The following is a 144,179-nucleotide window of genomic DNA, read 5'->3' as shown; positions in this document are numbered from 1 at the left end:
GATCACATTACTTTAAGAAAATACATATAATAATAATAATAATAATAATAATAATAATAATAATAATAATAATAATAATAATAATAATAATCCACTAACCTGTTGCTTGAAATGTATCGGTATAAAACACTGATCAAGTTACATTAAGAAAATAATAATAATGATAATAATGAAAATAATAATAATAATAATAATAATAATAATAATAATAATAATAATAGTAATAGTAATATTCAGACATGATCAAACTCAACTAGAAAATCTCTACTTTATTAGCCTAGCTAATGTGTAGGGTGGGCCAGGTTTGAACCTCCGCACGTCTTTTCTCGAACGTCTTCAGTTACAGCCAAACTTATACACTAGCATGCAAAAACTAACTACTGTCTCTACTTTTATGACTTGAGTGCTGTCACTATCCCACATTAACTTCTGTATAGGTACATGTTAATGATACTGACACCGACTAATCCATGCTCGTATTATGCAGTCACGCAGATGAAAATATGGCATTAACCTGGCCAAATTTCTATTCATTTTTCCCCCTTAAATCCTTCTCAGCACTCATAACAACAACAAAAAAATATAGGATAGCATGCGGCTTCTAAAAGGGGTCCCAAACTCTATACATCCTTCCTGGTTCACTTCCTTCCCATATCTACTTACAAGAAACAAATTAAACAAGGGTCATCCGACCACTCCAGGTAATTAACCTATCAATTACCTCATCATTAACCCTATCTTTACAGTAACTTTATTTACAAGGGGAAATACTAACATTGGAAGAAATTAGCTCAATACTCAACAGTTTATGATGTTTTTCTGGCCCCCGTCCGAAGTTTTCAGGGGCCTGCCATCGGTGCTCACTCCATGTCGTTGGCTCGTGCAGTCCTTGGTTCTAGGCGTGTGATGACCTTGCTGGAGTAATCCATCTTCCTGGTGAACAAATCACTGCAATTATATTCACACAATCTTGCACACTTGTTGATCACTCGACACCATCCAACTTCCCCTCTATCGTTCTAGAGCGATACTAGTTACGTGATGCTAATGATTATGGATATCTCAGCTAGTCTATTTAGTTAAATCAGGCAAGCTGTGATTCGTGGTTTCCTCCTTCCCAAGTCTATCGCCTCCTACGTCCGTGACTTATATCAACCGTCCTTTTCTTACTTTCTTGTCTCGATTAAATCAGATCCTGAACTTATCATTCCCCTTTACTTGGTGTTATAATCTGTTCCGGAAATCCTGCTCTCAATGTTACATGGATTTAACTGATAGTATTCCTTCTCACGATCTGATTTTCTTTGAAACAAAGATTACCAAATCCCAAAGTTAGACTCCTCGAAGCTGAGCTCCCTTACTGCTACAGACATTAGCCTTTTACAGTCACTACCTAAGACATAATGACAAATATTCAGAGTTTACTTCGCGATCGGATGTCGCACAAATACCTCTGTCATATAGTTACATTTCCTACTATCGCTGCACACTGGAAAACACTTTTAAAACTTCACTCCCGTTTCTTTGTGTCAGTAATTCAAACAAAAAAAGAGGTGGACCTCGCTCGCGGACCGCACGTAGTTCCACCTTCTGAAGCTCGTTTCTGACTACTTACTCCCCCGAGAAACTGCAACAACTTATAGCCAAACCGGGAATAGGGGCGGCTAGGATGTCCTTCCCCCACTCTGATTCTGGCCTTTCCTGGATAAACCAGCCTGTCGAAATTAGCAATACGCTAGACTGTGTGACTTGGATATGCACAAGTACGCTATGATATGCGGAGTTGAATATGTTCGGCGGATCTGCAGTAATTAATTAATCAGCTTGGAGGGGAAATAGGGAATCCCCAAAGGCATCTGGTTTCAGCCATGGCGTCCGTACGCTATGGGTCTTATATAACTTGTTTACCAACGCCTTTCGCTTGGAGAGTATTTTCTATCAGAACTCTTGACTTTATAATTCCTCCAAAATTCAGCACACTCCTCTAACAGGTGCAGTTTTGTTAATCAAGTCTTATTTACGCCAAAAATGCATTAAATTTAGCCCGATCGCTCTGGCATCGCTGTACGCTGGCAGATGTTTTCCAATATGGAGTCGCTAAATAGTGTTCTTCTCCTGCTTCTTCTATGACGTGTGCCTAGCTCGGGGATTCCTTAAGCCACCCAGTGGGCGGGTGAAGGCGCCTCTCTGGCGGGCTTCGTATTGCACAACCTGACGATACCCCCAGCATCCACACAAAGAAAGCTTGCTGCCAGCTTCCTTACCAAGCATATCACTTGAAATAAATACTAATTGTGCCGGTACGGTCACAGTACGGTTTCCTGAAAGTCCTAAAATTTAACCCCCTCGCCCAAAATCAAGATTGCCTCACAATCTGCCATACGAGCTGGAAAATTTAAATTAAGCAAAATTATACGTTTTAGCTGGTAACCTACGGAAAACTTCCGAGATCTTTAAATTTTTCACTTTTTATGCCGAAGAATATTGAAAAATTGAGGCAATTTAATGACGGTGCAGACCTTCCTTTCGAGGTATTTCATAGCTAAACAGTAAGTCCTATCACAAAACGGATGGCTCAATCTCCGTTCATATTGAAGTGATCTGCAATTTTGGTCCTGTGACATTTTGTCGTCTCTCCCTTGTAGGGTAGATTTGGCTGTATATTTCGATTGTTCGTAAATTTTGTGCTTTTTATACGTGCGTAACTTAGTTTAACACACTTGTAGGAAAGATAGAGTCATCAAATTTGGCATGCAGATTGACACGGCCAATGGCTATATGCGAACCAAATTTCATGATTCTAGCTCCCACATACATAGGTGAAAAAGATTTTAAATATTAAAAATGTAACAAAATTTCACCCCATTCAAATATCGTAACTCAATCGAACCCATAAATACGGGAGATACGAGAATATGTTTTAAAACCAAACATTAAGAGCGATAAAAGGGACGTCTGACCGTGCAAACGGTTTGTTGGTATGATCTACCGTTTAGGAGCAGTAAATCTCGAAATGAAGGTTTGCACTTACAAACGTGCCCGTGGCTTTCTGTCGTCTATATAAATATAATCGCAAAGACCGTGTGTCTGTACATTGACCATTTTGGCGGAATTTCCGTACAGTAATCCGTTTCAGGTGTAATAATGACCATTTGCATATTTCTTAGCTTTGGTGTCTGTTTGATTGTATGAGTGCTTATAACTTGAAAACTACTGAATATTACTGAATATTTTTCGACCAAACATGATACTTAGAATCCACCTGTACTTGAGTAGGTTTTATGGCAAATATTATTTCTGAATACCTAAATTTACTGGGGGTTTATCCGAAACCGAAACCATGATTTTGCACTCCCTCAACATATGCACATCCGAAATTAATGGAAATCTACAATCCTTAATGGAAATCCATTTCTAAAACTTTTTTCTTATATGCATCATTCGACAGGAGGATTAATAAGGCAGATATCGTGAACGGTTGGTTTTGCAGGTAAACTCCAGCGGACATAGCCCAAAAGTGTTGTACGTGGAGCAGATTCCTCATCTATAGCCTATAAATAAAATCCCAACGACTGTGTGTGCCTGTACATTGACTATTTTAATGAAATTTTTCGTACAGCGACCCGTTTGAGGGGTAATAATGACCATCTGCATATTTTTAGTGTAGTTTTCTGAAAGTCCTAATTTTTACCCCCCTTCCCCAAATCCAGATTGCGGCATAGTCTGCCAGACAAGCAAGAAAATTGAAATTTGGCAAAATTATACGTTTTTGCCTGTAACGGACGGAAAACTTCCAAGATCTTTAAATTTTTCACTTTTTATCCCCGAAGAATACCGAAATATGGAGGCAATTTTAATGATGGTGCAGACATTTACTTCGAGATATTTCGTGGAAGAAACGGGAAGTCCTTTCACGTAACGGATGACACAACCTCCGTTCAATTTGGAGTGATCTTCAACCTTGATCTTATGAATTTTTGTCGTATCTCTATCGCTTATACGTTAGATTCGTCTTAATTTCTCGATTTTAAGTAAATTTGAACTTTTTACATGCATAATTCATACTTTCAATCACTTACAGGAAAGTTAGAATCATCAAACTCTACACGAACATTGGCCCACCCAGTACCCACATGTGAGCCAAAGGCTTTGTCACATAATTATCCGAAAAGTAATGTAATGTAAGATAATCTTACATAAATTTCACCCTATTCAAAGTTTCTGAATCTGACCCGTGGTCGATCGATCGATCGATCGATCGATCGATCGATCAATCAATCAATCAATCAATCAATCAATCAATCAATCAATCAATCAATCAATCAATCAATCAATCAATCAATCAATCAATCAATCAATCAATCAATCAATCAATCAATCAATCAATCAATCAATCAATCAATCAATCAATCAATCAATCAATCAATCAATCAATCAATCAATCAATCAATCAATCAATCAATCAATCAATCAATCAATCAATCAATCAATCAATCAATCAATCAATCAATCAATCAATCAATCAATCAATCAATCAATCAATCAATCAATCAATCAATCAATCAATCAATCAATCAATCAATCAATCAATCAATCAATCAATCAATCAATCAATCAATCAATCAATCAATCAATCAATCAATCAATCAATCAATCAATCAATCAATCAATCAATCAATCAATCAATCAATCAATCAATCAATCAATCAATCAATCAATCAATCAATCAATCAATCAATCAATCAATCAATCAATCAATCAATCAATCAATCAATCAATCAATCAATCAATCAATCAATCAATCAATCAATCAATCAATCAATCAATCAATCAATCAATCAATCAATCAATCAATCAATCAATCAATCAATCAATCAATCAATCAATCAATCAATCAATCAATCAATCAATCAATCAATCAATCAATCAATCAATCAATCAATCAATCAATCAATCAATCAATCAATCAATCAATCAATCAATCAATCAATCAATCAATCAATCAATCAATCAATCAATCAATCAATCAATCAATCAATCAATCAATCAATCAATCAATCAATCAATCAATCAATCAATCAATCAATCAATCAATCAATCAATCAATCAATCAATCAATCAATCAATCAATCAATCAATCGATCGATCGATCGATCGATCGATCGATCGATCGATCGATCGATCGATCAATCAATCAATCAATCAATCAATCAATCAATCAATCAATCAATCAATCAATCAATCAATCAATCAATCAATCAATCAATCAATCAGTACTGATCTGCATTTAGGGCAGTCGCCCAGATGGCAGATTCCATATCTGTTGTTTTCCTAGCCTTTTCTTGAATGATTTCAAAGAAATTGGAAATTTATTGAACATCTCCCTTGGTAAGTTATTCCAATCCCTTCACTTATAATCCCAACGATATTCTTCAGTGCACCACCTGTCACTCTCACTTCCAAACAAAACTGGCTTCAGGAAGCACAAATGAGCACCCATTCCCACGAATATGTCAAATTCTATCAATCTTTGTCATATGAACCATCATATTCAAACTGTTTCACTCTCCGGCTTTTTAGCCTTTACGTTAACACTGCTATGAATTCAAAGCAGAATCTTGAAGTAATTAATCGTTAAAAATGTTTGAAATTGAGTATATTTTTCAAACAGTATTCCCATCGAGATTTCAACTGTATCCTAGGAACAATTCAACAATATCGTGATCATTATTAGAGGTAATAATATCCTTCAATAAAATCTGGAGAGGCTTGGATTGCCTAACCACAATTTAAGTATGCAAGAGGTCTTCCTTTCCACTAAATAATTGCCTCAGGTTTAAATGATCATACATCGCACCCTGGTTTTATTTTCCACGAGTAAACACTAAAACAAACCAGGGAGTTTGTCAAGTTAGCGCGTATAACGTAGCGAGTTCAGCATTTATCTACAATTGAAACTTCTCATCTGCGATCGAAACTAAGATTTTTGGGAACTTGAGGATTATCCCCACCTTTGATCTACCGACACCCTTATGCTACTCGATAAGATGTACCAGAAATATAAATATTAAATGAGTTATGCTGTCAGGTGGAGCCTCGTTCCCTGAGCGGTCCGCCCCCACTAGATATAAGATGCACATCCAATAATGTCCCCAGCGGAGGCGATAATGAGATTCATCAACAAGCCGAGAACTCGGGTACAGAGCTTTCCTTAGCAACTGTTAAGGTGAGCTCTGGCCCGAAGGCCGATCCGCGTTCTGACACGAGCCAGCAATGGTCTCTTCGACTGATGGTAAGTATCATGGCGTACAATATTGTACAACTCTTCCTTCGAGAGGTAATTCATTGCCTCGTGTTGCGCGTCGCATGTCTCGACGAGTTGGTGAATCTCTTCTTGTGGTTGATCGCCACGCTGAGTTGGGGGCGTGGTTGGGGCCCCCTGTGGGAGGGTGGGTGGTTGGGGCCCCCTGAAATACACCAGCTAACCATCGCGGATGGAGCTCTGGGTGTTATGTGCATCATGAAATATGAAGATAATGCACAATGCGTAGCCTTATAAAACATGAAGATATGTCCGCAAATGTGAATGTAATGTAGAATGTGCAGCAAATAAAAAAATACATTGAAGTATGTTCTTGTCTTCTTGTGTACGTATACAATAGCCGTGATCATTAGGGGTAATAATATCCTTCAGTCAAAACTGGACAGGGTTGGACTACCTAATAACCACAATATAATTATCCGAGAGGTCTTCGTACGACTAAATAAATAATTGACATATTCAACTAAGTGAAATGAAATAACTTCGAAAAGCAAAGAATGCCGAGATACGAGAAAATATCATAGGACCAGCCATTTAGGCCGCTAAATACTGCGTCGTATGGTACAATCCTTTGTCGATATGACGTACCGTTTAGCAGAAGTTAATCTGTAAATGAAGGTCTGCAATACTGTAAACATTCATATACTTTCGTACCGGTATGTTGATCGATATATATTCATTGATGTCGATTTGTAGCGATCGAGAAAGGGTGTGTCTGCTATTGTAATCAGTGCTCCCCACACCGACTTTCACTGGCAGTAGGAACGGGTTCCTTCTCCAACTCCTGTGTAACTGGCATTAGTAAGGAGGGCCTACCATTGTAATGAATAATTCACTTCTCGATTTGACTTGCAGAAAGCAAGGGAGGATGCAATTTTGTTCAATACTACCCTACCCGATTGTGTTTGGCTGTAGGCCAGGGTGCCCTCCATTATAAACAAATGTGCCCATCTAAAATGTAACTAGCAATAGGCATAGTGGCCTGTTATTTTAATGGAAACTCACGAACTCTGTGTGACTGGCGGTAAGCTGGCAGGCAGAAGGAAAAACGGTCTGTCATTATAATGATAACTGCACGACTCAATTTTGACTGGTTGTAGGGAAGTTGCCTGCCATTATAATAAAAGCTCCTCAATTTTTTCTGCCTGGAAGTAGAAATGTGGGCCTGCAATTGTAACGAAAACTTCCCAAATCGATTGTGACCACGCAGTAGGCAATGGGGCCTGCAATTATAATGTAATCTTCCCAACTCGATTGTGAATGGCAGTAGACAAGTGAGCCTGCCGTTATCATTACAACTCTCCAACCCACACCCATGCTATTTCTCGGATAACGCTAAGGGTCGTGAAATTTTAAAACAATCTTATTTATTGCACGTATAGTATTTACTTCGATATCCGTATAAGATGCAGAATACCGTAGTGAAGCACGGGTACATTTGCTAGTTCTATCATAATTATCAAGTGTGATCAGACTTTAGGAACATTCTACTGTTACCTGTGATCTGAATGAAATCATTATTAGTAATAACTTTGTTTGTGCAGAGGTCGAATGCCTTAACAAGAACATTTCAAACACTAGTGGAGTGCCGTGTCCATTTCTACAAGTGCTCCTAGATTTTACAATATCTTCCAGAAATTCAAGATCTTCCAGAAATTCGGGATCTTCCAGAAATTCGAGATATTCCCGGCCTTCTCTGAAGATGGTGCAGGTGTGAATGTACATTGCGAACCCGCAGTGTACCAGTACCAGCCCAATCCAAGGAGAGGTACTCACTGTAACTTCTGTACTGAGGTGATATTGAATTTACTTTATGAATCAACTCTTCAACAAACTTAAAAATTTCCATTATACGTATTTCTTGCCACCCACTCCTCTGTAACGATTCAGATAGAGACCGGATACACCCTGGGTCAAGTCTCACGCCTTGCTAGCCGACGTAAATAACATTTACCGTCACAACATGGAAGGACCGGACTGTTACGAAGAAGACAGAACTGCAACTAGCTCACTCTCATATACAGTACTCCAATGCCACCTATGCAGCTGAGGCATGGACAATCAAACAGGCAGCTTAAATAGAAATAGAGAGCTTTGAGATGTATGTTTACCGCCGCATTCTCCGAATTGCCTGCACTGAACACCGAACTGAAATGAAATGAAATGGCGTATGGCTTTTCGTGCCGGGAGTGCCCAAGGACAAGTTCGGCTCGCCAGATGCAGGTCTTTTGATTTGACTCCCGTAGGCGACCCGCGCGTTGTGATGAGGATGAAATGATGACGAAGACGACACATACACCCAGCCCCAGTGCCAGCGGAATTAACCAATTATGGTTAAAATTCCCGACCCTGCCGGAAATCGAACCCGGGACCCCTGTGGCCAAAGGCCAACATGCTAACCATGTAGCCATGAAGCCGGACAACACCGAACTAATGCGTCCTTTCTGGAAAAACTAGACTAGGCTTCTGGAGCAGATCAGCCACGCTTACCTCCGGTAATTCGGACACATCGCCAGAAGAACAGGCACCCTTGAGAAGCTTTCGGTGGAGGGGAAGTTTAATGGCAAGAGATCGCGAGAAAGACGTCAAATCGGATGGGTGGACCAGCTGCAGCTTCTGGTGGGGAAAACTTTCAACGAGGCTATGCTAACAGCAACAGACCGCCAGACTTGGAGGAAGAAAATCAGGACGTTGAAACCGTGAAAGCCAACATGCCCTTTGAAGAGAAGGGGATTGAGGAGGAGCATCTCTGCTGGTACACCAACATACGGACAGCTACTCGATATTAGATGTGCCAATACTTCCCGTACAAAGTTAGAAAGTCTGTAACACAGAAATGATCGAACATAGAGTACATGTTAATTTATTATGCCTTTTATTTATTATGCCTTTGTAGGTGGCGAAGTTACCGTTCTTGGCCCTCTCTTACATCACTGCAGTGATACATCATTAGGAGCAGAGCTTAAGAGTGTATAATATGGTCAATAATAGTAATTAACACAATGATACATTACACTTATCTAACTCACATTCATCCGATTATACATTCATAAAAGTTAGTCAGCTGCATTCAGCACGTAGTCCCAGCAAGCAGTCTTAAATTTTGAGTAATGAGGTGGTATTTCTAACACTGACGGGCAGGGAATTCCAAAGTCTAGAACCCCTCACAACAAAGGAATTCAAATACATAGAGCATCAGTGAAGAGGAATAGAATGGGCGGAACCAGAGCAGGTATTACTGCTGTGAAAGGAGGACAAATACATAAGCTGGGATGAAATTAATAGTAGTGTGCCTTCAGGGAGCAGTCGGTATATCTGTATCAGTATGTGACACGTTCTTCGTTTATTAGGTTTCAGCCATGCAATAGTGTGACACATGACACGTGTATCATAACTGAGAATGTAAATCAATCTAAGGCAACAATTAAGCGCTCGCTGAAATTTCGAAGTCTGCTATTTTGTTGCATCTACAAGAATTACGTCACCGGGCGAGTTGGCCGTGCGCGTAGAGGCGCGCGGCTGTGAGCTTGCATCCGGGAGATAGTAGGTTCGAATCCCACTATCGGCAGCCCTGAAGATGGTTTTCCGTGGTTTCCCATTTTCACACCAGGCAAATGCTGGGGCTGTACCTTAATTAAGGCCACGGCCGCTTCCTTCCAACTCCTAGGCCTTTCCTATCCCATCGTCGCCATAAGACCTATCTGTGTCGGTGCGACGTAAAGCCCCTAGCAAAAAAAAAAAAAAGAATTACGTCACAGCAGTCAAGGACGGGAAGCACTGGTGTTTGCATGAGTTTGACTGTCACATTACAAGGTAAAATACTGCTGTTTCTTTTAAATGAATGAAATATCAAAATATATTTTAACAAACACTTTTAATATATTAAGACCGATTTAAAGTGTCGTTCATTGTCACTCCAAGATTTCTCACAGTTTGGCTGAATGGAATAACTCTGCCATTCAATATAACCGGAGGAATAGTTTCGTATCGTAGTGTGTTCATAGGGACGTCTTGTATTATTGGGGGTGTACTATTCACCACGGATCACTTACCACATATTTGAAAACACCCTGTGTAAATCATCCATTCTCCAAATTTATCCCCGTATTTTTGTTACATTCTATATAATACCGAACCTTTTAAACACCATCTGAAGGAAGGGACATTGGTCAAGCCATGAAAATATTTTTGAAGTCCGATATAGGAAGAGGCTTACTTCTTTCCTATAGGTTTCACGTCGCTCCGACACAGACAGATCATACGGTGTAGTTGGAATAGAACACTATTACGACTGACAAGGAATTCGCGTGTTGTGAAAATGGAAGAAGAACGGGAAACCATCTTTGGGATGCCGACGGTAGGGTTCGAATCCACCATCTCCTGAATGCAAACTACAGCTACACGGGCTGAACCGCACAGTCAACTCGTTTGTTGAAACAAGTTAATAGCCTATCCATGAAGAGGAAGTAAGTAAGGTAACACAAGCACTCAGCGAGGTTGTTAGTCGGCAGAGTCCAAGTGTTACGTGAGTGTGTGCTCATCGTCCTCCAAACAGCTGATGATGTAAAGTGTAACACTGAACGGTACGGGCAGTTCACCTTGCCGCATTCTGAGAGACCATCTCCATGGCCTTACAGTAGTGAAGTGTACAGTCCTACCACCATAACACTGTGTCTGATTATCCAAGAAACCTCCATCTGTATACGCTAACCCTCATCATGAAACTACTTATATCCTCCTAGGAACTGTGAAGTACTGACCATAGTGCCCCCAACAGAACTCAGCCTGTCTTCCACTCACTTCCGCGAGGCTCTTTAATTTCATCTATTCTATCTGACCTTCGTTGAGGTATTTTTGTTACGTGAGAGTTTAAAAATGGAAGGGCAAACTATGTGGCTCGTAATTTACTTAACGGTCCTGTTGTGAAAATAGAAGAGGAACGGGAAACCATCTTTGGGATGCCGACGGCAGGATTCGAATCCACCATCTCCTGAATGCAAACTACAGCTACACGGTCTGAACCGCACAGCGATATCAATAGTCAATTTAAACTAGAGGTGCCATGAAATTTAATAAAATTTAATCTTCTTAATCTGGTTATCCTCCAGGTTCGGCTTTTCCCTCAGACTCGGCGAGGGATCCCACCTCTACCGCCTCAAGGGCAGTGTCCTGGAGCTTCAGACTCTGGATCGGGGGATACAACTGGGCAAGATGACCAATACCTCGCCCAGGTGGCCCCACCTGCTATGCTGAACAGGGGACTTGCGGGGGGATGGGAAGATTGTAAGGGATAGGCAAGGAAGAGGGAAGGAAGCGGCCGTGGCCTTGAATTAGGTACCAACCCGGCATTTGCCTGGAGGAGAAGTGGGAAACCACGGAAAACCACTTCCAGGATGGCTGAGGTGGGAATCGAACCCGCCTCTACTCAGTTGACCTCCCGAGGCTGTGGGCCCCTCTCCAGCCCTCGTACCACTTTTTAAATTTCGTATCAGATCCGGGAATCGAATCCGGGCCTCCGGGGGTGGCAGCTAATCACACTAACCACTACACCACAGAGGCGGACATAAAATTTAATAAAATTAATAAAGTTTAATTAAGATGTTGTTAATTTGTTTATTTTCGGATATAATCTGCTTTTTCATGTTATCTTTTTTCCGGTATTTCCGAATTTTTAGTTCATAAATTAGTTTCGACTCAATTAAGAACCTAACAGATACAAACACATATTTAAAAAAGTCAAAAGCCTCTCTGAGAGCAAAGATTTTTGTTTCATGCCTATGCTGTCAGTGAGGAATACGTTATTTTATTTTCAAGACTTTTTAATATATTAATTACAGAATGTGTGTCTACGATGCAAATATAATTGACGTCAAATACATAGGAGTGACTAATGTGATTTTGATTCGTATGTAAAACTAATTTTTTCCCTCTTACAAATTACTCTAATTTTATGCAACAAAAGTAGTTAGAAACACACAATGTCAGTGATCTGTAGCAGTTTTGGCAGGTAGGAGGGGGGATGAAGAGGCATATTCGAAACTCAACATGTGTACTGCGGGTTGGCCTAAACGGTGCGAATATTATATAGGGTATTATAAATGTTATTTAGTACAATTTGCTTTAAGTCGCGCCGACAGAGATAGGTGTTATGGCGACGACAGGATAGAAAAGATCTAAGAGCGGGAAAGAAACGAACGTGGTGAAAAGTACTGAAATAAATATTGCACTAAGGGTAAATCAAATCTAATCTGAACACATATCTTTAACACTAATAAGACACTAATAACTGTATGTGAAATTAAAGAATCCTGTGGGACAGACTACCTAACTTCTGACAGGACGCTGTTCAGCCTCGGTTTGTTTCATTTTGAGATCTTCTTATTTTTCATGCTGGTCTATTTCCGCTACCTCATTTAACTTCATCTCGGTTAACCACCACTTTACAGGAGCGGTGAGAGAGCTGCTGTAATCACATCCAATTAGTGAAGAGCGAGTTGTGGTCGCCTCACTTGCAAACAGTACACAGTGGTACCAACACAACCCACAAACAGTAAAAACGTGTCTGGTTCATGCCCTTGCACACACCTGGCATGAGATACGTCAAAAGAAAGTTTTTCTTTAGATTTTTCCATTTCATCCAAAACTTCAAGTTTCCTACAATAACAAAGATTTGAGAAACTAGTTAAAGCGGACTGTTTGTAGATAAAATCGATATTTCTGACATCTTGGTGAACCATGTGCTACCGAGCTCGATAGCTGCAGTCGCTTAAGTGCGGCCAGTATCCAGTATTCGGGAGATAGTCGGTTCGAACCCCACTGTCGGCAGCCCTGAAAATGGTTTTCCGTGGTTTCCCATTTTCATACCAGGCAAATGCTGGGGCTGTACGTTAATTAGGGCCACGGCCGCTTCCTTCCCACTCCTAGCCCTTTCCCGTCCCATCGTCGCCATAAGACCTATCTGTGTCGGTGCGACGTAAAGCAACTAGCAAAAAAAAAAAAAAAAAAGGAAAGAAAATAAGAACCATGTGCTCTAGGAACATTTACGAAATGATTCAAGAGAGAAAACGAGATATATATTTATTTATTGTCCGCCTCTGTGGTGTAGTGGTTAGCGTAATTAGCTGCCACCCCCAAGGCCCGGGTTCGATTACCGGCTTTGCCACGAAATTTGAAAAGTGGTACGAGGGCTCGAACTGGGTCCACTCAGCCTCGGGAGGTTAACTCAGATGAAGGGCTTCGATTCCCTCCTCAGCCATCCTCGAAGTGGTTTTTCGTGGTTTCCCACTTCTCCTCCAAGCAAATACCGGGATGGTACTCAACTTAAAGCCACGGCCGCTTCCTTCCCTCTTCCTTTCTATCCCTTTCAAACTTCCCCATCTTCCTCCTACAAGGCTCCCTGTTCAGCATAGTAGGTGAGGCCACTGAGCAAGGTACTGGTCCTCCTGCCCAGTTGTATCTCCGGACGACCCAAAGTCTCAAGTTCCAGTACACTACCCTTGAGGTGGTAGAGGTGGGATCCCTCACTGAGTCCGAGGAAAAAAGCAACCCTGGAGGATGAATGGATTAAGAAAGGAAGACGAAAGAATGGATTTTATTTATTTATTTATTTATTTATTTATTTATTTATTTATTTATTTATTTATTTATTTATTTATTTATTTATTTATTTATTTATTTATTTATCTTCTTTCAAGTGGTGAAGTTAGGTTGCCTGGCCTTCTCTTACACTTAACCACTAAGTGTGTGTGTGGAGGGGGGGGGGGTGAGGCTGTGTTGGTGTAGGTGGATACTTCTAAATTGAAAATATAGCTGCCCTCGGAGTGAAATTCGACGAAGGTAGAAGTTGACAGTCTATCAACTTATGATCGGTAATAATAGGTTTTAAAGATTTCCATTCAATACTATGCAATAAAACTTTCACATTTAAATAGAATTACGGTGTTATTATACAATTATAAATAATTTAATATTTGATTACACACTAACAAAGTAACAGACACTAAAGAGCCCGCCAGACTGACGAATGACCAGGTGAGTTGGCCGTGCGGTTAGGGGCGCGCGGCTTAGCTAGCATCCGGGAGATAGTGGGTTCGAACCCCACTGTCGGCAGCCCTGAAGATGGTTTTCCGTGGTTTCCCATTTTCACACCAGAGAAATGCTGGGGCTGTACCTCGATTAAGGCCACGACCGCTTCCTTCACATTTCCAAGCCCTTCCTATCCCATTGTCGCCATAAGACCTATCTGTGTCGGTGCGACGTAAAGCAAAATAGTAACAAAAAACTGACGAATGCGCACGGCTAGCGGGTAAAGCATACCTTAGTGTCCACGAACTTGAAAAAATATACCGCTGCTAGATACTAAATAGAATTGGTGAGAGGAGATCGATTTGGAACAATTTTATGAAGGAGATAGAATTATAGTGCACAGGACTTGTTCAGTTGGTTTTTGAGGGAAGTGTAGGCGGTAAGAACGGAAGCGGTAGACCAAGGTAGGAATGTAACAAGCAGATTAGAGCAGATGTAGGACGTAGTAGTGACCTTGAAATAAAAAAAGTTAGCGGAGGATAAGGTGGCATGGAGGTATGCATCAAACCAGTCTATGAACTTATGACTCAAAAACAACAACAACAACCCTTCCTCACAACACACGGTACATGCTGCTGTTCGAGTCTCCACTACTTGCTGTGGCGCTGTACGAATCTGTTTTTCGCGACGAACGATATTTTGTGCGTTTCCGAAAGTGCGTAATTTTGCTAATGAAATTTACGTATATCTGTCATAAGACTGTACAGAGTTATCCTCCATATTGACAGACACTATGCATATGGCTACATTAATGAGTTGATAATGAATGATTCCATGACTGAATTGAATTGTCATGCATGCATGAATGAATGAACACTTCTCTCCCAGTCACGGATAACCACCAACTGAGGAGAGAGCATTCGACCCGCTAAATAAATGCATGGCTGGGTTTATGCATGAATGCATGGATAACTCTCCAATCTACTTTAATTTTCGGCACCTTACACGGGCGGAAAACCATTTCACATGCAAGGGCCGGGTCAATAACAACTGCCCGGTCGTGATATCCACCCCTGGTGAGATAAGGAGCCACCTACCCAGGAATAAAACGCCCAGCCCTTTCTCTTGAGGCCCAAACGGAAGACCCCACCTGCTGTCAAACACTAATTTCTCACCATTCCCTAATTTCAGCAGGGCACATGTAAGCGGAAATCCCGCTCCCCATGTGCCCCCTTCCCTTTCTTCTTTCTTTGTTGCATTTGTAGTCACTCTACCTCATTCGAGTGGGAAAGCCCCGTCATATCCTGTCTTCCCTCGGTTATGTCCTAACATGAATGAATGAGTTGATGATTTCCTGCCTAAATTTGTGTTACCTTGCACGGGAGGATCACCATTCCACATGCAAGGACCACGCCTACAATTTTTTTCCTACATGAATGAAGGAATGAATGAATTTATGAATGATTCCCTGACTGGATTGAGGATAAATTTATGGATGGATTTACGAATGGGTACATGAATAAATGGAATAAAATGCACTCAGTCAGTAGCTACAGACCACCAGCAGATTAATCTCTTCAGAGAGGATGAATGGCATTCATGCATGCATGATAAATTTTACTAATAAAATAAGTTAAAGGAAATAATTAGCAGATAAGACAACAGGGTTTGTACAAATTGCTTTTTTAAATCATTCCTATAATTACTAGTTTCAGGCGGCTAAAATGGAATTAAAATGTAATTTTCTCCACAAAGTGGACAGGGAGAGGGAGAGGATGACTTCCTCCTCGCTCCCCCTAATGGCCGCCACTGACGCTGTGAGGGAAGCACAAAAAAATCCTACTTGTCTAACGTCGCACTAACACTTCGAAACTTTTCGGCGACGGTGGGATGGAAAAGTGCCAGGATTGGGAAGGTAGCGGCCGTGCCCTTACTTAAGGTGCAACCCCAATATTTGCCTATTGTAAAAATGGGAAACCATGGAAATTCATCGTGAGGGTTGCTGACAGTGGGATTCGAACCCACTATTTCCCGAATGCAAGCTCTTACTCTATGATGGTCGTCAACCCTTCGTTCGTGAGGTGACAGCATGAAAAGAAGAGGACTCAGCCGTCTTATAAAAAATATGAAAGTGTGCTGAATGATGCAATAAACTTATTATATGACATGAAAACATCCACAGCATCTGACATTTGTAACATATTATTACTATCACTCTCACTTATGTTCACCAAATAATAAACCGTCACATTTTTCTACCTCGAGGGACGTTAGTGAGCTGATAGCCTTATCTCACGTGCGTAAAGGAAATCTCCCTGTTTGTTTTAAACAGGTGTGGTTTTAACACGCACTTCACACCTCATAAAGTTACTCATGCGTGCAGCACATAATTATATATTTTGTCGCAAGTGAGTTCCTTCATGTATTCTAGAAGTAAGCGGGTTAGTAGTTTGAATATTTTATGTCACTAGTTACGCCTATCATTGACCGTAGAAATTACTACATGAAAAGTAATTGGAAATTTGACATGAGCATGTATTTTATACCTTATGAATGAAAGTTGACCTGAATCATATCTCTACTATGGTAATACCTACATCGGTACATCGAAGATCATAATTCCTTAGATGTCAATCCCCAAACTTAGCGGTATGAGTCTATGTTGTGCATACGCCAGAATGGTGAATATGATCTATCGGCACGGATAGAAAGTAGAGTGCGTGATTAAATTGTCTCCGCAGTGAACTCGAGGTGCGGCTGGTGCGCTTAGGTTGGCGACAATGAGGTAATGGAGCACTGGCCATGTACCTCGAGTAGCTGTTATTCAACCTACTGTAAAACTTGTGCTTTTAACAAGTGGCTGTTCTTTCCAAATCAAAATGTTAACGATTGAAATGACAGCGTTTTGATTGGACTACGTCTTCCGTGAAGATGATAGATTTTTTGAAGGCGTCTACAAAAACCCGTTAAAATAGTTAGACGTAAAACCAGAATTATTATTATTATTATTATTATTATTATTATTATTATTATTATTATTATTATTGTTAATTTACGGAAATGTAAAAAAAAGTGTAGACTACATTTTCAAAATTCGGCATGTCCTACTCGTGATAAAGTCAGAGAGTTAACCGGTCACCCTAGCGTTACCATGAGGCAACACATCACTTTTCACCTACAATATGTATGTGAGACACGGATTGTGGGCAGGGGTAGTTTTAAGGCACACCTTCAATTGTGCAGTCAATACTGGTGATTCCCTGGTTTTTTTTTTACATAACAGGCGACAAGACTGCCCTACAACTACAGATACTCCTTCTACCCCGTCAATATCCACGCATAATCACCACCGTTGATTTTCCATCCAGTTACCATGGGGTTCATGAGTATTTCTGACTTCTCAGCTACTACCACTTATTGTTTTCATTCGTCCTCTGAAGAAGGAGGCGAGCCTCCTAAACGTTGACGCCGTCTCTCAGGCCAGGAGATTTGACACGGTGAAGGAGATGTGCGGAGAAGGTGAGAGGGTTAGCAGCCGTGGCCTATACTAGGAACTGTCATGGAATTCGCCTTCTTGTAGGACAGAATAATGGAAAACCATGGAAAGCCATTCGCATGACAGCCGATGGCCGGGACAAGCCTCTCTCCATCTCCGGAATAATCGCAAGAAATCGTATATATATTTCATTATGGCAAACCACATCACATACGAATGTTAAGGTACTAGCTGGAGTTAAGAATAATGGTAAATCTCAGACAGGAAAAATAATTCATGCAGTGGAGGGTTAATTAATGAATTTTATGAAACCGGATCTATACATTACTCTCCGAATGGCGGTACGCCTAATATTTTAATCTAGGTAAAACTGGACGAAATTCCAAATGTAATGCTGAGGAGTCCCAGTAAATGAATGTGCAAATTTTCAGTGTTTAGGTAAGTTTAGGGCCGATGACCTTCGATGTTAGGCCCCTTAAAACAACAAGCATCATCATAGGTAAGTTTAGCGGGACCCATTGCCAACGCAACTAAGTGCCATCTCAGGAGGTAGTTTTGCCACGTACTGTACTCTTCACTAAAAGGTTCATATATGATGCTCATCATTTTAGTAATAATAATAATAATAATAATAATAATAATAATAATAGAACCGGGCGAGTTGGCCGTGCGCGTAGAGGCGCGTGGCTGTGAGCTTGCATCCGGGAGATAGTAGGTTCGAATCCCACTATCGGCAGCCCTGATGATGGTTTTCCGTGGTTTCCCATTTTCACACCAGGCAAATGCTGGGGCTGTACCTTAATTAAGGCCACGGCCGCTTCCTTCCAATTCCTAGGCCTTTCCTATCCCATCGTCGCCATAAGACCTATCTGTGTCGGTGCGACGTAAAGCCCTTAGCAAAAAAAAAAAAAATAGCCCCACTTCACAGGTCTAAATTGATATCAGTAGTTAAGAAATCCAAGAGAACTGAATGTCAGATTGAGGATACAAAGCTTGAAGAGGTAGGTAATTTCGAATATTTAAGATGTATCCCCTTCCGAGGTTGGTAGTATACTAAGTGTGGCTGAATCAATGTGCAGCAAGGCAAATGGAGTGAGCTCGTAGTTGCGATGTGTAAGAAGGAAGTCAGCTGTCGGACGAAAGCATCTTTACTTCTGTTTGTAACAATGTAACCACTAACATACAGCACACTACAAAAGTGTTTTTAATATATGATTATATCTGTGCTCGTAAATTATAAAATAAACTTGTAACCTTGATGTAGCCCTACTTCTCAAGATTTCTTGGGCACTTCTATACCCTCGTTTTCATCCGGTTTAAGGTCCTTGAAGTGGCACACTGCCCACTCCTCACTTTCTGTTTAGGAAGGTAACCTTCCAGAGTTGGTGCTTCCACATCGGTACACACACAGTGGTGGCGATAAGGACCGCATAGTCTTCGCGGAGTGGACGGCCCATGGCATGTGGGGGGCCAATGACTGTTTCTTAATTCAGTAGCTGAAGAGTGATTTTACATATTCGTAAATACAGTACTATTTGTATTACAGAGGGGTTATTCCAAACTTAGGCCGTCGTAGTGCAGAACATCTTTCATATATTGGTATGGTAGTTATTTCTGAAAAAATTTGGGTTTCCCAACCTGTTCCAGTAATAACCATCCCTTGCTGCCACTCACAACAATCAACATAGCTTTTGAAGTAATCAGACAGTTCTGATAAAGCAGTAGTCAGCGAAAATGCGATAACAAACACACAAATAGTGAAGTTTCGAGCCTGTTTATAACTCTCGACCATCATTGTTGGTAAGTATGCCTACGATTGACAGTTGAGTTGTAAATAGTAGCAAATCATTTGGTCATAGGAACGAGATTATTTTTTAATATTTTGACGGCCAGCGTGTTCTGGTTACTATAACTTGAACATTGCCGTTGCCGGGACAAAATCTCCTATGTGAAAATATTTTTGGAGATATACTGACCCGCAGCACATACATTATGAAGAGCGAGAATGCGTTGATAATATTCACACAATATTGCACCTTAGATGACAGAAACTTACCGGCCAAAGTTCTAAGCTAAAATATTTCATATAGGAGGTTTTGTACCGGCAGCGACGATATGCATTTCTTATGTGTCTGTTCGTACCGTTTAAGTGTATTATTTTAATTTGTCCGGATTTGAAAACTAAATTGTGTAACATTATTATTATCATCATCACTGTCGTTGCGGTTTATTATAAAGATATACAACCTTGTACTATGAAATAAATTTGTAAATCTCCTTATAAGGAGACGAGAGAACCATTTTTAATTACTGCGGGGTGCCCCGAGCTTCTTAGCGCCGCTACTGTCGGCACACGCCGGATCTCTAGTTTGGTCTGCAAGTACACTGTCGTCTGTATAAAATTCCTCCGGGATCCAAGGTCAGGGTGCGATCATTTTATGACTGAACATTGTGTTCCTGGGGTCGTTCTCAAGGTTTCATACATCATCTTCCCCTGCCACAACACAAGGAATGGCTGGAAGCACGATACCGGCGACGAGGTAGGTCTTCAGTACTACAATCTGATTTAGACAGCCAGTGACCACGCTGATGGACTCTTTCAGGGCTATGTCCACTAGCTTGGCTTGAGCAGATGTTTCCCAAACTGGTGCCCCGTATTCTCCTAGAGCTCCAAGACTGATGACGGTTCGCTCCCCATGTCCAGACCGTAAGTTTTCACTGGATACCGTTGCTTGAACTAATTTCGCTCCACAATAAAAATTGGTCCTCCTCTGTGGTGTAGTGGGTGGTTAGTGTGATTTGATACCACCCGCGGGGGCTTGAGTTCGATTCCTGGCTCTGTCACGAAATTTGAAATGTGGTACGAGGGCTGGGACTCAGCCTCGGGAAGTTCGATTCACTCTTCAGCCATCCTCGAAGTTACGTTCCATTGTTTCCCACTTCTCCAGGCAAATGCCGGGATGGTATCTAACTTAAGACCACAGCCACTTCCTTCCCTCTTCCTTATCTGTGCCTTCCATTATTCCCATCCCTCCACAAGGCACCTGTTCAGCATAGCAGGTGAGGCCACCTGGGCATGGTACTGGTCCTCCTTCCAAGTTGTATCCTCGACCGAAAGCCTCACGCTCCAGCACACAACCCTTAATTCGTATAGGTGGGATCTCTCGCTGAGTACAAGGGAAATCCAACCCTGGTGGTCAACGGATTAAGAAAGAAATAATAAAAATTGAATAACTGATTTCTGTGAAAGTACAAACGTCCTTCCCTAAAATTAGAACAAAAACAAACAAAAACAAATTAATATATCGAACGAGTTATCCACGCGATTTGGCACGTAGCCGCAGTCGATGGATCTCAAGATAGATTCCTGCACTTTCCCATTTTCATACGGGGCAAATACTGAGACTGTAACTTAATTGAGGTTACGGTCACTCCTTTTCCAGTCCTAGCCCTGTAGTCTCCCATCGTCACCATAAGACCGTCTGTGTTGCTGTGATGTAAATGTGACAGCAAGAAAATACATTCCCAAAAATATATCATCTTCAAGAACAGGTTGTCATATCACTGCCTTTTGGGGAACATCTGACTTCTGAAATGGCAGTTCCGTGTGCGTCAAGTCTGTCCATTCCAAGAAAGTGGAAAATGCTTTGAACGATACGTGTCGTCTCCACCTTCAGTCCGACGACCAGTATCAGCTGAGACTCAGAAACTTAAACAAGAGGTGGAAAACTGTTACTCTCCATGGTCATAATAATAATAATTATGGCGTATGGCCTCCGGAGAGGCCTGGTGCAGGTCTTTTTCTAGCAGACGGCGTATTAGGCGATCTGCATGTCCGTGAAAATGAGGGCCCTACATAGGATGATTTCTAATGTTGAAAACGCCACACACACCTAGCTCCCACCCGTTGGAATTAACCAATTAGGACTAAAATCCCCGATCCGGCCGGGAATCGAACCCGCGACCCTCTGAACCGAAGGCCAGTACGCTGACAATTCAGCCAGCGAGTCGGACCCCATCGTCTTGAAACAGTATAACAGCGTATCAGGTCACGGAGGTGTGCCATTAATAACACCTGGCCAGCACCAGCCACACCAAGTGTTCTTATGAATCAATACTGGCAACAACAGTTCATATAAGGAACTCTAGCACACTGTACTACGCAACCTTGCCCGAGGACGAGTGAGAACTGCAATGTCTAGAATGAAGGCTGCACTCAAAGAAGAGGTTTTACCGCGGAATGCTGACTGCGACGTAGGTGGAATTCAAAAATCTTCAGCATCTATTTCACTATCCAAACTGCCCTGTGGAAACACAATTTGTAGACTTCAATACAGTCAGTGATAAAGCTGTTGTGGCTGCTTCATGCGGAGTGCTTTCAACATTTGGGGATACCTGGATATGATCATTACCGGGCGAGCTGGCCGTGCGGTTAGGGGCGCGCAGCTGTGAGCATGCATCCGGGAGATAGTGGGTTCGAACCCCACTGTCGTAGTCCTGAAGATGGTTTTCTGTAGTTTCCCATTTTCACACCAGGCAAATGCTGGTGTTGCACGTTAACTAAGGCCACGACCGCTTTCCTCCCACGCCTGGGCCTTTCCTGTCGCATGGTCGCCATAAGATCTGTCTGTGTCAGTGGAACGCCTTTCTTTTTCAACTTAAGCAGCAGACTCAGAATCGGTAAAAATGTCAGCCATGCTGCATCCCTCACAGCACTGAAGGGATCAATCAGAGAACTGGGATCTCATCTACATTATCCTCATTTAAACGCAGCCAATCTACCGAAAATGAGAATTTTGAATGTGGAAATTATTTTAGGTCGGGGTCTATCTAGATTTAGTGCCATCAGTTTCCCAAGAACATTGTAACCAGTGTTCCTCTGTGTACAGTAGGTCAGTAGCCTCATCTTCTCACTGTGCGCTTCCTTCCTGTAAATACGACCTTGAGGAAATCTCGTATCAAGTAAACCACGCTCTGCTACCGGTGTTGTCTATGTACACTAGGTCAGTAGCCTCATCTTCTCACTGTGCGCTTCCTTCCTCTAAATACGACCTTGAGGAAATCTCGTATCAAATGAACCCGTTCTACTCCTCAGTCCAGAACTGAAAAACTTCAAATGGCCGGAAAACGAACCCAGAGCTTTGAAATAAGAGACAGGCGCGTTAGTTCTACACCACTGGACTGGCTAATCTATACTAATATATAAAGAGGTAATGTTTATTTTATGTAATGGCTAATCTCCGGAACTACTGAACCGATTCTAAAAATTATTTCACTAATAGAAAGATGCATTATCCCGGATTGCTATAGGCTATTTGATTTTCAAATCAATTCGAGGAGGGGGAGAGTGGGCGACGTGGGGAGATATAAAAGTACAGGGCTAATATAGGCGAAATATCGAATGTGTCATACAAGGACGAGACAAATTTCATTTGAAGCCCCTTGACGCAAAGAACAAAACTCGGTAAGCCCATGTTTTAAGGTCCTAAAACCAACCGTTGTTGAGATATTGGCACCACACTACCCCTGCTCTAGGAGTCGGATAAAGAAATGAACTGCCGTAACCATGGCAACAGCTCCAGTATGCCTACAGCTGCGACAAAAACCTAACATGTTACAGGCATAAAATTTGATATTTGGAACTCCATTTAAAATAAAAGAACACAGATGTTTGTATTCAGAAAATCCACTTAAGGGGTGAGGGTTGAAAAGAAGTGAGGAAGGGGTTGAATTCTTTATATGAGGATACATACATGCATATCTCAGAAACGGAAGATGTTACAGACGTTACACTTGGAATTTCTTTTAAAAATAAATGAACGCACTTTTCTGGAAAATCCACTTAATGGGGTAATTTTTTTAAACAAAGCGGGTGATATTGTAAACTGAGTATCTTCTTTTTTTCCACCGGTTTTCCCACACCTGCGGGGTCACGGGTGCGAACTTCGTCGCACATGTGGATTTGACGCTGTTTTACGACTGGATGCTCTTCCTGACGCCAATTCTATGTGTAGGGATGTAATTACTATTACGTATTCCTGCTGTGGTTGGTAATGTGGTGTGTTGAGTGAATATTGTGTTGGGACAAACACAAACAACCTGTCCTCGAGCCAGAACAATTAATCACATGCGATTAAAACATCCGACCCAGTCCGGAATTGAAACCGGAACTCTGTGAACCGAAGGCCTCAACGATGAACTCTCAGCCAAGGAGTGAGGCAGATTTTAAAATTGGTGTATCTACAGTAGGTATATCTCATAAACTTAACATGTTACTTATTTTTTTTTGCTAGGGGCTTTACGTCGCGCCGACACAGATAGGTCTTATGGCGACGATAGGATAGGAAAGGTCTAGGAGTTGGAAGGAAGCGGCCGTGGCCTTAATTAAGGTACACCCCCAGCATTTGCCTGGTGTGAAAAGGGGAAACCACGGAAAACCATTTTCAGGACTGCCGATAGTGCGATTCGAACCTACTATCTCCCGGATGCAAGCTCACAGCCGAGCGCCTCTACGCGCACGGCCAACTCGCCCGGTTTAACATGTTACAGGCGTGAAAATTGGTATTTGTAATCTCTTTTAAAATTAATTAAACCCCCTTTTTTTTTGACTGTTTCTCATATGTAGATTTCCATGCCGCATGTTCCAGATTTAGCTCTGCCAGTAGCTTGGTCATCTTAGCCCCAAAATGCAATGCCACAGACGTGGTTTACAAAGAGGTTCTCGCGTGAATGAAATGCAATTTTTCGGCGAGTTTTTATCATGTTTGTGGGTTACTGTAGTCACGTCCTAGTTCGTGAACCATGGGCAACGGCTGAGTGGCCTAGTAAGTGGTCCTGAGAGTCGGGATACCAGTTGCTATGGAATGGGAGTGGGAATCTCGGACATATTCTGAGTCATGGCCCTCCTTGTGCTCAGGCGGCTAGGACTACACAATTCACCGGTGGTCCATAAACCGTTAGAGGAGAGATCCTCACTTGGACTATGTGCAAGTAGGGCAGCATCCTGCTTCATGAATTTACCGAGCTCAGAACACTTTAAGCAAGCCTCGGACCTATGGGAGTAATGGAGTCCTACTCCCATTTGACAGGGGAGGGACTCCTTGGAAACAACTTGGCGAACGAAATGGAATTCGATGGGGAGCTATCAATATTAATGGGGCTTATGGAAGAAAGGAGGTAGAACTTGCTGAGTCAGCAAAGAGGATGCATCTGGATGTGCTAGGAGTAAGTGATATTCGGGTAAGGGGAGATAAGGAGGAAGAGATAGGAGATTATAAAGTGTACTTGACGGGTGTTAGAAAGGGAAGGGCAGAGTCTGGGGTAGGGCTCTTTATCAGGAATACCATTGCACGCAACATAGTTTCTGTTAGACACGTAAATGAGCGAATGATGTGGGTAGATTTGTCAGTGGGAGGAATTAGGACAAGAATTGTGTCCGTGTATTCACCATGTGAGGGTGCAGATGAGGATGAAGTTGACAAGTTTTATGAAGCATTGAGTGACATCGTGGTCAGGGTCAACAGCAAGGATAGAATAGTGCTAATGGGCGATTTCAATGCGAGAGTTGGGAATAGAACTGAAGGATACGAAAGGGTGATTGGTAAATGTGGGGAAGATATGGAAGCTAATGGGAATGGGAAGCGTTTGCTGGACTTCTGTGCTAGTATGGGTTTAGCTGTTACGAATACATTCTTCAAGCATAAGGCTATTCACCGCTACACATGGGAGGCTAGGGGTACCAGATCCATAATAGACTATATCTTAACAGACTTTGAATTCAGGAAATCTTTTAGGAATGTACGAGTTTTTCGGGGATTTTTCGATGATGCAGACCACTATCTGATCTGTAGTGAACTAAGTATCTCTAGGCCTAGGGTAGAGAAAGTGAAATCTGTCTGCAAACGAATAAGGGTAGAAAATCTCCAGGACGAGGAAATTAGACAGAAGTACATGGATATGATTAGTGAGAAGTTTCGAATAGTAGACAGTAAGCAGGTTCAGGATATAGAAAGTGAATGGGTGGCATACAGGGATGCTGTAGTAGAAACAGCAAGGGAATGCCTAGGAACAACTGTGTGTAAAGATGGGAAAAGGCGAACATCTTGGTGGAATGATGAAGTGAGAGCAGCCTGTAAACGTAAAAAGAAGGCTTATGAGAAATGGCTCCAAACAAGGGCCGAGACAGACAGGGATTTGTACGTAGATGAAAGAAACAGAGCGAAACAAATAGTTGTTGAATCCAAAAAGAAGTCATGGGAAGATTTTGGTAATAACCTGGAAAGGCTAGGTCAAGCAGCAGGGAAACCTTTCTGGACAGTAATAAAGAATCTTAGGAAGGGAGGGAAAAAGGAAATGAACAGTGTTTTGAGTAATTCAGGTGAACTCATAACAGATCCCAGGGAATCACTGGAGAGGTGGAGGGAATATTTTGAACATCTTCTCAATGTAAAAGGAAATCATCATGGTGGTGTTGCAAACAGTCAAGCTCATGGGGAGGAGGGAAATGATGTCGGTGAAATTATGCTTGAGGAAGTGGAAAGGATAGTAAATAAACTCCATTGTCATAAGGCAGCAGGAATAGATGAAATTAGACCTGAAATGGTGAAGTATAGTGGGAAGGCAGGGATGAAATGGCTTCATAGAGTAGTCAAATTAGCGTGGAGTGTTGGTAAGGTACCTTCAGATTGGACAAAAGCAGTAATTGCACCTATCTATAAGCAAGGGAACAGGAAGGATTGCAACAACTATCGAGGTATCTCATTGATTAGTATACCAGGCAAAGTATTCACAGGCATCTTGGAAGGGAGGGTGCGATCGGTCGTTGAGAGGAAGTTGGATGAAAACCAGTGTGGTTTCAGACCACAGAGAGGCTGTCAGGATCAGATTTTCAGTATGCGCCAGGTAATTGAAAAATGCTACGAGAGGAATAGGCAGTTGTGTTTATGTTTCGTAGATCTAGAGAAAGCATATGACAGGGTACCGAGGGAAAAGATGTTCGCTATACTGGGGGACTATGGAATTAAAGGTAGATTATTAAAATCAATCAAAGGCATTTATGTTGACAATTGGGCTTCATTGAGAATTGATGGTAGAATGAGTTCTTGGTTCAGGGTACTTACAGGAGTTAGACAAGGCTGTAATCTTTCGCCTTTGCTGTTTGTAGTTTACATGGATCATATGCTGAAAGGTATAAAATGGCAGGGAGGGATTCAGTTAGGTGGAAATGTAGTAAATAGTTTGGCCTATGCTGACGAGTTGGTCTTAATGGCAGACTGTGCCGAAAGCCTGCAGTCTAACATCTTGGAACTTGAAAATAGGTGCAATGAGTATGGTATGAAAATTAGCCTCTCGAAGACTAAATTGATGGCAGTAGGTAAGAAATCCAACAGAATTGAATGTCAGATTGGTGATACAAAGCTAGAACAGGTCGATAATTTCAAGTATTTAGGTTGTGTGTTTTCCCAGGATGGTAATATAATAAGTGAGATTGAATCAAGGTGTAGTAAAGCTAATGCAGTGAGCTCGCAGTTGCGATCAGCAGTATTCTGTAAGAAGGAAGTCAGCTCCCAGACGAAGCTATCTTTACATCGGTCTGTTTTCAGACCAACTTTGCTTTATGGGAGCCGAAAGCTGGGTGGACTCAGGATATCTTATTCATAATTTAGAAGTAACAGACATGAAAGTAGCAAGACTGATTGCTGGTACAAACAGGTGGGAACAATGGCAGGAGGGAACTCGGAATGAGGAGATAAAGGCTAATTTAGGAATGAACTCGATGGATGAAGCTGTACGCATAAACCGGCTTCGGTGGTGGGGTCATGTGAGGCGAATGGAGGAGGATAGGTTACCTAGGAGAATAATGGACTGTTATGGAGGGTAAGAGAAGTCGAGGGAGACCAAGACGACGATGGTTAGACTCTGTTTCTAACGATTTAAAGATAAGAGGTATAGAACTAAATGAGGCCACAACACTAGTTGCAAATCGAGGATTGTGGCGACGTTTAGTAAATTCTCAGAGGCTTGCAGACTGAACGCTGAAAGGCATAACAGTCTATAATGATAATGTATGTATGTATGTATGTTTTTAAACTTTAGGTATTTTCAGATAATGTCTTAGTGCAGTACCGAGGAACAATTAATTTTTATCAACTTACGAAATCCTCGCCAGCGAAGCCGTGGGCATCAGCTGGTAATTATATATATTCATTTACGGCCGTTAGAGTCGACGTTAGGTAACATTTACAGCCCAAAACTTTAGCATCCTTTCTCTGTCAGCCTGTCTTCTTTCTTCCGTCCACCCACGGTTAAGTTTTGGTTCGTCATGGAATCCCTGGAATTTTTCGATCTCTGACCTAAACTTTGTTCGGTTTGAGATGTCTTCTGAATTTAGTCCCACCTGTTTGAGATCCTTTCTCAGCTTCCTTAACCATTTCTCCGACACTTTAGGTCTGCTGTCTATTATTGTGAAAATCCTTTTCGTTAGTCTCTTCTCATCCATTTTAAATAAATGCCCATAGAATTTAAGTCCCCGTTTTCTCATGGACTCGGCCTTTCATTGTCACGGTAAAGTTCTTCCCTTCCTCGTAACCTATACTGTCCGTGCACGATCTTTTGACCCATTATTTTGCGAAGGATATTTCTTTCGAATTTCTCAGCTTCTCTCAGTCCCGCTTTCCCTGTCATTTGGAGGCATTCACTAGCGTACAGACATTCCGTTTTAATCACTGTATTGTAGTGCTTTAGTCTAGGTCGCCTGAAGATGGTTCTCTTCTTGTATACAGGGTAATAATAACAATAATAATACCGAGCGAGTTGATGGCGCCGTTAGGGTCGCGTAGCTGTGAGCTTGATTTCGGGAGGTAGTGGGTTCGAACCCCACCATTGGCAGCTCTGAAGATGGTTTTCGATGGGTTCCCATCTTCACACCAGGCAAATGTGCCTTAACACCACGGGCGCTATATTGCCAATACTAAATTTTCCTCTCCTTGCGGCGCTGAAATTCTTCGATGTGTTAGTGTGACACTAAACACCTTTCAGGTATTATTATTATTATTATTATTATTATTATTATTATTATTATTATTATTATTATTATTATTTCTTAATCCGCTAACCGTCCAGTGTTGGTTTTCCCTCGGACTCAGCGAGGGATCCCATTTATACCGCTTCAAAGGCATGAGACTTTGGGTTGGGATACAACTAGGGAGGAGGACCAGTGCCTCGACAAGGCATTTGCCTGGTGTAGAAGTGGGAAAGCAGGGAAGACCCCTTCGAGGACGACTGAAGTGGGAATGGAAGCCTCTCTACTCAGTTGCCCTCCCGAGGCGGAGTGAACCCCACTCCAGTCCTACATCTTTTCAAATTTCGTGGCAGAGCCGGGAATCGAACGCCGATGCAATTATTATTATTATTATTATTATTATTATTATTATTATTATTATTATTATTATTATTATTATTATTATTATTATTATTATTATTAGACTATTATTTGTTATTACGAGGTATATATTGTCTTTCATTTGCTCACAATTCATGAGCCTTACCATTTCTTTGTGGATAAGCTCATTTTTCTTTCGATATATCGGAACACATTTTCTCCCCTGCGGGTGGAGCCAAAGCTAAACCCCTAGCTATGAGAGGCTACTAAGAGGGAAAACCAGAGACTCTGTACTCGCTCTTTCGTCTTCTATTCCCAAAAGCATATTCATAAATCAATGGTTTTCCATGTAGCGGAGTAATAACGTATCCACAAAGACGCACACGAGATGCTGTCAGTTGGTACAATTATTTTTATTTACATATGTTCACAAATTAACACACATATAACCGTAATCACAGTATCATAACAAAACGCTTCACTTCGAGAATATCAACAAAGCCGCCATTATTAAAAACAACTACCAGTCGCTGCACATTTAGATTACAACATTGAAACACAGTTGAAAACAGATGACTGCGTAAAAGCATGCCACCTCAACATTGAGACTGCAACTACGACATGTCAACGCGAGAATAAATTACAACCACTAACTCTCTTCCAACAACTCTACTAAAAAACTTCCAAACAATAACTCGTTGAACAACTAACCTGTCACCGTCAAGATCGTCTCCTTATATATGTGTCTGGCCAAGCTTCAAGAAAGTTACGACACAAAAACCTACCTTCGTGGAAATTCTAGAGTGCGTAATACATAGATTGTAATGTACAGAATATTCACAATCGTTCTCGTGCCTATACCATTCTGGAAGTTACAGTGTGTTTCACAATTATTGATTAAAATGTATATATACAGGTAAGATTACATTATAATATTAATTTACACGTATTTACATTAACGGAACTGATATAAATGTCTATGTACAACACATGCTTCATGACATAACCTCACACACAATACGATCATTCAACTACGCAAATAATAACAATACTAAATGGATGTACATCACTTCATAGCCATGCATACAAATAATAATAATAATAATAATAATAATAATAATAATAATAATAATAATAATAATAATAATAATAATAATAATAATAATAATAATAATAATAATTTAAGCTCAATATTTGCATTAGTTAACCATGGGCGAGAGAACATTGTTTTCAAGTTATACCTGTTTATCACACTTGCGTCAGTAAATCTACGCGTGCGAAATATTTTTATATTTCATTTCTTCATTTCCAAACTCCTGTAGACAACGAACTTTTTTTTTACAAGCTGCTTTACGTCGCACCGACACAGATAGGTCTTATGACGACTATGAGACAGGAAAGGGCTAGGAGTAGGAAGAAAGCGGCCGTGGCCTCAAATAAGGTACAGCCCCAGCATTTGCCTGGTGTGAAAGTGGGAAATCACGGAAACCATCTTCAGGGCTGCTGACAGTGGGGTTCGAACCCACTATCTCCCAAATACTGGATACGGGCCGCACTTAAGCGACTGCAGCAACCGAGCTCCGTGACAACTAATTTAAAAACGTTCATTAGTATTGTGTATTCTTGTGAACTGCAATTTCTAGCAGTTTGGTAGAATAAAGAATGTTTCTAGTTCATACTTGCACCTGTCAGTCCCTGTGAGTGTTTTCTTTCCTGGGTTGTACGATGCAGTCGTCTGTAAGCTCTCGACGTCTTCTCTAGAGACTCTCCACTTGACGTGCCTCCATCGAGTAAAAAGCTCCTTAGCGAACAACTGACTATTAGAGACTGAGTGCAGTGGAGGGTCTCTGTGATTGACTTCGACAATATGGGTCGTACGTCTATTACAGAACTGACAGTAATGAATAGAAGGCACTAAAAACGGCAAAATACGCGTGCATCTTTGCACTAAAAATAGAAACATGTACACTCATACACTCAAATACTTGTTTTTTCTCTATGTATAAAGTTGGTTTTCCAAATATTCACTGCTAAAGTATAATACGTTCAGCTTTTTTCTCTTTCAGCATGATTTATAGTGGTTACTGGTCTTAATATTACGAAGAAATGAATGTATGTGTTATAAATCGAACATAGCGGCGACTTCGGCGAGCTCACAATGCACTGAACAGGCTTGCAAACGCCGGCGCGTTATCCACAGATACTGACAGGTAGGATGAACGGCATGGATGAAAGGTAGGTTAGACTATTGGTCTGGAATGGTGGCATTATTATTTGGTTTCAGGATCTCTGTTTTAATTATTATGTATAAGTAAGAATACCTTTTGGGGGCGGGCAGATTGGTCCCTACCAAGCATCGAGGAAGGATATTTTCTCTCTACTACTTCAGGTACCGAGATGGTACCTTACATAAAGCCACGGCCGCTTCCTTCCTTCTTCCTTTTCTATCCCTATGAGGTAAGATCCCTTCTGTCCCTTCCGAAATTTCCATCCCCTCTCCAGGTCCCTGTTCAGCAAAAGGCCTCCTGTGTGATGTACTAGTTCTCTTCCCCAGTCGTGTCCCCCGACCCAAAGTCTGACGCTCCAGGACACTACTCTTGAGGCTGTACTGTCGGATTCCTCACTGAGTCCTCTGGAAAAGACAACCCTGGACAGTAAACGAAGTAAGAAAGAAAGACATAACATCTCTTCGGTCCATATTGTGTGTGTTCTGAACAAACATAACATAATGCGTTAAAGGTATATTTCGAGTACAATGCAGTCGTGAAAATGCAATGTTCAGGGTAAGATATGTTAAAAACTCAAAACATTCACATTTAATCACCGTAGGACCAAAACAGTCGTATTCATCATGCCTATAACGGTTATTAAGGCGTTTGTACGAAAAGCGCCAACGGCCGTAGCCGTGTTGAAACACCGGATCACGTGAGATCTCCGAAGTCAAGCAACATTGGGCGTGGTCAAGATTTGGATGAGTTGCCACGCGCTGTTGGTGTAGGGTAAGGGGATGGAGAAGCGGAAAGGAACTGGCCACCCTACCGTACGTAAACTCCGGCTCAGGCCCTCCTCTGAGGAGGTTCGGGCCTGCCTTCGGGCAGAATACACCCTTACCTTCCCCTTTGTATGAAAAGCATATTACTCTTACGCTTGTTGCACAAATATACTCTCGTCTTATTATAGGCTTGTTGCTTATTTTATTTATTTATTTATTTATTTATTTATTTATTTATTTATTTATTTATTTATTTATTTATTTATTTATTTATTTATTTATTTATTTATTTATTTATTTATTTATTTATTTCTTAGTCCGTTTACCCTCCAGGGTTGTCTTTTCCTTCGGACTCAGTGAGGGATCCCACCTCTACCGCCTCAAGGGCAGTGTCCTGGAGCTTCAGACTCTGGATCGGGGGATACAACTGGGGAGGATGATCAGTACCTCGCCCAGGCGGCCTCACCTGCTGTACTGAACAGGGGCCTTGCGGGAGGATGGGAAGATTGGAAGGGATAGACAAGGAAGAGGGAAGGAAGCGGAAGTGGCCTTAAGTTAGGTACCATCCCGGCATTTGTCTGGAGGAGAAGTGGGAAACCACGGAAGACCACTTTCAGGGATGGCTGAGGTGGGAATCGAACCCACCTCTACTCAGTTGACCTCCCGAGACTGAGTGGACCCCATTCCAGCCCTCGTACCACTTTTCAAATTTCGTGGCAGAGCCGGGAATCGAACCCGGGCCTCCGGGTTGGCAACTAATCACACTAACCACTACACAACAGAGGCGGTATTTATTTATTTGACAGTATCAATGCACGCAGGATTAAGTCCAATTACATCCCTTCTTGATATATCAGATTTAAACTCTAAATATCAACCAAACCAAACCAAACCCCATGGCACAACAACCCCGAAGGGCCATAGCCTACCAAGCGGCGACTGCTCAGCCCGAGGGGCTGCAGATTACGAGGTGTCGTGTGGTTTGTACGGCGGATCCTCTCGGCCGTTAATAATATTGGCATATGGCCTCCGGAGAGGCCTGGTGCGGGTCTTTTTCTTGCAGACTCTCGGCCGTTATTCTTGGCTTTCTACACCGGAGCCGCCATCTCACTGTCAGATAGCTCCTCAATTGTAATCACGTAGCCTGAGTAGACCTCGAACTAGTCCTCAGATGCAGGTAAAAATCCCTGACCTGGCCGGGAATCGAACCCGGGGCCTTCGGGTGGGAGGCAGGCACGCTACCCCTAAACAGCGGGGCCGGCTCAAAATTCTAAATGTTACAAAACAAAAATAATTATAACAAGCAAAATAAGAAAAACGAATGATAAGAATAAGTAAACAATTGAAGATTAAAAGTACAAACGAAGAACTTAATAATTTATGCTACAGAATAGCTACAGAAAATTACTAAATTACTATAGAATAATCATTAAAACTGAGTAAAACTTGCCTTTGTTAACTTACTGAATAAGCTAGTGCCAGCCAATAAATCAACTTGAGGACCAATTGTATTATAAATCGATAAAAAATGATGTTGGCCCGGCGGTGTAGGAGTAGCCTGCCTGGCTCTTACCCGGAGGCCCCGGGTTTGATTCCCACCCAGATCAGGCATTTTTACATCGATCTAAAGGATGGGTCGAGGTCCACTAAGTCTACGTGATTACAATTGAGGAGCTATCTGACGGTGAGATAGCGGCTCCGGTATATAAAGCCAAGAATAACGGCCGAGAGGATTCGCCGTGCTGATTACATGACACCTCGTAATATGCAGACCTTCGGACTGAGCAGCAGTCGCTTGATAGGCCATGGCCCTTTGGGACTGTTGTGCCTGGGACTTGGTTTGGAATTAGATTGATGAACGTTTATAGATCTTGGGATATGAAATATTGTTTGTTGTCATGTGGTACATGAAAAAGGATGAAACTAAGTAATTCATGACAGTCAATGATTCCGTTAAAATCTTCCTCAATTTTTAAAATGGAATTAATGTTCTCCTGATTTTCAAAGACGAAAAAGTGAAAAAATTATTAAAATGTCTAATGGACAAATGCATTAGGCCCTAAACTTTTTCTAATACAAATACCGTAGAAATGTATTTTGTACAGTCTCAATGTGACAAATTTGGTCCTTATAAATGGGGTCACAGATTATTATTATTATTATTATTATTATTATTATTATTATTATTATTATTATTATTATTATTATTATTATTACTATTATTTAATAAGTCTACCATCCAGGGCTGATTTTTCTCTTTGACTCAGTGAGGGATCCCACCTCTACCGCCTGAACGGGGACTTTGTTGGCGGATAAATTTAGCAATTACTTTCGTTTCAGTGAACAATTCGGAGTTTCTAATAATAAAACCAAGCTTCTTGTTATAGTATAATAAATACTATTTAATATATTTCTCATTCTACTTTTATCTCCCTTATATTATTGCCCAAGAGTTCTACTTTTACAACCTTCCTTTCTTTAACATTTATTTTTTACTGCGTTGAAACAGTTTCGTGATTACATATGCCATCTCTCTCTTCAGTTTCTCTATAGAGGTCATCTGGTTTTATCAGCACCACGTCTAAAATATTCAAACAGCTTGTAACGTAATGTCACTATAGACGAGGTCTGCGTCCCAAGTGTCTCGAAAGGAGCCTCCTCCCAAGTCTTAAATCACAGTTGCATTGCGAAAGGCAAGTTATCGGTGTCTAGGGGTCATGAACGTTCAAAAAAAAAGAAAATGTCGAATTTTAACACGAATGTAATACTCTCCTCATTCATAGCGGCGTTCGAAAGTGAAAATAAACTTATATGATTGGTATCCTGTCCGGCTCAATGGCTAAATGGTTAGAGGGCTGGCATTTGGACCCAGGGTAGCCGGGTTCGATTGTCGGGTCAGTCGAGGTTTTAATCTTAATTGGTTAATTCGTCTGGTTCAGGGGCTGGTTGTTTGTGATGTCTTCAAGATTAGAAATCATCGTTGGAAGGTCCCCATCCCCACAGACATTTAGGCCGCCTACTAGGAAGGGACCTGCACCAGGCCTCTCTGGAGACCATACGCGAATATAATTGTTATGCTCAAGTAACCACGATACTTGGTCTGGCAGTAAGCTCTTGCGAGATTTTTCACATACAGTTCCGCAAATATTAACTTTTCAGGCCTATATTTTGAAACAAAACGTGCATTTCTCCGATACACGGAAAAGCATAGATTTATGGATAAGTTATTGGGCTTTGGAGAAGAGAGAGCAGTAGCGGCGATTAGGTGTGGGGGAGGGGGACAGGGGGACAGGGGTGCAGGGCGGGCAATTGCTCACCCCCAATTTGTGGAGAAAAATACATTTTTATATCATTTTAGCCACCCGACTATTTTTAAGTTTCGAAAGACTGAAGAGCCTAAGAGTTATATAAAAAACCGCCTGAAACTAGAAATTATAGAAAAAGCAATTTGTACAATCGATATTGTTTTTCAACTGACCCCTTACTTTAATTTCTTAAATTTTTAAGACAAACTTAGCGGAAATACTCAGAAAATATCGATCGTTGCAGCTAACCGATTCACCCTCTTCCCGCGCCCATTCGTCATTCTGGCAGTCTCGCTCAGTAAATGTATCTGTGTAGTTCTATCTAGTGTCTTTGTCAATGTGTAATCAAATACAAAATGACATTGTAATTGTATAATCACGCCAAGCTTCTATTTAATTGTAAAGCATGTGTAGGCCTAATTATTGTCCCACATCATTCGCCCAGAAGACATTAAAAAACTTACCATTTTGCACCTACATTTTTCCAATTTGTATGTCCTCTCCCACCCTCCTATAGCCCTTAAAAACTACCACTAGAATGTTTTCATTCCTCCCCTGGAGGGTGAGGTGGGCCTCTTAGATGGTGATGCCGTCTGTCAGGTCGGGAGATTTGTTACGGTGAAGGAAATGCTCGGAGAAGGTGAGGGGGTTAGCAGCCGTGGCCTATACTAGGAATTGTCCCGGAATTGACCTTAGTACAGGAGAATGGAAAACCACGGAAAACCATTCTCAGGACAGCCGACGGTTGGGGCCATCCCTGAGGTCCAGCCCTGTCCCGTCGCCCGATGCAGAGGCGTAGAGCCATGGTAGAGCCGTGGCCACCCCTCGACTGCTCGGTTGGCCGATCAGAATGCAGAGCTGTTGGTCCACGGATCAGCCGTGGCCACTTATATGCCGAGACTCACTATGCATCTACCGACCGGCCTTAAACCCGGGTACTTTGTGCTGTCTATATATTTTTTGCCTCCACTGCGAGAGAGTGAGTACATATCCACAATTCTACGCTTTTGCCGCACAGCGTAAAACATGTACGAGTGTGCAGTATGCTTGTCTGTAATAGAGTATACGAATGTAAAGGTTAAATTAAGTATTTTTTGCGAAGAGAATGAATAATACAATACTGATGGAATGAAGGAAAACTTTATTTACCGGTACACATTAATGTGTAGGCATTGACAATAGTTCAGTTGTACTTTATCAATATGCAGACGATATTGTTATGGGTTCGAGTAGCAGGGAAGAGCTACAAAGATCAATGGACAAACTTGAAGAGTACGCAGTCAACAACAGCCTTGTGATAAATAAGAATAAAACAGTTCAGATGGTTTTCCGGAAAGGGGGGAGAATCGCATCTAGTGACAGAATACAATGTGGAGGGGTAAACCTAGACATAGTGAACTCGTTCTCATATCTGGGTGTCACTTTACAACCTAAGGTCACCTCATTTAGAATTCACGTAAGAGAAAGATCTTTAGCAGCCATCAGAAGCATATATGACATTACAAACCCGAGTAGACTATCGCTAGACACAGCCATGGGCTTATTTTACGCCAAGGTCCTCCCACTTCTCACATATGGTATGGAACTTATTTGGGAAAGACTAACGGTGTCCAACCTTCGGACTATTGAAAATGTAAAGGCCAGATTTCCGAAACGAACACTGGGCATCTCCAAAATGTCACCATCACGACTTGCGTATGAATTATCCAAAGAAACTTTTTTACTGGAAGATTTGAAAATGAGAATGCATCTTCCACATACGCAGCAAGAAGAGGAAATTCTCCAAGAGAGAAAGAGGAAACAAGCAGAAATCAGGCTGGACTTTTACTCGACTGATGCTATGATTGACCGCAGCTCGACTGCCCCAAATAATGACATGAGAAGTGCTTTGAATAGGCTGGCGGTACATGGGTTTCACCATCGTCTATGCCGGCGATCAGGCTCTCATGAACCGTCTCTACATTGTGCGTGTGACAAACATTGCGATCGCTATCATTTCAGCAAGTGCAACAAGAGAACAAAATCTTTACTAGAATATGCGAAAGATTAATTTATTTTTAATGCACATTTGTGCGCTATTAAATAAATAAAAATTAATGTGCAGACACAGGTTTGGGTACATTAATTACCCTCAGTAACTAATGAAAGGAGAAGTCCTCTTGGGTTGGTAAGTGGTTTACGTGACGACCGAACGCAGCTGCGGTCCACGTACTAGGCCTACACGTAGTGGAAGCGGCGAGGGCGAACATATCACACATGGAGGAGAGAAACTCTTGACCAGATACTGTGTTCAGACCACCACCACTTACGTAAATAGTACTTTAGCTTATTCCATGTTAAGAAAACAGTACTGCTCTTACGGACCTACAAAGAGTGAGCACACCCCCTCTGAGACACCCAAAATTCCTCGTGATTAAGAGATATTGTACTGTACTTTGTAATGTATTATGAAAGATAGATAAAATGGATGAGGCATTTTTGCCCATGAGTTATTAAAACTACATAACCTTTCCTTTTTCATAAATATGTTCCTAGGAATGAAGCACAATGGCAGGAACAGCCATCGCTTGGTTGCCTTCCTTCATTTTCCTTCTACTGTGTTGCTCTGGTACAAGCCTCGTGTAGTCCCTCACTCTGTGAACCGCCAGCAGCTCACTTCTGTAGTGAAGTCATCCACAGTTCCGTATTTATTTGTTGCGTGTGTGCGTTTACGCTTTAAATCAGCGCTTACTTGTCTTGTGTTGAGTGAGAGTTGGTTGTATATTGCATAGTATTTGTGTGTTCTGTTATTCTCGTACTGTACATAAGTTGTTACTGAAGATTTTGGTATTATGGTGTGCAGCGATACGTCATGGCATAACTTGTGCTGATAAAAAAATTGCCGTGTGTTTTATTTGTGCTTGGTTTTGTTATTTAGCTGTTCTTTCTTAAGCGCATTTTAATTTTACCACATTTTACAACCGCATTTAATTGAATGGATGAAAACCATAACGGTATAAGTGACATTTTAAAAAAAAATGAGTTAAGTGCGGGACGTAACTCCGGGAGGATGTATCCTTTCACCAGCAAAGAGATACAGGTGATAGCAGTAATATTCTGCGCTCTAGTGATGGGTGGTATAACTACAAATAGCATGCTTTATATGAGAGTTAAAGATGTTTAAATGCCTTTTTCTCCGAATGACCAAAATGCTACTTATACCGTTATGGTTTTCATCCATTCAATTTTTACTATTGTTTTTGTGAGCGATACGACAGCACAGTAGAGCCCCACGTTGCCTGGGGAAAATTATTAAATGCAATTAAATGCATCCCTCGCCCCTGGAGCCCATAAAAATATTTTTTCTGACCCATTTTGCCTTACACTTCAATGTTGAGGTTTCTCATGTGCCATAGTGTTCCCCTGATTCCGTACAAACCAAAAATAGCCCCTGTGAACCCCTCGCACAGTGGGTAATTTCTAGCATCCAGCCGGCCAAAAATAATATTTTCAACCCTTCTCTTTGGTGCGCATTTTCTGTGAGTCGTATTTATAAGACTCTTGGGTACAATAATTAAGTATTGAAAAGTCGTGCTGTCTGATTACCTATTCTCACCGAAGACCTAAAGTGGCTCTCCTCCGTTAGGGCATCATATTCTGGCGAGGCGAGCGCGCAGTTATTATTATGTGAGGGCTCAGTAAAGACATCAGAACTAAATATTTCTTTAGCTTGCAATATGATTATATTAGATGAAGGTATGTATTTTTATATAGTATGTAGAGTTTTCTGAAAATTACTATATTGTTGACCGAAATATGCACTTAAAATTCAGGTACACGGTGTCCAAGCGCTATCTAATTATACAAATTCGAACTGCCTTTCAAAATGGATTGCCTTTGATTTCCGCGTTAAAAGTTTTTAGATGAGTTATCTATACTTCAAAGAATAGAAAACTGTGACTTTTTTTCTGCGACCAGGCGCGACCATGAGAGTAATTCATTTTTTTCAGAAGCCATGTAGCCTACGTATAAGATCACAGGGGTGAGAAACAGTTAAAAGGCCACTCGAAGCATCCGGACAGCTCACACTGACTAGAAGTCGTACAAACTGTGTAACCTTCATCTGTCCTTCAAGCTATTTCCATTTTCATGCCAGTGGCAGCACCATGGAGACAAGAAAACCCCCACCCCGTCTTGCCCCCCCCCCCTTCCCCTACTCTGTAACCTGGAGGTCGGTTTTCGAGCTGTTGAGGAACAGCAGGGAATATAAGCCGAACGATGATATTGCGAATGTTGTAATTGAACATTTAGGCTTCGAGGATTGTTTCGAGGATATATCCTAGTCAATAAGGAAATCTGTCAGTATTTTTTGTGCTAAAATTGATCACGCTGGACAAAATATGGTAGAAAAAGGGACAAATTGCTGAAGTACAATAAAAGTTGGTTCGAGCAGAGAATGAGCCTTGCAGAAGGACGTGTATCACAACAATGTCAAGATGAGCCTGCCACTACTATAGCTTATTCCATGTTAAGAAAACAGTATTGCTCTTATGACAACAATGTTGCCATATCGAACGCTCCGCTCAACGCCATCACGGGAAAAAGGCGGCACATACATTTGTGAAATTCAGTATGTAAGTTCAAGACAAAAGGCTGAAAAACTAAGCTAAAAATTACTTTTATGAACTGAAGGCGTCGTGGGGTTTACAGGGGCCACTTTCGGTTCGTACAGAATCGGAGGTAAACTAAGGCACATAAGAAACCTCAGCACTGAAATATAAGGCAAAGTGCGAGAGAAAATAGACAAATAATTTTTATGGTCTTGAGGGGCGGGTGGTGTATTTAATTGCAGACAATAACAGCTAGAAAACAGACGCAGTAAATAAAAACTGCAGATGACTACAAAAGATCACAGTGTTAATGTTAAAGAAATAAATCACATACGTAGGCTTATCGCATAACTCTCATTCAACACAATACATTTACGCACTGATTTAAAGCCTAAAATACACGCGCAATAAATAAATACTGTCGATGACTTCACTACAGAAGTTCAGGGAGGAAACGCGTCTATTGGTTGATATCCGAAGCAAAGTGTTGGCAATACCAATGATGGAAACCGCTAGAAGATTCTTCAGAGAGGCTTCCATTTCTGCGGATATTACTGGAGTAGATTTAAATTTAATAAACCATCTACGTGCCATCGTAGAAACTCTTTCGTGTGGGTATGTCATTGATAAAGTAACATTGGCATGTACGCAAAGGAAACTATACAATTATACTTACAAAAATACAAATCGTACTACATGCCTTTAACTTTGCACAAACTCTTGGGTCATGGCACTGTATTATACCTATTGGACATCTCTCAGAGGAAGCCCAGGAGACCAGGAATAAAGATAATAGGAAACCTTCCGGAAAGACACAAATACTGACCTTTTCCATCGGCTGCCTATATCTTCGGACCCTTATATTACCAGCTTAGGGAAATCAAGGAGGAGGAACTTGATTTCGCTTTCACGAGAAGTGTTCAACTTACTGTCTGAGCCTCCTGTATCTGGTTCTGCCGAAGGAGATAATGAAAGTGACGATAGAGATTCTGATGTAACTGCATCTAATGAATAAATTGTTTGGCAAGTACATGTATTCCTGTATCTGTTTTTAAACATTCTAAACAGCATGTCCCACTATTAACATCTATTTAATTTCTTAAAGCTATAACGAAAATTTATTAAAATTACAAAGATTACTAATTCTATTCCTGGCGTAGTAATTTGTTCTTTGTACTTGATTGACCACACACTTAATTATCTTCAATAATAGCAGTTACATACTAAGTTTTATGTAAATCGGTCCATTAGTTTCCGAGATACGATTTTTGGCCGGCTAGATTCCTGAAATTACGCACTGTGCCTCGTACCCTTTAGTTCATAAAATTAATTTTCAGCTTAGTTTCTTCCAATTTTTATATTGAACTTAAATACTGAATTTCACAAATTTTATATGCCGGCGTTTTCCCGTGATGGTGTTGAGTAGAGCCGTTCGATATGGCAACACCGTTGTCATAAGAGCAGTACTGATTTCTTAACATGGATTCCACGTCCGAAACGAGACTTTCATTTATGAATTTCTGAAGAGGCACATGGCCCTTAAGTTCACTCAGCCAACATCAGAAATGAGTACCACGTTAAGTTTTGAAAATAGAGGCGCAGGACGTAGACATAACCACTGTATATCACTTTGTACTCCAGAGATCTTTGGAGGCCACTGCGACTCTTCGAATTTTACCCATTTTCCCCCTCTATTACGGATTGTCTGATCTCTCTGGTGTCGAAAAGATGTAGTGTAACGTAACCCTCATTATAATCTGGTTTTCAATCTTATACACCAGAAGTGAGAATTTCTCCCTTTATTTAATAGTATTGAAGGTTGTACATCCTTCTAAATACTTTTACGGTTTATGGAGAAACTGAAGTGTCTGAATTCTGTCCAACAGCTATTCCTTTACGAGTTTGGCGTGTTTGACTGCATTCAAATACCGCCTAACTGATCAGGAAGCGAACCCGTCAACCTGAGCTCAGGAGATGTGCCCTCTGCCTTTTGAACTACTCAGTTCGTCTAACCCTTTAGTAATTAATGATCTGCCTCAGTTAGTATTTCGCTACTTATCACTTGCAAACTGCTACCACTCAGCTCACAGAGGAGTAGGTGTAGGGGGAGGAGGAGAAGGAGGAGGAGAAGGAGTTTAATATTTTTCCAACCTTCGCCCATTGCTCTACTATCCAGAAGGGATTTTATTGGCACCCGCAGACGTATGGAACTCGCTGTCAAGGGACGCCAAGAAATTTCCTCTTCCAATATTAAAAAGAGATAATCACTGAAAAAGAGAATGAACGCATAGTATTGTACGTTCCTCGCATTTTATATTTTATATATTTAATATTTCTTTATGTTTTTATGTTCATTTTTGTCCCTTTGTAATTTTCACTTAGTGTGTTTCGTCAATTAGTCTACTGTAGTTGGAGCAATGCTCTATTGTAAACTGTATGAAATAAATAAATAAATAAATAAATAAATAAATAAATAAATAAATAAATAAATAAATAAATATTTTATCAGACTGAGTTAAGTTTTAATGTAGAAATCTCCTCCCATGTAGATACAAACATTGTGAATGTCGACAACAAACTTTACATTGATTCCGAGGAAAGTGTACCCGCAACGAACTTGCACAATACTGTTACGTGCTAGCCCTCTTTCGTTGCCTACTTCGGCATTTCCTGCAATTGATGAAGAAGCTAGGCCGGAGACCTTCCAGTCGGCCCGATGACATGACGTGGTCACTCTTTTATTGTTCTCTTCGCCTGGTTTCCTCGTGTGTTTTCTCGAAGGAGCAACGAGAATGATCCATCTCTAGCAGAGCTCCGAAGATTCTAGTACTCCACCATCTATATATAAAATGGGATTTGGTCGCGGACGAGGGAGTAGGTGAAACTGGACAGTAGTACTGCTGGCTGTCGTCAGTGGTGGCATGGTGGGTGTCTTACTGGATCCACTGTCGAATCGCGTTGGAATATTGTTTGAGTACTTAGTGGAGTACTGTGTGTGTATGTACTGCCCTGGAGTACTGAGTGTAGTACTGCATTTGTACCGACGAGGAATCAGTGCTTGGAACAGTTAGTGTGAGTAGTGTTGGAACAGTGTTAATTGTCATTGTTATGAAGCGTACTGTAGTGCTGATTAGCACTGTTTAGGTGTTACTGATATGTAACCACTGTCTAATGCTGAGTATTCAACTGCGTATAGTGGCCATTTTGACGGTGTGAGTTACCTGACTTCTCTGGATCGGGTAAAGGAACAGGCGTCGTGTGTTGTGATTGTGGTAGTCGACAGCCGTATGTTCGAACATGTCTCCGTGCTACTGCTGTGGGAAGTGAAAGTGAAAAGCCAGCTGTCAATCAGGATTATCACCGTCAAGGTAATACCGACGAGCCGGACTGCCTGCTGCGAGGAAGAGAGATACTTTGTAAATAGACCTCAATTAGTGGAGTGTGGTCAGTCTGAATGAGTGTACTCATTTGGTCATTCTACCTGAAATTAAATCGATAAAGCATACAGTGTTTTATTCGTAAATACATGAGCTCATTCTTTAGTTGAGCGACTATACGGAAAGAAAATCAATATTTAGAGGAACTGCCGTATATCTGTGAGTGATAATACTGACATGACTTTTGTCTTGGAAATGCTAATTTTCGTGTAATACTCGCCGCACCTCTTTTCAAGTTCCAATACATAAATGCCTCTTGCAGCGTTCTCCTTCTTCTGTCGCTTTTCCCATACATGTCACGCACACGTGGATTTGACTCTGTTTTAGGACCGGATACCCTTCCTGATGCCTTCCCTATGTCGAGGGATGAAATCACTATTGCGTGTTTCTTTCGTGGTTGGTAGTGGGTTGTATATTGTTTGAAGATGAAGAGAAGAGTGTTGGGACAAACACAGCACCAAGTTTTCAAGCCAGAAGAATTAATCAGACGTAATTAAAATCCCCGAACCGGCCGGGACCCTCTGAATCGAAGGCCACAACACTGACCACTCAGCCAGGGAGTCGGACTTGTAGCGTTGTTATTATTATTAATAAAATCGTTCAAGCTCTTCAGGCCTATCCAGTCGTGAAAATTACCAGCGTTTCGCCCTGGTGTGGCAGCGAGCTTGTCAGTTGGATTGAGAAACATTTTTAAATTATTGTTATTATTATTATTATTATTATTATTATTATTATTATTATTATTATTATTATTATTATTATTATTATTATTATTATTATTATTTACGGCCATTTGAAATCGCTTTAAGCAACAATCACACATTACTGGAAACCTTCTCTGCGGCCCAAAATCTCTGATTTTTTGCTCTGGCAGCCTGTTTTCTTTCTTCTATTCATGCCGTATTCAGTTTCTCTTCGTCATGGAAGCCTCTGAAGCTGTCGATCACTGAACTATACTTTGTTCCATTTAGGATGTCTTCGCGATTTATATTTACTTGTATTTTTATTTATAATTATTTATATATGTTCAGACTGATCAAGATCCTTTCTTACCTACCTGAACCATTTGTCGTAAACTATAGGTCTACCGTCAAGTGTTTTAAAAATCTATTTTTTCAGCCTCCTCTCATCCATTCTGAAAGATGTCCACAGAATATGAGTCTTCTTTTCTTCATAGACTCATTCAGTCCCTCTCTTTCCTAGTATAATTCTACCATTCCTCGCGACCTATACTGGCCATCCAGAATTTTTGGTCTCATCATCTTGCGGAGGATATTTCTCCCAAATTTATCGCCTTCTCTTAGTCGTGACATTCCTGCCATTCAGAGACACCTACTAGCACACAGACACACTGTTTTAATCATTGTGTTCAATCAATCAATATCAATCAATACTGATCTGCATTTAGGGCAGTCGCCCAGGTGGCAGATTCCCTATCTGTTGCTTTCCTAGCCTTTTCCGAAATGATTTCAAAGAAATTGGAAATTTATTGAACATCTCCCTTGGTAAGTTATTCCAATCCCTAACTCCCCTTCCTATAAATGAATATTTGCCCCAGTTTGTCCTCTTGAATTCCAACTTTGTCTTCATATTGTGATCTTTCCTACTTTTATAGACGCCATTCAAACCTATTCGTCTACTAATGTCATTCCACGCCATCTCTCCGCTGACAGCTCGGAACATACCACTTAGTCGAGCAGCTCGTCTTCTTTCTCTCAATTCTTCCCAACCCAAACATTGCAACATTTTTGTAACGCTACTCTTTTGTCGGAAATCACCCAGAACAAATCGAGCTGCTTTTCTTTGGATTTTTTCCAGTTCTTGAATCAGGTAATCCTGGTGAGGGTCCCATACACTGGAACCATACTCTAGTTGGGGTCTTACCAGAGACTTATATGCACTCTCCTTTACATCCTTACTACAACCCCTAAACACCCTCATAACCATGTGCAGAGATCGGTACCCTTTATTTACAATCCCATTTATGTGATTACCCCAGTGAAGATCTTTCCTTATATTAACACCTAGGTACTTACAATGATCCCCGAAAGGAACTTTCACCCCGTCAACGCAGTAATTAAAAATGAGAGGACTTTTCCTATTTGTGAAACTCACAACCTGACTTTTAGCCCCGTTTATCAACATACCATTGTCTGCTGTCCATCTCACAATATTTTCGAGGTCACGTTGCAGTTGCTCACAATCTTGTAACTTATTTATCACTCTATAGAGAATAACATCATCCGCAAAAAGCCTTACATCCGATTCCACTCCTTTACTCATATCATTTATATATATAAGAAAACATAAAGGTCCGATAACACTGCCCTGAGGAACTCCCCTCTCAACTATTACAGGGTCAGACAAAGCTTCACCTACTCTAACTCTCTGAGATCTATTTTCTAGAAATATAGCAACCCATTCAGTCACTCTTTTGTCTAGTCCAATTGCACTCATTTTTGCCAGTAGTCTCCCATGATCCACCCTATCAAATGCTTTAGACATGTCAATCGCGATACAGTCCATTTGACCTCCTGAATCCAAGATATCTGCTATATCTTGCTGGAATCCTACAAGTTGAGCTTCAGTGGAATAACCTTTCCTAAAACCGAATTGCCTTCTATCGAACCAGTTATTAATTTCACAAACATGTCTAATATAATCAGAAAGAATGCCTTCCCAAAGCTTACATACAATGCATGTCAAACTTACTGGCCTGCAGTGTTTAAGTTTATCTCGCCTTGAGATGGCTTTTCTTTTCTACAAAGCATGTGTCCTGCGAAATGCAAAGGCCATCTTCTCTCGCCTGGTATAGTTGGCTTCTTTCTCGCTAGTTTTCAGCTGTACGATTTCTCCGAGCTACTTGAAGCTGTCAAACTCTTTATATCTTACCATGCGCTGTCTTCAAGTGATGAGGAGTTATTTTGATGTTGGTCATATACTTTTTTCTAAAGGCAATTAGTAGTTCTGCCTTATCTCCTTCTTGCTTTAGTATATTTATCTGCTCTTTAGCTGTGCTAGTGATTCTAGACAGGTCAGTTACGAATGCAAGGCAGTTGATCTTGATGCCATTTCTTGATCCTCCAAAATATACTTTGTTGAGCAGTCCTTTCTTGTCCAGTGCTTTATCTCATTCGCGGATGATCTTCTCCAAATCACAGTTGAAGAGAACCGGAGATAGCCCATCACTCTATCTGACTTCTATTTTGATATTAACTCCTTCGAGAGCTGCTCCATGAACTTTACTTTAGTACGGGTGTCCGTTGTCTGCTTAAAAATTTAAGCTGTTTCTTTATTATTATTGTTACTATTATTATTATTATTATTATTATTATTATTATTATTATTATTATTATTATTATTATTATTATTATTATTATTATTATCTGACGAAACTACATGCAGAACAATAATATCAATATTTTTAGTAATGGTATCACCTGGTACCCAGGATGTGATTTGTGGCATTCCCTGTCAATTTAGATCTGGTGGTACGATACTTGTCTGCCTGCTAATAACTCGTTATAATGACGTTACTAATCATAGCAGTTGTATTAACACAACTTGCTCGCTATTGATTGGAAGGCGCTACCTGCCTTGTGTCGGCCAGAGCTGGTATGAACTTCAGACATAACAATATTCATCTGAGGCTAACATCGCTTGAGGGAAATTACAGGCTCATTCAGCGGAGTTCAGAAAGCATTTACCGATAATGAACTCTTGGATTATCTTCGCTTCTCAAGAACACTTCTTGTAACTACACCCATTAATAATAATAATAATAATAATAATAATAACAATGCTAACGGCCGTAGTCGTGTTGAAACACCGGATCCCGTGAGATTTCCGAAGTTAAGCAACATTGGGCGTGGTCAAGATTTGGATGGGTTGCCACGCGCTGTTGATGGGGGAAAGGGAATGGAGGAGCGGAAAGGAACTGGCCACCCTACCGTACGTAAACTCCGGCTGAGGCACACCTCTGCGAGGTACGGACCTGCCTTCGGGCAGAATACACCCTTACCTTACATTACCTTAATAATAATAATAATAATACTATGGCATCATTTACGAAGTGCAGTAATTTAGATTACCTGCGCGTCAATTTCCACGTCTCGTTTTTCTCTACCTGTTGGCAAAGACGCGAAAGTCTGTTCGGCGATATACGGCTGTAGTTTTAATTACTTTTCTCACCGAGCGAATTGGATGTGCCGTTAGGGTAGTGCAGCTCCGAGCTTGCATTCAGGTGATACTGGGTTCGAATCCTACTGTCGGAAGCCCTGACGATGGTCTTCCGTGGTTTCCCATTTTCACACCAGAAAATGCTGGCTCTGAACCTTAATTAAGGACAGGGCCGCTTAATTACCACTCCTAGACCTTTCCCATCCCATTGTTGCCATAAGATTCGCCTGTGTCTGTGAGGCGTAAAGCAAATTAAGAAAAGAAAGAAAAGAAATCATTAAAAAATACTTTTGTTGGGTAAACACCAAATGTGTTAGCATAGATCGTTTACACACCGACATCGTACGATATAGATTGCCGAATTAACTTTCTTGCACCTTTAAACTAATCTGATCATCTACCATTAACCCACAGATTTGTGAACCCTACAAATTAATTGAGTTTCTCGCATTGTTTTGTCGATACCCGCAATCGTCGAGATTTGGAACCTTAATTTCCCTTCTTTCATTTATGTCAAGATAGTCTGATTGTCTTGTTGTTTTGAATCCTCAGAGGAAGCAATCATTATAGCACCTCTTGGGGAACGCTTGTCTTTTTCCTGACTTGGTTTACTTTCCTTCAGGATTTAAAACAACAAGACAATCACACCATCTTGATAATAATGGCGTTATGCATACTGGTTTCGGCTAAAGAATGTGGGAAATCTGAAATACTTTGTGGGACTCGCAGTTCTAATACCATAGATATTACTACTGAGCGAAGCACTTTTCGTGGATCAGTGGCACAGTGTCGAACTCTGGATTTCAAGGTCATAGTTCTAATCGTACATGTGGGAAACCATGTAAATTAATCTTCTTGTTTTAAACCACCATCTCCTGGTTAAGTTCATGAATATATGAATAACTGAATAAATAAATTAATAAATTTGTAAATAGCATGCGAAAAAATAGACATATAATAAATAGATAAGTAAATAAATAAATAAATAAATAAATAAACAAATAAATATATACCGCAAATAAATAAATAACATACATTATCATTATAGACTGTTATACCTTTCAGCGTTCAGTCTGCAAGCCTCTGAGAATTTACTAAACGTCGCCACAATCCTCGATTTGCAACTAGTGTTGTAGCGTAAATAAATAAATAAATAAATAAATAAATAAATAAATAAATAAATAAATAAATAAATAAATAAATAAATAAATAAATAAATAAATAAATAAATAAATCTTTCACATGTATTTGCTAGACATCTGGCTGGAGATCGCACATCGTACTGAAAGACGAGCCAAATTCAACACACTCCTTGCGCTGGTCTAACGTTTCATTCTCGGGAATAATCATTCTGTGCCCTCTAGACCTGGGTTACTACATTACAAGTAATACGATACACCGGAATGTCTGAAGTGTCCCAGCATCTTCCAGTAAAGTGAGGAAAGCTGCTATCCAGTACATTCTTGGTACTTCTAACTCCAGGAATTATTGCATTTCCGGCTGCTGACACGTGAGACTCACAAGCATTTATTTATCCTTCTGAGAAAAGCTCACTTACCTCCTCAGAACTCGGTATATCATTGCAACCTTCTGAGCTAACATTTTCAAATCAAAAGAAAGAGCGCAATGATCAAGTTACGTAACTGCGATGGGATGGGCAATGTAACAAAGAAATGAATTTACACTTAATTGTTCGGAAGGCTTCAGAATTTATGTGTTATGGCGGTAAGGTAAAACCTTATAGACAGGGCGTGGCATAGATCAAGATTACTTTTATTTCATACCATGACGTCATTACTCAAAAGAGTACGGAAAATGACACTTTACTTTACTGTAATTACTGTGAGTTGTGCATCGTTCAAATGGATGCCTATACAGATTATATTTACTGGTAATTTTATACATCTAAAAAAAAATCTAACACAAAAGGAATGGAATGCATTAGAACAATTCAGGCGATGACGAAAATATTAAATTAGGAAATTAATTGCTAATAATAATAATAAATTCGTGTGGCTATTTCTAGCTGAGTGCAGGCCTTATAAGGCAGACCCTCCGATGAGGGTGGGCGGCATCTGCCATTTGTAGGTAACTGCGTTTTAATGTGGTGGAGGATAGTGTTGTGTGTGGTGTGTGAGTTGTAGGGATGTTGGGGACAGCACAAATACCCAGCCCCCGGGCCATTGGAATTAACCAATGAAGTTAAAATCCTCGACCCGGCCGGGTATCGAACACGGGACCCTCTTAACCGAAAGCCAGAACGCTGACCCTTCAGCCAACGAGTCGGACAATTATTTGCTAAAGGAAAGGGATGAATAATATTTACTTGGGTTGTCGAGTAACTAACAATGGTGGAAGTAAGGGCATGAAATGCAGACTATCTCAAAGGATAGAACGTCTTTCTTGCTCAATTCGAACACTGATATAGGAATTAGAAGTTTTTGAAGACTTTCGTCTGGAACGTGACTATGTATGGAAGTTAAATATGGACGATAACTAGTTCAGAAAGAAAGAAGCTTTTGAAATGTGGTGCTACAGAATAATGATGAAGGTGAGATGGTTAGGTCGAATCATGAAAAAAGAGGTACTGAATCGAGTTGGTAACAGGATAACGATTTGGATAAATTTAGACATACGAAGAGATTATATATATATATATATATATATATAAGCAAGTCGGTCTGGAACGATGTATATATAAATATTTAAAAATGAAAAAAGACGTGAATTAATGAGGCACTTCCAGAAATCTCAGAAATTTGAAACTTGGTACGGAGAAGCTAGAAAAATCGAATATTCTCAAAATTTTCTCAAGGGGGCACGCTGGGGGCCTCAAATTCTTGGCTCAGTTTAAGAACGCAGTCGTATAATGTATCCAAAGCGACAACCTATAGGGTTCGTGGGCTTAAAAAATTTTCAGGAATTTCCTAATTTTTATCCCCCGTCCCCCAAATCAAAATGGCGGCACATCCTGCCAGTCGGGGTAGAAAATTGAAATTTGGTGAAATTATAGCTTTTAGTCCCTAACCGACGGAAAAGTTCCAAGATGTTCAAATTTTTCACTTTTTACCCCCCGAAGATATCGAAATATGGAGGCAATTTTAATTACTGTGCAGACATTCTTTTGAAGTATTTGTTGGCCAAGCGGTAAGTCATATCACAAAACGGATGGTACAATCTCGGTTCAATTTGCAGCGATCTACAACTTTGGTCCTATGACTTTTTGTCGTATCTCTCTCCCTTATACTTTAGATTTGGCCGTATTTCTGGATTGTTCCTAAATTCCGTCATGTTTACAAGTATATTTCATTGTTTGACACACTTATGGGAATTATAGGATCATCAAGTTGGGTGCACTCATTGGCACAATTAGAGGCCATATGTGGACCAAATTTCATTATTCTAGCTTATACATAAGTATGCAAAAAGTAATATAAAACTTTAAAAATGCACCCAAATTTCACCCTATTAAATCCTTGAACTCAAATTACCCCCTAAATAGTGGAGATACGAGGAAATGGTTTAGAAACAAACGTGTAGAGCAATAAATAAGGCGTCTGATGCCGCAAACCGTGTGTTAATATCATGCACCGTTTAGGAGTTATTAATCTCGAAGTGGAGGTCTGCACTTCTCAACGTGCTCATGCTTATCCCTCATCTATATGTATAAAAGCAAGTCGGTCTGGAGCGATTTATATATAAATACTAGCAAATGTACCCGTGCTTCGCTACGGTATTCTACAATGTGTACGGATATCGAAGTAAATTGCTGTACATAAGGTGAATAAGAATTTTTTAATTGCATGTCTCTTGGCGTTATCCGAGAAAAAGCATAGGGAGGTCCGCAGTCGTTGTTTCCAATGTAAAGTGCGAGTTGCAGAGTTGTGATGATAACGACAGGTTAACTTATCGGCCGCATTTCACTATGCGTAACGTCAGTCACATTTTCATGGGTAAATTTGTTTATAATCGGGGCACCTATACCGAATGATAAAGAGAATCAGGTAAAAGGGTTTAAAAAATGCACGCTCCCTTGCTTTAAGCTAGTCAAATCAAGAAGGGAATTATACATTACTATGGTACACAGGCGTTGGAGAAGGACCCCATTCCTATTGCTAGTTAAAGTTGATGTGGGGAGTACTGATTACAACAGCAGACGCCCTCCTGCTGACAGTCACTATTGATTTGTAAAATATTAATTACAATGTAAGACACACTCCCTTCTAGATCGCTTGAAATCGATTTAAATTAATAATGTAGGTCGACATACGGAAGTATATGCATGTTCACCTTCATTTACAGAATAACTGCTGCTAAACAGTGCAGTCATATTGAAAAACGGATAGTATGAAAAGACGCCTCTGGCCTCATTTAGCGATCCAAATGTCTGGCCCTATGATATTTCCTCGTATCTCATCTGTTTAAAGGCAAGATTATTTTAGAAACGTTGAATAGGGTGAAATTTGTGTAAGGTTTTCACACAGTGAATTACTTTTCAGATACTTATGCGACAGCTTCAAACATAGAATTTGGCTGGGTGGGCCAATATTCGTGTAGAATTTGATGATCCCTTCTTTCCTATAAGTGAATCAAACCATAATTATACGAGTACAAAGTGCAAAATTTAAGTAATCCAGAAATAGAGCCAAATTTAATATAAGGGATAGAGATACAACAAAAGTTATAGGATCAAAGTTGTAGATCACTCTAAATTGAACAGAGATTATGCCATCCGTTTTGTGATACGACTTACCGTCTAGCCACCAAATACCTCGAAAGGAAAGTCTGCACCGTCATTACAATTGCCTCCATATTTCGATTTTTTGGGGGGGTAAAATAATATTTTTTAAACATCTCGTAAATCTTCCATCGATTACAGGCAAAAAGCTTTAATTTTGCCAAATTTATATTTTCTAACTCGTCTGGGAGATTGTGCTGCCATCTTGATATGGGAGAGGGGGTTAAAAATTAGGACTTTCAGGAAACTTTTAAGCCCATGAAACGTATAGGTCATCCTTCAGGATAAATATCACCGACTGTGTTCTTATGCAGATTTGAAAATTCACAACGTGTCCCTCTTAGAGAATTTTGAGAATTTTAGATTTTTCTAGGGATCCTGAAGTCATCAGGTTGTCTGGTACCAAGTTTTAAGTTTCTAGGATGCCTAGAATGGTCTCATTCATTCACGTCTGTTTTCATTTTTATGCCTTAATTTATATATGTATAGTACAGTATATATAGATCGCGCCAAACTGACTTCTATTTATTAATATTGATTTTACATTTCACCCGCTTCCGAAGTGGTTCTAGGGGCGTCTTACTCCCACAGTGTGTTTTCCAGGTAGTAAGTCATACTTGAAAGTCATACTGAAACATACACACGTCTATTACCTTGGGCATTCTTGACCATTTTTTTCACCCTTTCTCACCCTCTATGCCAAAGGGGGGCATTTTGACAATTTATTATTTCACCCTTTCTCACCCTCTATACCAAAGGGGGGTGAAGCTGGAATTTAAAAATCCGGAATGTTACAATTCATCTCAGCGACCCGGAAAACTATGGATTAGGCAGTATATTCGATTATTATTATATCTCATTACCCTCCCCACTAAAGGGGGTCAAAATTTGAGTTTTAAAAAATCGGGAGTGTTACTATTCATCTCAGTGATCACGAAAACTATGGCTTCGACACTATTTTCGATTATTTTTAAATCTGAATCCCCCTCAACCCCACCAGAAAGGGGAATGAACTTGGACTTGTAAAATATCCGGGGTCTCACCATTCATCTCAGCGACCCCGACAACTATGGATTCAAGATTATTTTCGTTTATTTTTTATATCACTCTCCAACTGCCACTCACCACGAAGGGGGCTGAACTTAAAAAAAATCCGAAGTGCCATTATTCATCTCAACGACCCTGAAAAGTATGAATTCGACACTATTTTCAATTATTTTTATATCAGAGCACCTTCGCCCCCCTCCGCCCATAAGGGTTCCGGGGGTGTCCTACCCCCACGTGGTTTGTCTCCTGGTACTAAAATTTCGAAGTGTACAATTCACCTCGGCGAAATCGAAAACTATGTATTCGACACTATTTTCGATTAATTTTATATATCAATCCCCCTCGCCCCCGATCCCAAAGGGGGATAAACATGGACTTATAAAATAAACGGATTCTCACTATTCATCTCAGCGACCCCGACAACTACGGATTCGACACTATTTTCGATTATTTTTATGTATCATTCTCCCATCTGCCCCACCACGATGGGGGCTAAAATTGGACTTAAAAAAATTCTGGAGTGTCACTACTCATCTCAGCGACCCCCAAAAATATGGAATCGACACTACATTCGATGATTTGTATATCTCAGCCACTCGCCACCCACCCCTAATGTTTCCTGGGGTGTATTACCCCCACGTGGTTTGTTTCCTGATACTAAAATTCCGGAGTGTCACTCTTCATCTCAGCGAACCCGAAGCCTACGTATTCGACAGTATTTTCTATTCTTTCTATATATCAATCCCCCATCCCCCCCCCCCAACGAAGAGGGATGAACTTGGACATTAAAACATTCCGGAGTGTTGCTATTCATTTCAGGGAGCCCGAAAAGTATTGATTCGACACTACTTTCGATGATATATATGTCTCACCGCCTCGCCCCACCCGCCCCTAAGCGTTCCTGGGGTGTCCTACCCCCACGTATTTTTGTCTCTTGATACTAAAAATGCGAAGCGTACCATTCACCTCGGCGACCCCGAAAACTATGTATTCGACACTATTTTCGATTAATTTTATATATCACTCCCCCCTCGCCCCCACCCCAAAGGGGGATAAACTTAGACTTATAAAATATCCGGAGTCTCGCTATTTATCTCAGTGACCCCGACAACTATGGATTCGACACTCTTTTTGATTATTTTTATATATCACTCTCCCATAGCCCCATACCACGAACGGGGCTGAACTTGGACTTAAAAAAATTCCGAAGTGTGACTATTTATCTCAGCGACCACGAAAAGTATGGATTCAATATTACTTTTGATGATTTTTCTATCTGAGCCCTTTTGCCCCCCTGTCCGTAAGGTTTCTTGGGGTGTATTACCCCCCGCGTGGTTTGTCTTCTGATACTAAAAATCTGGGGTGTCATTATTCATCCCAGCGACCTCGAAAACTGTGGATTCGACACTATTTTCTATTATTTTTATATATTACTCCCCCATCGCCCCCACCCCGAAAGGGGCTGGACTTGGACATTTGAAAATTCCGGAGTGTCGCTATTCGTTTCAGCGAGCCCGAAAAGTATGTATTCGACACTACTTTCGATTATTTTAATATCTCACCGCCCTCGCCCCCACCCTCCCCTAAGGTTTTTTGAACTGTCTAACCCCCACGTGGTTTGTCTCCTGATACTAAAAATCCGGACTGTACAATTCCCATCGGCGACCCCGAAAACTATATATTCGACACTATTTTCGTTTAATTTTATATATTACTCCCCCCTTGCCCCCACCAGAAAGGGGACTGATCTTGGACTTTAAAAAAATCCAGAGTGTCACTATTCATCCCAGCGACCCCGAAAAGTATGGATTCGACACTATTTTCGTTAATTTGTGTATCTGTCTTACCCCCGTGGTTTATCTCCTGATACTAAAAATCCGAAGTGTTCAATTCCCCTCGGCGACCCCGAAAACTATGTATTCGACACCATTTTCGTTTATTTTTATATATCATTCTCCCCTCAACCCCACCCCAAAGGGGGCTCAACTCGGACTTTAAAAAACCCGGAGTGTCACTATTCATCTCAGCGACCTTGAAAAGTATGGATTCGACACTATTTTCGTTAATTTTTATATCTGACCCCCTTGCCCCCCCCCCGCCCCTAAGCTTTCCTTGGCTGTCTTAACCCCACGTGGTTTGTGTCCTAATACTAAAAATCCAGAGTGTACAATTCACCTCGACAACCCAGAAAACTATGTATTCGATACTATTTTCGTTTCATTTTATATATCAGTCCCCCCTCGCCACCCATCCAAATGGGAGCAGAAATTTGACTTTTAAAAAATCGGGAGTGTCACTATTCACCTCAGCGACCCCAAAAACTATGGATTCGACACTATTTTCGATTATGTTTTTAACTGACCCCCTAACCCCCACCCCTAAGGGGGTTAGTGGTGGTTTACCCCCACAGTGCTTGTCTCCAGATAGCAAATAATATGTGTTCAAAATTTGATTGAAATTGCTCCAGTGGTTTAAGAGTACGTGTGTCATTTACACACATACATTCATCATCAGTCCCCCTCACCCCCCATCCAAATGGGAGCAGAATTTTGACTTTTAAAAAATCGGGAGTGTCACTATTCACCTCAGCGACCCCAAAAACTATGGATTCGACACCATTTTCGATTATTTTTTACCTGACCCCCCTAACCCCCACTCCTAAGGGGGGCTAGAGGTGGCTTACCCCCACAGTGCTCGTCTCCGGATAGCAAATAATAAGTGTTCAAAATTTGATTGAAATTGCTCCAGTGGGTTAGGAGGAGATGTGTCATTTACATACAAACATACAAACATTCCTTTTTATATATATAGATAGATTTAAAAATGAAACAAGGCGTGAATTAATGAGGCACTTCCAGAAATCTCAGAAATTTGAAACTCGGTACGGGAGAAGCTGATGACCCCAGGATCCCTAGAAAAATCGAAAATTCTCAAAATTCCCTCAAGGTGGCACGCTGAGGGGCCTCAAATGTTTGGCTCAGCTTAAGAACCCAGTCGTATAATGTATCCAAAGCGACAACATATAGGGTTCGTGGGCTTAAAAAATTTTCAGGAATTTCCTAATTTTTATCCCCCATCCCCCCAAATCAAAATGGCGGCACATCCTGCCAGACGAGGTAGAAAATTGAAATTTGGTGAAATTATAGCTTTTAGTCCCTAAAAACAAGTCGGTCTGAAGCGATGCATATATAAATATTTAAAAATGAAACAAGGCGTGAATTAATGAGGCACTTCCAGAAATCTCAGAAATTTGAAACTCGGTACGGAGAAGCTGATGGCCCCAGGATCCCTAGAAAAATCGAAAATTCTGAAAATTCCCTCAAGGGGGCACGCTGTGGGCCTCAAATGTTTGGCTCAGTTTAAGAACGTAGTCGTATAATGTATCCAAAGCGACAACCTATAGTGTTCGTGGGCTTAAACAATTTTCAGGAATTTCCTAGTTTTTATCCCCCGTCCCTCCAAATCAAAATGGCTGCACATCCTGCCAGACGAGGTAGAAAATTGAAATTTGGTGAAATTATAGCTTTTAGTCCCTAACCGACGGAAAAATTCCAAGATGTTCAAATTTTTCACTTTTTACCCCCCAAAGATCGAAATATGGAGGCAATTTTAATGACTGTGCAGACATTCTTTTGAGGTATTTGTTGGCTAAACGGTAAGTCGTATCACAAAAGGGAGGGCACAATCTCGGTTCAATTTGCAGCGATCTACAACTTTGGTCCTATGACTTTTTGTCGTATCTCTATCCCTTATACGTTAAATTTGGCTCTATTTCTGGATTTACGTAAATTTTGCACTTTAACACGTATAATTGATGGTTTGATTCACTTATAGGAAGTTTGGGATCATCAAATTCTACACGAATATTGGCCCACCTACTAGCCACATGTGAGCCAAATGCTATGTTTGAAGTTGTCGCATATGTATCTGAAAAGTAGTTCACTTTGTGAAAACCTTATGCAAATTACACCCTATTCAACGTTTCTAAAACAATTTTACCTTTAAATTGATGAGATACGAGGAAATATCATAGGGCCTGCCATTTAGACCACTAAATGAGGCCAGAGGTTCTTTTCGTAGCATCCGTTTTTCGATATGATGCATCATTTAGCAGCAGTTATTTTGTAAATGAAGGTGAACATGCATATACTTTCATATGTCCATCTACATTTGTTCATTTAAGTCGATTTGTGGCGATCTAGATGGGGTGTGTCTCACATTGTAATTAATACTTTACAAATCAATAGTGACTGTCAGAAAGAGGGCGTCTGCTGTTGTAATCAGTACTACCCACACAGACTTTAACTGGCAGTAGGAATGGGGTCTTCCTCCGACGCCTGTGTACCATTGTAGTGAATAATTCCCTTCTCGATTAAACCAGCGGAAAGCAAGGGAGCGTGCATTTCTTTCAAAACTCTTTTACCTGATTCTCCTTATCATTAGGTATTGGTGCCCGCTTGCAAGGGTGCCCCCGATTATAAACAAATGTATCCATCAAAATGTGACTGACGTTACGCATAGTGAATTGCGGTAGACAAGTGTACGTTATCATCACAACTCCGCAACTCGCACTTTACATAGGAAACAACGTCTGCGGACCTCCCTATGCTTTTTCTCGGATTAACGCCAAGGGACATGCAATTTAAAAATTCTTATTCTCTTCATGTACAGTAATTTACTTCGATATCCGTATACAATGTAGAATACTGTAGCGAAGCACGGAAACATTTTCTAGTATATATATTGCTATTTGCTTTACGTCGCACCGACACAGATAGGTCCTATGGCGACGATGGGACAGGAAAGGGCTAGGACTGGGAAGGAAGCGGCCGTGGCCTTAATTAAGGTACAGCCCCGGCATTTTGATGGTGTGAAAATGGAAAACCACGGAAAACCATCTTCAGGGGTGCCGACAGTAGGGTTCGAACCCACTATCTCCCGAATACTGGATACTGGCAGCACTTAAACGACTGCAGTTATCGAGCTCGGTGAGATAATAATAATAATAATAATAATAATAATAATAATAATAATAATAATAATAATAACGGCGTGTGGCCTCCGGGGAGGCGGTAGGTGACCTGCGCGTCGTGATGAGGATGAAATGATGATGAAAACAACACATACACGCATTCCCCCCGCCAGGGAAATTTACCATTTATGGTTAAAATTACCGATCCTGCCGGGAATTGAACCCGGATCTCCTGTGACCAAAGGCCAGCACGCTAACCATTTATCCATGGAGCCGGACATAAGAGATAAAATGATGGAATGCATGTTAAGACACGCAGGACTTATTCAGTTTGTTTTTGAGGGAGGTTTAGTTGATAATTCAGAACGGTTGGGGTTGGCCAAGGTATCAATGTAACTGGAAGATTAGAGCAGTTGAGGGAAGAAATAGTTAGGTAGAAATGAAAAGGTTAGTACAGGATACGGTGGCATGGCGGCTGCATCAAACCAATCTATGGACTGGTGACTCAAACAATATCTTATCGTGATATATACTGTATTCAATTACTCCGGATTATTTTGTCGTGTATTCAATGACGAGTTACTGCATGTTGGTAGAGTTTCTCCTCTACATTCCGGAACACGCCGAAATGTTGATATTGCTCTGTCATCATCATCATCATCTGTTTACCCTCCAGGTTCGGTTTTTCCCTCGGACTTAGCGAGGGATCCCACCTCTACCGCCTCAAGGGCAGTGTCCTGGAGCTTCAGACTCTTGGTCGGGGAATACAACTGGGGGGTATGACCAGTACCTCGCCCAGGCGGCCTCACCTGCTATGCTGAACAGGGGCCTTGTGGAGGGATGGGAAGATTGGAAGGGATAGGCAAGGAAGAGGGAAGGAAGCGGCCGTGGCCTTAAGTTAGGTACCATCCCGGCATTCGCCTGGAGGAGAAGTGGGAAACCACGGAAAACCACTTCCAGGATGGCTGAGGTGGGAATCGAACCCACCTCTACTCAGTTGACCTCCCGAGGCTGAGTGGACCCCCGTTCCAGCCCTCGTACCACTTTTCAAATTTTCGTGGCAGAGCCGGGAATCGAACCCGGGCCTCCGGGGGTGGCAGCTAATCACGCTAACCACTACACCACAGAGGCGGACGATATTGCTCTGTACAAGGGAAAAACCAACTTGACTGTGATGGGAGACAGGAATGCTATTGTAGAAGAGGGAAAAGGAATACTATAGGAATGAGACATACAAATTTGCACTAACCATAGTCTAATCCTTGTACATATTTGGTTAAAGAAATATTGAACCCTTAAACTTCCTCCTAGAAAATATTGTAATGTATGTCAGCAAAGCCGTAAGTCGTTCGTCACTAAATACTACCTGGGCTACAAACATCAAATATTCAATCCAAACAGCCTGTAAAATGGTTAGGTAGAGAATTAGGGGTCAGGTACTAGACTGTCAAAACTTCCCAGGAGTGGACTGCAACTTACTGGAAGTGAAATGCAGACTAACATTGGAGAGAGGGAGTAAAGAGAAGAGATGAAAGGTAGATAAATTTAAAGACAAAGTATATATACTGTAGTTTCAAATATACACAAAAGATTTCTGAGAATAATGAATGAATGAAAGAAAGAAGGAAAGAAATAACGAAAGAAAGAAAAAAGAAAGAAAGCAAGGAAGAACAACTGTGCGGTGGTGAACGTTGGCAGAAAGCCTTGGATAATCCGGAATGTATTAGATTTGATTGATGATTGAAGTACCTGTATTCAACAGATGACTAGGGAAAGAAAAAGTACAGAAATGAGTTAGACAGGCGGTGTAAACCAATGAAAGGGGAAAAGAAGAATGGGAAATGTAAAGCTATCAAAAGGAAATATTTTATTCCAGGTATATGCTGCTTACAGGAAAGTCAAAGAGACATCTGGAGGAAAAAAGGTAAATAACAACAGGAGTATGAACATTGATAGCTGACATGAAAAACCACTCTTAGGGGAGGAGGAAATAGCAGGAAGGTGGGAAAAGCACATAGAACATCTCTACAAAGGACTGGAAGTTGATTAACAGGTGCTAGGAAGAGACGAGACAGCGGGCGCTGATGAAAGATGAAACCCAGTCCGAGATAAGAATATAATAGGGTATTTAAAGATCTAAGCAGAAATCAAGCAACTGGAACTGTTTACATCCCAACAGAGTCACTGTAGAATTGGGAGGGACAGAAATTACGTGACTATTTCGTTTAAGGTTTATGGTGTATTTGGCATTCCGGAGTGCCCACTGAATGTGAGAAGAATGCATTTTTCCAGTACCTAAGCCATTAGAAACCGACACGTGTGGAAACTGCCACACTTTTATCATTGTGTCTTATGCAAGTAACAACCATTTAGTACAGGTTTTTGATAAAGGAGACTGGAGGAGAGGATTGGAGAGTACAGGGAACGAATAACCTGTACGAATATTAAACCGCAGTGATTAGAATAGAGGGATACAGAATAACAGCAGCAATCCGCCACGCAGTAATTCACACTTTTTCAGTGTACTGTATATGTAGAAGAGGCAATGAAGAAAATCAAGAAGTAATGTAGGAAAGGAGTCACTATTTAGGGAGAGGCAACTAAAACTCTGATTTGCTGACGATATAGTTATTTTATCCGAATAAGGGCCAGTTCTACCACCTACTGGTAAAGTAGCACGTAACTTGCCTTCCACGTAAAAGGATGTTTCCGTTCGACCACTCCCAGTTAGCGCTATCGGCAGCATAAATCGTAGTTACCCGGCGCGTAATTTATCGGCCACTTCGAGGGTGCGATAAGACTTTACCTGCCGGGCAAGTTTCGAGAGCTGAACATTATTAGCTGTATTGCTGGTAACATACAACTTACATTAGTTTAGTATACTGAAAAAAGCAGTATACTGTAACAGTGATCGATATTGTATTGCAGGATTTTGAACATGAATGCTTCCCTTGAGTTGCAACGGTCACACCAACCTCTCGCATTGGTAGCGTAGAGAACACATTTTATACGTCAAGCTTTCGCAAAGAAACTCTAAAAGGATATAAAATCAAAACCTATTTGGAAATTATTTCAAATGGGCTTTAATTTTCTACTTTTTAAATTTTCAGTCACTAGGTATAAGTTAATGTATGTATCCCAACCACACCAAGCTTTCTCGTAGCGTATCGGCTAACACGCTGTGTTCATAATACGAGGTATGCAGGTTAGAGTGTTCATTTTTACGAATCTTTTTTATTTTCATTATTAGCATTGTATTAATCTATATGCCTCTTTCCATACGTTCTTTTGTTAAACATATATTTCATTGAAATATTTAATCACAATATTATGTCTACTAGGAAAATGATTTATATGTGTGCTACTTATAGAAAGTGATTATTAATATAGCATACAGGACTGTCGCCCAGGTACCAGATTCCCTATCAGTTGTTTACATAGTCTTCTTGTAAATGATTTCGAAGAAATTGGAAACTATTCCAATCCCGAATTCCTCTTCCTCCTCCTTCTTCTTCTTCTTAATCTGTTTAACGTCCAGGGTTGGTTTTTCCCCCGGACTCGGCGAGGGATCCCACCTCTACCGCCTCAAGGGTAGTGTCCTGGAACGTGAGACATTGGGTCCGGGAAACAACTGGGGAGGATGACCAGTACCTCGCCCAGACTGCCTCACCTGCTATGCTGAACAGGGGTCTTGGTGGGGGATGGGACTAGTGGAAGGGATACACAAGGAAGAGGGAAGGAAGCGGCCGTGGCCTTAAGTTAGGTACCATCCCGGCATTTGCCTGGAGGAGAAGTGGGAAACCACGGAAAACCACTTCCAGGATGGCTGAGGTGGGAATCGAACCCACCTCTACTCAGTTGACCTCCCGAGTCTGAGTGGACCCCGTTCCAGTTCTCGTACCACTTTTCAAATTTCGTGGCAGAGCCGGGAATCGAACCCGGACCTCTGGAGATGGCAGCTAATCACACTAACCACTACACCACAGATTGCTCTTCCTATAAATGGATATTTACCACAATTAGTTCTGTAACAGTATCTTCATAAAGTTAAACATTAGAATGAAATGCATTATCAATAAATGGAAGCATGTGGAACTAAACGAGGTCACAGAGCTAGTTGCAAATAGAGCATCGTGGAGATACCGGTACTTATTCAATTCACAGAAGCCTGCAGATAGAATGCTCAAAGGCAGTAAGTCCGTAAGGAAGATGTGGGTGTACATACGTATATTGTAGCGCGTAAAAAGAGTGAGGAACAACGGTAGGGAACGAAAATAAAATTTTAAATGTAAATTAGAAAGACGATGAAAACCTGCGTACCTTCTATTACGGAGCGAGCGACTTGACCAATCTACTACGAGAATACTTTCAAAAAACACTGCCATACATGACAGGTTATAACTGGCGTAAGAAAATGTAATCTCGAGATTTTAATCCCAATTAGGTATTGATTTTGAAGCTCATAGGTTAAAATCACGAAAGCTTGACATAAATCATTGTCCGTAACTCTTAAAACTCCCCTTATTAGGCCTGTTGATGATAATCAGCAGATGCAAGCACAGGAAAATAAGACAATCGAAATGAGATTCATACATCTGACGATAGATAGCACCACAGTCGAAATCGAGAAGTCGTTGAAAATCAGTCTAGCCAACTCTGCATTTGGTGTCTAGCTCCAGGTAGCTACCCAGCGCTTGCGCGGAGGTGGTTGCATGCAAGGCAAAGTACCAGCTGATTTACACTCCCTGGTAGTTTACCTCCTGAGTATCTGCCATCCACTTTACCAGCAGATGGTAGAACCGGCCCTAAGTAGAGGATCTGGAAGAGATAAATGAATGGAATGAATGCAGTTTTAAAATCGGACTGCAAAAGGAAAATAAACAAGTCTAAACCAATGGGATGGAATGTAGATAGAATAGAATATTCCCACCCACTAGTTCTGGATCGCCTGGAACTGGGGAGAGATTAATCATTTATTGCAATACATATTATTCTGATACATTAATGCTTTTCTTATTGTATTTAAATGTTATGTACTACTACCTTAAACATTACACTTGCACCTAATTACTATTTCCACCTAATCTCTACGTTGTAGTTTTAAAAGAAGATTATTTATTTTTATCCTAGGCATTAACAGTGTTTTATTGTCTGGGACAACATGTATCTTACCCTTATTATTAATTGGTGCGAGTATTTGTTTTGTTATGAGTCAGAACAGATTTCTTCTTAGCTTGTAATACACATTGTGAATTCTCGACCTACAGCTACGGAATTCCAGCAGCTGAGAAAGAGACATTTCATCTATTGCAAGCTAAGTAGATTCACACGCGATTTAACACATTAATACTGACAGCAACAATACAACCATAGATGGAATGTAGATCAGGTTAGCACGTAAAATAAGACTATGCAATAACCATTAAGGAAGTAGAGAACTTTTACTACCTAGAAAGTAAAATAATTAATGTTGGAAGAGGCAAGAATAGCATAAAATATAGGTTAATATTAGCAAAGTAAGAGTTTATGAAACATAACGAACATGTACCTATAACACAAACAGAAATATAAAACAAACGTAAATATACATGTCCGACTGTAGGTTGTGTCTGGAACATGACAATATATGTGACTGAAGCATGAACTATAACTGCTGCAGGAGGATGGAGAATAGAGACCTTCAAAATGTGGTGTTACCTAGAAGAATACTTAAAGTAAGGTAGGTTGAACGGATCATAAACGAAGTGGTATGGATGCGAGTAAGTGTGAAGGGAGCAATCTTTGAACAATATTTGACTCCAAGGAGAGAGAGCTTGGTTGGTCACATTCTGAGACATGCAGGACTCGTTGATTTAGCTTTCAAGGGTACTGTATGGAATAAAAATGGCCGAGACAGAGGCGAAGGGATAAGTATGACAAACAGTTTAGGAATGTCGCAGGATGTGATAGTTTCGTAGTGATGAAGGTATTAACAGTCTCTTTGACAGTGGATGAGCGGGTATGGGTAAGGGCACTCTATTGTCCTGGGGACAAGAAATTGTTCCCAAAGGCGGAAGAACCAGTTTGGTCAACGGCATTAGGATGCAGAAGGCAACGGGAAACCACTACATTAAAGATTCTGAGATATATTCCAATAATCCACATGGCATGGCTGCGACGTCAAGATCGGAGCTGGCCGGGTGGGTCGTCTACCTCCGTTTGGAGACGACGGCTTAAGAAGACGATGAAGGTATTGGCCCAGGATAGGGTATTGCGGAGGACTACATCAAACGAGGCAAACTAACTAACTAACTAACTAACCTTAACGTTCACCGTATCTCCTCGGAAGGCTGGCAGGGTATTTTCCTAACTTGTGGCGAGGTGATACGCGTGATGAGAGCAAAGCTGGCTTGGTTCGCGTCGAGAGACTGGTAGGTTGAATCTGGACGGTCGGGGGTTTGAAGTGAAAAAGAAATAGCCCGGAGAAGGTTGGCTTTTATACGCAGAGTTTCGAAAAAAAAGAGTTTCTGGTTAGTCGGCAGCCCCTGAGATATTTGGCGGTTTATTCGACTTTACTTTTTTTGCGTGTGATCATTTCGTGCATCAAAATAAAAGCTCCTGCAGCGGTCCAGGTAGAGCACCCGTTCTTCTTCTTCTTCTTCTTCTTCTTAATCTGTTTTCCCTCCAGGGTCGGTTTTTCCCTCGGACCTAGCGAGGGATCCCACTACTAACGCCTCAAGGGCAGTGTCCTGGAGCTTCAGACTCTCGGTCGGGGGATACAACTGGGGAGGATGACCAGTACCTCGCCCAGGCAGCCTCACCTGCTATGTTGAACAGGGGCCTTGTGGAGGGATGGGAAGATTGGATGGGACAGGCAAAGAAGAGGGAAGGAAGCGGCCGTGGCCTTAAGTTAGGCACCATCCCGGCATTTGCCTGGAGGAGAAGTGGGAAACCACGGAAAACCACTTCCAGGATGGCTGAGGTGGGAATCGAACCCACCTCTACTCAGTTGACCTCCCGAGGCTGAGTTGACCCCGTTCCAGCCCTCGTACCACTTTTCAAATTTCGTGGCAGAGCCTGGAATCGAACCCGGACCTCCGGGGGTGGCAGCTAATCACGCTAACCACTACACCACAGAGCCGGACACCACCCGTTCTACTGGGGAGTAATCGAAGCACCAGTACACCTCCAAATCTAATGCACTGTAAGCGATCTTTGCAGCTGTGTTCGTTAGAGTTTATATCACTGAATTACGTCATTGGTACTTACAATTTCACCTGAGCGTGAACTCAGATATATCCTTTATAGGAAGGGAGACTGATATTTGCACGTTGTGTATGAACTACGGTTACGTAAAACTCAATTATGAGAGGCTAGTGGCACATTGTGAAGAAAAGGTATTTCTGCTTTTCCAAGAACTGGTTTCAGTATTGTTTGCTTTCTATAAAACATCAGTATATTCCAAATATAATTTTAAAGTTTAATTAAGATGCGATTCATTTAAGTCTTAAATCTGAAAAGAACGTGTGCCAAAATACGAATTTTAGTGAAAAATGGAAGGGTATGTATAGGTATTTTGAGGCAGAAGCAGGTTCCAAGAAGGACATTCCAGGAATAATTAATGAACATGGGGACTGTGCATGTGAGGATCTTCAAAAGGCAGAAGTATTCAGTCAGCAGTATGTAAAGATTGTTGTTTACAAGGATAATGTCGAGATAGAGGAGGAGACTAAGGGCAAAGAAGTAATAAAATTTACATATGATAACAATGACATTTACAATAAGTTACAAAAGTTGAAAACTAGAAAAGTGGCTGGAATTGATCAGATTTCTGGGGATATACTAAAGACAATGGGTTGGGATATAGTACCATATCTGAAGTACTTATTTGATTATTGTTCGGTCGAAGGAGCTATACCAAATGAATGGAGAGTTGCTATAGTAGCCCCTGTGTACAAAGGAAAGGGCGATAGACATAAAGCTGAAAATTACAGGCCAGTAAGTTTGACATGCATTGTATGTAAGCTTTGGGAAGGCATTCTTTCTGATTATATTAGACATGTTTGTGAAATTAATAACTGGTTCGATAGAAGGCAATTCGGTTTTAGGAAAGGTTATTCCACTGAAGCTCAACTTGTAGGATTCCAGCAAGATATAGCAGATATCTTGGATTCTGGAGGTCAAATGGACTGTTTCGCGATTGGCCTGTCTAAAGCATTTGATAGGGTGGATCATGGGAGACTACTGGCAAAAATGAGTGCAATTGGACTAGACAAAAGAGTGACTGAATGGGTTACTATATTTCTAGAAAATAGATCTCAGAGAATTAGGGTAGGTGAAGCTTTATCTGACCCTGTAGTAATTAAGAGGGGAATTCCTCAAGGCAGTATTATCGGACATTTATGCTTTCTTATATAAATGATATGAGTAAAGGAGTGGAATCGGAGGTAAGGCTTTTTGCCAATGATGTTATTCTCTATAGAGTGATAAATAAGTTACAAGATTGTGAGGAACTGCAACGTGACCTCGAGAAAGTTGTGAGATGGACAGCAGGCAATGGTATGTTGATAAACGGGGTCCTCTCAGTTTTAATTACTGCGTTGATGGGGTGAAAGTTCCTTTTGGGGATCATTGTAAGTATCTAGGTGTTAATATAAGGAAAGATCTTCATTGGAGTAATCACATAAATGAGATTGTAAATAAAGGGTACAGATCTCTGCACATGGTTATGAGGGTGTTTAGGGGTTGTAGTAAGGATGTAAAGGAGAGGGCATATAAGCCTCTGGTAAGACCCCAACTAGAGTATGGTTCCAGTGTATGGGACCCTCACCAGGATTACCTGATTCAAGAACTGGAAAGAATCCAAAGAAAAGCAGCTCGATTTGTTCTGGGCGATTTCCGACAAAAAAGTAGCGTTACAAAAATGTTGCAATGTTTGGGTTGGGAAGAATTGAGAGAAAGAAGAAGAGCTGCTCGACTAAGTGGTATGTTCCGAGCTGTCAGAGAAGAGATGGCGTGGAATGACATTAGTAGACGAATAAGTTTGAATGGCGTTTATAAAAGTAGGAAAGATCACAATATGAAGATAAAGTTGGAATTCAAGAAGACAAACTGGGTAAAATATTCATTTATAGGAAGGGGAGTTACGGATTGGAATAACTTACCAAGGGAGATATGCAATACATTTCCAATTTCTTTGAAATCATTTAGGAAAGGGCTAGGAAAGCAACAGATAGGGAATCTGAAACCTGGGCGACTGCCCTAAATGCAGATCAGTATTGATTGATTGATTGATTGATTGATTGATTGATTGATACAGACAGGTAGGCCTAATTGGATCGAATGGAATGGTCTGCCTGTAGCAGTGGGCGATTTAAATGTAATGTTATCGAAACAATTTCAAAACGTTTCTTACTCAGGCTCAGTTACGACTTCTGGCCTTTCGAGGGAATTATTTTTATAATAATAATAATAATAATAATAATAATAATAATAATAATAATAATAATAATAATAACAATAGTAATAGTAATAGTAATAGTAATAGTAATAGTAATAATAATATTTTAAATTTTTATGATTTGTTTGACGCCGCACCGACGAAGATACGTCTTAAGGCGACGATGGGATAAGAAAGGTCTAGGAGTGGGAAGGAACTAACCGTGACCTTAATTAAGGGACAGCCCCAGCATGTGCCTGGTTGGAAAATGGGAAACCGCAGGGAAACATTTTCAGGGCTGCGGACAGTGGGATTCGAACCCACTATCTCAGGAATTCAAGCTGATAGCTATGTGGTTAAAACCGCGCGGCTACCTGCTCAGTCCAGTGATTTTAATCCTTTGCTAAGGGCTGGGAAATAGTTCACCCGGCCTTGTGTGACCAACTGAGTTAGATGACTGCCTGGTTGTCCTCCCCATTAAAACAATAATCACCACCACCATCACCACCACCAGGTGAAGAGTTGCGTGGTACAAGAGGCTGCAGCCCTGGTAATGAAAGGCTGAGGATGACATAATGCTAGCCAACTGGTACTCCAATGTTGTTGTTTGAATCATCAGTCCATAGGCTGGTTTGATGCAGCTCTTCACGCCACCCTATCCTGTGCTAACCATTTCATTTCTACGTAAATGCTGCATCCTACGTCTGCTCTAGTCTTCTTGTCATATTCATACCTTGGATTACCCTCACTGTTCTTACCACCTACACTTCATTCAAAAGCCAGCTGAGCAAGTCCTGTGTTTCTTAAGATGTGTCCTATCATTCTGTCTCTTCTTCTCGTCAAATTTAGCCAAATCGATCTTCTCTCACCAATTCCATAGTATCTCTTCATTCGATGTATCCATCTCACCTTCAGCATTCTTCTGTAACACCACATTTCAAAAGCTTCTATTCACTTTCTTTCTGAGCTAGTTATCGTCCATGTTTCACTTTCATACAATGTCGCGCTCCAGACGAAAGTCTTTTAGTTCCTATATCAATTTCGAAGTGAGTAAAGTTTTTTTCTTAAGAAAGGCCTTCTCTCCTGGTGCTACTCTGCATTTTATGCCTTCTTTACTTCTGCCATGGTTAGTTATTTTACTACAGAAGTAACAATATTCATCTACTTCCTTTAAGACTTCATTTCTTAATTTAATATTTCCTGCATCACCTGACTTCGTTCGACTGCACTCAGTTACTTTTATTTTGGACTTATTTATTTTCATCTTGTACTCCTTACCCAAGACTACGTCCATACCATTCAGCAATTTCTCCAGATCTTCAGCAGTCTCAAACAAAATAACAATATTATCAGAAAATCTCAGGGTTCTGATCTTCTCTCCTCGGATTGTGATTCCCTTCCCACATTCCTCTGATTTCCTTTATGCCTGTTCTATAGAAACTTTGAAATGGAGGGGGGGAACTGCAACTTTGCCTCACTCCTTTCTTGATTACTTCACATTTCTTCCCATTCCTTCGTTGATGCCTTTACGTTCCGAACTTTCACACCTCTCCCTTTTTTTCCCCCTTCTGACTAGTGTAAGAGACGACAGTTGCCCAGTTGTACTTTCTATTAAAACTATGACCGACCGAGGTCAATAGCTGAAGTCGCTTAAGTGCGGCCAGTATCCAGTATTCGGGTGATAGTGTGTTCGTGCTCCACTGTTTGCATCCGTGAAGATGGTTTTCCGTGGTATTTTATTTTTACGCCAGGCAAATGCTGGGGCTGTACCTCAATTAAGGCCACGTCCGCTTCCTTCCCACTCCGAGCCCTTTCCTGTCCCATCGTGATGGTAAGACATATATGTATCGGTGCGACGTAAACGATTTGTACACAAAAATAACTATAACCACCACCACCACCACTACGACTACCATCTGGGTGAATGGTCAGCGTCGAGGCATCTAGGGTTTTGTTTAGAGATTTTAGGATTCGATTCCCGGCATGGTCGTGGATTTTAACTACATCTGATTAATTCCCTTGACTCGGGGACTGCGTATTTGTGTTCGACCCAATACGTACCTCTTCACATACACCACACCACACCGCATTTACAACCACCAGAGGAACGATGGATACCTCCTCCGCAGATGGTGTGCATGCGATTGTAAAACGCGGCCAACTCCAGATATCTTACAGTTAACTTCCACGATCCCACCACAGTGGGGGAAAGAGAGACGAGTTAATAATAATAATAATAATAATAATAATAATAATAATAATAATAATAAACGCTACAGATGACATCAAAGAAATCATAAACTCTTTAGAACTGTGGTTGAAAATCACACATCTGTGGAAAAAGCTAAAACGACCACTGGAAAGCAGTGGGCAGAAGAACGAAAAAAAAAACACCACAGCGAATTCATGAAGAGTTTTTGAGAAGAGAAGAAGAAGAAGTAGAAGGGGAAGGGGAAGTCGCCACATCAAACTAAAATCTTCAATTGTGCTTTTTAATTGGACATAACGAAGAAAGAAAGAAAGAAAGAAAGCAAGCAAGAAAGAAAGAATAATAATAATAAGGAGAAGAAGACCGAGCAAGCTGGCCTTGCGGTTAGGGGTGCGCCGCTGTGAGCTTGCATTCGGGATGTACTGGGTTCGAGCCCCACTGTCAGCACCCCTGAAGATGGTTTCCGTTGTTTCCCAATTTCATATCAGACAAATGCTGGGGTTGTACCTTAATTAAGGCCACGGACGGTGCCTTCCAACTCCTAGGCCTTTCCTATCCCATCGTCCCCATAAGAGCTATATGTGTCGGTGCGACGTAAAGACAATTGTAAGCAGAAGAACATTGGTCTTGAAAATCCAAGATCCAGCCCCAGTGATAAATAGTATAAAGATAGGCGTTCTCAGTTTAATTTTCCTTTTGTTAGTTAGTGGGTTCACTGCCGCTCTGGTAAGGTATAAGTCATTGGCTGTGGTGACTGCGTGGTACAAACCAAACGAAAAATATAGGCCAAATATTCACAAGCAACACGCCGCACGCCTGACTGTACGGTACCTCTCGCTGGCGTAAACAGTTAAGCAGTTCCTCTTTCCCCGCAGGAGATGGCATCGTTCTTCTAGGGCAGGGCCATCCAGTCATTGCGCTCCGAGAGCGCGCCCGCGCTCGGGGACCACTGGGCAGTCAGACTAGCGCTCCTTCCCCTATCACCACTACAGTGAGGCGGCGAGGAGACCTGAGACAGACGGACGATGTTCGGACCCCGCTGACAAGATACATACGTGCAGTCGTACAGCCGACTGCTTTTGTGGGTTTATTGACATCATATTGATAGGGCTGTTTTGCCATAACAAATATACCGCATATGCAAATCGAAAGGTACTCTAATGTATGGAATGTGTAGGAAACGAAATCAAGTGTTAAGTAAAGCATAATGTGATTTATTCAAAACTGAAAAATGAAAACATATTTGAGAGGAAAATTCAACAAAATTTTACCAATATGAACAGATAGTACATACCTTGAGTGATTTTCGCTCAGTCGTTTATACGAGCTTTTCGTTTTGGAGCGAACAATCTTCTCCAAATTATGTACAATATATCTGAACATATCTATTCTTAAACAATTGAGCAAGTTTCTATCGCTCATAGTTGCACGATTTTTACTTTTGGTAAGGTTAAAAACCGAAAAGCAACGCTCACAAATATACGTTGAGCTGAACATAGACAGAACTTCTTGCGGAAAGCCGCTGTAAAATTCTTCTAAACTTCGTGACATTAGAAAGAGTTCTTTTAGACGAACATTGCATTGCAGTTCAGTCAACTCTAATTGAAACAGCTGTGGGGCACTGTCTGCACTAAGAAAAAATGGTGGAACAAATACAACTAACACTGCTTGGAGTTTTGATAATTCTGAAAATCTCTTTTCAAACTCTTCTTGTAATTGGCGAATTACCTGCGAGTATTCATCAACGTCGACACCTTCTTTCACTGTTTTAAGCAATGGAAAATATCCTGTGTTCCTTGCAACTTGCAACTTGCTTTCCCACAAAATCAAATTTATTTTGAACGCTTGAATTGTTTTCACCAAATCACAGATTTGGTGGTTTTCGCCCTGAAGCGAAGTGTTCAAAGTATTCAGGTGGGCAGTAATGTCACTTAAAAATGCCGAGCTCGCCATCCACTTAGGATCACGCAAAAGAACTTTAGGCCGCCCTTTCATGTCACAAAAGGTATCTATTGCATTCCGCAAGCAAAAAACACGATGAAGCGCATTCAGCTTGCTCAGCCATCTTACTTCTACATGGTACGGGATATCCGGATACTCCGCTTCTATGTCATCCAAGACCTCTTTGAACTTTTTTTTTTGCTAGGGCTTTACGTCGCTCCGACACAGATAGGTCTTATGGCGACGATGGGATAGGAAAGGCCTAGGAGTTGTAAGGAAGCGGCCGTGGCCTTAATTAAGGTCCAGCCTCAGCATTTGCCTGGTGTGAAAATGGGAAACCACGGAAAACCATCTTCAGGGCTGCCGATAGTGGGATTCGAACCTACAATCTTCCGGATGCAAGCTCACAGCCGCGCGCCTCAACGCGCACGGCCAACTCGCCCGGTCCTCTTTGAACTGAGGGTGCGTGAGTCCATTCGCACAACTGTTCCCATTACGTTTTTAAGCTTGGCGACTTTTGCACAGATTGCCTCCTGGTGTATCAAGCACTGGATTGCCGCCATTAGAGCACTACCGCTCTCAGCTATTTTTAATTTTACATAGCTGAGGAATCCCGTGCGTAGACCACGTAAAGCAGGAGCTCCATCCGTAGTTACACTCGTCACCCGCTCCCATTTTAATCCCATTGACTCAAAAACACCCTCCACTGCTTGGAAAATATCGAAACTGGTAGTGGTGTCTTTGAGAGCTACCAAGTCTTTGGAAATTCTCGGTGACCCGATGATCATCATCCACCCCTCCAATGAAAATAAGTAGCTGAGCTGTGTCCGCGATGTCGGTTGATTCATCGAAGGCGATATAAAATGATACAAAATTTAATGTCTTCTCCATTACTTGCTGTTCCATATCAACGGCCATATCGTCTATTCTGCGAGCCACAGATTGAGGGGAAAGAGAGAATTTCTTAACTAGCTCCATAGTTATGTTTTAAAAACGCATTAATTCTCGGTGGCACACTAACCATTTGGCATGCCCTTCATAAGCTGTACAGAAAAATGAAATTTCCCATTCTGCTTTAAAGGCTGCTGCTTCACCACTACTTTTTTTCCTCTGTATGATGTTTAGTCATGACAACTGCGAAACTGATTTAGTTATACGCTGTCAACAAAGCGCATTGGACTAGACTAGTGACTGATGGATCGACTGCTCGCTTCGGCGCGGCGGGGAGACCGCTCGCTCAGCCAGTCAAGCTCCTCCCACCACTACCGAAACTACCTTCCCCAAAGCGCTCGGAGCACTGGTTTAGAGCGCGACCAGAGCCCTGTTTGGATGGCCCTGTTCTAGGGTGACGGCAGAATGCAGCAACTGGCAGTGATGCGCCATTTACATTAATTTTACAAATATCAAAGGTACTCATGGACATAATGTGAAAATGATACAGAAATAAGGTAGTGCATATAATAAATGAAACTCCCTTTAGTCAATATTTTAACAAACAAAAATATACCATTGTGCAAATGGTACAACTGATATTATGCCCCTAGAAACTGGAAATGAATTTAACAAAATTACAATTTCATGCCAAGGACCTTAGTGTGAAAAGTGGTTGGTCTTGTTGTTCACAAGTTCGAGGCTTATTTAACGGCGTAAGCAGATTTTCAAGATGCCATCCCCCAAAATTATCTCTGTTCTTGTATTTGATGGTAGTCATTGCACTGCATGTGCTTCCATAGATCCATATCGATCCAAACATTGTCCATATTTAGTTTGCTCTGTGGTAACTGAAAACTTGTTCCTCTTTTTACAAGTTGCTTTACGTTGTACGACGATGGGACAGGAAAGGCCTAGGAGTGGGACGGAAGCGGCCCTGGCCATTAATTAAGGTACAGCCCCACCATTTACCTGGTGTTGAAATGGGAAATCACGGAACATCATCTTCAGGGCTGCCGACAGTGTGGTTCTAACCCACTACCTCCCGAATACAAGCTCACACCTGCGCGCCCCTAACCACGCGGCCAACTCGCTCGGTAATTTATTCAGTTTGTTTGGTTCAATACAGAAGTTTTTGTAGTCATTAGATGACTTGAATAGTTCATTCACACTTGATTGTACGTGACTATTCAGCTTAAATCTCACTTTATAAATGTGAACCTTTCTTTTAGTTCATGAATGATCTGTGAAGTAATGCCTGTAATCAGAGGTCTTTGAACTGTTGAAAAACCATGTTTTTCCCTTCGACTTTCATGAATCTTGAATTAAACCTAATAGTAAACTTCGGGAGAGAGTGGGTTCGAATCCCACTGTCGGCAGCCCTGAAGATGGTTTTCTGTGGTTTCCCATTTTTACACCAGGCAAATGCTGGGGCTGTACCTTACCTAAGGCCACGGGCACTTCCTTCCAACTCCTAGGCCTTTCCTATCCTATCGTCGGCATAAGACCTATCTATGTCGGTGCGGAATAAAGCCACTAGCAAAGAAAAAAGTAAATTTCACTATATTTAAATTATTTACCTTCACCCACCCCCCCTCCTTTTTACTATCACCATAGTGGGCCAGCAGCAATCTCTCTGCGGACGGAACCTGACCCGTGGAGTGTATATTAAGAAGGCCTGATTTCTATCGCTTATTAGTGTACATATTTTAGAATATTTGCAGACAAACATGTGATAGCACTGTGTTTGGCGGTGGGGTAAGCAACAGGAAACTACCTGACTCCGCATTTTCTATGACATTCTATGGTGGAACTGGACTGACAGGTTACGTTCCATACAATTCGTGGGCGTTTCCTTCTAAATCTTTACCGTAATTAACCGCAGATATAGACTCCACAGACCTGACAATCTGTACTATAATCGTCTGACGTGAAGTCGTGTGCATGCAGTGTAAACATGGCTGGCGCTCATGCGCCTCTCTCAAGTCTCAAGGCCTGACAATAAACATCCGTTCCGTCCGCGATGACTCTTGGGAACTGAGGTGGTGTTGTGAAGTTTCAAAGTTGTACTGTATTTACTGCAAAACGAACGGTTTGATCATGAATATGAATTGATTGAGGAAGCTCGCATTGTCTGTCATGACTGATGTTTGTAGGTAAGAGCGTAATATCTGTAACTCATACCGTACCTACAACCTGCCGCGACTTCTCGTCAGACGCAGGTAGTAAGTGGAAGCAACGCCAGGACTCAGCTAAGAGCCTCGTGTTGTCCAACCCATGCTCCCAAGTTGAGAGCCCCTGGGGCCCCTTATGTCACCTCTTGGCGCAGGCAGGGGATACCGTGGGTGTTATTCTACGCCCCCACCCACAAGTACAACAGGGTAAATAACTTATGAACATATCTGTTTTATTAAGGTTTCAGAATAAAGCTATAATAAAGGAATAAGTCCATTATTTTGTTCACTTCTTCCTGATTTATCCTTCCATACGGTCGAGCTCTCCGGACTCTACAGGGGAACTCACCTCACTCATCTCTCTCTTTTGCTGTAGTTTGACTTGTCTTTATGACCTCTGATGACAGAAAAATACAATATTGTATGATTGTAGTTATTTCTTCTTTCTTTGTCCGTTTAATATCCAGGGTTAGTTTCTCCTTCGGACTCATAGAGGGATTCCACCTCTACCGTCTCAAGGGCAGCGTCCTGGATCGTGAGACTTTGGGTCAGTAGATATAACTAGGACGGAGGATCTGTACCTCTCCCAGGTGGCCTCACCTGCTATGCTGAACAGGGACCTCGTGGGGGACTGGCAAGATTGGAAGGGATAGTGGCCATGGCCTTAAGTTAGGGACCCGGTATTTACAGTGCACTACATCTTCTGGTGTGTTACTTTCATTGACCTGTCTCTGTCTCATGTGGGCTTTGGCAATTTGAAAGTGAGTTAAGTATGAGCGAAGCTAGTAATGCCATTCCATATACAACCAGTCTTTGTGAAAATGTCTCTCATATGGTCAGCTGGTGCGTGCATTTCAGTGGGTTTGGAACACAGATATATCATAAGAACTACTGGTACGGTGAGGAAAACAACGGGAAACTACCGCACTCCTAATTTTCTTCGTACGCCACTTCAGTGAAGCCTAGGCCAGCTGTTGAGGCTCGAACCAATCTTCGGGCTGAATACTCAACATATTCGTGAATGCTTTTTTTTTTTTTTTTTTTTTTTTGCAACTTGCTTTACGTCGCACCGACCGTCTTATGACGTCGTTGGGATAGGAAACGTCAAGGAGTGGGAAGGAAGCGGTATGGCGTTAATTAAGGTACGGCGCCAGAATTTTACTAGTATGGAAATGGGAAAGCACGGAAAAAGATCTTCAGAGCTGCCGACAGTGAAATTTGAACCCACTATACATTACTCAGGACTGCTGAAACTAGCATGGAATGACGAGTCATCTAGGCTATAGATTTCCTTAAAATGTACTATTATCACTCTGTGTCCGCCTCTGTAGCGTAACGGTTAGTGTGATTAGCTCCCGTCCTCGGGGGCCCGGGTTCGATTCCCGGTACTGCCAGAAATTTAAGAATGGCAGGAGGGCTGGTATGTGATTGAAATGGTACATGCAGCTCACCTCCAATGGGGGTGTGCCTGAAAAGAGCTGCACCACCTCGGGATGCGGACACGAGTTTACTTTACTATTATCACTCTGTGTACTGCGGCTAATCAAAGAATCGTTAAATATTAGTTAGCACTATCGAATCTTTAAATTGGTAGCAAATTTAAAATATGTTTTATGGTTGGATGAATATTTCCCGAGGGATTCTCCTGTGTACATAAACTGCAGTATCCTGCTTGCTCCCATAACGTAGGGGGCCTTGGCTGTGACGTCATTTCCTGACCGCCCTCGACAGCTGGTTTCTCCTGCTAACTGTAATAGTGATCAGAGTCGATCTTCTCGGGAATTTTTACATGGCTGTCAACTGTACTCGGACAATTTTTCTTTAATCTTACGTGAGGGGATAGAACGTTTATTCATATTTATGCTTTCAAAGGTGAGATACAGTATGCTACAATATTCTAATAAATCAGAAAATATTAATATATTTCATGTCTTATAATAGAGTTGAAAAGAATAACTTTGTGTTCAATGTAATACTTTTACAATGAAGTTTGACTCCCTTATTCTTTTCGATAATATTACGTTGACGCAAACATTCGTAGCGTGTTCGCTGTGTGACAAATGTATTTATTTCTACACATTTGAGATGCTTAGGAAGCGAAAACTAAACAATAACAAATTCTCTTGAATTAGCAAAGAATTTCAGCCAATACCAGGTGAATTTTTCAATTCGACATCTAAAGACATTTGCTCTCTTGTAATTAATGAAGTCGTCAAGCCAGGAGCGAAGAGGATTTTCAATATGAAATGCATTTTATTGGATATAGAACTTAACATTGGATGAAGAGGCGTCAGTTGTGCTAAATTACGGCACATAATATATTTCAGCCCACATGAATTGCGATAACCGTGTCTAATGGAGGACAAAAGATGGTTTATTTTACTCGTCACATTGCTCGTCACCTCCTGCCCTGTCTACGATGTACTGTGCGCGATGTAGGCTATGTCGCAGTGGATATCTTCACCTTGTTTGTAATGTTTTCAGTTTGGTAACCTTTTCATTCTTCTCCTTTTTTATCTTATCATTTTACTCTGTGTTCCATTCTTGGGGTTAAGGAACAATCGTCTAATTTTTGCATCTCCATGGCTTTTGTCTCAAGCTTCATTTTACCTCATTTTATATTTTCTCTGCGGACATTTTATACGTCATGTTTTGTCGAGAGTCGTGAATTGTATTCTTGCGTGCTTGGTAATATTTGTTCTAGAAAGGCGTTGCGACCTAATTTCTCTTAGGAGCTTCTTGTAACGAAGTAACATACTTTTTCACAAGAGTGTTCCTTAAGTATGTATGTTCTGAAGCCATGATGATAAAAATTACGTTCAGTTTAGCATGAAACTTCTGGGAATGCTCCGCGACTTACGTGAGTGCAATAACTAACATTGTGCTGATGATTTTACCCCTCATTAACACTCATTATTGTTATTCCCTGTCCGACTCGTTGGCTGAATGGTCAGCGTACTGGCCTTCGGTTCAGAGGGTCCCGGGTTCGATTCCCGGCCGGGTCGGGGATTTTAACCTTCCTTGGTTAATTCCAGTGGCACGGGGGCTGGGTGTTCGTCCTGTCCCTAACATCCCTGCAACTCACACACCACACATAACACTATCCTCCACCACAATAACACGCAGTGTCCTACAAAAGACAGATGCCGCCCACCCTCATCGGAGGGTCTACCTTACAAGGGCTGCACTCGGCTAGAAATAGCCACACGAAATTATTATTATTATTATTATTGTTATTCCCTTTCGTCGTTGTGTGTGTTTATTAACCTTCATGTTCAAGCCCACCGTTTCTAGTTGCCATGGCAACATCAATCGATATTGTGAACATTTATGATACCCTTGAACATTGTCCTTTAATTACCTTTCTTTCCACTTTACTTTCATAAACCTATGTTGTTTCCTTTACCTAGCCTTTCGATTCCTATGGGGGATGTTCAAATGAAAAGGTACGAAACGTCGTAAAAACCAAACCGGTTGAAATTTGAATACGCCACATTGGGATAACGTAGTGTGAATGGTGTGTCCGGTGGTGAGTATTGAACAGGGGCTCTCACATGCTGCAAGGTTATACTCACCGTCTTTTTTGACGTCCAAGGTCCGATACTCATCGAATTCCTCCGACACGGAAAAGCCATTAACAGTGACGTGTACTGTGAGACAAGTCCATCAAGATCAAACTGCCTGGGCTACTCACCAAGGAAGTGATTCTGTTCCACGATAACGCCCGTCCACACGTCTTCAAGGTCACACAAATTGTTCTGGCCAATTTCAAGTGGGAGCAGCTTGAGTATCCGCCCTACAGCCCGGACGTGTCACTCTGCGACTTGGAATTGTTTGGTTCGCTAAAAAAAATCTCAATATGAAGCGCTTCCACTCGGACGATGAACTGAAGAACGCCGTGAAGGACTGGCTCCTCTCATAGCCACAGGAATTCTGGGACTGGGGAATCCTTATGCTCGTGAAATAGAGGGATAGTTGTGCTCAGGTCTATGGTGGTTACTTTTGAATAAAGACGTCGATTATATGCACAGTCTCGTTTCGTACCTTTTTATTTGAACACCCCTCCTAGTAAGTAGTTTGTTTATTCCGTATACAGGTAGTCCTTGAAATAGTTCCAATTTTTGCAGAGGAGGAAGCACAAGATTTAATACATTGAGAGGTTTTGAAAACTTTAATCACCCCATGCAAGGTTGAATGGGAGCCGACAGAGGGTCATCACTCTTGGTTCCCTTACATTACCTATTTCCCAGTAGCAAATAGAACAGACTTGCCAAAAATTCTACATTTGGACCACTAGATATAGAAATTTACAATTAATGAAGAGAGGTTGAAATATTTCCCCCAAACTATCCGCAGGAACTATCACATGTCTACAAAAATTATGCCGTTACCTGGTGGCGCTGGGCCTTCCTCACTCAGGCCTCGTCCCTGCCTTTTGGATCACGTCAAGTCACCCCACTCAAACTGGAGCACATTAGACAATATGGCCCTTAAGCCTTTAATGGTACTACAAGGGGAACATTTCTTAACTATTTACTGATAGGCTGGATTCCTATACACACCCCCAGTTATAATTGGCTAGAGAGAATATTCCCACGTTCTTGATAGGTAGACTGCAATCGAGGAGGAACCAGCTCAAGTATTGACAACTTCGGAACATTAACAAAAACCCTCAGAACCAGCTTTATAAACAAAAAACCCCACACATTTTATTATGAAATAATTAGAGTTTAGCCCGCTAGAGGCAGATGTCACTACTATCTTAAGGTTTCTTAAACTGACGGGATTTCTTTTGTTTTTTGGTGTATCCCATTCTACTGAGGTGACTATACGGACAAGTTAGGTTACAATTTACAACAGTGAGAACAGTCACCTCAAGATTAAATTGAAAGTTAATTGGAGAGGGTAACGCACTCTCTATCCCCGGTTTTAGTTAAGTGCTATTGACTAGCTGAATTTTATATGAGAAGAAAGAAAAAAATACATTTTTGGAATTCTACAGTTAATTAGTAAGGATCGTAAACCTTCCCCTCTAAATAGCTGGCAGGGATACCTGCAGAGTTAGAAATATGGTGGCCATTACCTTAACTGATGTTCTGCTCGCCGACGGATGAGGTCCCCGCCTCGTCCCTTAACACACACACTCAGTAACACGACGATCGATAAGACAAGTTAGCTCGAAAAAGCGTCAGCTTTTTATACATGAGAGGAAGGTTCGAAAGGGTTCTGGGCTAAAACCAGACACATCCCCGGTTTTTATTGGGTGATTAAATTTGTACAAGAAAACCCTGATTAGTTGGAAACTAAATAACTAAAATTTCTAATTGGTTACTTTTAAAGTTGGCGGAAGGAGATCGACGTGTTGACAACTGTGATACACCAAAAAACACAAGAAATCCCGTCAGTTTAGGAAACCTTAAAATAACACATTACTCTATCACTTTAGTAGTGACATCTGTTGACCACCGTCCTAACTTATTGCGCTAGTTGTTTCAAGTTTTTTGTGATAGATACAATAGGTACTATTATTATTATTATTATTATTATTATTATTATTATTATTATTATTATTATTATTATTGTCCGACTCGTTGGCTGAATGGCCAGCGTACTGGCCTTCGGTTCCGAGGGTCCCGGGTTCGATTCCCGGCCGGGTCGGGGATTTTAATCGCTTCTGATTAATTCTTCTGGCTCGGGGACTGGGTGTATATGTCCGTCCCAACACTCTCCTCATCATATTCAGACAACATACTACACTACCAACCACCACAGAAACACGCAATAGTGCTTACATCCCTCCATAGAGGGTTGACGTCAGGAAGGGCATCCGGCCGTAAAACAGGGCCAAATCCACATGTGCGACGCAGTTCGCACCCGCGACCCCACAGGTGTGGGAAAAGCGGCAGGAAAAGAAGATGAAGAAGAAAAGATTATTATTATTATTATTATTATTATTATTATTATTATTATTATTATTATTATTATTATTATTATTATTATTATTATTATTATTATTATTGCTCTGTGAATTTTCGTGGTTCAGAAATGGAAATAAGGGTGAGGGGTAAATGGGTGGACAAAGCAAGAATCAAGATTAAATTTTGACTATATTTAATTTAATTTTTCCTTACTGAAGGTAAATATTTTCATAAAAAACAACAAGCAACAACAACAATTATAGAGATTTAACAACAGATTACAAACCAACAAGCCTGTAAGCTTGGTTAATTTGCAACCCGAGGAGAAAAGACTCCCATATTGCACAAGACTTCCAGTCAAAAATCAGGGCAGTAGGTTTTCCAAATTTACAAATCTTTGGCACAAATAGGGGAGGCACTAGTCTTTAAATAGAAATTCCTCAGCAGGGGAATGCAGAATATTACTTCTTCATAATAGTATGAAGCAGAATTTTCCAGATAAAATTACTCCGAGGGGAATCGAACCCCCAACTTCAGAGTTACTTTTAGAACTGAACAGCAATTTACATATTGTACACTTTACAATGCCCTCATGAGCTCTAAATCACGCTAGCTTTGTGAATTTACATTCTAGCAGAATTCCACGTTAAACAGGCTTCATACTCACTACCCTTATTTCTCACGGGAGCCACACCCGAAAAGCGGATCGAAAGGTACGAAAAATAAAGGAGCCGAATCCCATACTAGGTGTACACGCCAAGAAATGGAAAACAAAAGGTTAATGGAAAGGCCGAGAAAAAATAGATTGGAGGCTGAATCCAGTTAGGAACTCCTAGTACAAGACTATTTTAAAACCTAATAGGGCTTAAGGCCCAGTGACATATGTGCCATGCTACTTAGTGACTAAATAAGGAGACATGTAAGTCTGAAACTAGGGTAGAAAAATTGATCAATATAAAACTTAGTTACCAGAAAACAAAGTGGATAAGGGAATCGATGATACGCACTCGTGCGTCGTTACGTTTTACAATGTCCCCATGAGGGTTTTTTTTTACATATAGTCGGAAAACCTAAATTTTAAATCCTAACAAAAGAACAAAAACCCTGCATTAAATTTAGAGGAAACGAAGATCGACCTAACAGTTACATGCCAAGGGAAACGCTGGAATCTTTTCTTTGTCAGACGTAGATAAAGTTCATATAGTCCAGGGCCTCTCAAACGCCCAAAATCTCACGCGTGCAGAGCGAGGCGCAAGAGCTCCGTGCACTGTGCATCGGTGCCGCTCGGTATGGCTCGGATCAACGCTTCGTCTCTGGGCTACTCGGCTATGCTCGGCTCTACTCGGCTCAACTCAGCCAGGATTTGGAGCGCTACGGCGCAAGTGGGGGAGAGGGAGACAGGCGGAGCGAGCGAGACAGGTGTGGGGAAAGAGAGAGACAGCGCTATTGCTCCAAATCGAGGAGTGGGGGGTCAGAACTCTGGTCAACCAAGCCAAGTCGTCTTTTGCACCGTGCACAGTGCATGCAACACGCGCATGCACCCTGAGAGGCCCTGATATAGTCAGATGACAGTTCTGCTGCACCTTTGCGCCAACCCGAGCCTTTGCAACCGGCTTCCGAAGGAGGCCTCCAGAATTCACGCAGCACTCTCATACTCCCCCGATGAAGAATTACCTCTTAAGCTACAAACTCACAGCTATATATAGGGGGATGGCTGACTGTTCCAGAGCAATGACGTAATAAATTTGTCTGATGAATGGAACATTATATCATTTGGCAGTAATCTGATTGGCTGATCAAAGATTTAGACAGTTGTGTCCACTCAAAAATGACTGAAGGTGATCAGGTTATAAAACCTTAAAACTTGAACATGAACATTCCTGATCCAGTTATTTACACTTCCATCCACTAGGTGATACTTAGAATCAACACTGGTAACATCTTGCGAAGATACAGTAAACTTTGTGGATATGGCAAAATTGAAAGCGCTTCTGTTTGTTTTCACCGCTGACAGTTAGTGAGCCTCGGGGAGAGGCCGTACTACTGCCGCAATTATTATTATTATTATTATTATTATTATTATTATTATTATTATTATTATTATTATTATTATTATTATTATTATTATTATTATTATTATTAATTACTTTATCGTCCTCAAAGACGTACGGAAACAAGGATTCCATCAATGGTTTTTAAATGACAGAATTTCAGATCACTTGGTTGTCTAAATGAATGAATAAGTTTGAGTGTTGTTTTTGAAAGTAGAAAAGATTACGGTATGAAGAGGAAGTTGAAATTCAAGAGGAAATATTGCGGCAAATGATTAGTGAGAAGTTTAAAACAGTGGACAGCAAGGAAGTTTAGGATATAGCAAGAGAATGGGTGGCATACAGGGATGCTGTAGTAGAAACAGCAGTAACAGCTGTGTGTAAAGATGGGAAAAAGCGAACATCTTGGTGGAATGATGAAGTGAGAGCAGGTTGTAAAAGTAAAGGGAAGGCTTATTAGAAATGGCTAAAAACAAGGGCTGATGAAAACAGGGAATTGTACGTAGATGAAGAAACAGAGCGAAACACGTAGTTGTTGAATCCAAAAAGAAATCGTGGGAAGATTTTAGTAATAACCTACAAAGGCTAGGTAAAGCAGCAGGGAAACCTTTCTGGACAGTAATAAAGAATCATAGGAAGGTAGGGAAAAAGTAAAAGGACAGTGTTTTGGGTAATTCAGGTGAACTCAGAATAGATCCCAGGAAATCACTGGACAGGTGGAAAGAATATTTTGAAGATCTTCTCAATGTAAAGGTAAATCATCCTGGTGGTGTTGCCAACAGCCAAGCTCATGGGGAGGAGGAAAATGATGTTGGTGAAATTACGCTGGAGGAAGTGGAAAGGATGGTAAATAAACTTTATTGTCATAAATCAGCAGTAATAGATGAAATTAGACCTGAAATGGTGAAGTACAGTGGGAAGGCGGGGATGAAATGGCTTCATAGAGTAGTAAGATTGGCATGGAGTGTTGGTAAGGTACTTTCGGATTGTACAAAAGCAGTAATTGCACCTATCTATAAACAAGGGAACAGGAAGGATTGCAACAACCATCGAGGTATCTCACTGATTAGTATACCAGGCAAAGTATTCACTGGCATCTTGGAAGGGAGGGTGCGATCAGTGGTTGAGAGGAAGATGCATGAAAACCAGTGTGGTTTCAGACCACAGAGAGGCTGTCAGGATCAGATTTTCAGTATGCGCCAGGTAATTGAAAAATGCTACGAAAGGAATAGACAGTTGTGTTTATATTTCGTAGATCTAGAGAAAGCATATTACGGGATACCGAGGGAAGGATGTTTGCCATAAGGGGGGAAAATATGGATTTAAAAGTAGATTATTAAAATCAATCAAAGGCACTTACATTGACAATTGGGCTGCAGTGTGAATTGATGGTAGAATGAGTTCATTGTTAGTATTTACAGGAATTAGACAAGGCTGTAATCTTTCACGTTTGTTGTTCGTAGTTTACATGGATCATCTGCTGAAAGGTATAAAGTGGCAGAGAGGGATTCAGTTAGGTGTAAATGTAGTAAGCAGTCTAGCCTATGCTGACGACTTGGTATTAATGACAGATTGTACCGAAAGCCTGCAGTCTAATATCTTGGAACTTGAAAATAAGTGCATTGAGTATGGTATGGTTTACCCGACAAAATTCATTAAATCTCAGCCATAGACGCCCAAGGGAGGTTCGGTTTACTCGGTCTGCCATCTAGTACGTCTAGAGTAAAACGTAACGTCGAAATTGACGAGGAGACAGTCATATGGCGTCAAATTGAATTGTCTGCACACGGTAGCTGAGGCCACACGATTACGATTATTATAATTACTAATTTATTATTATTATTATTATTATTATTATTATTATTATTATTATTATTATTATTATTATTATTATTATTATTAGCATAGATGCTGATTGATTGAATGAATGAATTAACTCTTGTGACTATTTGTTCTGTTAAATTTCCGACAAAAGGGTAGTGTTACGTAAATGTTGCGAACTTTGGCCTCGGAATACAATTGAGTAAATAGGTGAGCTGTTCGATTAAGTGGAATGTTTCGATCTGTCAGATGAGAGATGGTTGAAATGACTTTAGAAGACTAATGTACTTGAATGGAAGTTTTAATAATTTTAATAACGTGGAATTCAAGAGGACAAATTGGGGCAAATATTAATGCCTACGAGGAATTCGAATAATTCACAAAGGAAGGTGTCCTATAAATTTCAAACTCCTTTGAAATATTTTAAGAAAGATCTAGGTAAGAAAATGCAGATCAATTAATTCATGAATTAATTAATTGATGGAGTGATAGAAGCAGCTTTTAATTATCCTTGTTGTTGCACGAAGTTAAATCTACATAATTTTCCATACAAGGAAACTGCTTGGCTTGAAGCACACCGATTGAAATGAAACTTGGAAGAATGATGAAGCGGCATATGGTAAATATAATGGTAATATATATTTTGTCGTAAAATCAATGGTAATGTTGTAATATTTACAAACATCTTAATTGGAGCTAGGATGGTGTCGCCCCCTCCCACTCAGATGGCTAGTGCATAGTGAGCCTGCAATCTGGTGACGGATGAGAGTACCACTTACTATAAACCAACGGTAAAAAATTAATAAATTCAACCCTTCATTACTGGGGAAATCTTCCTCGTGAACAGACAAGATTTTCTTCTGAAGACGCGAAGTAACGTTCTCTGCGAAACGAATTTCACCTTGTTTTCTGACATAGAAAAAGCCCAAAAGCTTATCATCATGTCGGTAGTGTTGTAATTAATTGTGAATAATATCGGCGAGGCTCAGAGCGGTGAGCTGATGATGACTTGTGCGCTGAAGTAATATACCGATTGTTCTACTTTAAAGTAACAGAACTCGCTACGTAACTAAAAGAATTTTACCGCCCTATATAACTATTTTACTAAAACTTACAGTATGTGACTATACTGCATCAAAATATTCGGGTATTGTTCAGTATCATTTATAAAGGAAGGCAAAATATGATGTGGGATGAAATGTTGGTCATCTACCGTATACATTGTGATGGTTGTCCGACTCCTTGGCTGAATGGTTAGCGTACTGACCTTAGGTTCAGAGGGTCCCGGGTTCGATTCCCGGCCGGGTCGGGGATTTTAAGCTTCATTGGATAATTCTAATGGTTCGGGGGCTGGGTGTTTGTGCTGTCTCCAACATCCCTGCAACTCACATACCACTGTCCTCCACCGCAATAACACGCAGTTCCCTACAAATGGCAGATGCCGCCCACCCTCATCGAAGGGTCTGCCTTACAGGGCTGCACCCAAGTAGAAATAGCCACACGAAAGTATTATTATTGTGATGATGTCCACCATTTTACTGTAAAACATTGGAAGGAGCAAGTTAGCCTGGCTCCAGCCGCGAGTGACGTCACCGAATTAGAAACCCCACCCACTCACCGCTACAGCAACCAGTCAGGGACGTGCCAGGCGCCCAAAGCAAGCCCCCTCTGCCATCCCACCGTTACTGCACCCCAGACCTCCCGGACGACGCGAGAAGGAACTAGAATGTGATTACAGAGATTTCGTATTCCATAGTGTGCCCTTTTCAAGGCAACAACTGCGGTGAACTCTTCCTTCTTCTGTGCGCCGGCTGCTCCTGTAATAAATGACATGTAAATGATACTCACCGCGGCATGTAGACTCTTCTTCCTCAGTCGTGACCGTCCGCTATCCCCGAAGAGAAGCCACCCGTCGATCAAGGAGTGAGGAAATGAAAAGATGGGGTAAACTGAACTAAAAATGACGGTACCCAAAGACTGAATTAAAATTTAAATAAAAGACTAATTTATTGAATAAAATGCAAAGTGCCAAAAAGAAATGAACGTAAACTGGACTGGTGAAAAATGAAACAAAATGAAATAAATGAGATTAAGAAAAATTAAAGATTGAGGATCTGCCTTACAATAACACATTATCTGCCTAATAAACTGACTGAAGGTCAATCACATTAATTAAAATATTCCAGACTATGTTGACACTGTCTTCAAGTTGATAACGTGAATCAATTTAAAACTCTGGTCAGAAAGACCACCTTCTTGAAATTCAGAATTATATTACGTAGAAAAATATCTCTCAGATAAATTTTAAGTAGTAGAATCATAATAAAGTAATTAGTTACGTCATCAAATCCACTGTCTCAGAGGAGTTATCAAATATTTATCACATGTGGCTCATTTGGGAAAACACCCAACTTTAAAATAATCATGGACTGCACTAACTAAGTGTATCACATAAGGAATAATTCGAAGAAAACAGCCATGAACATCACCCTTCCTTTACCACATAACCACTGTCTTATTCAAACACCTCATGATTAAACAAAATAAATTATTGAAACATAAATCTGAGTGTCATAACCACTCAACTAATTTTTAAACTTCACTTGCATGTCTGTGATAGACTGGACTTCTTAAAAAAAATAATCCAAAAGATTAGGCCAAGTGCCTTACGTTAACATTTCAAATGACAGCGATCCTTGTACATTAAAATTTCTATTGAATTTGCCGCTAACTGCATTTCATTATCAACTCATTGTTTGTGGTACCACCACTAGATGGAGGCAGATGCCATCTTGTTCACCTCATTCATTACGGCAGTTTTTATACAATTGGTTTATTAAAGATCGCTTCATTTTCTAAATAAAATGTAGTGGATTTTAAAAGGTTTGGTAATTACTAAATCTGGTATGAGCATACCACTACTATGGTTTCGACTGTGACTTAATCGATGATCCATTAACCTAACATCTGAAATCTTATTTACATCATTAAATCTGTTAACGGAAAAACACTGCTCCGACAAGAAAATACAGAAATCAAAACTAGCCTATCTACACCTATCTATTTACATCAGATCAAATATAAATAATTCACATACGCTCACGTCCTACAACAAACGGTAATAAAGTACTCAGAAAGAAAAACAAATAAGCAAAACTAGATCCCACCATCGCGGCCTACTGGAAATTAATAAGGATGGAATGCGCAAAATAAAAATCAGAGTCTCCAGAAAAATATACCCCGCTGCGAGTAGCAAAATATTGCGAATTTGACGGCAATCTCTAACCTCAGACGATAAATGTCTGGACATGATACTATTTAACCTTTATGGACAATAATTACTGTTATTTCATGTCATCCATGACTTTACATGACTATCGAAAAACACATTGACTCGTCGCTCCGCTCACATTGTACAATGGCTAGCATAATTGCCGAGCATCTACTTTCCCTGGAATTATTTAAACAAATACAGGCTTCTGCCTACAATCATAACCCCTGTCGTAACACATTTAACACTCTTGGTTAAATTATTCATTTCACAATTCTATTTACTCATTAATTCTCGACGTCATTATTATTCATTATTCTCACAATACGGCCTCGCTCGTATCCGGCGGGCGAAATATCTGTCGTGCATATTACGATTTCTTACGACAGTTCATGACATGGTCCAAATCTCACATTTCCATTATCAACGTAGATCATCAGGGATATTATTCATCTAGCTCGAGCTCTCGATCATTCTCTGCTTCACATATCACAAAATATCAGAGCTGACTCATCAATGGCTTCCTGGCACTCACTGTTTCTATATAAAGAAAGACGAGATTGCCTCTCAAAACACAGATGTTGAAACATGTGTAACCGCAGCTACACAGAAATAAATACTCGCGTCTACCAAAATCGTCGCAAAATACATGGGATAAGTACTACCAGAAACGGTCATCTGAAGGATGATCCCACAACATAAACAAACTGAATGCGCATAAAGCAAAAATAAACATTAAAAAACAACGAGGCGGCGTCTACAAGATCAAAACTCCAACGATATAATAACGTGATGAAAAATAATTATATTATAAATCGGCATTACACTCATGGATCAAAATAACATAGCTTCCTAAACCGTCAAAGTGACATACTACAGAAATAATCCATAACAACACACAAACAACATCTACCTCAACGAAATGCACAAATAACCCTAGCTGAAAGGTGCGACATTATAATTATTATTATTATGAAACTGTGAATTATTTACAATCCTACCTAATACTCTAAGCTACATTTGATCATCGATTAGTCACGGTCCTACATATTTATTTACATTATTTATTGATGCTCATACCTGGTGATGGAGGCATGCTGGCTCACCCTCCGGACTCGGTCATGGTGAATTAGAATACCATCTTGATGCTGCTGTGGTATTCCAAATTTTCACACACGCAACTTTGACACATTTTTGTCATGCCGTAACACACGCTTACGTTAACATAAAACACTCGCATTTCTCGCACTCCAGTGAAGGTTAGACGATAGCACTGCAGACTCTTGTCGTAAAGTTGGCCGGTCGTCTCCGCTAACTACCTGAAATCACCTGTTGGTCTGCACTCTGGTCTCTCAGCTTTTGTTTACCTAGAGCTTACCGAACATTAACCCCAACGGGACATAACTGTTTGCTCAAGGTCTACCACTGCGGCCTTCATTAAAGAAAAGTCATTCTCCTCCCTGTCTGCCTTTACCAGTCTCTCCCCGTAAACATCTCGCTTGCCAAACCGTTTATTAAGTGGTAAAAGCAAGCTAAAATAAAGTTTCAAATGTTGTGGAGAAAAATGTGAAACTACCCGTGGGTTAGAGAGGCTTTATGTAATTGTGCTGAAAACACGGACTTGTTCCTCTCGACTCGTGATGTGAGTTCATTTAAGCCAAGTGTTGAAAGTGTAGCTCTTGCCTGTTATTTCTGCATAAATAGTAAAAGTTCGTTAAAGTGTTCATTTTCTGAAATGTTACTCTCCCAAGTAAAATAATACAAGGCTTTCTCAAAATGCCTACAAGTGTCTCTACTCGCTTTCCTACCAGCCAAAAGTGAAGCTGACTAGCTGAATTAGCTGTCACACTCTGTCACACTGTCGCTCTGATTCACACTGTCAATCTGAAGTTTCACTGAGAATACTGAAGAATCACTGAGACTACTACAGAATCACTGAGAATCTGAAGAAACACTGAGAATTCAACCCCCTGGTCGCTGGGTTTTGTAAAGAGTTCTCCCCCCACCTTGAAAATAGTTCTGTGGAAGGGATGTGGCGTAGTGATCTAGCCCTCGGGAGCGCTTTATCGTACATCCGTAGGTTAAAGTTTTCAAAATCTAGGTGCAAAACTTCCTAATTTTTGTCTGACTTACATGTAATATTGCGCCGTGGGAAATGATCACAGGATAATCCACACGACGGCGCGCGTCACTGGTGTTACTTTCTTCCGGTGAATGGCTCCATCCCGCCATGACACTTCACTCTCCTGGGCACTATTACCCCTCCGTGTGGAGTTAAATTCTATTAATTAGGCACTTATTAACCACAGATTCGCACTGATAAATTTCCAAATATTATAAAGAAGTCAGGACACTGTTTTTCACCACCACACCGGGCTTCAGATAGCGAAATACTGACTGTAGATTCCCGCTATGACAGTTCATTCAAATTTAGAATTTTGTGATTGGCTGAGACTTTCGCGCTCTTCGTAGCGTGGATGCTTCCATTTCCTCCCCAGAGTTGGCGGGTATTGTCGTTGTCCCTTTGTCCTAGCTAAGTAGGTCAGGCCTCAACGCGTGATTTTCTCGTGAGAACCAGAAGAAAGTCGCCACTCCTAGGCGGTATCATAAAATTTATTGGAAGGAGTACTCAGGGCGGTTTACAAGTTGGTCGTGCTTTAAGAAGAGTTTCGAGGATTCTACTTGCCGTCACACTGGCGCCAGAAAGTTCCTTTGTGACTGCTAGTTTCCCTGCCTCCTGTAGTATCCCATATGCGAAATATTCAACTTTTAATTAATTAGGTAAAATTCGCTTATGGGTGCAATAGGATTCTGGAAATTTCTCCTTTCGTGGAATATATGGAAGGTCGAGCACCCCTATTTAAGGCAGTCCTGATAAGCTTCAATGATTATAATTTATCAGTGATCGAGATGGCTCAGTTCTGTCAGAGGTTCAATTGAGTTCTGTTATAGGGTGAGTGCTGTGGGGTACTGGATTAGTCAGTGGATAGCGACGAATGATTGTTGTAAGTGCTACGTGTGTGTGAAATAACGGCGAGTGAGGGTCAGTGCAGCTGATCGGCAAAGGCCAGTGAATGAAGACTGCCGTCAGTGTACGGACAGTGTGCCAAGTACAGTATTGTGAGACTGTGTTGCACGCATGCGTAATCTGTGAACTGTGTGATTGTGATAGTATACAGTTAGTGTAACTGTGAACTTCCCTAGTGGCTAAGTGATAGTAGTGGAAGAGTGTGTAAGTGTCAAAGTGAATGACTAGTGTGATTGAGCAGTGAGAGAGCGCGAAATGATGTCATTGTGTGCCTGTGCAGTTTTGTAAGCTATTATTAGTTAATTATTTCTAGAGTAAATGCTAACTGTTATGTGTTTATTTACTTACCCACCTTCTCATTTAAGCAGTAATATGTTAGAATGAAAACTAATTTGGCTAGTAGAAATGTCCTTTGCCTCGCTCTTCCGATATGTATCGGAAGTAACATAACTTCTAGGAGTTCTAATAGGCCGGGCCTCTTATGTTTATTTAATCTCTTTTTTTTGCCACGAACCTACTACGCTGTCGTAGCAGGGGGAGAGGTGATACTCCCACGTGGCGCGTCCTAGGTCGCGGACAGGGGGGTCCTAACCGGCTTGCTGGCGGACTTGAGGGAAATAAAATACCTCTCGCGGACCAAACACACTAACTCCTGCGGATGGGGGACGCACATGTAGAATACACCCGCGGTATCCCCTGCCTGTCGTAAGAGGCGACTACAAGGGGCGACCAAGGGATGATTGAATTAGAACCATGAAACTACTCTTGATTCGTACCATCATGCGGGGAACATCATGGGTTGCATGTACTTGCGAGTAGTAACACTAAATTGGTACGAAATAGGTTTGTCATTAGTTGCAGTAAAACGCCTGGCCTGGTGGATTCCAGTACCCGTGCGTTGTACCCATGTGAGCAACACCGCGGGTCTGGGCGTAGCCTGTGAGTTGTACCGCTATATGAGCGGCACCGTGGGTCAGCGTTGCCTGTGATTGGTACCCACTATATGAGGAACACCACGGGAATACCGGCGCCCGTGACTAGTACACCTAGGTGAGGAACCTTACCGGTCTGCGTTGGCTATGAGTGGCGCCATTGTGTGAGAAACACCATAGGTCTGCGTTCCCTGTACGAATTACAATACTTGTGAGTAGTACCATCTTGTGTGGACCACCGTGAGTCTTCGCTACTTTTGATCAGTACCCCAAAATAACAAATACCATGGTTCTACTTTACTCGCGACACGTACCATTCTGTGGGGCCTTAGACGTGAATATAGCACACCTTCAGACCTCAAGCATCATTGTGCTTTATAAATGGTCCCTTGGTCAGTAGTACTCTAATTAACTACCTTCTTTTTGAGTCTGATCCACTGTTTTTGTTTGTTTTTGTTTTTTGTAGGGTTCATGTCCATCCATTCATTCTTCATGACATTTTTTTATTTTATTTTAGTCAGTGGATGAATTTGAATTTTTGTTATTTCATTTCGTACCATTAGGGGCCGATGACCTCGATGTTAGGCCCCTTTAAACAACAAGCATTATCATATTTTTTTTGCTATTGGCTTTATATCGCACCGACACAGATAGGTCTTATGGCGACGATGGGACAGGAAAGGGCTAGGACTGGGAAGGAAGCGGCCGTGGCCTTTTCCTGGTGTGAAAATGGGAAACCACGGATAACCATCATTAGGGCTGCCGACAGTGGGGTTCGAACCCACTATCTCCCGAATACTGGATACTCGTTGTACTTAAGCGACTGTAGCTATCAAGCTCGGAATGTAAATCTAAAAACAGATGTATTGTCCGCGTAAGAGTATACTTTTTATTTGTTTCAGCAAGTTTCCATTCTAACCTATAAAAGCCTTAACCTCCGGACTCTACTCGTTATAAACGTACATTCTGTTAATATTATCATTTTTATTAGCGTAAAGGAGGAGACTGCGAGATTCCTCTTCAGAATCATACTCTTTCCGTGTAGTGGACAGCCTATTTAAGAATTTCAGGAGTACAGCGATGTTCTGAATTGATAATCCTACTAAGATTCTTTGTAATCTGTTCGTTCCAATCCAAGCAGTTTCCTTGTTAGTGATAGTATAAGTGATTCCTCATTAGTGCTATTTAACTTGCGAGGGTGAGTAATTACTGAGGCATTACAGCCTCCTACAGAACTGATTTCTGAAGCTATTTTGAACAAAAAAGGTGTTACATGATCGTGTGTCTCATTGTCAGTCGTTATTAAAAGTGTTGTCATAATTTAACATTTTCTGTACGAAGCAAGTAAGGAATTCAGAACATATGCTGAGCTTCAGAATACTAGCGAATTAAATAAAGGATTATTTGTGAAGAATTGAGTTTATTTTACCCTTCCAATGAAAGAAAGTAAAGGAAATTAATTTTAACGATTAACTTTCAAGTTATTGTATGTTTAAAATTGTTGAGACATGTCCATACGACATTTTTGCTCAAAATGTCTTCCGAAATCAGTTCTTTGAGAGGCTGTAACTTACAGAGATGAGATATCTATTAGGTTCCACCTATTCAATACTAATTACTTGTGGATATTACTAATAACTTTTATTAAAGAACAAGATATGGAGGTGCTCATGAATATGGAAAAAGGCCCTATTCACTTAGACCAGTTCTTCAACTCCAATTCGAATCTGAACGAAATTTCAGAAAAAAAAGTAACATTCTGTTTGATTTTTTAATTAAAGTTTTTAAGTATGTTAATCTTCCGAATAGGAGGACAATATTTAGCGTGACACACAGTACCCTATCACGTTACAAACCCCCACCACACTGTTCACAAGACCAACTTTAACCCTACTACTCCCCTAACAAGATCTTTGTCTTCCCCCCCCCCCCCCCCTCCGACCGCATTATCCCCTCCAGACCTACCACATATAACATTTTATATCTCCTTCTCCTAAGACTAACGTCTTTTACCACTGACTGATTTCATATTCATCAGTGTTAAAATGTTTATCAGGTATAAATTACATTCCAAGTAATTCAAATAAGTTCTCGACGCTCTGGTTGACGCATAGCATGTGTGAATGTTTTAAATGACTCTATTAAAGGGATGCACAAAGACTACATATTGAAGAACCTTCTTTTATTCTTTGATTAGTGAGAGACTATATGTACACTTCAATATATAATATAATATAATATAATATAATATAATATAATATAATATAATATAATATAATATAATATAATATAATATAATATAATATAATATAATATAATATAATATAATATAATATTCCGTTTCAGTAGGGAATTATCCGCCTTACTAGTTCTGTGCAAGAAAAATGGCAAAAGCGAGACCACAACAAAGTGTATTAGTAATTCAGCTATCGAGTGAATTTGGAAATGACGTGTTTAAAAGAGGTGGGCCTGTTTTAAATGTGCAGTGCTAAATTGAGTGGGGAAAAATGTTTATCGTACAACAGCACATTAAACGAGAACAACATCTGAAATCTGTAACGACTGTCAATTTCGACGAGCACTTCTAACACAACACATGACAGAGAGGAACGTCAAATTTTTTGGGCTATTTATGACTTTTTAAAATATTTTTTCGGGTAAACACCGAATTCGTTATCAGAGATATTTTGCATAATAATAATAATAATAATAATAATAATAATAATAATAATAATTTTTCCGGGGATATCCATGGTCGACAGAGGTAAGGAAGCGTGTGGGGTGAATGGCTGTAGAGTGCTCAAATTAGAGTACAAGTTACCCTAATAAGGTTCGAGAAAAGTTATTGCTTTCCTTTCTGATTGATTTTAAAACATTTTTATAACTTTAAACATCGATCAAAAATAGTTATAGGTGCTGAACAAAAAGATAGCTAACAACACAACTGGAGCTCGTAAGCTCCGAACAGGTAAAATAATGAGCGTATAGCTTCAAATAGGTGCAACATTCAGGGAAGGAATTCCCATCTCTTCTCTAACATACTAGAGGAGCATATTAGCTCATTACCGGTACTATCAGCAGAGTAAAAATTCGTATTTACAAACAGGATAAGCATCATCTAAGTGGAATGCTTAGTGGAATAAAGAGAGACGGTCTCCTGGTAGACTATTTCATTTCACAGTCACCACACGGTGACACATACCACCAAGTGTTGGGCGTATACATTTTATCTATGAAAATATCACAAATTATTTGAAGCGAAGGTTACCCTCAACAGAAAATTACGTGCAGAGGCATATGACCCATACTACGTGGCCAAACAAGAAAGGAGATGTTTACTAAGGGCCGGACAAAAAAAAACAGAATGGAGACGGAAAACAAGCACTTCGACAAATATACCAGGAAGAAAACCTAAGCGGGCTTAAAGCCCAAATAAAATGATGCTAATCCTATGCTACAGGATGACTAAAAGGGAAAATATTTAAGGCCGAGAACGGATTTCAGAATGTAGAAATTAAGAAAGTCACCCGAATCGAATAGAAGGGGAGGATGCCGAGGATAACTACTCGTGCTCCCTTACATTTGATTAATTTCCCAGTGGGGATACAATAATAAGTCTAAGGACCCAGCAGAAGTTCCTACATTACTAAAGGATGAAAAGCCTAACTCATACATTCTAGATGAAAAATCGCTGAAGCCTTTCCCGCACTTTACACGTCGAAACCCTCACTTATTTACATTTATTCCGCCATACTTTTAGTTTCGACCTCCTTCAGACAGTGACATCCGCCTCCTTACCCCCGAAGGGAGCCTCTCTCAATCCTCCTTCAGACAGTGACATCCGCCTCCTTACCCCCGAAGGGAGCCTCTCTCAATCCTCCTTCAGACAGTGACATCCGCCTCCTTACCCCCGAAGGGAGCCTCTCTCAATCCTCCTTCAAGGTGCATACAGTACCGCACTAGCTGGAGAAGTCCCGGAGCCCAAAAATAGAGAAAAATAAATAGAGAAATGGAGAAACATCTAGATCTTTACAATCCAAGGATACGATTGGGCGGCCACTAGTTACAAAACAGGTCCATGATTGGTGAAAAATTTAACTTTATAGCTTGTTTTAGGTTGGAAGAATTATAGGAGGCGTCAGAGATATAGTAGACAACTTTGAAAACAAAATGTAACATCAGCATAACGATAGGTTTACCAACTTCAATATTAAAACTTTCTCACAAATTAGTTTGGTCTTGGCCCTTCAGAATTCATTCCAAATAGGAGGGAAAATTGTACCCCTGGTATAATAATACCGAAATAATAATAATAATAATAATAATAATAATAATAATAATAATAATAATAATAATAATAATAATAATAATAATAATAAATTTCGTGTGGTTATTGGTAGCCTTGTGGAATCCTTGTATGGCAGACCCTCCGATGAAAGTGGGTAGCATCTGACCTACACAGGAATCTATGTGTTAACGTGGTGGCTGAGTTACAGAGATTTTGGGGGGCAACACAAATGCCTAATCCCCGAGCCATTTACCCCTGTGCGTGCGGGAGGAAGAAACATTAACGGTATCGCCTGATAATCAATCGTAAGAGGCGGCACCAGGGTTTCTTTACTTGGGAGCGTGGGTTGTTGAACACAGTTCGCCCTGCTGAGTCTGTCATTATTTTACTAAATACAGTAGAGACAATACGCGACACTCAGCGAGATATCGAGGGACTGCTATTAGAGCTCTCTCTAGCGGGTAGACATGAGAACTACAGATTCTGTCATAAGAGCACGTGTATTTGTGTGTAAAGTTTTTGGTGTTATTTATGCGTTTTCAGTGAGCTGACATAATTAAATAGTAGCTTGTGTCATTCCTTGATATCTTCTCTCAACATGAGGGGAAAGGTATGTGCTGTGTTTGGCTGCAGTAACTATGAAGTAGAGAAGAAAACGCGGACTTTCTTCCGTTTACCTCGTGACAAGAAAATGTAAGTAATATTGTGTTTGCTTATATATTCTTCCAGTGACAAAGAGATTTTTATAGTACTTCATAATCGTCTGACCTGCTCGACCCATATATTAACTGGCTTAAAATATAATACGCATATTTTATTGTATATTGCAGCAGTTAACCTTCAATACCGATGTGTTGTTGTAGGTGTGATCTGGGGGTTTGATTTAAGTCAGAAAAATACATATGCATATGAGTGTGGCTGGTTGTGTTCCAAGTTACCCCATTTGGAATGCCGTAATGCATTGTAACGCACTGAAGAAAATATGGGGGATTTAAGAAATGTACGTATTTTGTTGAAACGATATGATGATGCAAATTTGCTTTACCCTAATGTAATGGCATTATGGCAAGTATTGTTTATAGGGAAAGTTTGAATGTTTTTGAGGCTAAATTTATAGATTTTCTTTCTGTTAGTAGGCTTCAAGTTAAAAGGAAAGTTGTCCAGCTCTTAAACGTAAATTTACTGAATCACGTGTGGAAGGAATAAGTCGATATTTTTGTTGACAAGTGTTTTAATATGATGATACAATGCTTTTAAAGGAGAAAAAAGAAAATCTAGTCGTGAACGTTCGGGCAGGAATTCTAAAGCTAAAAAATTAATGCATAAATGAAAGATCAAGCCCTTTCACAGCAGTACATTTCACATCTTGATTATACGTCTAATTTCAGCCTTTAAATAATAATATGTTAAATAATTCTTCATTCACTTATCCAGAACTGCTTTAGCAACTTTGAAGTTAATATCTTAGTAACACTTTCTTTCTAGACGTAATTCATTTATCCATTTCCTTATATACATTTCCATTGATATTTAAATTTAGCGCGAATTTTCAGGTCAAGCCACTAGGATCGTCACTTGCGACTTGTCTCCCATTTTAACAAGGCTAAATCCGGAAGTGTCGTGTATTGTCTCTACTGTATTTGCTTTTACATATTAGTGCCACGCTTCTCAACATCCTTCATAACTGTCCTCCCTTGGTCAATACTTGTTCTTTTCCAAGACCGACAGTGTTTGTTTTGCGAGGCCTAGGGAGTATTTCATTTTCCCAACATTTGTGGCTATTCCCTTTCTTCTGCTGATACCTTCATTTTACGATGTGTCAGACCCCTTCCTTTTCCCTTCTCATTACTGTTAATATATGATAGCTGCCAGGTTTACTTCCTCTTAAAACAATAATCTCCATCATATAAACATTTAAGATTAAAATGCACAAGCCGAAGGGGTATCGAAACCGGGGTCCTGACATTCTGGAATGGAATGGAATAAAGCAACATCTACATAACTGACTACTCTTCTGTAGAACAAGTGCTGCAAATACGTCTTCTTTTAATCATTTTTCTTTGATCTTTGTTTCTCGTAGCTTCCCGCTGCTTTCTTCACGAGCCGGAAGTTGCAATTACATATACGTCTGCCACGCCCACTGAAATGCATGCACCAACCGACCCTATGAGCAACATTTTCACACCATTCATAGCAGGGACTGGCTGCAGAAGGAATGGTATTACTAGCATCGCTCATACCTCCGTCACTTTCATATTTTCAAAGCCAAGGATAAGACAGATCTATGAAAGTAAAAAAAAAAAAAAAAAAAAAAAAATGCTCTATCCTATACCAGAAGACATAGTGCACTGTAAACACTAGGTCCTGCCAGCAAAGGCATATGAAAGAGTTACTTAGCAAATTCTGTAAAAGACCGGGCTCGATAGCTGCAGTCGCTTAAGTGCGGCCAGTATCCAGTATTCGGGAGATAGTGGGTTCGAACCCCACTGTCGGCAGCCCCGAAGATGGTTTTCCGTGGTTTCCCATTTTCACACCAGGCAAATGCTGGGGCTGTACCTTAATTAAGTCCACGAACGCTTCCTTCCCACTCCTAGCCCTTTCCTGTCCCATCGTCGCCATAAGACATATCTATGTCGGTGCGACGTAAAGCAACTTCTAAGAAACAAAAAAAGAATAAAAATATTTACTGGCAGGGTCGGGTATCGAACCCGGAGGCCCGCGGGGTGTCAGCTAATCACTCAGAGGTCACAGTCATACTGCAGACGATTGGTCCCTGCACCACACAGCCGGCCTTGGATGAAAGTGACGGTACATAAAGATGAGGCCCTGACACTGAGGCTTCAGCTGGAATATTGTGCACATTATTCATGCCCCACCTGGTCCGAGTCTTGCTACAAATTCTCTGTGAATACCAGAAGAGAACGTGATTTGGAGCTCAGATTAAAATTTAGTCAGCGGCGGTGTCCCGTCATAAAGCGGCTGTCGTTGCTTACTTATTAACTCTACCTGTATCTGACATAAGTACACGTTAGGGGAATTTAAAGTTCTTCTCGTTCTCATTAAATATGGACGAGTTTCTGAGTAATAGGTCACAAGACAGACTACCTCAAGAGCAAACATATTCTTGTCTCCGAGGAACGGTGACTTCATGGACTGCTGTGTCTTTTCTATTCAATCCACGTATTATCCAAACTACTGTTTCCCTGTAACGTATCCATCCCTTGCTTGCGAATGTGAGTGCAGCACTTCCGTGAGATTTGGCAGCCTGCTCTGCATACTGCCAGTCAAATACCCCTCAAGAATCTGCTTTAATTCCATCATCGGGCACTCGAATTGAAAGCAGAAATGTTGAAGTACTCCATAATAATAATTAAAATATTAATCTGCTGCCTGGCTGAATGGTCAGTATTGAGGCCTTCGGTTAGGAGGGTCCCGGGTTCGATTCCCGGCCTCGTCGGAGATTTTAGTCGAGTGCTATTAATTCTTCTGACTCGGGGTTTGGTTGTTTGTGTTTTTCCCATCTCTCTCCTCTTCATATTCAGACAACAAACTACACTACCAACCACCACAGAAACACGGAGTATTGATTACATCCCTCCATATATGGTTGGCGTCAGGAAGGGCATCCGGGTGTAAAATAGGACCAAACCGATATGTGCGACACAGTTCGTCTCCACGACCCGAAAAGGTGTGGGAAAAGCGGTATACTACTACTACTACTACTACTACTACTACTAATAATAATAATAATAATAATAATAATAATAATAACAAAGAACAGGAGGAGTAGTTTAATTGATGACGAAGAGAAGGTTACCATTCTATGGTTTCCAGAAGTGAGATTGGACTTGACGAAGATGGGGGTTCCGGAAGATAACTTCATGGATAGGAATCGATTTCGACAACTCGTCAAAAAGTTCCGTGGTTTCCAGGAGAGTGCGGAAACACTAGTGAGGAAAATGAGATATTATACAGAAGAACAGAAGAAGGAAGTAGGCGAATTATGGAAAGATACTGGCAGAGAGTGAAGGCAGAGAAGGCTAAAAATACCACATATGTTGGCAAATGAGGAGAAAACTAAATAACGCATTTTTCTTTCCCTTCTTTTTCCTGACTGTCCAGGACATGAAATTAATCTCTAAGGGTTTATTATCGAATGATTTTCGATGCGTGAATACTCTTCTCTTCGACGGATACCTCATACTGAATTTTTGGTGCAGACTGAGTACGCCTCAGGACCATACGCACCTCCGAAAATGGAAATATTTTCGACTTCCTGACGGGGAATCGAACCAACGTCCTTCCTGGAGAACATCGCACGCTTTTGCCGCCTCGGCCAGCCCTCATTTCTTTTGATGATTCGATACAATAAATTAGATACATGTATTATATAACAATAAGAAAGAAAACACTTCATTGTGATCGATAAGACCACCAAAATGGCGAACCTAATGTGAAAGCGCACTAACATGTTGTAGCAGTTGTTCATTATGTACACTCACGTTCAACTGAGTAGAGCGGATTCGATTTCCACCTCAGCCATCCTTGAAGTGGTTTTCCGTGGTTTGCGAATTCTTCTCCAGGCAAATGCGGGGATGGTACCTAACTTAAGACCACGGCCGCTTCCTTCCCTCTTCCATGCCTATACCTTCGAATCGTCCCATTCCCCCAAAGGTCCCTGTTCAGCATATCAGGTGAGGCCGCCTTAGTGAGGTACTGGTTTTCCTTCCCCGTTGTATCCCAACAAAATGTCTCACACTCCAGTACACTTTCCTTGAGGCGGTAAAGGTGGGATCCCTCGCTGAGTCCATTGGAATTACTAAACCAAGAAGGTTAAATAATTAAATAATAAATAAATGGATGAAAATAATACTCCATAATAATAATAATAATAATAATAATAATAATAATAATAATAATAATAATAATTGTACCGGGAGGTACACCCCAACGCCGCGCATTTAAATCTAGCGCCTAAAAGAACTCCTCTACTGGTGAAACAGTGAAACTGAATCTGCTCCAACTTATAAAATTACTCAGAAGATGTCACCATTAAAATATGATGTAATTTTGTTATTGTGAAGTTTCCTGAACTGACTGTATTTCTACTTGTTTTGTTTGCCACACATCAAGAAGTTTGGACATTCTTCCATAGATGTCACTACTAAAAACTATGATCATGCACCCTGGTGGGAAGTGAAAGAACTTTTGATTTAAAGAAGTTTTGTATTCATAAGTTTTTTACTAATTGATGTTCATTTATTTTTGGGTTGGCAATATTTATCTTTGCTTTCCGCCAGTTTTGAATCCAACCAATCAATAATTTCTGTAATTAATTTTCCACCTATCACAGGCTTCTTCTCCGATTCTGAGTGTCACTTTTGAACTCAACGAATAAAATTCTGCGGGTGTGCCTTGATTGTTCATGAATGATCTCGAACCTTCCCTGAGGGTTTAAAAACTACGGATTTTCACGTCTCTTGGCCAATTTATCGTCATCTTACTGAGTGTGTGTGTCAAGCAGGAGGCGGGAGGCCTCTTCGTCAGCTGCTAGAACTTCTATCAGGTAATGGCCACATAACATCTTTCTTTATTTCTTGCTAGCTCAGCAGTTTAACCCGAGGGAAAGGTCCGGATCATCAATGTTGTAACTTTTTTTCTAAAAATGTAACTTTCTGCCGGCCAATGTAATAACATAAAATCTTTAACTGTAAATCGGGGATAGAGAGTGATATACACTCTCGAGCTCCCCTTTTGTTTCTGTTTCTGCAGTGTGTTAAAGTTATTTCCATCCGGGCAACCTCAGTAGTTTGGGAATAGCCCTTGTTTCGCCGGCCAAGTGCCCTATAGGTTCTATTTTTTTTTTTTTTTTTTTTTTTTTGAGCTCAGTCTTCGACTCCATTCAAATTGTACTCTGGCCGTTTATTTAACCTGTTCTTTTTCACTAAGGGCCTGTCGGTTGGGTACTAGATATCTCTGTGTAATAAGATTTCTATTTGTAAATAGTGCCTTGTAAGGCCAGAGCTTTTCAGATTTTCATGCTATGTTGCCTTGAGTAGGGTTGGAAAACTGAGAGCACATTAGCTCTTTTTCAAATGTTGTAAAAGTGCCTCAGGGAGGCGTGATATTGTAATTCACGGAGCAAGCGCTCCATGTATTAGGGGAGTTCTGCCCTTGCATAAAATTTGTGCTCTGTTGTAAATTTGAGCTAGGAGTTCAGGAAAAGTTAAGTGAGGGCTTGAAGCCCACGAACTGTTTATACCACCAATTTTGTCGTTCCTAAACTTGTTTAATGTTGGCTACTTGTACCTGTAACTTGCGAAATTTTGAGTTTTGAAAATATAACCTTCAGTTTAAGTTTTAACTAATGTTGACATTGTAGTTAGACCCATTCGTCCCGGCACCTTCTTTCACCTCTGCGATCCACAAATACCCCGGAACATTACTAATAATAATAATAATAATAATAATAATAATAATAATAATAATAATATCTATCCCTTTGTCCCGTTTCTTGATACGGGACATGTTTTTACGGCTAGATACCCTCCTTGTTGCCAATCTCAGCTGAGGAACTAGCGAAGGTGAAGTGAATATCCAAGTCATTCACATTAATGTAAAAGTGCTTTCCGAACACGTCGTGGACATCTGTGTGCCAATCCCAAATAAAGAGAAAAATATATCTCCCAGAGGGAGTGCTTCAAACAACGCATGTTTGACGTGCAGATAAAAGAAGGTAAAGAGAAGCGGGCAGGTCATACACTGCGCTGAGTTCTTGACAACATACCAGAACAGGCCCTTGAATGAAATCCTCAGGGAGCTAGAAGAACAGGGAGGTCAAGAATTTCTTGGCGTCGAACAGCTGAAGTTGATAAGTCCTGGATGAACCTCAAGGACAGTAGCTGCATCAAGTCAGATGGAGTGCTCTTGTGCTTCACTCAGGTGTGACTGCAGTTAGTGTTAGGTCAGACTATACCTTCATAATCTCTTCAGTGAGGATGAGTGGTAGTAGTGTTCATCTCTGTAGCACAACGGTGACAGCGATTACTTATGGTCGTAATACTGAAAGAAGAGTTCTGACAGTTCTAAGCGGAAGGTCCTTTTACAGTTCGTCCCGGTGGGGAGAAGGGAGTAGTGGGTATGACTGTCATGGAATCGTGTGCGGGCCCACTGCGGTTGTCATGGAGATAAGCCTGCTGACCACTTCGTGTTGCTTGGATTTGTTAAAACCTCTCACTTCTTATCAAAATGCTTCTTTTAATATTACGGGTATAGCTGCCGTCCTCGCAGGGCCGTGTTCGATTCTCGGTACTAGGTCAAGAGATTGACAGGAGAGCTGGTATATGGTACAACATGAACATGCAGTTCACTTCCATTGGTAGTGTGCTTGAAACGTGCTGCGCCACCTCGGGGCGAAGACAAAAATTCAGATATCCTTTTAGTGGCAGCAGTGTCCTGCTCCATGGCTAAATGATTATCATGCTGGCCTGTAGTCAGAGGAGCTCCAGGTTCAATTCCGGGCTGGTTCGGGGATTTTAACCTTAATTGGTTAATTAGTGTGGCTCGGGAGCTGGATGTTTGTGATGTCTTCACCATTAGAAATCATGTTAGGCAGCAGGAAGTTAGCACTTGGACAAAACTATCTTAACAGCGGTCTTCTTCAGACCAACTTTGCTTTACGCGTGTGAAAGCTGGGTCGACTCAAGATATTTTAAACATAAGATAGAAGTAAGCAGATGGGGAAAATGGCAGGAGAGTACTCGAAAGGAGGAAATAAAGGCTAAGTCAGGAATGGTCTCAATGGATGATTACGTACGCATAAATCGGCTTCCATGGTGCGCTCATGTAAGATGAATGGAGAAGGATAATGGATTCGGTCATGGAGGGTAGAAGAAGTCGAGGGAGAACAAGACGAAGATCGCTAGACTCAGTTTGTAGTGGTTTAAGGATAAAAGTTACAGAACTAAAGGAGGACTCATAACTAATTACAAACAGAGGATTGTGGCGTAGTACAGTAAAATCACAGAAACATGCAGACTGAACGCTAAAATGCTTAACAGTCTATAACGAAGATATGTATGTCAAGCAAATGATACATGTTTGAATGATGCAGTTTTGTTGTTAGTATATTGCAAAGAAAGATATAAGAAGTGTGTACATGGAGTTATGCTGTAATAAAATGTCGAAATTAATGTTGTTTGAAGTAGTGAGCTACCAGAGTTGTAAAGATGTCACCCGGTCCTGGATTAATGAAGGTAATAAGTCATTTGTGATATACTGTAATATTATGCGATATTTGTCTGTCGGAAATGGATTAATCTAGACGTTAGTCAACATGGTGACAGCGGTAGATTACTTGAGCTGGAAATGGTATATTTTCGTTTATAAAATCTGTTATTAAATGTTTTATTTTTCAGCTATTTTCTAAGACTCCTTGGAAACAACTTGGCGAACGAAATGGAATTCGATGGGGAGCTATCAATATTAATGGGGCTTATGGAAGAAAGAAGGTAGAACTGGCTGAGTCAGCAAAGAGGATGCATCTGGATGTGCTAGGAGTAAGTGATATTCGGGTAAGGGGAGATAACGAGGAAGAGATAGGAGATTATAAAGTGTACTTAACGGGTGTTAGAAAGGGAAGGGCAGAGTCTGGGGTAGGGCTCTTTATCAGGAATACCATTGCACGCAACATAGTTTCTGTTAGGCACGTAAATGAGCAAATGATGTGGGTAGATTTGTCAGTGGGAGGAATTAGGACAAGAATTGTGTGTGTGTATTCACCATGTGAGGGTGCAGATGAGGATGAAGTTGACAAGTTTTATGAAGCATTGAGTGACATCGTGGTCAGGGTGAACAGCAAGGATAGAATAGTGCTAATGGGCGATTTCAGTGCGAGAGTTGGGAATAGAACTGATGGATACGAAAGGGTGATTGGTAAATGTGGGGAAGATATGGAAGCTAATGGGAATGGGAAGCGTTTGCTGGACTTCTGTACTAGTATGGGTTTAGCTGTTACGAATACATTCTTCAAGCATAATTCTATTCACCGCTACACATGGGAGACTAGGGGCACCAGATCCATAATAGACTATATCTTAACGGACTTTGAATTAAGGAAATCTGTTAGGAATGTACGAGTTTTTCGCGGATTTTTCGATGATACAGACCACTATCTGATCTGCAGTGAAATAAGTATTTCTAGGCCTAGGGTAGAGAAAGTGAAATCTGTCTGCAAACGAATAAGGGTAGAAAATCTCCAGGACGAGGAAATTAGACAGAAGTACATGGATATGATTAGTGAGAAGTTTCGAACAGTAGACAGTAAGCAGGTTCAGGATATAGAAAGTGAATGGGTGGCATACAGGGATGCTGTAGTAGAAACAGCAAGGGAATGCCTAGGAACAACTGTGTGTAAAGATGGGAAAAGGCGAACATCTTGGTGGAATGATGAAGTGAGAGCAGCCTGTAAACGTAAAAAGAAGGCTTATCAGAAATGGCTCCAAACAAGGGCCGAGGCAGACAGGGATTTGTACGTAAATGAAAGAAACAGAGCGAAACAAATAGTTGTTGAATCGAAAAAGAAGTCATGGGAAGATTTTGGTAATAACCTGGAAAGGCTAGGTCAAGCAGCAGGGAAACCTTTCTGGACAGTAATAAAAAATCTTAGGAAGGGAGCGAAAAAGGAAATGAACAGTGTTTTGAGTAATTCAGGTGAACTCATAATAGATCCGAGGGAATCACTGGAGAGGTGGAGGGAATATTTTGAACATTTTCTCAATGTAAAAGGAAATCATCCTGGTGGTGTTGCAAACAGCCAAGTTCATGGGGAGGAGGAAAATGATGTTGGTGAAATTATGCTTGAGGAAGTGGAAAGGATAGTAAATAAACTCCATTGTCATAAGGCAGCAGGAATAGATGAAATTAGACCTGAAATGGTGAAGTATAGTGGGAAGGCAGGGATGAAATGGCTTCATAGAGTAGTAAAATTAGCGTGGAGTGTTGGTAAGGTACCCTCAGATTGGACAAAAGCAGTAATTGCACCTATCTATAAGCAAGGGAACAGGAAGGATTGCAACAACTATCGAGGTATCTCATTGATTAGCATACCAGGCAAAGTATTCACTGGCATCTTGGAAGGGAGGGTGCGATCAGCCGTTGAGAGGAAGTTGGATGAAAACCAGTGTGGTTTCAGACCACAGAGAGGCTGTCAGGATCAGAGTTTCAGTATGCGCCAGGTAATTGAAAAAAACTACGAGAGCAATAGGAAGTTGTGTTTATGTTTCGTAGATCTAGAGAAAGCATATGACAGGGTACCGAGGGAAAAGATGTTCGCCATACTGGGGGACTATGGAATTAAAGGTAGATTATTAAAATCAATCAAAGGCATTTATGTTGACAATTGGGCTTCAGTGAGAATTGATGGTAGAATGGGTTCTTGGTTCAGGGTACTTACAGGAGTTAGACAAGGCTGTAATCTTTCACCTTTGCTGTTCGTAATTTACTTGGATCATCTGCTGAGAGGTATAAAATGGCAGGGAGGGATTCAGTTAGGTGGAAATGTAGTAAGCAGTTTGGCCTATGCTGACGACTTGGTCTTAATGGCAGACTGTGCCGAAAGCCTGCAATCTAATATCTTGGAACTTGAAAATAGGTGCAATGAGTATGGTATGAAAATTAGCCTCTCGAAGACTAAATTGATGTCAGTAGGTAAGAAATTCAACAGAATTGAATGTCAGATTGGTGATACAAAGCTAGAACAGGTCGATAATTTCAAGTATTTAGGTTGTGTGTTCTCCCAGGATGGTAATATAGTAAGTGAGATTGAATCAAGGTGTAGTAAAGCTAATGCAGTGAGCTCGCAGTTGCGATCAGCAGTATTCTGTAAGAAGGAAGTCAGCTCCCAGACGAAACTATCTTTACATCGGTCTGTTTACAGACCAACTTTGCTTTACGGGAGCGAAAGCTGGGAGGACTCAGGATATCTTATTCATAAGTTAGAAGTAACAGACATGAAAGTAGCAAGAATGATTTTTGGTACAATCAGGTGGGAACAATGGCAGGAGGGTACTCGGAATGAGGAGATAAAGGCTAATTTAGGAATGAACTCGATGGATGAAGCTGTACGCATAAACCGGCTTCGGTGGTGGTGTCATGTGAGGCGAATGGAGGAGGATAGGTTACCTAGGAGAATAATGGACTCTGTTATGGTGGGTAAGAGAAGTAGAGGTAGACCAAGACGACAATGGTTAGACTCGGTTTCTAACGATTTAAAGATAAGAGGTATAGAACTAAATGAAGCCGGAACACTAGTTGCAAATCGAGGATTGTGGCGACGTTTAGTAAATTCTCAGAGGCTTGCAGACTGAACGCTGAAAGGCATAACAGTCTATAATGATAATGTATGTATGTATGTATTCTAAATTTGTTTTTCCTTGACTTTGTTTCTGCAGAATGAAGAACATTGCTCATATAAAAAAGTATGAGTGTAATTTGTCCTTCTTCAGGGCATATTCCTGATGCGACACCATCGTAGAATATGAATACAGAATATTTTACCAATTGTGTGGGACTCTTCGGACATCCTGAAAATTGTAATATGTTGGGAAACGCAGAGATTGTCGACAGTGTACCCAACAGGGACATGAACGAAGGACTGGTAATCAAAGGGGACGCGCATTCCTTTCGCAGGAACTTGAAGCTTGGAACGCCACGGGCGTGGCCGAGCGACGTAATTCCGAAAATGAGGAGAAGTCATCCCACCTCATTTTGTTGCCCAGTTGGAGAGGTACACTTTTTAGCATCGAAATATGGGAGCCATCTTTAAATCAGTATTACCAACTTCGTCCTCTATAATGAAAGAAGTATCGAAATTTATAATACTGCACTGCATTATGATTCAAAAGAGCTGGTCGTGATTTGAGAATGTATTTAGACTGTGTGACGTCCTTTTTTGGTAATAATTCTCTCCTAAAAGAAGGAATAGATGGTTACGTAACAGCGGAAAGTTACTGGGGCCATGTGTTTCATGTCTTCACACCCACTTGACAAGGAGAATCCTGTGAGCAAAGGGGAAGTTGAGGAAAGATATTTATTACTAGAGATTACACGATCGGATTTCCCACGGTTATGTCTTATTTATATTATAAGGTTACTGGTGACCTCGTTTTCGCACTGTTATGTCTCAGATACACCATGAACAGGCTGTATACAAATTTTGAGAGGGAAAAATTTCTTAATTAATATAAGGCTGTAAAAGCCCCACCCCGGACAGTCGGTGTTTTCTTTTCGAGAGGGACGGATGTATGTCCAGATCGAGCTCCGAGTTCTTTTGTCTTGTGTACTGTTAAAAGAGCTTAATTCGAGTGGAATGTGAAGTGAATTAAGACGCGAGATACAATTAAGTGCGTAATTAAACTTTGATGAGGCTTGAACATAAAATTGAACTTGTTAAACTATTATTATTATTATTATTATTATTATTATTATTATTATTATTATTATTATTATTATTATTATTATTATTACAACGGCCATCCGAGACAAGGAAGGGGGACGTGTAATAAATACATGCACTACTACGGTCTATGATACAGGGTTTAATTCAGAGTCGAGTAGTGAATAATTTGTACGGAACGTGTGGAAACATCCTGTATTAGTTTTCTTTGATTCCGGGACTATAGAATCAAAGATCGGGTCGGTTTGTGACTAACGGAACGAGTATTAACTGTGTGTGTCTGTGCCTAGATGCTGAAGATTTTCAGTGCCTAGGACGATGGATGTTAACCGTCGCTGCCAGCAGAAGGAATCAACGGTCATCAACACGGACATGAACCAGCACTAAATCAACAGGATGGGCCACCCTAGCTGACCAAGGTGTTATCCAGGGACTATAAGGCTGAGTGATACTATTCTTTTATGCATGACGTAAAGGGGTACGGATAACCTTTTATAAAGCGGTAGCTATTAACTGACAGGGATGTTATTCTATTTAAATGTAAATGTGCCAAGGCACGGCAAAGAGGTTATTTTAGTAACGAGTCTGAGTGTCTTAATTTGTAAATAAGGGTACATTTATTAGTGGGGGAATTTGCTTTTCTTTTGATTTGATTTGGGGGTTACGTTTCTCTGTAGTTGTTTTCAATATAGCGAGCAGTTTTATTTAGTTTTTGGGATAGATGGTGTAGGTGGAGGCTGGTATTTAACCGGCGGACCTATCATGCATGCTGAGCATTATTGGTGTATATTAAGTTGTGTGAAAGAAGAAATGCAGCAGTGAGAATCACCCAAAAAGCCGAACCATGACCTCCAATGAAATATTTAGGTAGGGACTGTTTTCATTTTTATTGTGTTCGTTTAACATGTGTTTCGATAACTGTAGGGCCAGCTACACTTGAAATCGTGTCAAATTATCATTGTGTTTGTTTTCCTTTTTTAATTAACGTGTGTGTGTTTGATGTCATCACGTAAGTATAAAGTGACGGATTAATGACTATACAAGTTACGGAGGCACATCTGGTAGAGATTAGGCCCATTTTAAAGGATCCATGATAATAATAATAAAGAAGATAATAAAGATATTAATAGCAGCTGGTGTTTTGATATTCAGATTTCTGTGTTTGCTTCATTACTATCGGAGCAGCTGTGTGTAAGATTGTGTGCGTAGACAAGTAAATATGTTTGTTGACAAATGCGTCAGACCACAAAGTTAGGATGATACTAATTCAGGACTCACGGTGTGAAATGTTAATGTCAGATCGTGTTTTCACACATGCGGATGTTTATGAATTGAAAGATGAATTATTAATGGCATTACTGTAATGAGGGAATTATTTTATGTTGCGACTTGATGTGAATGTGTTATTTTAAAGGGACGAATTTGTTCTCACCTGACAGCGGTAGTTTGCCCCTCTGTAACGACCAGCCAGCTGAGATGTTCGCAGGCTAGGGAACCTCTATTTACGAGTGAGCTTCCTTGTATTTTTGTGCCTTTGAACACGTGACGTGAGACTAGAAACCATTGTGATGTGCCCGTGCGGGGAGACCCATTGGCTTACTTCCTCAGCTGATTGAGATAGACTTGGGAATATGAGACCCGATTTTCTTTTATTTATTATTTCTTGTGTATAAAAGGATTAGCAGGGCTTTCAGGATACCAGGAGACGTCGTGGACCCCGCTTCGGTTCTAGGCTTCTGTGCAGCAATCTCACAATGTTGGGACAGATGACTAGTGTTTCACATGTATTGTGTATATAAATTTTGTATTTCTCGTGAGTGCTCATTGTGTATTGTGTTGGGATGTGATTCAGCATCGACAGTGTTGTCTGCCATTGGTGCGGCGAGTTTGTGTATACGGACGAGGGCTCGATCCGAACCCAAGACATCTGAAGCTTGTATTGTTTGTACTATATTACGAAAAGTTATTCCTTTGGGGAATTAATTTCTGTTAGGTTAGGTGTCACTCAGATTTGTTTACATTTGTGTATTATGATTATGTTTGCCCAGTAAAATTGGGAATAGCTTCAGTGATATATGCTAAATGTTTCGTACATGTGAAGTCATGATATAGTTCCGTAAATAATGGTAGTAATCGGTCTTATCCCTCAAATATAATAATTTTCAACAATCCGCAATGATGTAAAAATCTATTCTTGTACTCGCCTTGTATATGTGTATCATTCTTCATTATCATCAGGATTCAATAACCACCTTTGAGGTGTTTTAAAATTTTAAAACGTTCTTTTCTCATTGTATTGTTTATATGATATCCACATTCTCTTACCTTTTATGCCCCTAAGTGATATTTATATATATTCGATGGCTACTTGATTTTAACCTGTAAGCGACGCTGTAGATCTAATGCCGGAGACACTATATGGAGCGATGCAATACTAATGAAATGGGCGACCCGATTTTGAGGTCATAAATTGACAGAGAATTGAGAGAAACAAGGAAAAAGATGATATACCCTCTGAATTACTATCATGGGGAGCCGGACAAGATGAAGCTAATATACACTGACTGACAGAGCAAATGCAACACCAAGGAGGAGTGGTTCGAAAGGGATGAAAGTTGGGGAAAAAACAGAGACGGCACGGACGAATAATTGATGTTTATTTCAAACCGATATGCAGGTTACACAATGCGCACGGCATCGACTCAGTAGGATGTAGGACCACCGCGAGCGGCGATGCACGCAGAAACACGTCGAGGTACAGAGTCAATAAGAGTGCGGACGGTGTCCTGAGGGATGGTTCTCCATTCTCTGTCAACCATTTGCCACAGTTGGTCGTCCGTACGAGGCTGGGGCAGAGTTTGCAAACGGCGTCCAATGAGATCCCACACGTGTTCGATTGGTGAGAGATCCGGAGAGTACGCTGGCCACGGAAGCATCTGTACACCTCGTAGAGCCTGTTGGGAGATGCGAGCAGTGTGTGGGCGGGCATTATCCTGCTGAAGCAGAGCACTGGGCAGCTCCTGAAGGTACGGGAGTGCCACCGGCCGCAGCACATGCTGCACGTAGCGGTGGGCATTTAACGTGCCTTGAATACGCACTAGAGGTGACGTGGAATCATACGCAATAGCGCCCCAAACCATGATGCCGCGTTGTCTAGCGGTAGGGCGCTCCACAGTTACGGCCGGATTTGACCTTTCTCCACGCCGACGCCACACGCGTCTGCGGTGACTATCACTGACAGAACAGAAGCGTGACTCATCGGAGAACACGACGTTCCGCCATTCCCTCATCCAAGTCGCTCTAGCCCGGCACCATGCCAGGCGTGCACGTCTATGCTGTGGAGTCAATGGTAGTCTTCTGAGCGGACGCCGGGAGTGCAGGCCTCCTTCAACCAATCGACGGGAAATTGTTCTGGTCGATATTGGAACAGCCAGGGTGTCTTGCACATGCTGAAGAATGGCGGTTGACGTGGCGTGCGGGGCTGCCACCGCTTGGCGGCGGATGTGCCGATCCTCGCGTGCTGACGTCACTCGGGCTGCACCTGGACCCCTCGCACGTGCCACATGTCCCTGCGCCAACCATCTTCGCCACAGGCGCTGCACCGTGGACACATCCCTATGGGTATCGGCTGCGATTTGACGAAGCGACCAACCTGCCCTTCTCAGGCCGATCACCATACCCCTCGTAAAGTCGTCTGTCTGCTGGAAATGCCTCCGTTGACGGCGGCCTGGCATTCTTAGCTATACACGTGTCCTGTGGCACACGACAACACGTTCTACATTGACTGTCGGCTGAGAAATCACGGTACGAAGTGGGCCATTCGCCAACGCCGTGTTCCATTTATCGTTCGCTACGTGCGCAGCACAGCGGCGCATTTCACATCATGAGCATACCTCAGTGACGTCAGTCTACCCTGCAATTGGCATAAAGTTCTGAGCACTCCTTCTTGGTGTTGCATTTGCTCTGTCAGTCAGTGTATTTAGTGTGTCAGGTAATGCCCGTCTCTGCGATGCAGTGGTTAGCCTGATTCCCGGATCTGCCACGAAATTTGAAAAGTGGTACGATGGCTGGAACGGGGCCCACTCAGCCTTTGGAGGTCAATCGAGTAGGGGGTGTCGATTCCGACCTCAGTCATCCTCGAAGTGGTTTTCCATGGTTTTCCACTTCTCCTCCAGGCAAATGCCGGGATGGTACTTAACTTATGTCCGCGGCCACTTCCTTCCCTCTTCTTTGTTTTTATCTTCCAATCTTCCCATCATCCTCCCGCCCCCAAGGCCACTGTTAACCATAGCAGGTGAGGCCGCCTGGGCAAGATACTCCCTAGTTTTATCCCCCGACCCAAAGTCTTACGCTCCCTGACAATGCCCTTTAGGCATTCCTCGCTGTGTCCGAGGGAAAGACCAACGCTGGAGTGTAAACAGATAAAGAAAGAAAGACAAGAAAGAAATGTAAGGTAACTGAGGCGTAAAAATGTGAAAGGTAGTAAATACCAAAAAATGGATTTCCGTTTTTTCACAAAGTAGTAAGAACCAACTCCAACACCACAAAGAAACTAGGTAGTCCATGGGTAGTTAGAACAACTTGAAAATGTTTCCACTAGTTCGCTCTTGTGTTGAGTACCAGGCTTTAAGAGCAGAGAACGTATGTAACTGCTTTTGGCACTTATTTCCTATCTCACGTCAACGCCTCAGTTAATGATACAGTAGATGTGCCACCTGATTTTAAACCGAATGTTGTTATCCGTATTCCTAAAAGATTTTATCTTATTATTATTATTAATAAATACATCGCAATTGGGAAATATCCTGGGGGTAATGGTTACTTACAGAAGTGTGATGATAAGGTAAAGTTAAAAAGTAATTACTCAACAACAACAACAACAACAAGAGTGCAACAAGCAATTCTATGGAAAGAAAACATTGCAAGAAGTGCTACTAGTTAAACATTCCATAAATCCAGCATCAACATATACAATTTCATACACAACTTAAGTACAAAGGGCAGTGTGAGCGAACGCATTAGACTTTTTCAAAATAATTGATACCACACTCAATACACTTCTACACACGTCGAAAACAGTCACTGAACCAACTCTGCCACTTTTCTTCGGTTACATTTTCATACTCTTGATCCCATGCTGCCAGAAGCTCCTCGTCGGATGCAAAACGCCGCCCTTTCTGCTTCATCGTCACTTCTGGGAAGAGTGCGAAGTCACATGGGGCAAGGTCAGGACTGTATGAAGGGTGATCAAGCACAGTCAACCCTGATCTGGCAAGAAAATCCATTGTTACATTAGCACGATGTGCTGGAGCATTGTCGTGATGCAAGAGCCAAGTGTTGATCCGTGACCTTGGACGGAGCTGCTTGAGAGCCTGGATGACCTGAGGCACACAAGTCTCACTGTACCACTTCGCAGTAACTGTCCTTTGTGTTTCTAGCATAACCCGAGTCAGGATGCCCCGTTTAGTGAAGAATACTGCAATCATCCTTTTCTTCACTGACCTTGACTTTCGCACATTCACAGGAGTACTCTCATCTTCAAACAGCCACACCTTGTTCTAGGATTTTGTTTGGACACCGTAATAATAAAGCCAAGTTTCATCACTTGTAACGATGCTATTGACGGTACGCGAAGTCCCATGTTCAAACTGTTCCAGCATTTCTCGGCACCATTTCACTCGATGTGCCCTTTATTCGTCTGAAAGTGAATGGGGAACCCAAAGGGAACAAACCTTTCTAACATGGAGATGGTCGTGTAGAATTGAATGAATAGCTGGTGCAGGGATGTGGAAGGTCTCTTCTACCTGCCGATATGTCAACCGCCTCTCTTGCTGCAACATTTCCCTCACAGCTTCAATGTTTTCCTTAGTCACTGATTCAGACGCTCGCCCAGAACGAGGATCGTCTTCAACTCCAAAATTTCCCCTCTGGAACTCTTTGTACTAGCAGAAAGTTGTTGTCCGATGTGGGCAGTCTTTCCTCCAGCTAGTGGTCAACAGTTAATCCACGTGCAAAGTTGTAGCGGATTATTGTGCGATATTCACCTTTAGACCACACTGACATCTTAACGTGCTTTCAGACCCACGGCTTGGTAACAACTGGTGTAAGGTCGCGCCTTGCTGTCTTCTAGACCGGTTTTCAGCCCTCTTTTCATCCCTCACCATAACAGGGGTGTCCAGCAACCGTTTTTGCGTATTGCAAAACTTTCCTAGTGCCCTTTGTATTTCCACTGCTTAACACTACGGCTTACAATACTATAGGTTGAGCTTACTACTAGCTTAACATTATTAGTTATAATAAAGTAAATTTAAAATTTAACTACCCAACAACACCAACTACAACAACAAGAGTACAACAAGCAATTCTATAGAAAGAAAATATCACAAGAAATATACTCAGCACAAAAATTAGGGGAACAGGTTTTTAATACTGTGTAGAATCTCGACATATAGATTTGTGAAAAGAAACACATGTTGATGAAGGAACTGCATGGTTTGTTTAATTAGCAACAACAAAACCATCGCCAATGCATTTAACCATTCACCACAATTCGCAACACAACAGATGTACTACCACAACCACACTGTAAAGTTCTTGATGAACAGTCTGCATACCCGAGCGATAGTTGTCTAATACCGTGCTGCACCTCATCTAGCTTCAGTTACAGCTGCACACCTGCGTGGCATGCTGCGTATGTAACGTCGGATGACCGCCTGTGGAATGGCGTCCCATTCCTCAACCAGTGCTTCACTGAGGTCGTGTAATATCTATGGAGCATTTTCGCGTTGCCGAATCCATCTCTGCAATACATCCCATAAGTGCTCCAGTGGATTAAAGTCGGGGCGCCTTGCAGGCCACTCCATCACAGAGATGTGCAATCACTGGAGATGATATCTGGTGTCTCGTGCAGTACCTGGGGTGTCGCATTGTCATGCATCAGCAAGAAATCAGGCACTACACCAAGAGCAGCAGGACCAATATGGTCCAGGATGTACACCGCAGCATTCAGACGGCCAGATACCACCACAAGATCCGTACGATTATCAATCATGATCCCTACCCACACAGTGACCGATCCACCACCATGTCTGCCCACTTCCTGCATAAGACCTTCAACGAATCGCTGTCCTCGTCGTCTCCACACGCGGTGATGGCGCCATCCGGTCCATTTAAGGTAATCCTGGACTCATCTGTAAACATTACCTGACGCCAGTGTCTCAGTTGCCAGTGATGATGTTCTCTGGCAAATGCAAGACGAGCTCTGCGGTGTTGCCTAGTGAGGGGGGTTACACTAGCAGGTGTTCTAGAGCGTATGATACCCTCTGTTAATCGATTGCGTACGGTCTGAACACACAGCTGAACGACAGAGACTCTTGTAAGGTCACTTCGCAGTTGCATGGCACTGCTGGAGGACCGGCGTAGTGCTGATAACCCTAGGAATCTGTCTTGTTGAGCAGTGCTTTTCCGTTTGAGACTTTGTCCACGGCGTCTTTTTAATAGTATTATTAAAATATCAATATGTTTGCTGATAAAATACTTACAAAGACGGGATGTTAAAAAAAGTCGTAACTCCGGCAGCGGTTATAGTCTATTAGTGCAGGCATTTGACAGGGTATTTCAAATAGCAGTTCAACGGTCCCACATATCACGAAGGTAATCTTTAAATAACGCGATACTGTTATACATTTTGTTTAAAGAAATGACTTCAACAGAATAGACAGTATTTCACTGGCGAAATAGTTAACAGTCGTAATTATTGATTATTGTCGCTCTTCGTATTCAAGTATTGGCATTGTTGGCTACATTCATGAACAAAGGGTGTAGTGTATCAAGAAATATAAGTAAAAATCAGCTGATTCTTGTATTCCGATCATTTGTAGTTCTGAGTAGGCAGTTTAAGTATCCGTAAGTTATATTTAGCACCATCGATATTTCAGTATTTATGAGCGGACAGCTAATAATCAAGTTCCTACATTCCAATAATTGCAATTCAAGTCCCTGGTGTAGTTTAGACAGAAATACGTTTGAGAAATTATTGTATAAAACCTCATATTTTTCAGCATTTAAGGACACTTTTATTCTCCGTCCCGCAGAGTAGGGAAAATAGTAGTAATCCACCATTTGTGATAACCACATAACCACATTTCAGCTGAGAATTTTAGTGTAGATACGGTATATTAGATAGTATCTTGCCTGTTATATTCGTGTGTATTTTTCTGCAAACGTCAGGTTTAATTTCTATTACAGCTTAGTAGGATAAAGTAGTAATAATATTAATCGGTCTACGTGTTTAACTTTGTTGGTAATCTTTGAGTACCTACCCATAGTTCTTGCGAATATCTAATTTAGGCCTAATTGGAATTTTCATTTCTATTTGTGCTTAGTAATAACCTAGGATACGTCCGAACGTAGATTAAACATTATTGTAGTGTAGTATAATACCTTATTAGAAATTAGAGTGCCTATTCTATAATTTTGAGTAGTTTTGCGAATTTTGAAATTTAATGGTGATTTTCTTTTCTGTTTGTGCTTGGTAATAACATGTTGTAATTAGAATACCGTACGTCTGAACGTAGTTTAAAATTATTGTGGTGTATTGTAGTATCTGTACTTAGGCTGAACGTAGTTTAAAATTGTTCCAGGGTTTCCCGTGGAACGCAGAGGTGAAAGAATGTGCCGGGGTGATTGGGTCTAACTACAATGTCAAGAATTGAATTTAAAACGTAAACTGAAGGTTATATTTACAAAACACAAAATTTAACTATTTTACAGGTAAAAGTAGCCACCATTTAAACAAGTCTAGGAAAGACAAGATTGGTGGTATAAACAGATCGTAGGCTTCAAGCCCTCACTTTACTTTTCCTGAGCTCCTAACCTCAAATTTACAAAAGAGCACAAATTGTACAAGGGCAGAAATCTCCTAATTCAAAGAGCACTTGCTCCCAAAATTACAACATCTAGCCTTCAAGAGGCATTCATTAAGCTTACAAAAACTTTGAAAAAGAGCTAACGTGCTCTCAGTTTTCCAAGCCTACTCAAGGCAACATCAACTTACAAATTCTGGCCTCTGAAAGCACAACTTACACTAGGAAAATGATTATACAGGCGTATTTAATACCCAACCTACTGGGCCTTCATGTAAAGGGAATAACGGTTAAATAAATGGCCCGAACAACAAAATGAATGGAGGCGTATACTTGCACTCCTAGAAATGAACACTTAAAACCTAAGGGGCACTAGGCCGATGAAACAGGGCCTATTCCCAAACCATGGAGGTGACTCGTATAAGAATAAATTAAAACATTACGGAAAGGAAGAAAACCAATTACAAAACGTAGTCACCTCAAACCAAGATGAAGGGGAGCTCGAGAGGGTATATCACTCTCTATCCCCGATTTACAGTTAAATATTTTATAAAGTTATTACATTAGCCGGCAGAAAGTTACATTTTTAGAAAGAAGGTTACATGGTTAACGATTTCGGACCTATCCCTCGGGTTAAACTGCGGAGCTAGCAAGAAATAAAGATGATATGTGGCTATTACCTTTGACACACACACTCAGAAAGATGACGATCAATTGGCCATGAAATGTAAAAATCCGCAGTTTATGAACCCTCGGGGAAGGTTCGAGACCATTCAAGATTAAACTAGCCACACCCCTCATGTTTATTGGTCAGTTAAAAAGTTACACTCAAAATCGAAGAAGCAGACTGTGATTGGTAGAAAATAATTACAGAAATTAGGAATTGGCTAGATTCAAAACTGGCGGAAATAAAAGGGAAACATTGCCAACCCAAAAATAAATGAATATCAATCAGTAAAAAAAACTTATGAATACAAAACTTCTTTAAATTTTAAGTTATTATACCTCCCACCAGGTTGCGTGATCATAGTTCTTTGGTAGTGTCATCTATGGGAGAATGTCCAAACTTCTTGATGAATGGAAAACAAAACAAGTAGAAATTCACACAGTTCAGGAAACTTCACAATTACAAAATTACATCAGATTTTAGTGGTGACATTTTCTGAGTAAAGTTCTAAGTTGGTGTAGTTTCAGTTTCACTGTTTCACCAATAGAGGAGTTCTTTTGGGATCTAATTTTGAATGCGCGGCGTAGAGGTGTACCTCCCGCTACAAAAATTATTGTAGTGTATTATAGTATCTTATTAGAAATTAGTGTGTTTATTCTGTTACTATGAAATATTTGTCTGGTATAGTACCGTTTCTGTGGTATCTGTAGTAACTCTCTTACTAGAATTCTGTTGTAATTAGGGTAGACTTAACTGCAGTTAAGGATTGTGTAATTCTCGTGCATTATTCTCTGTTTCCAGTAATTAACAGCAAATTTCATCCTGTTAGCGTGTTGTAGGAATAAAAAATCGTACAATTAAGTAGTATTGTAGTGTAGTAGTAGCCTTTATTAATTAACTTATTGCCGTGTGATCTTTGTGAACTAACCTAGACAATATTTCTTTCCTTTCATTTTTATTTTGCACAGAATAAGTTATCTTATTTTTCCTTTTCTTTTCATTATTTAGTAAAGAATGACTAAGAAGTGCGAGTGTAGGAACAGTGGATGTGGCCAGGCATTAAGGAGTATGAGGGAGGAGTTGGATAGCTTGAGGGAGATAATTAGGATTCTATCAGATGACAGGAAGGAAAGTAGGCCTCCGTCGAAAAATGTACAGGATACAGTAGGTGTAATAGAGGGATGGCAAGGAAAGGGGGAAATTGTAGAAGACAGGTGGTCAATGTTTTAAGGGGAAGGAGATTGCAGGCTAAGGGCTCCATTCAGGATCAGAATTCAGGACAGGTGTCGGTGAGAAATCGGTACGAGACACTTGAGGTAGAACAACCAAGGGAAGATGAGGAGCAGGGAAATGTTGTCGAGAAGTGTGGAAGTAGGAGAAAGGGAAGAGATAGGAAAAAGAAATGTGGAGTAGTGGATAGGAAAAGACAGGTGAAACAGGGTCATGGGATGGATAAAACGGAGGAGGAAGTAGCTTCTGCAGCTACTGCAGGACTGACCAGGAGGGGATCAAATGAGGTTGGTATGGTTGAGGCTCTCCATCATTAGACATGTCGGGAAAGTGTGTGGAGGAAAGAGTAACAGGGTAGAGTGTTATCCAGGAATTAGGTTAAGGCAGATGTTGAGGAAGTAGAAGAGAAGGAGGAGGGAAAGGAGAAGGTGGTAGTGATTCACATTGGTACTAACGACGTAAGACAAGCAGGTATAAGTACCAACATAATTGGGGATGTGTGGGACCTGGTAAATGCAGCACGGGTGAAGTTTAAGGAAGCAGAGATTGTTATCAGTGGAATACTTTGTAGGAGTGATATTGGCTGGAAGGTGCTGGGAATTTAAAAGAAACTATTGAGTGGGTATGTGGGGAACTGGGAGTGAAATTTCTAGATACCAATGGGTGGGTAGGAGATAGCGATCGCGCTCAGATGGCCGTCACTTAAACCGCATTGGTACACATAGGTTAGGAAATTTGTTTAGAAGAGTTATAGGGAGATATATTCCGGGAAACAGGGTGGCCTAGGGAGCGGTGTTAATGGAACAGGGAACTGGAAATCAAGTAGGGATGACATAAAAATATTAGTGCTGTATTGTATTGTAAAGAAAGGAATAGAATGAAGTAATTTAAAGATATATACTTACCAGATATTGTAATAGGAGTTGAATTATGGCTGAGAAATGATATAATGGATGCAGAAATTTTCACACGCAGTTGGAGGGTGTATCGTTGGGATAGGATAGGAATGCTAGGTGGGGGAGTATGCATTCTGGTGAAAGAAGAATTTGTGAGCTACGAAAAAGTTAAAGATGACAAACACGAAATTCTGGGGGTAAAGCTCATCTCTAAAGATCATAGGCAAGTTGATGTCTTTGGAGTGTACAGATGAGGAAAGGGTGGCGCAGATGCTGATTCAGAATTATTTGATAAGGTAATCAGCTATGTGGGAAACGATAAGGAAAGGAACGTGATTGTAGCGGGTGATCTCAATTTACCAAATGTCAATTGGGAAGGAAATGCGAACGACAGGACGCATGACCAACAGATGGCAAATAAGTTAATATGGGAAGAGCACCTGATTCAGAAAGTGATGGAACCAACTAGAGCGAAGAGTATTCTGGATGTTGTGCTAGTAAAACTAGATAAGCTCTATAGAGAAGCCCAAGTAATATATGGTATTAGTGATCACGAAGCTGTTGTTGTGGTAATTAAACTAAATGTGAAAGAAAGGAAGATATTAAAATTAGGATTATTAGGCAGTACCATATGGCTGATAAAACAGGCATGAGGAAGTTTTTAATAAGTAGCTATGATCGGTGGAAAACGGTGAATAGAAATGTAAACAGACTCTGGGATGGGTTTAAAGCAATTGTTGAGGAATGTGCAAATAGGTTTGTTTCTTTAAAGGTGGTAAGGAATGGTAAAGATCCACTATATTATAACATAAAAGTAAAGAGACTAAGAAGGAGGTGCGGATTGGAAAGAAATAGAGTTAGAAATGGCTGTGGAAGTAGTGAGAAATTGAAGGACCTTACTAGGAAATTGAATCTAGCAAAGAAATCAGCTAAGGATAGCATGATGGCAAGCATAATTGGCGGCCATACAAATTTTACTGAAAAATGGAAGAGTACGTATAGGTACTTTAAGGCAGAAACAGGTTCCAAGAAGGACATTCTAGGAATCATTAATGAACAAGGGGAGTGTATGTGAGGATCTTCAAAAGGCAGAATTATTCACTCAGCAGTATGTAAAGATTGTTGGTTACAAGGATAATGTCCAGATAGAGGAGGTGACTAATACCAAAGAAGTATTAACATTTACTTTTGACGGCAATGACATTTATAGTAAGATACAATAGTTGAAAACTAGAAAAGCAGCTGGAATTGGTAAGGTTTTTGGGTATATACTAAAGACAATGGGTTGGGACATAATACCATATCTGAAGTACTTATTTGATTATTGTTTGGTCGAAGGAGCTATACCAAATGAATGGAGAGTTGCTATAGTAGCTCCTGTATATAAATGCATGGGTGATAGACATAAAGCTGAAAATTACAGGCCACTCAATTTGACATGTATTGGATGTAAGGTTTGGGAAAGCATTCTTTCAGACTATATAAGACATGTTTGCGAAATTAATAACTGGTTTGATAGAAGGCAATTTAGGTTTAAGAAAGGTTATTCCACTGAAGCCCTACTTGTAGGATTCCAGCAAGATATAGCAGATATCCTGGATTCAGAAGGTCAATTGGACTGTATAGCGATTGACCTGTCTAAGGCATTTGATAGGGTGGATCATGGGAGACTACCGGCAAAAATGAGTGCAATTGGACTTGACAAAAGTGTAAGTGAATGGGTGGCTCTGTTTCTAGAAAATAGAACTCAGAGAACTAGAGCAGGTGAAGCTTTATCTGTTCCTGTAATAATTAAGAGGGGAATTCCTCAAGGCAGTATTATCGGACCTTTATATTTTCTTATATATATCAATGATATGTGTAAAGAAGTGGAATCAGGGATAAGGCTTTTTGCAGATGATGTTATTCTGTACAGAGTAATAAATAAGTTACAAGATTGTGAGCAACTGCAAAATGACCTCGCTAATGTTGTGAGATGGACAGTGGGCAATGGTATGATGATAAACGGGGTTAAAAGTCAGGTTGTGAGTTTCACAAATAGGAAAAGTCCTCTCAGTTTTAATTACTGCGTTGATGGGGTGAATGTTCCCTTTGGGGATCATTGTAAATACCTAGGTATTAATATAAGGAAAGATCTTCATTGGGGTAATGACATAAATATTATTGTAAATAAAGGGTACAGAACTCTGCACATGGTTGTGAGGGTATTTAGAGGTTGTAGTAAGGATGTAAAGGAGGGGGCATATTTGTCTCTGATGAGACCCCAACTAGAGTATGGTTCCAGTGTATGGGACCCTCACCAGGATTACTTGATTCAGGAACAGGAAAACATTCGAAGAAAAGCAGCTCGATTTGTTCTGGGCGATTTCCGATAGAAGAGTAGCGTTACAAGACTGTTGTAAAGGTGGGGCTGGGAAGACTTGGGAGAAAGGAGACGAGCTGCTCGACTAAGTGGTATGTTTCGAGCTGTCAGTGGGGAGATGGCATGGGAGGATATCAGTAGACGAATAAGTTTGAGTAGTGTCTTTAAACGTAGGAAAGATCACAATATGAAGATAAAGTTGGAATTCAAGAGGACAAATTAGAGCAGATATTCGTTTATAGGAAGGAGAGTTATCGATTGGAATAACTTACCAAAGGAGATGTTAAATAAATTTCCAATTTCTTTGCGATCATTTAAGAAAAGGCTAGGAAAGCAACAGATGGGGAATCTGCCACCTGGGCGACTGCCCTAAGTGCAGATCAGTAGTGATTGATTGATTGATTGATTGATTGATTGATTGATTGATTTTTTACTTTTGTACTTTATTCTGACATACCCTCCTGTCTCCGCATAACGATGCCTGAGCCTACGCTCAACTGAGGTCGTTAGCTGCATACCGCATTATTCTCCCTTCTTGACGTAGGGCAACAGTTCAGGACACGTCCGCTTCGCTTAGATGCCTCATGCTGTCTGTCTCATACTCGAATAATACGTATTAACGTCATCAATAGTGTGGCGAGAGTGGTTCGTGTACTGCGGACTTCTTTGTCTTTAGAACCGACCGGACTGGAAGCATGCTTATGTTAAATAGGGTAACATTTACGCAATGAAATCACCTTGACTGCGTTACTGAAGTTTGTAACGGTTCGTATAAACCTGTACATATTTCATGCTCCACGACGTAGACTTTTACAGCATGTCAAACATCTTTTCCCCTAATTTTTGTGCTGAGTGTAATACTACATTCTAAATCAGGCATCATTGTATACCATTTCACATACAACTTAAGTAATTCCAGTACTTAACACTACGGCTTACAACACTATAGGCTGAGATTACTATTAGCTTAACATTACAAGTGATAGGTGATGACAAGTGTGTAGACTGACCTAGCTTCAGTTTAGTTTGTTTCAATGATAAATTTTAACTCGTATTATTTACAGAACAGCGGAGGGACAATTTGAAACCGAGTTGGGACAGGATCAGTTTAGCTTCTAAAGAAATGCACGAACAGTGAAGTAATACTGGCACTATATATGGTCTCAGAGGATCGACTTAAGGAGGGAAAGGTCACGTATACGGTTTTCCTAAACGTAGAAAAGGCATTTGATAACGTTGATCGGTAATTAATTTTGTGTGGCTATTTCTAGCCGAGTGCAGCCCTTGCAAGGCAGACCCTCCGATGAGGGTGGGCGGCATATGCCATGTGTAGGTAACTGCGTGTTATTGTGGTGTAGGATAGTGTTGTGTGTAGTGTGTGAGTTACAGGGATGTTGGGGTCAGCACAAACACCCAGCCCCCGAGCCATTGGAATTAACCAATGAAGGTTAAAATCCCCGATCCAGCTGGGAATCGAACCCGGAACCCTCTGACCATTCAGCCAACGAGTCGGACAACGTTGATCGGTGGTCGGTATGTGCTTAGAAGTCAGAGTTTAACTCTTAGCTACAATCTGTGCTCACTTGAGGATGAACGCTTTTGTCGTACTGTGACGAAGCTTAAGAACACTTCAAAGAATATAAAAGACAAAGGCTGCTGCTAATAATATGAAGACCCATTTCCTGTTCTCTTTGTTAATATTTGAGAATCTGTACAAATGGAGAGGAATCCTATCTTTGTTGTTTTATCTTTGTTCAGAGTAACTGTTACAGCAAGTGAAGGTATCGTGGTGCCATGAATATTCAAGAGGATGCTACGTATACAAATTTCAACACATTCATCGCAATTTAAGTAAGAGTTTCTCTTTGTTATTCTACTTTTCTTTGGGGATATGAATATCATATTTTTAGGGGATTACAGCTAATTGCATGGCAATGTTAATGGCTAATACAAAGCAGCTTACCATACATACAGTAAGTCTCCGACAGGAAGATTAGTAAAAAGTATGTGAGTGAACTAAAATGGTCAACAGTATACCTGCTTCCACGAGCAGTATGGCGACTGTTGTTATTCATGGTAGTTATTGTTTGAGTCATCGGCCCATAGACTGGTTTGAAGCAGCCCTCCATGCTACCCTATTCTGTACTAATCTTTTCTTTTCGACGTAACCGCTGCGTCCTACATCTGCTCGTCATATTCTACACCTGTCGTTCTTGCCGTTTGCCAACTGAACACGTCCTGGGTGTCTTAAGATGTGCCCTATCATTCTTCTCGTCAAATTTAGCCAAATCGATCTTTTGTCACCAATTTGATTCAGTATCTCGTCATTCGATCCACCCTTCTCACCTTCAGAAATCTTCTGTCACACCACATTTCAAAAGCTTCTATTCTCTTCCTTTCTGAGCGAGTTATCGTCCATCTTTTACTTCCATACAGTGCTACGCTCCAGAAAATTTCTTTCTGATTCATACATCAATGTTCGAAGTGAGCAAATTCCTTTTTTTAAGTAAGGCCTTCCTTGCTTTTGCTAGTCTGCATTCTATGTCCTCCTTACTTCTGTCATCGTTAGTTATTTTACTACCGAAGTAACAATATTCATCTACTTCCTTTAAGACTTCAATTCCTAATCTAATATTTCCTGCATCAACTTACTTCGTTCGACTGCACTCCATTACCTTTGTTTTGCACTTATTTATTTTCATCTTGCACTCCTTCCCCAAGACTCTGTCCAGACCATTCAGCAATGTCTCCAGGTCTCCTGGAGACTCAGATAAAATAACAATGCTATCAGCAAATCTCAGTGTTTTGATTACCTCTCCTTTGATTATGATTCCCTTTCGAATTTTCGCTTTGATCTCCTTTACTGCCTGTTCTATATAAACATGGAAAAGGCGGGGGGACAAACTGCAGCTTTGGTGCACTCCTTTCTGGATTGCTGCTTCTTTTTGAAAGCCCTCGATAATTATCACTGCAGACTGACTTTTATACAGATTGTAGATAAATCTTCGTTCTCGATATCTGATCCCGATTACCTTCGGAATCTCATGGTATCACTCTCAATTTCTTTATTTCGCCACAGGTCTGCGGTTTATATTGGTATGTGATCAGTCACACTAATTAACATTCACTCTTCGTTCACTAAGAGTCTTACTTAATCCCACTCTCGCTGCCTGTTTCACAGTTCTCAGTTCACAGCCCGTGCACAGCATTCTCATGGTTCGGTACGACGTACGCTGTCCGTACTTCAGTAGAACTTCGTTCACTCTTCCATACTGATACCTAGAGATGTGTTCCAGGCTGCACAAATCTGGCCCGAAATTTTATGTTTGCGAAGTCACTGCTGTTGTTAATTGCTGTATGCTCTAAATGGTCAATATATATCTCAGCTAAAATTCCTGAAGCCGGTGATCCCATAGCTAAGCCATCTTGTTGGTATATGCAATTACTGAAACTGAAGAAATTATTCATAACCACTAATTTCAAGATTTCCATGAAATCCTGGACCTCAAGTTTACTGAGGTTGCTATATTTATTTAGATTGTTTTGGATTATAGGAAAGAGTTCCTTAGTATTGATGCTTTGGATACATATTTGTTACGTCGAAAGAATGCATCGAGTAGAAAGGATGCATTTCAAATTCATCAAGATTCAAAGCATAGCTTCAGTAACATACAACAAGATATAGACGTGCATAAAAATATGGACAGAGGCCCTATTCTTGACGTCGCAAAAAAATTGCTTCATTCACTTAGACCAGTTCTTAAACTGTAATTCAAATCTGAATGAAGTCTCAGAAAAAACTAAAATTCTATTTGATTTTAATTAAAGTGTTTAAGTAGTTTAATCTTCCGAATAAGAGGTCAATATTTTCCGCAATACACAGTACCCTATCACGTTACAAACCCCCACCACATTGATCACAAGACCCACCTTAAACCTACTAATCCCCTAACAAGATCTTTTTCTTTCCCCCCATCTTCCTCCCCTCCAGACCTACCCCATTTTATATCTCCTTCTCACAATAGTAACGTCTTTTACCACTGACTGATTTCATATTCATCAGTATAAAATTTTATCAGGTATAAATTACTAGTGACTCAAATAAGTTCTCGACACTCTGGTTGACGCACATCACGTGTGAGTGTTTTAAATGACTCCTTACTTTGGAAGCCTATAGGAGCCTCATATTGAACGGATGCACAATGACTACATATTGAAGAACCTTCTATTATTCTTTTATTAATGAGAGACTTTATGTTTACATCAATGTGTCACTGAGCCAGATTTATTTATTAAGCCGTTACTGTTCTGTTATGACACATGGTGTGAATGGTCAGTTACAGATTATGTCTTTGCTTATATATTTGTGATTTATTTTATGACTGATGATGACATTATATGTGTCGAAACCGATCCCCAAGTTGAATAAAAGGTATTTGTAACATAAACACGTACCTAATTGGTATTGAAAAGGTTGAACGTAATAGATATCTTATCGTTGACGCCAGCCATTGTCAATATATTTACAGCAACCGTAGTGCTATTGTAACAAATAATAGCCTACTACTGAGCGTTCGTAAACTAGGCTTACTAACGCAAGCGGGCACATTAGACGGGTAGCGCTGAGAAACATGCAACGTGCGGCCGTCCGGTTGTTATCTCTTCATATTCTGACGTATTCTGCTGCAGGTAATACCCCTGTGAAAATCAGTTATTAGATATCCCATTCGTCACTAGTACATGCAGGACACTTAGAATGTATGGCGATGGGGGATCACCTGGTACATTTTCATTATAGACTCTTATGGTTTTCACCGTTCAATCTGCATGCTACTTTGAATTTAATAAACGTCTCCATAACCTCAATTTCTAACTAGTTCTGTGGCCTAGTTTAGTTCTGTATCTCTTATATTTAACTCGTTAGAAACTGAGTCTAACTATTGTCGTCTTGGTCTCCCTCTACTCCCCTTACTCTGCATAACAGAGTCCATTATTCTCCTAGATAACCTATCCCCCATTCGCCTCACATGACCCCACCGCCGAAGCCGATTAATGTGTACAGCTTCATCCACCGAGTTCATTCCTAACTTATCCTTTATCTCGTCATTCCGGTACCCGCTTGCCATTGTTCTCAACTGTTTGTACCGACAATAATTCCCGCTACTTTCAGGTCCGTTAATTCTTTTTTTACAAGTAGTTTTACGTCGTTCCAACACAGATAGGTCTTATGGTGAATAAGGAATAGGAGAGTGCTAGGATTGGGAATAAATTCGGTTGTGGCTTTAAATTAGGTACAGCCCCCCAGCATTTTCCTGGTGTGAAAATTGGAAATCACGGAAAACCATATTCAGGGCTGCCGACAGTGGGCTTCGAACCCACTGTCCCCCGAATGTACGTTCTCTGCTGCACACCCCTAACCGCACGGCCAACACGCTCGGTATGCTGATTTGAAATGTAATGGAAATAGAAAATATTAATCACCAGAGGTCCGAAAGTAAGTCTTAGAGAAGTCTTCCTCGTGACAGACAAGGTTTTTTCTTCTGAAGCTGCGTAGCTAATTTATCTGCAAAATGTAAAGAATTTTACCTTGTTTCTTAACACGGCAAACGTTGAAAAACTTCATTTACCATTACCTTGTGCCATCGAACTAGCAGGTCTGTTCTCAATAGTCTCAGTTCTATTTCTGCTCCGTGATCACATAAACAAGGTATATTTCCATTTCCTAGTGTACGGCAACGGGAAGATTTGCATTTATTTAAAACCACTCTTCCGTCTCGCTGGTATCATGACGTGCTCGCCTTCGTGACTGGGTGGGCTCTGATCTGCACGACATTCGAACTCAGATTAGCCTCTCCCGTCTTCAACGACCTCGACAATGTTGTAAGATGGACAGCAGACAATAGTATGATGGTAAACGGGGAGGAAAGTAAGTTTCATCAGAAGAAATGCCCTCTAAGGTTTTAATTACTGTTTGAATGGAGTAAAATAGCCTGATGGGGAACAATTCAAAACAGCTAGGACGGTGGTAATAAAAAATAATGACCTGGTGCTGGTCTTTTTCTCGTAGATGGCCTTTTAGGCAACCTGCATGTCCGTGAAGATTAGTCCCCTACCTAGGATGATTTCTAATGCTGAATACGCACACAAACCCAGCCCCCGAGTCAATGGAATTAACCAATTAAGGTTAAAATCCCTGACGCGGCCATGAATAGAACTCGGGACCCTCAGGACCAAAAGGCCAGCACGCTAACCATGCAGCCGGACAGCTAGGTGGTTAATATCTATATATAAAGTCCATAATGTCCGCCTCTGTGGTGTAGTGGTTAGTGTGATTAGCTGCCACCCCCGGAGGCCCGGGTTCGATTCCCGGCTCTGCCACGAAATTTGAAAAGTGGTACGAGGGCTGGAACGGGGTCCACTCAGCCTCGGGAGGTCAACTGAGTAGCGGTGGGTTCGATTCCCACCTCAGCCATCCTGGAAGTGGTTTTCCGTGGTTTCCCACTTCTCCTCCAGGCAAATGCCGGGATGGTACCTACCTTAAGGCCACGGCCGCTTCCTTCCCTCTTCCTTGTCTATCCCTTCCAATCTTCCCATCCCCCACCAAGCCCCTGTTCAGTATAGCAGGTGAGGCCGCCTGGGCGAGGTACTGATCATTCTCCCCAGTTGTATCCCCCGATCCGATGTCTGAAGCTCCAGGACACTGCCCTTGAGGCGGTAGAGGTGGGATCCCTCGCTAAGTCCGAGGGAAAAGCCAACCCTGGACAATAAACAGATTAAGAAGAAGAAGAAGAAGAAGAAAGTCCATAATTCTGTCTGTCATTCAGAGCGATATTGAGGGTCCGACTCGTTGGCTGAATGGTCAGCGCACTGGTCTTCGGTTCAGAGAGTCCCGGGCTCGATTCCCAGTCGGGTCGGTGATTTTAACCTTCGATGGTTAATTCCAATGGCTCGGGGGCTGGGTGTTTGTGCTGTCCCCAACATCCCTACAACTCACACACCACATATAACACGATCCTCCACCACAATAACACGCAGTTGCCTACACATGGCAGATGCCGCCCACCCTCATCGGAGGGTCTGCCTTACAAGGGCTGCACCCGGCTAGAAATAGCCACACGAAATTAAAAAAAAAAGCGATATTGAGAAAACGAGATGCTTTCAACATGTGTAAATGGTACCAGTTATAAATTTCTAAGTCTTCTTTAAAATATAATGAACCTCTCACGACCACGACTTTTAAACATTTTAAAAAGAAGATGTTTCTATCAGCGAAATCCTTGTTGCCTATTCGCCATGATGACGTAGGTATATCGGCATGACGTCGAACGGCGTATATCCTGGCTTCTGTTGCATTCCAGATATATATTTGTGAGACTTAAATTGGTCCCAGTCCGTCTCTGTGGTGTAGTGGTTATTGTGATTAGCTGCCACCCCCGGAGGCCCGGATTCGATTCCCGGCTCTGCCAAGAAATTTGAAACGTGGTACGAGGGATGGAACGGGGTCCACTCAGCCTGGGGAGGTCACGTGAGTAGAGGTGGGTTCGATTGGCACCTCAGCCATCCAGCAAGTGGTTTTGCTTCGTTTTCCACCTCTCCTCCAGGCAAATACCGGGATGGTACCTAACATAAGGCCACGGCCGCTTCCTTCCCTCTTCCTTGTCTATCCTTCCAATCTTCCCACTTCGGACACTCCCGGCACTAAAAGCCATACGCCATTTAATTTACCATCAGGGCAGTGTCCTGGATCTTCAGACTCTGAGTCGGGATACAAATGGGGAGGATGACCAGTACCTCGCCCATGCGGCCTCACCTGCTATGCTGAACAGGGGCCTTGCGGGGAATGGTAAGATTGGAAGGGATAGAGAAGAACGAGGGAAGGAAGCGGCCATGGTCTTAAGTTAGGTACCATCCCGGCATTTGGCTGGAGGAGATGTGGGAAACCACGGAAAACCACTTCCAGAATGGCTGAGGTGGGAATCGAACACAGCTGTACTTAGTTGACCTCCCGAAGCTAAGTGGACCCCGTTCCAGCCCTCGTACCACTTCTTTTCAAATTTCGTGGTAGAGCCGGAAATAGAACCCGGGCCTCAAGGGGTGGCAGCCAATCACAGTAACCACTACACCACAGAGGCGGACTTATATGGTAATATTTTCCAAATTTGTTAGGGATGGGCCAGTAAGATATAAGGGGCAGTCAATTGAACACCGAACACCCGCCATAACACGTATTACGCGCGAAAATTGGTAACCCTGTTGTTACGTATCGATACTGCCATTGCTATGGTAGGAGAACTGCACAGTGACAACTCACAGGTGCATGCAGTTGTTAGGTTATGTCTTTGTCGGTGCGCGGAGTGGTCCAGTGGTTTCGTCCAGCTGCAGAAATGAAGGCAAGCAAAGAAGAGCAGTGACTGCAAGGACAGGCCCATCCAGCCATTACTCCTGATTTGGTTGGAAAAAATTTCAACATTCTCCGTACAGCGCAGGTCTTTCACTTCGATATTTTCGCATTTTTGTTGACCTAAAGACAGACATTCATGAACATCTGTTTCATTCGGACGAAGAAGTGCAAGAGCAGTGGATCTGTCAGTGACGTAGCTCTTTCTACAAAACTGGAACTGATCGTCTCGTCTCCCACTGGGATAAATGTATTCACGCTTTTGGTAAATACTTTTGAATAAAACTATTCCATAATCACGTTGTAGCGGTGGTGGTTTTTCATTTGACTGTCCCTTATACTATTCATATAGGTGTTGATATTATACGTAATAACATCAGCTAGGTTGTAAATTAAGCTAAAATATATCTCCATAAGGTTATAAGGGTATTTAAGGTTTGTAGTAAGGATGTAAGGAAGCTTTTTTTCTTCATTAATTGACGGGGTGTAACCTGCCATATTTTATAATGTCTACTGAACGGGAAGGCCACGGAAGAATCAGTATCTGCTGTGCTTCGAAGAGAGCCTGAACGATACTGGTAACATTTTCTCGAGACTTCCTTTCCACACGGGACCAGAAAGTGTTATTGCAGCACGACTTACCCTATGAGTATCGCCTTTCAAAATACTCACAAGCATAAATCGTGCCGTGAATGTAATTACTCAGAACCACCCGTAATCTAGCAGCTACCATATTGTTACAGTCATAAATAAGACTGACACTTCAGTGAGAGCTACATTTTTTTTGCTAGTTGCTTTACGTCGCCCCGGCACAGATATGTGTTATGGCGACGATGGGTGAAGAAAGGGCTAGGAGTGGGCGGAAGCGGCCGTGGCCTTAATTAAAGTACAGCCCGAGCATTTGCCTGGTGTGAAAATGGGAAACCACGGAAAACCTTCTTCAGGGCTTCCGACAGTGGGGTTCGAACCTACTGTCTCCAGAATACTGGATACAGGCCGCACTTAAGCTACTCCAGCTATCGAGCTCGATCAGAGCTACATTTTGCTCTGGCGTGTGCCAAGAGACAGTTATAAAAATGCCGCATACATCAATAAGTGACGAAAGGTGGAATGGTCAGATGTATCAGGCTGTATTACTCATTCCTGAAATTGTGATCGAAATAAAGGATAATTTTCCGCGTTTTGCGAGAGTTAAGACTTCACATCATTTTATGGCACGACGGAGTATCTCCTCGTTGGGGTAGTGATCTACGCATGTGATACATGCAACCTTCATAAATTGTATTGCCTGTCTTGAATCGGCCCCCCTGATATTCGGAGGGAAGTGGCGACAATATAAGATATGACAAAGGCGGAGAATAACAGGAGTCACCCCCTATTTGGACTTCGACCATCTCCCAAAAGATAAAAATCAAGAAAGAGATTTTACAACGTTTCTACCACTTTAAACAAATCATCATCAACAGCGCGCCGCGACTTGTGGCGAAGTAGGAAACAACACTTTTCGGAGTGGATGGTGTCTCAGCTTAGCCGGGCTATTGGGAGATCACTTAACCGTTTGAGAAGCGGTGTTGGAAGATCTAGGGACACGTCAAGAAATGGGGGTACAGAACGTTGTGACTGTGCAGAAAAACAAACTACCCTACACATGAATAACCAGAGTGCATGATCATAGCTTTTAGTAGTATCATCTGTAGCAAAATGTCCAAACCTCTTCATGTACATCAAAACAAAACAAGGAGAAATTCAGTCAGTTTAGGAAACCGCACAATAAAACAATTACTTAATATTTCAGTGGTGACATCTTCTGATTAAAGTTCCAAGTTCCTGTTGTGGTAGTTTCCACCCTTGTTCTATAGAGGAGTTCATTAAGGCGCTTATCCCGAATGCGCGGCGTTGGGGTGTACCTGCCGGTACAGACCTACCCCCCTCCCCCAAATGTCCTTCCTTAGGGTGACGCAGAAAAAGTCGTGCAACTTCAAATTTGCTAATAATTGTAAAATTCCTTTGCTTAAGTGTAATTCTGTGTCATGTTCATCTGTTTCGCCTACCCAGGATGAGATGTTGTTAGACCTTAGATATCTACCTGAGGAGCAGGCTGAAAGTATTCGTAAGTTGTGCCAGTCGTTTCCGGATGTATTTTCTGATACTCTTGGTGTTATTGACCTTATAGAATACAAGATTGAGGTGACGGATTCGATCCCAGTTATGTTTCCACATTATAGGCTGTCTTCACCTAAAATGAAGGCTCTTAAAGAGATCATCAATCAGATATTAAAAGATGGTATTATTCGACCCTCTAAGTCGGTGTATTCATCGCCTATTTTCTGGTGCCGAAACCCCAAGGTGGCTTCAGGCCTGTCATTGATTATACGGCTTTAAATTGGAAGGTGGTGTTACAATCTGTGCCTCTTCCCAACCTTCATTTTTCATGATTTCGGAAAGCTAAGTTCTTTATCATCATTGGTCTCAATCGGGCGTACAACCAAATACCTCTAGCTGAAGAATCGAAACATCTAACTCTTGCTTAGCCACAAATAATTTTGTTTTCGAAGTGAATGTGGAAATACGAATTTTGGAAAAGGTGAAACCTAAAATTTCTAATTGAGTGGAATAATCCGAAACGCATTGGACCGAAGACGAACAATAATCAGAAAATTTACAAACAGACTTGAATTTGAAATACTATTCAACCGAAATAATAGAACAAACACTCCCAGAATCTAATAAAGCGGTAACGGGTTCACGATTCAATTCACGTTTAAGAAAAGGTACCATTGCGGTTGTCTCCGCCGCAATCCTGAGTTATTTTTTAGGACCTTCAAATGATAGGTTAGAAGAACTTTTACCCGTACCGGAGCTTTCGGTGGGTTAAACGGGGGCTGAGCCTTGGGAAGATGAGCTTGCCGACTCAGCCGATGACACTAGTCACTTTCGATTATTAGAGAGGTTTGGGGACGAGACTCAAAACATAAATAGGACGTATAGGTGGAGAGATACCTTCAACAATAGTTTGCACAATCTGGTCCTCGAAAGAATTGAAGGTCAAACACTCGGGTATAAAACTTGATATCTTGAATGAAGCCTGCAAGATTTTCGTCCAGTCGCTGCTCTCTAAATTAGTACTTCTATATTAAAGAGGACATTGCCCTAGCCGGAATGAAATTTGCCAACAGGTGGGCGTGGAAATATGATTTATCGGCTATAGCCTTAACGATCTTGTCCGACAGGACGCCTACCGTATATGGGTACGTCATTTGAAGAATTTGAGAGTGAGAGAGGGAAAACACTAGTGCGTGATCCTGAAATTCAACTAAGAACCTTAGAAATGAAATAACATCATTAGTGGAATTTACGGAACAGTTTGAAGTTCCCCTAGTAACATAGCCTTGGATGGGGCAAACTACTAAAACAGGGTGACATAATTGGTGTCGGCCTAGGGGGCTGAGAAGCTTCCGATACAGCATTATTCAAAAAGAACAGTTGAATTTGTTTGGGATGACCAGACTCTGTTTCCAATGGGGCTGATGTTTGTTGCGTTGCTACGTATTTTCTACTTTCTACCATCTTGGAAGAATCTTCCTCATTCACAATGTTTATCATAGGGGCTTGGTCGGTTTTGGGAGCAGCTGCCCCAGTCAACAATTGATTAACTCTATTAGACATTTTTGAAAGGTGTTCAACAAGATTACTAGCCTCCTCAGCATGATCTTCTTTTAACTTTAGAGACAATAGATCGCTAACCCTGTTATAAAAATGGAACAGTCTAGCCTGCACTCTTTTAGGCTGATAAGCAGAAGGGTCGCTTACTTGAAAAAAACTTACTACCGTTGCTAGTTCAGAGGTGTTGTCAGTGATAGTGGATAGAGCCTCATCAATTTCCTTTTCTCCCAAAATTGGGATACTGATTGGCAATTCTAGGGATTCTTTAAGTTTGGCAGTATCTGCCGTAACCGTGCCTCCAGATTGAACATTTCTAATAAGTAATTCATAAATTAATTCCTCCTTGCTTAAGTACCCGGGATGGAGAACTTCGCGAGGGCCAGACATTATGAAAGAAAATTTACAAATTAAAAAAAAATTCCAGCGACTGATAAAATTCCTAGAGTTCGATACTGATTCTATGCTTAGCCGTCAAAAGCTTAATTGAGATCCATTCAACCACGCTCTGCTACCACTTTTTACGGGGTTACCCCTGGAGCAGAAAGAGGTTAAAGAAGGTGCGCGCTTGAATCGGTCTAACTACCATAACAAGAATTGATTTAAAGCTTTAACAAATGTTATATTTCTTTTCCAGAAACAAACTTAACAATATTTTGCACTTAGTGAACATAACAACTAATCAGGTACAAAGCAATCTTGAAACAAGACTAGGAAAGTCCAAGATTAGCGATTTTAACAGATTTTGGGCTTCAAGCCCCTAGTTTTACAGTTTATGAATGGAAGCGGTATAGTTTAGTTAGAGGCATAAATCCCCTAATTCAAGAGCACTTGATCCCTAAATCACGATATCTAGCCTCCCAGAGGCATACTTTACAGTTACAAAACTTTGAAAAAGAGCTAAAAGGCTCTCGGTTTCCCAAGCCTACTCAAAGCAACATCGATATACAATCACTGGCCTCTCAAGGCACAACTTACAATTTGGAAAGTATTTTCATAAAGGGATATTTAATACCCAATATACGGGGCCTTCGTGGAAAAGAACAGGTTAAATAACTGGCCCAAACACAAAAGGAATGGAGGCGTACACTGCACTCCAAGATAATGAAAACTAAGAAACCTACAGGGCTCTAGGCCGATGAAACAGTGGCTATTCCCAAACTACTTAGGTGATTCGTATAGAACTTACTGTAACCCATAACAGAGGTTGCATAATCGCAGACACCTCAAACCAAGATGAAGAGGAGCTCGGGAGGGTAACTCACTCTCTATCCCCAATTTACAATTACATATTTTATGAAGTTTTTACATTGGCCAAAATAATTACATTTAGAAAGGTACTATTACATAATTAAGGATTCGGACCTTCCCCTCGAAGTAGACTGCGGAGGTAGCTAGAAAGAATTAAGTTATGAGGCCATTACCTTATAGATGTTCTGCTGCCGACGAAAAAGGCCGCCCGCCGATCAATTGGCCAAGAAACGTGAAAAGCCGCAGTTTATAAACCCTCAGGGAAGGTTCGAGATCATTCAAACTAAACCAGCCACACCCTCTCAATTTTATTGGTGAATTCAAAAGTTACCATAAAAATCGAACAAGAAGCCTGTGACAGGTTGAAAATTAATTACAAAAATACATGATTGGTTAAATTCAAAACTGGCGGAAAGCAAAGGAAATACTGCCAACCCAAAAATAAATGAACATACATCAGCTATGGACAACCTAGAAATACAAAACTTTTTAAAATTATGAATTCTTTCACCTTGCACCAGAGTGCATGATCATAGCTTTTAGTAGTGTCATCTGTAAAAAAATGTCCAAACCTCTTGATGTACATCAAAACAAAACAAGGAGAAACTCAGTTAGTTTAGGAAACTGCACAACAAAACAATTACTTAATATTTCAGTGGTGCCATCTTCTGATTAAAGTTCCAAGTTCCTGTTGTAGTAGTTTCCACCCTTGTTCGATAGAGGAGTTTATTAAGGCGCTTATCGCGAATGCGCGGCGTTCGGGTGTACCTCCCGGTACATATAGGTCTGGTGTTAGCAGCAATACTTTCATTATTTAATGTTATAGCCAATACAGTTTACGTCGTACAGGTTATTCAACCCTGAAAGTGATGTACATCACTATGCTAACTGCCGTGTATCCCACACAGTTCACAGCTTGTGTACGAGATAGTATAAGGTTCTTTCCAACACAGTCAAAATTGTGTTCATGTATTCGTCCTTGTACTGCAGTCAGGCGTTCCAAGTAACTCTTCGCGTCGATCCCTGGCGGTCTGGAACTAGTCCGCAGTCTAAAGCATGTACTAAGCCGTACATTTCTTTGACATGCGCAGAAACACTGTATCGTTGCCTCCTGCTGTACGCTGATTTCTTTGGAGTTCCTTAATCAGCTGCTTTTATGCACATTGCGCGCTCTTTGGTTACTGAGGTTAGGATGGATAGTGACGACGATTTTTTACACTCTTCATCCAGTGAAGAAGAGGAGGTACTATTTTTCACAAAAAGAAAAAGAAATTACAATTATTTAGGTGACGGTAATTAAACATCTTTCTTCAGTTATTTATGTATTGTGTTACGTTAGGCCTATAGTTTATGAAGGCACAAAAGCTACCAGGTGGAACAAAATATAATTGAAATACGATGTATTTTTCGGAGGAAACTGTTCCTCAGTATAATGAAAATTAGTTTTTCGAGCATTTCCGCATTAGCCGAGGAGTTGCTCAAGATATTACAAATCGATATGAAAGAAGTGAGCATCATAAAAGACATTACGGGCAATATGGGAAAATATCGGCATTACACCAGGTTAGCATAGTAATTGCGTTACTCCTATTCCTTGGAGTTCATGAACGAGAATCCATTTCAGCACAACCCAATCGTGTATCAATCCCGGAAGCGATAATACACAGTCAGCGCATGCGTATAGAGCGGTATATGGATGCGTCCATGTACTGACAGCAAACTGCGTGTTGGAAAGAACCTATTATGTTAGCTGCCAACATGTGTGTCATGACGTTACGTGATGACCCGGTGAATCTTGATCTGTACCGTGGGTTACGAGATGTAGTACCTAACATATTAACATTATTTAATATTGATGTGTGTTTTCCCCTTCTTCCTCCGTGCAGTGATGATTATCACCTGTTATGCTGATTTCTTGAAGGTTCTTTTTTCAATTTCGGTTACGGTGAATAGCTGTATGCTTGAGAAAGCAATTCAAAACTGTTAGTCCACTAGTAATACAGAAGTCCAATGAATGCTGAATGGAACTGAATCGAAGTGTAAAGTAGACCATGAAGGCCGTGGGAGAGGAAGAAGATAAAAGCTTCCACTACCCGCAACCTCGGCACTTCGTGAGTAGAGTTTTTATTATTCGCTTTACGTCACACCGACACAGGTAAGTCTTATGGCGACGATGGCATAGGAAAGGAAGCGGCCGTGGCCTTGTTTAAGGCACAGCCTCAGCTTTTCCCTGCTGTGAAAATAAAGAAACGACACAAGGTAGGTAGAGTGGTTAGCTCTACGTCCGACCGTCTTTGCCCCCAGGAATTGACCTGGTACTCATTTTTTGGTCCAGGCTGAGTGAATCTCAGGACCATGTGCCGCTCCAGACATCCCGATGGGGAATCGAACCCACGTCCTTCCGGGCGATCACAACACACCTTTACCGCCTCACCTAGACCTAAAAGTAAATAACGTTGAAACCACAATAATGATTATCGACAGACAAAATACCGAACTACAGGAAACACGAATAATTTACAGCCTGTTGCTCACGTAATTTATACCCCTGTGGGTGAGGGTGGTGAAATAACATCCATGGTATCCCCAGCCTGTCGTAAGATGCAATTAAAAGGAGCCTTAGGGGCTCTTAACCTGGGAGCGTATGATGGTAACCACGGGGCCGTTAGCTGAGTCCTGATATTTCTTCCCGAGCTCGATAGCTGCAGTCGCTTAAGTGCGGCCAGAATCCAGTATTCGGGAGATAGTAGGTTCGATCCCCACTGTCGGCAGCCCTGAAGATGGTTTTCCGTGGTTTCCCATTTTCACACCAGGCAAATGCTGGGGCTGTACCTTAATTAAGGCCACGGCCACTTCCTTCCCAGTCCTAGCCCTTTCCTGTCCCATCGTCGCCATAATACATATCTGTGTCGGTGGGACGTAAAGCCAATACCAAAAAAGAAAGGTATTCCTTCCGCTTACTTGTGCCAGGCTCCCCACTTCCATCTATTCTATCTGACCTTCCTTGGTAAAAACTTCTTCTTTTCTGACCCCAACGATATTAGATTCCGAGGGCCAGGGTGTCTTTCATTTTCATGCCTTTCGTTACCCTTGTGTTTCTTTGGCCGATATCTTCATTTCTGAAGTGAGCACCCCTTCCAGTTTTCTTCTGACTTCTGTTAACAGAAGGTGGTGGACCAGTTGTACTTCCTCTAAACAGTGATCACCACCACCACATCACATAATACACCTGGGATCACTGATAATAAATGCGGATAGAAGCACTGAAGATAGGAAAATGAGAGCTGGAATAGCTAAAACAGCGATGGTACAATTGGTTAAGGTCTGGAAAAGCCATAATATCATCTTAGATAACAAAATACGTCGTTTTAAGACCCTCGTGTTGTCCATATTTCTTTATGCACCAGAATGCTGCACCCTCAAAAATGTGGACATAAAAGACATCGAACGTATTGCTGGAGGAAGATACTGAGAATCCCGCAGACTATTATGAGAACCAATCACGCAATGATAAACGATCTCAGTCTGAAAGTACTCTAGTACAGCTGCGCCATTGCCATGCACTTCAAGCACATTACAAGATTAGATGGCCTATTCACTTGATAGTTGAGGGAGATACGAGCTGCGTGGATCAGATTAAACACATGCTACTTTCCATTGATGTGTGAGAACGGCAGAAATCAGGAACTTCTGGCAAGAAATGAGAGGTGCCACTGGATCACGATATTCGAATTGAGCGACCGACTTAGAAAAATCGTTGGTTCAGAGGTAAAACATTTTCATGATCCTGAGATATATGGACATTTTCCTGCCCATAAGTGGACTAGAAATGCAATTGAATTTCTTATTTGAGAAAACATTTTCGGAGAAAATATATTTCATGCATACCGGTATATGTTAAAATTATATATATTCCCACCTTTCAGAGAGAAAGCATACATGTCCTCCTCATTATACGTGTTTTATTGAGATCTACTGTTAACGGACACGACAAGACATTATTAGTGTTAACTGGGAGGATGTCGCTGAGTAACAATAATAAATGATATTCTTAGGACAGATAATGTTGGAAAATGCTCTGATTTTTGACTTTAAAGTCTGTTGTATGAAGGGAAATTTATACTTCAAACTTAATTACATCATTAAAATGTGATATGTTTTGTGATTAAATGTTGCTAAACATTATGTAACCTATTTTTTTATCTTTTTTGCTGCGAAGACTGTATTTATTTATTTATTTATTTATTTATTTATTTTAGAAATGACACGTGTCCAGTAACTTTCAGTCCCAATATCACTCTTCTTTGAAAACTTATTTTTTTCTAAAATGAGCAGAACTATTACAAAAGATCTGGTATAAATTCAGACGAAAATTCCAAACATTAGATACTGTAGGCAGTGTTTTCTTTTTTCTAAAAACTAGTAGCAGACGCCATGTGTGCTTTCTCAAATAACCGATTTAATTGGTGATTTCCTCTAAAAATAAAAGAAAAATGGGATGGAACCTACCTCTGCACTTGTAGACCTCTTCACGAGACAGAAAAGGAATAATTTGATCTGAAACCAACGGGATCCACTCAGCCTTGGGAGGTCAACTGAGTAGGGGGAGTTCGTTTCCCACCTTATCCATCCTGGTGGTGGTTTCCTGTGGTTCCCCAATTCTCTTCCTGGCAGATGCCGGGATGGTACCTAACTTAAGGCCACAGCTCTTTCCTTCCCTCTTCCTTGTCTATCCCTTCCAATCTCCCCATCTCCCCGCAAGTATCATGTTCAGCATAGCAGGTGAGGCTGCCTGGGTGATTTACTGGTCCTCCTCCGCAGCTGTATCCCTTCAACGCAAAGTCTCACGCTCCAGGACACTGCACTTGAAGTAGTAGAGGCGGGATCTCTCGCTGAATCCGAGGGAAAAAACAACCCTGGCGGGTAAACAGATTAAGTAAGTTGATCTGAAACAACAAACAACTCGACTTCAGCCAAAAGTGCACTTGGTGACTTTTACCTCTAAACCAAAAAGCATGTCGAGAATGTTGGATGTTACCCAGACTCAGTACGTCCTTTTTGCATATTCTACGTCCCAAGAGGAACTTGAAGCTGTGACGATTGCGCAACAAATCTCGAATTTGTTTCCTTTTCGTTCCGCCTCGATTAAAAGAATGAAAACATAAATATCTCTGTTACGTTACAACCTGTTTTCGGAATGAAATTCAATCATCAGTAATACATATTTGCATTTAAAATTTCTATAACATTCTAAAGTATTCAACAATCTAATCTTTAATCCGACTTGTTAGTATGAGCAGATGTTGCAACATCGGTTTTAAAACGAAATCATCTCTGCCGATATAGACTTCGTTTGATTTGTTTTCATCGAATTATGAATCATCACTATTGTTTTTTTTAAATATGGCTTTGTCATTTTATGATGACTATGGAACATTTCCTATTTCGCGCAAACTTACACAGAATGTAACGTAACAAGTGGGAAAAAGCTTCAGGTATGGAGTCCTGACATGTTGAGAAGAATTTTTTAAACACTGGTCCGTAAATGCTCGGTTGCCCTTTATGGGTTGCAAGTACATGATGGTATGTTTGTTTCAATCAATCAATCAATCAATCAATCAATCAATCAATCAATCAATCAATCAATCAATCAATCAATCAATCAATCAATCAATCAATCATATGAGTTAGGGCTTTCATCCAAGTGGCAGATATAACAACAGTTGTTTCTAGTTTGTTCTTCAATGATTTCAGAAAAGTTGGAAATTTATCAAATATTTCACTCGGTAAATTATTCCAATCCTGAATTTCTCTTCTTATGAACGAATATTTGCCCCAATTTTTCTTGTTTAATTTCAACTTTAACACTTTATTGTGATCTCTCCTAATGAAAACTATTTGTCTACTAATGCCATTCCACGCCATCTCTTCACTGACAGTTCGGAACATACCACTTACTCGAGTGGCCCGTCTCCTTTTTCCCAAGTCTTCACAGCCCAAAAATTTGCAACATTTTTGGAACGCTACTCTTTTTTTCGGAAACCCTTCCAGAACTAAGCGAGCTGATTTTCTTCGGAATCTTTCAAGTTATCGAAAAAGTAATCCTGGTAAGGGTCCCATATACTGGAACCATACTGTAGCTGGGGTCTTACCAGAGTTATGTACCCTCTCCTTTACATCCTTGATACATCCTTGAAGTGCCTTCATAACCATGTGCAAAGATCTGATGCTTTTATTTACAATCCTGTTTATGTGAATAAACCAACGAAGATCTTTTCTTAAGAGCTCGATAGCTGCAGTCGCTTAAGTGCGACGAGTATCCAGTATTCGGGAGATAGTAGGTTCGAACCCCACTGTCGGCAGCCCTGAAGATGGTTTTCCGTGGTTTCCCATCTTCACACCAGGAAAATGCTGGGACTGTACCTTAATTAAGGCCACGGCCGATTCCTTCCCACTCCTAGCCCTTCCCTGTCCCATCGTCGCCATAAGACCTATCTGTGTCGGTGCGACGTAAATCAATTAGCTAAAAAAAAAGAGATCTTTCTTATATTAACACCTAGGTACTTACAGTGACCCCCATAAGGAACTTCCACCCTATCAAAGCAGTAATTAAAACTGAGAAGACTTTTCCTATTAGTGAAACTCATAACTTGACTTTCTTTGCCGTTTATCATCATACCATTGCCTGCTGTCCATCTCACAACCTTGTCGATATCTTCTTGCAGTTTCTCACGATCTTGAACTGCATAGTGTGTATGCATGTTCAGTCTTCAGCCCTAAGGCTGGTTGGATCCTCAACAGCTTTGCCAACAGCTGTCAAAGATGGCCTAGGCATCACTGATGAGGCGTACTAGGGAAATGAGGAGTGAGGTAGTTTCCCGTTGCTTTCCTCACCGAGCCAGAAGTTGCTAGTACATATCAGTCTGCCAAGCCCACTGAAATGCATGCACAAACCGACTCTATGAGCAACATTTTCACAGCATTCATAGCAGGGACTGGCTGCACAAGGAATGGCATTGCTAGCATCGCTCATACCTCAGTCCCATTCATATTGTTAAAGCCAAGGATAAGACAGAGACAGATCAATGAAAGTAACAAAATTGCTCTAGTCCATACCAGAAATCATAGTGCACTATACCGGGCGAGTTGGCCGTGCGCGTAGAGGCGCGCAGCTGTGAGCTTGCATCCGGGAGATAGTAGGTTCGAATCCCACTATCGGCAGCCCTGAAGATGGTTTTCCGTGGTTTCCCATTTTCACACCAGGCAAATGCTGCGGCTGTACCTTAATTAAGGCCACGGCCGCTTCCTTCCAACTCCTAGGCCTTTCCTATCCCATCGTCGCCATAAGACCTATCTGTGTCGGTGCGACGTAAAGCCCCTAGCAAAAAAAAAAAAATAGTGCACTGTAAACACTAGGTCCTGCCAGTAAAGGCATCTGCATAGAGTGAAACGGCAAAGTCATGGACCTGATACGCAGCATGTTGAACAAAACACCGGCCGCATCTCAGACAGCGTAACAATGTCAAAGGACTTCACTCAGACAAGTGGCCTCGTCCTTCTCGGATTACTGTACGTAATAGGTTTTGTTATCGAAATATTTAGGGCGGAGAATCACAACGAGATTGGTGCTTCACGAATACTGTTCACAAACTTATGGTACAGACTGTGAGACGATAAAAATATTTCCTCCCCTGAGCTCCTGGCTGATTCACGGTCGAGGTTGGGCACGAACTAGCGGACAATAAAATCGATGGTGGCGCTTAGCGGCGGTAGCTGCAGTGTCCTTGGAACATGGAGACAGTCACCAACACACTCCTCTATATCGGGACGGAGTTCGATGGCAGGCTCACGTTTTTTGTTTCACTTGCCTAGTGTCTTGGTTTATTTATGATATAAGCCTTGAGTCAAGTCTTTCGACATTTCCATTACACAGT

This window comes from Anabrus simplex, chromosome 3 (genome assembly GCF_040414725.1).
Source record: "Anabrus simplex isolate iqAnaSimp1 chromosome 3, ASM4041472v1, whole genome shotgun sequence".
In the NCBI taxonomy this organism is placed as follows: Eukaryota; Metazoa; Arthropoda; class Insecta; order Orthoptera; family Tettigoniidae; genus Anabrus; species Anabrus simplex.
Note: the sequence above shows the minus strand (reverse complement) of the source record.